We start from the raw sequence: 140,188 nt of genomic DNA, 5'->3' as shown, positions 1-140,188 counted from the left end.
GTGTTTCTGAAGACAGGGACACTGTACTCACGTGCAATAAATTAAAAAAAAAAAAGACTTCAAATTTGTTTACTGGGCACAGTTGCTATGGAAAGATAAGGCAGGCCTTCCAGGTGGGAGTTACCAGTTCATTACCTCTGTGTCTCCCCCTGCTCTAAACTTGAGGCTTGTTCCACCATCTCCTGCCAAATATTTTGACCACGCTTTCAAGGTTGCAGACCCTAGCTTTCCTAGAGCCCTTCCATGATTATTGTTTGTTTCTGTCTAAGCTAAACCCATACAGCTACCTGGGAACAGCCAGGTTAGCTCTGCCCTACAGTTCCCTGCAACAGCCAGCTGTGCTTGACAGAATAACGAGGGCTGCTTGCCCTCTCTTACCCTCTCTTACTTCTCTCAATTCCTTCACCATCCCTCCATAGACATGCACATGCCAGCTGTCTGTCTGCTCCTCTACTCTCCTCTCACTAGAGTTCCCCACATGGAACCATGGTGGCTGGGTGTGTTCTGTCTGGGCACAGGCTGAGATTCTAAACCCTAACATTGGTGCAAAAACCTGGGATTGAAGCAGGAACCCTAACATCAGTGCTGTTCACTCGGATGTCCTGCGTGGGGATTTTGATTTCCCCTTGCTCACATGCCCTGATGCTCCCACCACCCTGCCACCAACTCAAGGGTAGAGGACAGGCCTTTCCCACTGTATGCCTCTGCTAACAAGGCAGCCCACAGCCTGCTCTGGCTGCCTAGGGCCAGGAACTGAGAGCATCGGCTGAGATGGATGAACCATGCACTCCTGCCCTATCACCACATTGCCCACAGTCCTTCTGGGCTGGGCCCAGTCACACTTGCTTGCCATGGGATATGCACTCACACTGGCTGTGGCAAGGAACAATGGAGATATATGCCACTTCTGTGCACATAACCGGAGATTGCCAATGAGCATCCTGCTGATGGGCACTGTCCTTAAAACTTCTGTGGCTTCTGCAAGTATCAGAGGGAATCGATCAGAGCTACTGCTTCACCATCTACATCAGACCACCACCTGCTGGCTGCTGGGGGCCTTCAGGACTTATACCACTCCTCAGGCTTCCCCATTGCCATGATGCCCCCTGCTCTTAGCTGTCCACCCACTAGAGGGCCCTCTTCAGCATGTGCTGGTGAGCAGTACTTACTCAACCTCTATGCACTTTCTTTACCTCAGGGCTTGACTTTCCCTGTGAACACATGGTTTCAGGAGAGCATTCTTGAGCTTGGAGAGCTAGCTGTGCTGCTTCTGGGGATAGATCCTTTCATGGAGCCTCCCTTTCTAGGACCTTTTCCCTTAGGTGAGACCTTCTTTCTCCTTTTGAGACAGATTAATGCCAGCCTAGACCTGGATAGGCTGCTCTCTGGCTCAGGAGCACTGGCTCTAACTTTAGACCCGGCTCAAGTCAGGGCAATTAATCCCTATTCTCACCCATGGGTCTCTAGTTCTTCACTGCCTGTCCCCAAGTCTTGGGATGTAATTTACACTAACCAGAAAACAATGTCTCTGTCTGGCCCATACCCAGGTCTCCTTCTTCTCTTTTCTTTGTTGTTGTAGGTCCTGGTTTGTGCCTGTGAATATCCGGTCTGACCCGTTTCTGCAGGAACCCTGTGTGTGAGGCCTGCGTTCCCACATGTGTCTGACCACTAAGACCCTTGTACAAGTAAGGTCTCCTTGTGTCCAGGATTTTGCTACTTCGTGCTCACTCTGCCACCCAAGCACAGTGCCTCATCTGTGCACATCAGTGTCCCAGTTGTGTGTGCACGCACACTCTTGCTTCTCCTTTGCTCTGCAGATCTTAAAGAAGGTAAACTTATAATCTACAGGAAACACTCAGACCTACCTCTTATGGACCAAATAGACTGCACTCGGATAAGTACGTCTGCCTGAAGATACCACTTACTGCCTATTCCAAAGGGTGGAAGTCTTCTGGGTTTCAAATGTACAACTAAGAAAAAGTTTTCTCACAAACGCGCTTAATCTTATTCTCTGCCTATAATAAGTGTGTGTTTCAACATCTTGCCAAGTCCAGGCAATTACTACACCCAGGACAGCCCCACAGAAGCGACCTCCATATGTTCCAATGTCCTCTCACAGACACAGATGCTTCTATTGGATCTGTTCCTTCTGACCTATACTTGGATGGTTCTACAGACCATGGACAACATGGATACAGAAAACTAGACTGAACAAATAACCCCATCCCCATCTTTTTAGGTTTAAGAGACACATCAGTGCAAAGCAAGCAGGAAGTAAGTCAGACATCACAACCCAACTCCTGCTTCACCATTGAGTCTACTCTTTTTTAATTTAACCAAAATGGGAGAATGTTGGTGTTCTGTCTAAGTTCAAAGAGCACAGCTGCATGGGAACAGCCAGGTATGCACTACCCACAGTTGCCTGGCAATAGCCAGCTATGCCTGACACTAGAAAAGGGGCTGCTTGCCCTGTCTTACCCTCTCTTACTTCTCTTGCTCTTTGTTCTTTGCTGCTCTTGCCCCCTCCCCCCATCCCTCCCCCCGTATGTCCATGGCCAGCCGCCTTTCTGCTCTTCTACTCTTCTCTCATTTAACCTCTTCACCTGAACCATGGTGGCTTGGCTTGTTCTGTCAGGGCACAAGCCAAAATTCGAAACCCTAACAATTATGTCCTCCTCATCCGAAGAGACAGACAGGAAGAAGACACAGAAAAGATGAAGATGACTCAGATCCATGTGCATCCGCTTCACCTTCCTCCATCTATCTCTTCCTGGTCATCATTCTGTCCCCTCTCTCTAAAACTTTCAGGCCTGCCTCCTTTTCCCACGGCCCAATCACAGGCTCATGTAACTAATTAAGGTTTGTGCCTGGCCTTGTCTGCATACAGACAGCAATCCACAGGTCAGTTTGGTTCCCAATGGCAAGAGGTTTCCTTGTTCAGACTCAGACTGGCAAATCCTTTGACCAATGTCAAAGGCTGCAGTAGCCTAGAAACCTCTGTAGCTCACAGTAACCAGAACCTGCATGGTCTTAGCTATGATTATCGTATTCTCTAGAATCAATGCACCTACCATTTTGAACTCTGGAACCTTTGGCCTTACAATATCTTGGGAAATGACCAAATTGTCTACAATTAAAACATCAAGCATTTTGATTGCTGATATCTCTATCCGCCATTTGCCCTGTGATATTTGCATTATACTCCTGAGAAACTATACCAGTGGTCTCCCATATGCATTCATCTACGTGGGCTCCACATGCTTTCAATGGTCTAATTGATCTCTTACATTCTGTGTTTGCATCCCCAAAAGACAATATTTCTATCAACGACTGTCTAGATTCTGAGTTTGATAGGGTTCTATAAACAGGGTTCTATAAACAGCTGAACTTAACCTCTGTAAGAATTCTCTAAAGGATTCTCCAGAATCCTATTTTAGTAAAGAGGTAGATTTTCCTCCTCAGGTTCTGTAACCAGACCGCAAGCTCTTAAAGTTGCAACTCATCATTGTTCATTACACCTTCAGATCTGCTTTGTTCCTGTAAGTCAGCATAAGGCCCATCACCCAGCAGCTGTTCTTTAGTAATAGTTATTCCACTTGTTAATCACAAGGGATGGTTCTGTAGCTTCATGCCTCTGCCTCAACAACCACTGTAATTGTTGACCACCTGACACCAAACCCTACACATTTTGTGGGATCACCTCATGCTGTGACCTAGTGATTTAGCCTTAAATTAACATAAGAGTGTAAATGATACAAAACAACAGATTCTTCAAAATGCTTTAAATCTAGCATTTCTTTCAGTCACCAGAACAGTTCACTGGCAAGAACAGCATCAGTAGCACTCACAAGCTGTAGAGACACCTGGTAGGATGAAGGTGCCTCTGTAGGCCCAATCAAAACCTGGGGTAATGCACTCACTTCCACATTAAAGCTTTGTGCCTCTGCTGCCTCCTGCTCTTCTGAGCCCCTTGTCTCCCTCAGGCACTTTGGGCACCTGGTAGTGAAAGCATGGGGAGGAGGGCAGGGCAGACTTTCCCTTCCATCTCTTTCTTTCCCCTTATCATCATGGGGTACATTACCAGTCTCATTCACCAAGCCTTAACATTGTTCTCCCCCTTGGCTTGTTTTTCTTTCCAACCGATTCAACTTCTAATCCCAAACTCTACGTGCATAGCCAAGTCTTTTTTTGCAAAAGAGAATCAAGTGAACCTTCTGAGTTTTCTGCCTTCCCTTCAAACTTTCAGAATGGTATGTGAACATACAAAGCAAAACCAAAACACCCTCTCCAGGAACCCTGTAGCAGACCACCCAGCCAATGTAGCTGACATTATACCAATTTCCTTCAGTAACATTGATCACCCCTCAGAATCTACAGTTCCCTCTACCACATTAGGAGCAGAGTTACCCATTATGCCTAAGGCACTTTGGGTGCCACCTGTAGGCACAAATGTTTTGAAACCTCCTCTTAAGCTCTCCTCTAACCCACCACAGAGCAGAGATAGTGGAAGAGAAAAGGTATTAGGATGTGGCGAAGTGGACCTGCTCAGCAGTCGTTCTCTGGATTGAGTTCCATCTCCCTGGGCAGCTGTTCGGTCCCAGAGCAAACACCAAACAGGACTCAGCAGCTGCAGACCAGTCCTCTAGGCAGGCAGAAAACAGACTCGAACCACTAGGCACAGTACACTACTGTCAGCAAATAGACACCAGGCAGCTGTACTTCAATCCTGAAGAAACCACCAGGCTGGCCACCAACCTGAGGTCAGGGCACAGAGGTGACAAGCTGCTGCAGGACCCTCACGAGCAGTTCTTGGGCGAGCTTCTCTCCATGGCAGCTTTATCACAAGTTGAGCTCAACCACGCTATGTAAGGCGAACCAATACATGAGGTGTCTTTACTGAAGAATGGACAGGTGGAGCAAACCAAAGCTTAGTGCTCATCTCCCACTGTCTGTGGGGTCAGATTGATACTCCTTCATCAGGAGCCCTTTCACGTGTCTGCTATATCCAAACATCCTTTCACCTCTGTCTGTTTCAGGAGAAGTCTTTTCCGTGTTTGCTATAGCAAGACATCCTTTCACCTGTGTTCCCCAGCAGAACATCCTTTGGCAAAATGAATGTTCCAAAAAACTAAAATTTCCACTTTATATCCCCCTTTTTCTTTAAGAATTGTCCTTTTTCCCTCTCATCAGAAATCTACACATAACGGAAATTATTGTAAGAACCATCACATTTTCAATAAATGCCATTCGTTTAATATAGTCAAATAAGTAGCAAAACCCTATGTTACTACCTATATAGAATAATTCAAAATAATTTAATATTTCTATCAATGTACAATTATTCAAATGAAAACTTAAATTTCTGTCAATATGCAGTGATTAAGTGAAAACCTTAAATGTCTATCAATAGAAAATAAAGGAACAAAAATACCTTAAATTTCCAATATATAATAAGTACAAAAATGAGTACATTTTTATCAATGTTTGATTATAACCAATAATATTCTTCCACCCTGGATAACAATAACTTCACATCAAATGACCAAACCTATCCACTCCACCTTAAGGGACTAGGGCAATGTTCTTCAGAAAACTGCTTCCTGCTGAATTGGGGTGAAGAATTCCTGTATGGGCCCCAAAGGAGAAAAAAAAGGTTAGTTTGAGAAAAGGTAGCTGTGGCATTTGTTGCCCAATGTGTCTTTCTAGTTTCTGTGCTAGTCCTTTGGAAGTTGATTTGCATGCACAGTTAGGAGAATCAGTAACTGAGACAGTCTGTGAGTCACCTGGGATGTTTGTTGGGTAAAGACACGGTCTCAGCAGAAAACAGGTTTTTCCTAGTCAGATATGATCTTTCCAAAGTTCTGTTGGTAGCCATGTTTTTCATTCTCTGTAGATACATACGCATAGCCACATCCCCTTAATAGTATTGCCGGTTTCCATTCCACTATCAACACATTGTTATATTGGTTGGCCTTTCAGATATTTCAATGTTTTGAGTACCCAATTGTTGCAAAACAACCCTTCGCGATATGGGTTTATGTGTATGTCAGCCACATAATGTCTCAATTTCTATTTTTGCCTTCTGCTCCCACACAAGCAATCCGTTGGACACCATCCTATTCTCAATAATTTACCAATTCCTATAAATGGTGTCAAAACCTGAGGTGGCCAATCTGGATTCCAAGACTTTTGGGAAAGTAAGCTAACATCAGCTCCTGTATGTACCAACCCTTCTATGTCCACACCCATATTTGGACAATCTGGGTCTCAGATCATAGACCTATGTGCCAGAGCACATGTTTCCCAGTGATCCCAAAAGCCCCTGTTCATTCCACAGGAGCGGCCTTCCCCCTGATGTAGGGAAATAGCCTCTCTCTTCACCCTATCTCGCTCTTGTAGTTCCTGGTTTGTGCCTCAGGAAAAGCAGGTCTGACCCCTTTTAGGAGGAACCCTGTATGAGATGCCTGCTTTCCTATGCGTTTTCAACCACTAAACCCTTGTACAAACAAGCTCTCTTTCTGTCCAGGACATCATGGAACCATGATGACTTGGCGTGTTCTGTGAGGGCACAGGCCAAAATTCGAAACCCTAACAATTATGTCCTCATTTGTCTGAAGAGACAGACAGAAAGAATGGGACATGAATAGGTAGTAAGTGGGATCTTTAGGCAGATGAACTTCTCTGAGTGGAGTCTTTGGTTCATAAGAGGTAGGTCTGAGTATTTCCTGTAGCTTATAAAAGTTTACATTCTTTAAGATCTGCAGAGCAAGGGAGAAGCAAGTGTGTGCATTCACAGGGAGCTGGGAAACTGGTGTGCACAGCTGAGGCACTGTGCTTGGCTGGCAGTGTGAGCACGCTGGATCAACGTCCTGGACAGAGAGAGGGAGAGCATCCCTCACCTAAGGGAAAAGGTCCTAGAAAGGGAGGCTCCATGAAAGGATCTATCCCCAGAAGCAGCACAGCTAGCTCTCCAAGCTCAAGAATGCTCTCCTGAAACCATGTGTTCACAGGGAAAGTCAAGCCCTGAGGTAAAGAAAGTGCATAGAGGTTGAGTAAGTACTGCTCACCAGCACATGCTGAAGAGGGCCCTCTAGTGGGTGGACAGCTAAGAGCAGGGGGCATCATGGCAATGGGGAAGCCTGAGGAGTGGTATAAGTCCTGAAGGCCCCCAGCAGCCAGCAGGTGGTGGTCTGATGTAGATGGTGAAGCAGTAGCTCTGATCGATTCCCTCTGATACTTGCAGAAGCCACAGAAGTTTTAAGGACAGTGCCCATCAGCAGGATGCTCATTGGCAATCTCCGGTTATGTGCACAGAAGTGGCATATATCTCCATTGTTCCTTGCCACAGCCAGTGTGAGTGCATATCCCATGGCAAGCAAGTGTGACTGGGCCCAGCCCAGAAGGACTGTGGGCAATGTGGTGATAGGGCAGGAGTGCATGGTTCATCCATCTCAGCCGATGCTCTCAGTTCCTGGCCCTAGGCAGCCAGAGCAGGCTGTGGGCTGCCTTGTTAGCAGAGGCATACAGTGGGAAAGGCCTGTCCTCTACCCTTGAGTTGGTGGCAGGGTGGTGGGAGCATCAGGGCATGTGAGCAAGGGGAAATCAAAATCCCCACGCAGGACATCCGAGTGAACAGCACTGATGTTAGGGTTCCTGCTTCAATCCCAGGTTTTTGCACCAATGTTAGGGTTTAGAATCTCAGCCTGTGCCCAGACAGAACACACCCAGCCACCATGGTTCCATGTGGGGAACTCTAGTGAGAGGAGAGTAGAGGAGCAGACAGACAGCTGGCATGTGCATGTCTATGGAGGGATGGTGAAGGAATTGAGAGAAGTAAGAGAGGGTAAGAGAGGGCAAGCAGCCCTCGTTATTCTGTCAAGCACAGCTGGCTGTTGCAGGGAACTGTAGGGCAGAGCTAACCTGGCTGTTCCCAGGTAGCTGTATGGGTTTAGCTTAGACAGAAACAAACAATAATCATGGAAGGGCTCTAGGAAAGCTAGGGTCTGCAACCTTGAAAGCGTGGTCAAAATATTTGGCAGGAGATGGTGGAACAAGCCTCAAGTTTAGAGCAGGGGGAGACACAGAGGTAATGAACTGGTAACTCCCACCTGGAAGGCCTGCCTTATCTTTCCATAGCAACTGTGCCCAGTAAACAAATTTGAAGTCTTTTTTTTTTTAATTTATTGCACGTGAGTACAGTGTCCCTGTCTTCAGAAACACCAGAAGAGGGCATCAGATCCCATTGCAGATGGTTGTGAGCAATTGAGTCAGATGATGGCTGGGAATGGAGTCAGAACCTCTGGAAGAGCAGTTAGTGCTCTTCACCCCTGAGCCATCTCTCCTGTGTCTTTTATCCACAGAATCAAAGGTTTTAGAGGAAAGCCCGTTGGAAGAATCCTCAAAGCAGTGGTGGATAGAAAAGAGGCCAGGTTAGGGTTGGCAGTGGCCAACTCCGGAGCTAAGAGGAAAGGCATGAGGGGCTGGTAGCTTTGTCTGCAGGCCTGGGATAAGATGGTGCTCATTTTATAACTACAGGCAACACTGAGGGGCCTGTCAGCTAGAGGACACGCAGCAGACAGTGCGAGTCATTTTCTTTTTGGTCAGAGAGGACATTCCAAGCATTAGGTATTTCTAATCCTATACATAGGTGATCATGGAGGGTCAGCTTTGGATCTGGCCCCCGATTCCTCTTACATTATCCCCACAAGTCAAATAAAGTCTAACCAATGGAGTGTGTGATCCCTTATGTTCACGGGACATTGGGGATCGTCTTGGGAAGAAGTGGATTCACTTCTCAAGGACTTATGGTCCATCCAGGTGTAGTAGATGGGATTGCATGAAGTAAATAAAACCTGTTAAAGGTGAGATAGGGGATAGAACTGCTCAGCTGTTGCACTACATCCGGGGCAAGTCCGCCCCTGTGGAATGAAAAGGGGCTTTTGGGAGCACTGAGAAGCATGTCCTCTGGCACACAGGTCTATGGTCAGAGGCCCAGGTTGTCCAAATACGGGTGTGGACATAGAAGGGTTGGTACATACAGGAGCTGATGTTAGTTTGCTTTCCCAAAATTCTTGGAATCCAGACTGGCCACCTCAGGTTTTGACAGAATTTATAGGAATTGGTAAATTATCGAGAATAGGGTGGTATCCAATGGATTGCCTGTGAAGGGCAAAAATAGAAATTGAGACATTATGTGGCTGACATACAGATAAACCTATGGGGAAAGGTTGTTTTCTAACAATTGGTTCCTCAAAATCTTGAAATATCTGAAAGCTCAACCAATAGAACAATGTGTTGATAGTGGAGTGGAAACCTACAATATTATGAAGGGGATGTGCTTATGCGTATGTATCTACAGAGAATGAAAAACATGGCTACCAATAGAACTTTGGAAAGATCATATCTGACTAGGAAAAAACTGTTTTCTGATGAGACAGTGTCTTCACCCAGCAAACATCCCAGGTGATTCACAGACTGTGTCAGTTACAGGTTTCTCCTAACTGTGCAGGCAAATCAACTTGAAAAGTGTTAGCCCAGAAACAGGAAAACCAGATAGGGCAACAAATGCCACAGCTACGTTTTGTCAAACTAACCATTTTTTTCTCCTTTGGGGCCCATACAGGAATTCTTCACCCCAATTCAGAATGAAGCAGTTTTCTGAAGATCATCGCCCTAGTCCCTTAAGGTGGGTTGGATAGGTTTGGTCATTTGATGTGAAGTTATTGTTATCTAGGGTGGAAGAATATTATTGGTTATAATCAAACATTGATAAAAATGTACTCATTTTTGTACTTATATATTGGAAATTTAAGGTATTTTTGTTCCTTTATTTTCTATTGATAGAAATTTAAGGTTTTCACTTAATCACTGCATATTGACAGAAATTTAAGTTTTCATTTGAATAATTGTACATTGATAGAAATTTTAAATTATTTTGAATTATTCTATATAGGTAGTAACATAGGGTTTTGTTACTTATTTGACTATATTATACGAATGGCATTTATTGAAAATGTGATGGTTCTTACAATAATTCCGTTATGTGTAGATTTCTGATGAGAGGGAAAAGGACAATTCTTAAAGAAAAAGGGGGATATAAAGTGGAAATTTTAGCTTTTTGGAACATTCATTTTGCCAAAGGATGTTCTGCTGGGGAACACAGGTGAAAGCTTGTCTTGCTAAGGAAACACGTAATAGACTTCTCCTGAAGCAGACAGAGGTGAAAGGATGTTTGGATATAGCAGACACGTGAAAGCGCTCCTGATGAAGGAGTATAAATCCCCACAGACAGTGGGAGATGAGCCCTGAGCTTTGGTTTGCTCCCCCTCGCCATTCATCAGTAAAAACACTGCATGTATTGGTTCGCCTTACATAGCATTGTAGAGCCCAACTTGTGATAAAGCTGCCATGGAGAGAAGCTCGCCTAAGAACTGCTCCTGAGGATCCTGCAGCAGCTTGTCACCTCTGTGGCCTGACCACAGGTCGGTGGCCAGCCTGGTGGTTTCTTCAGGATTGAAGTACAGCTGCCTGGTGTCTACTTGTTGACAGTAGTGTACTGTGCCTACTGGTTCGAGCCTGTTTTCTGCCTGCCTAGAGGACTGGTCTGCAGCTGCTGAGTCCTGTTTGGTGTTTGCTCTGGGACTGAACAGCTGCCCAAGGAGATGGAACTCGATCCAGAGAACTACTGCTGAGCAGGTCCACTTCCCCACATCCTAATAACTTTTCTCTTCCACTGCATCTGCTCTGTGGAGGGCTAGAGGAGAGCTTAAGAGGAGGTTTCTAAACACTTATGCCTACAGGTGACACCCAAAGTGCCTTAGGCCTAATGGGTAACTCTGCTCCTAATGTGGTAGAGGGAACTGTAGATTCCGAGGGGTGAGCAATGTTACTGAAGGAAGTTGGTAAAATGTCAGCTACATTGGCTGGGTGGTCTGCTACAGGGTTCCTGGAGAGGGTGTTTTGGTTTTGCTTTGTATGTTCACATGCCATTCTGAAAGTTTGAAGGGAAGGCAGAAAACTCAGAAGGTTCACTCAATTCTCTTTTGCTAAAAAAGATTACAGACTTGGCTATGCACCGAGAGTTTGGGATTAGAAGTTGAATTGGTTGGAAAGAAAAACAAGCCAGTGGGAGAACAATGTTCATGCTTGGTGAATGAGACTGGGAATGTACCCCATGATGAAAAGGGGAAAGAAATAGAGTGGAAGGGACAGGGGTGCCCTGCTCCCATGCTTTCACTACCAGGTGCCCAAAGTGCCTGAAGGAGACAAGGGGCTCAGAAGAGCAGGAGGCAGCAGAGGCACAAAGCTTTAATGTGGAAGTGAGTGCATTACCACAGGTTTTCCTTGGGCCTACAGAGGCACCTTCATCCTTCCCAGTGTCTCTACAGCATGTGAGTGCTACTGATGCTGTTCTTGCCAGTGAACTGTTCTGGTGACTGATAGAAATGCTAGATTTAAAGCATTTTGAAACTGTTGTTTTGTATCATTTACACTCTTCTTATGTTAATGAAAGGCTAAATCACTAGGTCACAGCATGAGGTGATCCCACAAAATGGGTAGGGTTTGGTGTCAGGTGGTCAACAATTACAGTGGTTGTTGAGGCAAGGCATGAAGCTACAGAACCAGCCCTTGTGATTAAAAAGTGGAATAACTGTTACTAAAGACCAGCTACTTGCTGATGGGCCTTATGCCGACTTACAGGAGTAAATCAGATCTGAAGGTGTAATGAACAATGGTAAGTTGCAACTTTAAGAGCTTGCGGTCTGGTTGCAGAACTTGAGGAGGAAAATCTACCTCTTTACCAAAATAGGATTCTGGAGAATTCCTTTAGAGAATTCTTACAGAGGTGTTAACTTCAGCTGTTTATAGAACCCTGTTTATAGAACCCTATCAGACTCAGAAACTAGACAGTCGTTGATAGAAATATTGTCTTTTGGGGATGCAAACACAGAATGTAAGAGATCAATTAGACCATTGAAAGCATGTAGAGCCCATGTAGATGAATGCATATGGGAGACCACTGGTATAGTTTCTCAGTAGTATAATGGAAATGTCACAGGGCAAATGGTGGCTAGAGATATCAGCAATCAAAATGCTTGATGTTTTAACTGTAGACAATTTGGTCATTTCCCAAGAAATTGTAAGGCCAAAGGGTCCAGAGTTCAAAATGACAGGTGCATTGATTCTAGAGAATACGGTAATCATAGCTAAGACTCTGCAGGTTCTGGTTACTGTGAGCAACAGAGCCTTCTAGGCCACTGCAGCCTTTGACATTGGTCAAAGGATTTGCCAGTCTGAGTCTGAATGAGGTAACCTCCTGCCATTGGGAACCAAACTGTCCTGTGGATTGCTGTCTGTATGCAGGCAAGTTCAGGTACAAATCTTAATTAGTTACATGAGCCCGTGTTTGGGCAGTGGGAAAAGAAGGCAGGGCTGAAAGTTTTAGAGAGAGGGGACAGAATGATGACCAGGAAGAGATAGATGGAGGAAGGTGAACCGGATGCACATGGATCTGAGTCATCTTCATCTTCTCTGTGTCTTCTTCCTGTCTGTCTCTTCAGATAAAGGAGGACATAATTGTTAGGGCTTGGAATTTTGGCCTGTGCACAATAGAACCGGCCAAGCCACCATGGTTCCACGTGAAGAGGTTAAATGAGAGAAGAGTAGAAGATCAGATAGGTGGCTGGCCATGGACATATGGGGGAGGGATGGGGGAAGGGGGCAAGAGCAGCAAAGAACAAAGAGGAAGAGAAGTAAGAGAGGGTAAGACAGGGCAAGCAGCCCCTTTTCTAGTGTCAGGAATAGCTGGCTATTGCCAGGCAACTGTGGGTAGTGCATACCTGGCTGTTCCCATGCAGCTGTGCTCTTTGAGCTTAGACAGAACACAAACATTCTCCCATTTTGGTTTAATTAAAAAAGAGTAGACTCGATGGTGAAGCAGGAGTTGGGTTGTGATCTCTGACTTACTTCATGCTTGCTTTCCGACGATGTGTCTCTTAAACCTAAAAAGATGGGTATAGGGTTATTTGTTCACTCTAGATTTTGCTGTCTCCCTGTTGTCCATGGTCTGTAGAACCATCCAAGTATAGGTCAGAAGGAACAGTTCCAATAGAAGCATCTGTGTCTGTGAGAGGAGATTAGAACATATGGGGGTCTCTTCTATGGAGCTGTCCTGGGTGTAGTAATTGCCTGGACTTGGCAAGATGCTGAAACACACACTTATTATAAGCAGAGAATAATATAAAGCGCGTTTGGGAGAAAACTTTTTCTTAGTTGTACATTTGAAACCCAGAGGACTCCCACCCTTTGGAATAGGCAGTAAGTGGGATCTTCAGGCAGATGTACTTATCCGAGTGGAGTCTATTTGGTCCATAAGGGGTAGGTCTGAGTGTTTCTTGTAGATTATAAGTTTACCTTCTTTAAGATCTGCAGAGCAAAGGAGAAGCAAGAGTGTGCATGCACATGCAACTGGGACACTGATATGCTCAGATGAGGCACTGCGCTTTGGTGGCAGAGTGAGCACGAAGTAGCAAAATCCCGGACAAAAAGAGAGACCTTACTTGTACAAGGGTCTTAGTGATCAGACACTTAGTGTGGGAACGCAGGCCTCACACACAGGGCTCCTGCAGAAAGGGGTCAGACCGGATTTTCACAGGCACAAACCAGGACCTACAGCAACAAAGAAAAGAGAAGAGGGAGACCTGGGTATGGGCCAGACAGAGACATTGTTTTCTGGTTAGTGTAAATTACATCCCAGGACATGGGGACAGGCAGTGAAGAACTAGAGACCCATGGGTGAGAATAGGGATTAATTGCCCTGACTTGAGCCGGGTCTAAAGTTAGAGCCAGTGCTCCTGAGCCAGAGAGCAGCCTATCCAGCTCTAGGCTGGTATTAAACTGTCTCAAAAGGAGAAAGAAGGTCTCACCCAAGGGAAAAGGTCCTAGAAAGGGAGGCTCCATGAAAGGATCTATCCCCAGAAGCAGCACAGCTAGCTCTCCAAGCTCAAGAATGCTCTCCTGAAACCATGTGTTCACAGGGAAAGTGAAGCCCTGAGGTAAAGAAAGTGCACAGAGGTTGAGTAAGTACCACTCACCAGCACATGCTGAAGAGGGCCCTCTAGTGGGTGGACAGCTAAGAGCAGGGGGCATCATGGTGATGGGGAAGCCTGAGGAGTGGTATAAGTCCTGAAGGCCCCCAGCAGCCAGCAGGTGGTGGTCTGATGTAGATCGTGTGGCAGCAGCTCTGATCGATTCCCTCTGATACTTGCAGAAGCCACAGAAGTTTTAATGACAGTGCCCATCAGCAGGATGCTCATTGGCAATATCTGGTTATGTGCACAGAAGTGGCATATATCTCCATTGTTCCTTGCCACAGCCAGTTTGAGTGCATAACCCATGGCAAGCAAGTGTGACTGGGCCCGGCCCAGAGTGGACTGTGGGCAATGTGGTGATAGGGCAGGAGTGCATGGTTCATCCATCTCGGCAGATGCTCTGAGTCTCTGGCCCTAGGCGGCCAGAGCAGGCTGTGGGCTGCCTTGGGCAGCAGAGGCATGCAGTGGGAAAGGCCTGTCCTCTACCCCTGAGTTGGTGGCAGGGTGGTGGGAACATCAGGGCATGTGAGCAACGGGAAATCAGAATCCTCACTCAGGACATCCGAGTGAACAGCACTGATGTTAGGGTTCCTGCTTCAATCCCAGGTTTCTGCACCAATGTTAGGGTTTAGAATCTCAGCCCGTGCCCAGACACAACACACCCAGCCATCATGGTTTCACGTGGGTAACTCTAGTGAGAGGAGAGTAGAGGAGCAGACAGGCAGCTGTCATGGGCATGTCGATGGAGGGATGGTGAAGGGACTGAGAGAGGGAAGAGAGGGCAAGCAGCCCTGGTTATTCTGTCAAGCACAGCTGGCTGTTGCACGGAACTGTGGGGCTGAGCTTACCTGGCTGTTCCCAGGTAGCTGTGTGGGTTTAGCTTAGACAGAAACAAACAATAATCATGGAAGGGCTCTGGGAAAGCTAGGGTCTGCAACCTTGAAAGGTTGGTCAAAAATATTTGGCAGGAGATGGTGGAACAAGCCTCAAGTTTAGAGCAGGGGGAGACACAGAGGTAATGAACTGGTAACTCCCAACGGGAAGGCCTGCCTTATCTTTGCATAGCAACTGTGTCCAGTAAACAAATTTGAAGTCTTTTTTTTTCCTTTTAATTTATTGCAAGTGAGTACACTGTCCCTGTCTTCAGAAACACCAGAAGAGGGCATCAGATCCCATTGCAGATAGTTGTGAGCAATTGAGTCAGATGATGGCTGGGAATGGAGTCAGAACCTCTGGAAGAGCAGTTAGTGCTCTTAACCCCTGAGCCATCTCTCCAGCGCTGTGTCTTTTATCCACAGAATCAAAGGTTTTAGAGGCAAGCCGGTTGGAAGAATCCTCAAAGCAGTGGTGATAGAGAAGAGGCCAGGTTAGGGTTGGCAGTGGCCAACCCCGGAGCTAAGCATGGTGGAAGAAGAGGAAAGGCAGGAGGGGCTGGTAGCTTTGTCTGCAGGCCTGGGCTAAGATGGTGCTCATTTTATAACTTCAGGCAACACTGAGGGGCCTTTCAGCTAGAGGACACCCTGCAAAGAGTACGAGTCATTTTCCTTTTGGTCAGAGAGGACATTCCAAGCATTAGGTATTTCTAATCCTATACATAGGTGCTCATGGAGGGTTAGCTTGGGATCTGGCCACAGATTCCTCTTACATTATCCCCACAAGTCAAATATAACCTAACCAATGGAGTGTGTGATCCGTTATGTTCAGGGGACATTGGGGATCGTCTTGGGAAGAAGTGGATTCACTTCTCAAGGACTTATGGTCTCTCCAGGTATAGTAGATGGGATTTCATTATGTAAATAAAACCTGTTAAAGGTGAGATAGGGGATAGAACTGCTCAGCTGTTTCACTACATCCGGGGCAAGTCCGCTCCTATGGAATAAACAGGGGCTTTTGGGAGCACTGAGAAGCATGTCCTCTGGCACACAGGTCTATGATCAGAGGCCCAGGTTGTCCAAATACGAGTGTGGACATAGAAGGGTTGGTACATACAGGAGCTGATGTTAGTTTGCTTTCCCAAAATTCTTGGAATCCAGACTGGCCACCTCAGGTTTTGACAGAATTTATAGGAATTGGTAAATTATCGAGAATAGGGTGGTATCCAATGGATTGCCTGTGAAGGGCAAAAATAGAAATTGAGACATTATGTGGCTGACATACACATAAACCTATGGGGAAAGGTTGTTTTCTAACAATTGGTTCCTCAAAATCTTGAAATATCTGAAAGCTCAACCAATAGAACAATGTGTTGATAGTGGAGTGGAAACCTACAATATTATGAAGGGGATGTGCTTATGCGTATGTATCTACAGAGAATGAAAAACATGGCTACCAACAGAACTTTGTAAAGATCATATCTGACTAGGAAAAACCTGTTTTTTGCTGAGACCGTGTCTTTACCCAACAAACATCCCAGGTGACTCACAGACTGTCTCAGTGACTGATTCTCCTAACTGTGCATGCAAATCTACTTGAAAAGTGCTAGCCCAGAAACAGGGCTACAAATGCCACAGCTACGTTTTGTCAAACTAACCATTTTTTTCTCCTTTGGGGCCCATACAGGATTTCTTCACCCCAATTCAGCAGGAAGCAGTTTTCTGAAGAACATCGTCCTAGTCCCTTAAGGTGGGGTGGATAGATTTGGTCATTTGATGTGATAAAAATGTTATCTAGGATGGAAGGTTTTTTTATGACGAGAGATGGATAAAATACTGAAAGTCATTTTGTTTGTTCCACCTCCCCATTCTTCAGTAATGACACTGCATGTATTGGTTCGCCTCACATAGCTTTGTTGAATTCAACTTGTGATAAAGCTACCATGGAGAGAAGCTCGCCCAAGAACTGCTTGTATAGTTCCTGCAGCAACTTGTCACTTCTGGGGCCTGACCTCAGGTTGGTGGCCAGCCTCGTGTTGTTTTAGGCTTGAACTACAGCTGCCTGGTGTCTGCTAACTGGAAGGACTGGACTGTGGCTGCTGGTTTCTGCCTGCCTAGAGGACTGGTCTGCAGCTGCTGAGTCCTCTTTGGTGTTTGCTCTGGGACTGAACAGCTGCCCAAGGAGATGGAACTCAATCCAGAGAACTACTGCTGAGCAGGTCCACTTCCCCACATCCTAATAACTTTTCTCTTCCACTGCATCTGCTCTACTGTGGTCTAGAGCATAACTTAAGAGGAGGTTTCAAAACTTTTATGCCTACAGCTGGCACCCAAAGTGCCTTAGGCCTAATGGGTAACTCTGCTTCTAATGTGGTAGAGGAAACTGTAGATTCTGAGGGGTGAGCAATGTTACTGAAGGAAATTGGTAAAATGGCAGCTACAGTTGCTGGGTGCTATCCTACTGTGAAACTAGAAGATTTTGTTTTGTTTTGTTTCTGCTTTGTATGTTCAAATTCTCTTCTGAAAATTTGGAGGGAAGGTCAAAAACTCAGATGGTTCACTCAATTTTCTTCTGCTAGAAAGGACTGCAGACTTGGCTATGCATGTAGAGTTTTTGACTAGAAGTTGAAATGCTTGGAAGGCAAAACGGCAGAGGGAGAAGAAGGTTCAGGCTTGGTGAATGAGACTGGTAATGTATCCCGTGATGAAAAGAGGAAATAGAGTGGAAGGGAAAGTGCCGCCCTGCCCTGCTCCCCGTGCTTTCACTACCAGGTGCCCAAATGCCTCAGGGAGACAAGGGGCTGGGAAGAGCAGGAGGTAGCGCAGGCACAAAAGGGTGATGTGTGAGTGAGTGCAGTCCCACAAGATTTTCTTAGGCCTGCAGAAACGCATGCATCCTTCCCAGTGTCTCTGCAGCATGTGCCTGCTACTGATGCTATTCCTGACAGTGACCTCACCTGACGACTGATTGAAATGCTAGATTTTAAAGTAGTTTAAAGAATCTATTATTTTGTATCATTTATACTCTTCCTCTGTCAAAGAAATGCTAAATAACTAGACCACAGCATGAGGTGATCCCACAAGATTGGAAGGGGTTGGTTTCAGCTGGTCAACAATTACAGTGGTTGTCGAGGTGGAGGCATGAAGCTACAGAACCAGCCCTTGTGATTAACAAGTGGAATAACTGTCACTAAAGACGAGATGCTGGGTGATGGGCATTATGCTGTCTTACAGGAGCAAATCAGATATGGCGGGGAAAATGAGCAATGTTGTGGTACATCTTTTAGAGCTTAGGATGCAGAACCTGGGGGAAAATCTACCTCTTCTACCAAAATAGGATTCTGGATAATCCTTTACAGAGTTCTTACAGAGGTTGAGTTGAGCTGTGAATAGAACCATATCAGAGTCTGAAACCAGACAGTTGTTGATACAAATATTGGCCTTTGGGAATGCAAACGCTCAATGTAAGAGAGCAATTAGACCATTGAAATCATGTAGAGCCTCTATAGATGAATGGAAAAGGGAAATCACTGGTGTTGGTTCTCAGGAGTATAATTGCAAATATCAAAGGACAAATTTTGGCTAGAGATAATCATGAATCAAAGTTCTTGATATTTTAATTGTGATCAATTTGGACATGTCCAGAGAAAGTGTAAGGTTAAAAGATTCAGCGTTCAAAATAAGAGGTGTGTTGATTCTAGAGAATATAGAGCTGAAAGAGAGAGAGAGAGAGAGAGAGAGAGAGAGAGAGAGAGAGAGAACATGAATAGAGAGAGATAGGAGATGGAGAAAGATCTACATGGATCTGGTTCATCTTCATCTTCTTGGCATCTCTCTGTCTCTGTCTGTCTCTTTGAGGAGAAAAAAGACAGTCATGTCTTCCAATAAAGAGATACAACTGGAAAGGACTTCCAAAAGGAATGTTAAATAGTCCAACTTTGTCATATTTTTGTGTAACAACCATTTGCAATTATTCGTAAGTAATTTCCTCGATCTCTCATTTACCGTTATATGGATAGCATTCTGTTGGCTGATTCTGATGATCATGGGTTAGAGATTATGGTAACACAAAAAATTCTACCATGCTGGGGATTACAGAGTGCTCCAGAAAAAAAAATAAAGGGGAGATTCACTAGTTATCTGGGTTATAAAGTCCAACAAACAATTTAACCACAAAAGATACAGATCTGTAGGGACCAGTTGGGTACACCTCGTGATTTTACCCAGATGCTCCTGATTTTCGTCAGATGCTGGATGAATAATTTTCTGCATCAGGGCCTTTCTATGTGCATGATCATAAGAAATGCAGTTAAATGATGCATACACTCCACCATTCACATAATGGTGTCTAGAGATATCAGGAAGATACCATGAAGGTTTGCTCATTGACTCCTCTTCATCATCGGAGCCAGGCTGCTCCTTCCACACTTTCACTGGGCAATGATGTCGACTGCAACTGTGAAAGCAGAGGAGACACAGTATCTGCCCGGCTCAGCTATGGTTCTCACTCCAGAGTCTGATGGCAAGTGCTCGTTCACAGCTGGGTGGATGACACTGTGTTCCCTTCAAATTTAAGCTTTGTATCTTCAGATCCAGGAGACCCACCAATTTCAAGCAGATGAACGCTGAAACCATCTTCAGTTTCCATGTCAAAGACACAGCGGGTGTGTGATGCTGCCTGCATGAAGGTCTCAGGGTCAGTACATCTACTGCCCTCATGGAAGCTGATGGTCCTTCTCCTGTTCATGAGAAGCCTGCTGCTGTTGAGTTGGCACCAAACTTGACATTGAGGTGACAAAATGCTTTGGAAGTGTCAACGTCGATCTGCAAAACCAACTTTGCCTTTGGATGTGCTCTGGTGACTTCCATCAATTCAATTTCACTGACAAGGTCCTAATGTGGACTCCATTACTGGTGGCATACTTGACTGGAGACACTGGTTTACAAGGATTTGCATAGGTAATGCTCTCTGGACGCACCCCAAGTCTCTAGACCAACGTTATTTCAGCCTTGCTGGCACAGTCAAGTCATGTAGCAGTTACAGCTAGGGCTCTGCTGTCCTTTCATTTGTCTGTGTGAAAGGGAGTCACAGGGCAAGAGCTTTCAGGCACCTCAGACGCTGTTTTAGAATGTGTTCGAGGTCTGTAACTTAGAAAGAATCCCTATCGTCAGGGGACGATTTCTTTCTATTTCTTTCCCTTTTTTTCCTCTAGAATGTCTTTGGCATTAAAGCCTAAATTGAGGATGTGGCAACCAAAGTTTTCATTCCTAAAGCTGCTCATGGTTCTTGATACGCTTACAGAAAACAGCACTGGGCCACAGCTAGCCAGACCTGTGGTGAGGAAAACAACAAACCCCGAGGACCACACAGCCATTAGTGGAAGCTGATCCAAGGTGGCACTAAGCTTATGTCTAGGCTGCCTGTTGGTGACATCTGCGGGAACTGCCCTCAATATTCTTAATGTTGGTGAAAATGGAACAACAGCACCCGAGAGAGGTTATTGAAAAAACTGAGGAACAAGGCCAACCAATGTAAGGATGTGTAGACATGAGAAGGGAACCTGGTAATTGTATTATGGGATGTGGTTATGCTTATGCATCTACAGAGATTGAAAAATACGGCTACCAACAGAAGCTTTTAATGTTTAGATCTGATTAGGGAAAACCTCTTGTGAGCTGAGACAGTGTCTCCACAAAGCAAACATCCCAGGTGACTCACAGACTGTGTCAGTTTCTGATTCTCCTAACTGTGCATGCAAATCAACTTCAAAAGGGCTAGCACAGAAACTAGAAAGACAGATTGGGCAACAAAGGCTACAGCTACCTTTTCCTCAAACTAACCATTTTTTTTCTCCCTGGGGCCCATACAGGAATTCTTCACCCTGTTTCAGCAGGAAGCAGTTTTCTGAGGATCGTCGCCCTAGTCCCTTAAAGTGTGGTAGATAGGTTTGGTCATTTGATGTGTTCTAATTGTTATCTAGGATGGAAGGTTATTATTGGTTATGATCAGAGCTTGATAGACATTTAAAGTCATTTTGTTGGAATAGTTGTGTATTAGAACTTTAAGGTATTTTGTTTCATTATGTTTTTGGAATTTTCAGATTTTTGTTTTATCATTACATATTGATAGCAACTTAAGTTTTTGTTTGAATTGTACTTCAATAGAAAATTTAAATTGTTTTGAAGTGTTGTGTATTGATAGAAAGGTAAGGTTTTGTTAATTATTTGAGTATAGTCTACATAATGGCATTTTTTGAAAATGTGATGGTTCTTACAATAATTGCCATTGTGTGTAGATTGCTAATGATAGGGAAAAGGACAATTTTTAAAGAAAAAGGGGATATGAAGTGGAAACTTCTAGTTCTTTAAAACATATATTTTGCCAAACGATTTGCTCAGGCACAGAGATGAAAGGACGTCTTCCTAACGCAAACATGTGAAAGACTTCTCCTGAAGCAGACACAGGGAAAAGGCTGCTTGGATATAGCAGACAGTGAAAGGACTCTTGATGAAGGAGTATCAATCTGACCCCACAGTCTGTGGGACATGAGCACTGTGCTTTGGTTTGCTCCACCTGGCCATTCTTCAGTAAGGACACCGCATGTATTGGTTCCCCTTACATAGCATGGTTGAGCTCAACCTGTGATAAAGCTGCCATGGAGAGAAGCTCACCCAAGAACTGCTTGTATAGTTCCTGCAGCAGCTTGTCACTTCTGTGGCCTGACCTCAGGTCAGTGGCCAGCCTGGTGGTTTCTTCAGGATTGAAGTACAGCTGCCTGGTGTCTGCTTCCTGAAAGGACTGGATTATGGCTGCTGGTCGAGCCTGTTTTCTGCCTGCCTAGAGGACTGGTCTGCAGCTGCTGAGTCCTGTTTGGTGTTTGCTCTGGGACTGAACAGCTGCCCAAGGAGATGGAACTCAATCCAGAGAAAGACTGCTGAGCAGGTCCACTTCCCCACATCCTAATAACTTTTCCCTTCCACTGCATCTGCTCTGTGGTGGGCTAGAGGAGAGCTTAAGAGGAGGTTTCAAAACACTTACGCCTACCAGTGACACCCAAAGTGCCTTAGGCATAATGAGTAACTCTGCTCCTAATGTGGTTGAGGGAACTGTAGATTCTGAGGGGTGAGCAATGTTACTGAAGGAAATTGGTAAAATGGCAGCTGCAGTTGCGGGTAGTATCTTACTCTATGTTCCTGGAGGGGGATTTTTGGTTTTCCTTTGTATGTTCACATGCTATTCTAAAATTTGGAGAGAAGGTCGAAAACTCAGAAGTTTCACTCAATTCTCTTCTGCTAGAAAGGACTGCAGACTTTGTAATGCACATAGAGATTTCAACTAGAAGTTGAAATGCTTGGAATGCAAAAAGTCAGGGCGAGAACAAGGTTCAGGCTTGGTGAATGAGACTGGTAATGAATGTACCCCATGATGAAAAGGGGAAAGAAATAGACTGGAAGGGACAGGGCTGCCCTGCCCTGCTCCCCATGCTTTCACTACCAGGTGCCCAAATGCCTCAGGGAGACAAGGGGCTGGGAAGACCAGGAGGCAGCACAGGTACAAGCTGGTAATGTATAAGTGAGTGCATTACCACAGGTTTTGCTTGGGCCTCCAGAGGCACCTTCATCCTTCCCAGTGTCTCTGCAGCATGTGCCTGCTACTGGTGCTATTCCTGCCACTGAGCTGACCTGGTGACTGATAGAAATGCTAGATTTAAAGCATTTTGAAGAATCTGTTGTTCTGTATCATTTACATTCTTCCTATATTAATGAAACACTAAATAACTAGACCACAGCATGAGGTGATCCCACAAGATTGGATGGAAGGGGTTGGTGTCAGCTGTTCAACAATTACTGTGGTTGTGGTGGTAAAGGCATGAAACTACAGAACCCGCCCTTGTAATTTCTCAAGTGGAATAACTTATTAAAGAACAACTACTTGGTGAAGGATGTTATGCTGACTTACAGAACCAAATCAGATCTGAGGGTGTAATTGAACAATGTTGTGTTACAACTTTAAGAGCCTGGGGTCTGGTTGCAGAACCTGAGGAGGAAAATCTACCTCTTTACTAAAATAGGATTCTGGAGAATTCCTTTAGAGAATTCTTACAGAGGTTAAGTTCAGCTGTTTATAGAACCCTATCATACTCAGAAACTAGACAGCCATTGATAGAAATATTGGCTTTTGGGGATGTAAACACAGAATGTAAGAGAGTAATTAGACCATTGAAATCATGTCGAGCCCTATAGATGAATGCATAAGGGAGACCACTGGTATAGGTTCTCAGGAGTATAATGCAAATATCACAGGGCAAATGGTGGCTACAGATATCAGCAATCAAAATGCTTGATGTTTTAACTGTAGACAATTTGGTGATTTCCCAAGAAATTGTAAGGCCAAAGATTCCAGAGTTCACAATGACAGGTGCATTGATTCTAGAGAATACGGTAACCGTACCTAAGACCTTGCAGGTTCTGGTTACTGTGAGCTACAGAGCCTTCTAGGCCACTGCAGCCTTTGACATTGGTCAAAGGATTTGCCAGTCTGAGTCTGAATGAGGTAACCTCCTGCCATTGGGAACCAAACTGACCTGTGGATTGCTGTCTGTATGCAGGTGAGGCCAGGTACAAATCTTAATTAGTTACATGAGCCTGTGATTGGGCAGTGGGAAAAGAAGGCAGGGCTTAAAGTTTTAGAGAGGGGACAGAAAGATGACCAGGAAGAGATAGGAGATGGAGGAAGATGAACCGGATGCACATGGATCTGAGTCATCTTCATCTTCTCTGTGTCTTCTTCCTGTCTGTCTCTTCAGATGAAGGAGGACATAATTGTTAGGGGTTCCAATTTTGGCCTGTGCCCTCACAGAACAAGCCAAGCCATCATGGTTCAGGTGAAGAGGTTAAATGAGAGAAGAGTAGAAGAGCAGATTGGTGGCTGGCCATGGACATATGGGGGGAGGGATGGGGAAGGGGACAAGAGCAGCAATGAACAAAGACTAAGGGAAGTAAGAGAGGGTAAGACAGGGCAAGCAGCCCCTTTTCTAGTGTCAGGCATACCTGGCTATTGCCAGGCAACTGTGGGTAGTACATACCTGGCTGTTCCCATGCACCTGTGCTCTTTGAGCGTAGAACACCAACATTCTCCCATTTTGGTTTAATTAAAAAAAAAAATAGTAGACTCGATGGTGAAGCAGGAATTGGGTTGTGATCTCTGACTTACTTCCTGTTTGCTTTGCGGCGATGTGTCTCCAGAACCTAAAAAGATGGGGATGGGGTTATTTGCTCAATCTAGAGATGCTGACTCCCTGTTGTCTATGGTGTGTGGAACCAACTGAGTATAGTTCAGAAGTAACCGATCCAATAGAAGCATCTGTGTCTGAGAGGAGATTGGAACATCTGGAGGTCTCTTCTCTGGGGCTGTCCTGGGTGTAGTAAGCACCTGGACTTGATGAGGTGCTGGAACATACATACTTATTATAGGCAGAGAATAAAATTAAGCATGTTGCAGGAGATAAGTAAACTTTTTCTTAGATGGAAATTTGAAAACCAGAGGACTCCCACCCTTTGGAATAGGTTGTATGTGGATGTTGAGGCAGATGAACTTATCTGAGTAGAATCTATTTATTCCATAAGACATAGGTCTGAGTGGGATTCCTGTAGTTTATAAGTTTCCATTCTTTAAGATCGGCAGAGCAAGGTAAAAGAGGGAGCACTCAAGTACCCGCAGTTGGGACAGTGGTGTGGACAGCTGGGGCAATGTGTGCAGGCAGTGTTGTTAGCACGCTGGAGCAAAGTCCCAGACAGAAAGAGAACTGGCTTATGCAAGGGTCTTAGGGTCCCAGATAGTAGGAAACGGGCCTGATAGACAGGGTTCCTCCGAAAAGGGGCCAGACCTGCTTTTCACAGGGCAGGAACCAGGAGCTACAGCAACAAGCATGGGAGAAGAGGGGGAGGCCTGGGAATGGGGGCAGACAGAGAGAATGGTTTCTGGTTAGTGTAAATTAGACCAAAACATCCCAGGAAATGGGGACAGGCATTGAAGACCTATAGACCCATGGGTGAGAATAGGGATTAGCTGCCCCAACTTGTGCTCGGGCTAGATTTAGAGCCGGTGCTCCTGGGCCAGAGAGCAGTCTATCCAGGCTTGGGCTGGCATTAAACCATCTCAAAAAGAGAAAGTCTCACCAAAGGGAAAAGTTCCTAGAAGGAGGCTCTGTGAAAGGCTCTATCTCCAGAGGTAGCTCCAGTAGCTCCAAGCTCAAGAACGCTCCCCTGAAACCCTGTGTACCCCATGGAAAGTCAAGCTCTGAGGTAAAGCGCACAGAGGCTGAATAGGTACTGCTCACTTGCATGTGCTTGAGGAGGGGGCTCTCCTTGGTTGGCAGCTATAAGCAGGGCATCCTATGGAACGGGAGGCCTGCTGGAGTGGTGTAAGTCCTGAGATCCCCAGCAGCCAGCAGTCGTTGGTGGTTTGATGGTGTCGATGTTGTGGCAGTAGCTGTAATCAAATCCCTGTGATGCTCACAAAAGTGGGAGCAGATGTAATGGCAGGGCCCAACAGCAGGACGCTTGGTAGCAATCTCGAGTCATGTTCACAGAAGTGGCATTCCTCTCCGTTCTTCCTTGCCACGCCAGGGAGAGCACACAGCCAGTTGTGAGCAACTGCAGCTTTACCCACAGACCTGGGTGAACTGTGGACAATGCAGTGATAAGCCTGGAGTGCACAGGTTTCCTCCACCTCCACCAAGGTTCTGCCAGGAGAAGCTGGTGGTTGCTGTGGGCAGTAGAGGAATGTGTTGGGAAAGGCCTATCCTGTGCCTCGGGGTCAGCAGAGGAATGGCGGAAGTAAAACGCCATGTGGGCAGTGGGAAATCAAAATCCTCCCCTGGGGCATCCGAGTCACAGCGCCAATGTTAAGGTTCCTGGTTCCATCCATGCTTTCAGAACCAGTGTTAGGGTTTTGAAGAGTAGTCAGTGCTCTTAACCCCTGAGCCATCTCTCCAGCCCTGTATCTCTTGTCCACAGTATCAAAGGTCTCAGAGGCAAGCCAGTGGCAAGAACCCACAAAGCCGTTGCGGAGAGAGAAAGAGGCCGGGTTAGGGTTGGCAGTGGCCAATCCCAGAACTCAGCATTGTGGTGGAAGAAGAAAGGCAGGAAGGGCTGGTGGCATTCGCTGTAGTCTGGGCATGAGGTGGTGGTGATTGTAAAACTACAGGCAGCCCTGTAAGCTAGAGGCCCCTCGGGACATTGGAGACATTTTCCTTTTGGTCAGTCAGGAGGTACCAAGCAGGCAAGAAAAGTAGGTATTTCTGATCTTATACATGGCTGCAGAGAAAGTGTAGATTTGATCTGGCCATTGATTCCTCTTACATTATCCCCAAAAGTCACATGATATAAGTGGACCACTGGTGTGGATGGTCCCTTACCTTCAGGGACAGTGGGAATAATATTGGGAAGAAGTGGATTCACTTCTCATGGACTCATGGTGTATCCAGGTATAGTAGATGGGGATCCCAGGAAGAAATAATACCTGCTAAAGGGGAGAAGCAGATAGAATTGCTCAGCTGTTTCCCTACATCCGGGGCAAGGCTGCTCCTGTGGGCTCTATTGTGGGCTAGAGCATAACTTAAGAGGAGGTTTCAAAACCTTTATGCCTACAGGTGGCATCCACCGTGACTTAGACATAACGGGTAACTCTGCTTCTAATGTGGTAGAGGAAACTGTAGATTCTGAGGGGTGAGCAATGTTCCTGAAGGAAATGATAAAATGGCAGCTACAGTTGCTGGGTGCTATCATACTGTGTAACTGGAGGGGATTTTTGATTTTGCTTTGTATGTTCATATACTATTCTGGAAGTTTGGAGTGAAAGCTGAAAACTCAAAGTTCACTCAATTCTCTTCTGCTAGAAAAGATGACAGACTTGACACTATGCACGTAGAGTTTGTGACTAGAATTTGAAATGCTTGGAAAGAAAGAGCCAGGAGGAGAACAAGGTTCAGGCTTGGTGAATGAGACTGGTAATGTACCCCATGATGAAAAGGGGAAAGAAATAGACTGGAAGGGAAACTGCTGCCCTGCCCTGCTCCCCGTGCTTTCACTACCAGGTGCCCAAATGCCTCAGGGAGACAAGGGGCTGGGAAGAGCGGGAGGTAGCACAGGCACAAAAGGGTGATGTGTGAGTGCACTCCCACAAGATTGTCTTAGGCCTGCAGAAATGCATGCATCCTTCCCAGCGTCTCTGCACCATGTGCCTGCTACTGACGCTATTCCTGACAGTGAGCTGACCTGGCGACTGATAGAAATGCTAGATTTTGAAGAATTTAAAAAATCCACTATTTAATATCATTACCATAATTGTTAGGAATGAGTAACAACTCCAGAGATATCAACTTTTTAATATAAAGCACGTTTATTATAGAACATTAGAAAAAGATCCAGGTGACTGTTTAAAATACACAAACCCCACACTTCTACTCATGAAGAAGGCCTATGAGCATGCGAATACTCTGGGCTGAGAGCCATGTCTGTTCCTGGTCAATCACTTCTGAAAAGTTCTCAAATATTGAAATTCAAAGTGAATGATTTGCCTTGACATGATTCAAAAAGTAAAATATAAATGTAAGGGCAGTAAAACCAAGGCAAGAATTAGTTTACAATACTCATTCCTGGAGAGTAACTGAGAGCATGTGTAGGTTTGTGCCCTGTCTGTGTGTATATTCACACAGAATCAGGCCAAAAGTCTAGGGAGCAGCGTATACCCACATATGTGAAGCCCCCGATTGCCGCCAAAAGGATGTAGAACGTCCATCATCCTTCTGTCTCAAGAACAGCACATTTCCAACCCTAGGCATCCCTTAGAAGGGACCAGTACCGAGGACAGGAGGGTGAGTTCAGACCATGCTGTTCTCACAGCATCCACTGGATTACAGGCGTCCATATTAGTCTTCGGGCTTTAAGAACATCTTCTTAATTTTAATGGCTTTTATATTTCCATTTTCATCTTCTTCATCATTGGCTTCCTATTCTTGGCAAACATTTACCCAATCGTTCCCTCCAAACTCTCATGTCTTCTTGCCATTTCTTCTTTCGACATTCCAATGTCTAGTATTTCCTCCTCTTCTGACCCTGCCACTCTGTTCCTGGAATTCATCAGAAGCATTACTTTCTCAACTTCAGGATTAAAGCCTCTGAATGGCATCCTTCCGTAGAGAATATCTTCACACAGGGAGAAGCTCTGCTCTTCTATGATGAAGCTCTCCTTCTCCTTCAACTCTGGCAAATCCAGGTACCAGTGCTCATCCCTGATCATCTTCCGTTCCTCCTCTTCCAGCTGTTTGGTTTTTCGAGTCCAGGCCCCTCTGCATGAACTTCATGCGCAGCAGGTTTTGGATAACTTAGTCTTCCGCTCCGATGCCATATTGGATACATTTTCAGAGGCTTCCCACTGCACCGCACTTGCACAGGGTCAAGAGCAGAGCGAGATGTTGCGTTCGGTGCTAACTTTTTATACTGATGTAAACAAGATGGGGATGGCAGGTTGTAAGTCAGATAAAATAAGCATGGTGGTCAAACGTCCACATCAATTCAGAAGTCAGAATTGTATGCTATCCTTATGATATTGGAATATCCTGAAGCTCTTAACGTAATTATTGATTCATTGAATGCCTATAGAGACTGCTGAATTTGTCCCTGATAACTCTGAATTAACATTGTTTATTCAAATGCAACAGGCCATCAAGATTAGAAATTATCCATTACATATTATACATGTTTGGTTTTTTTTGTTTGTGTTTTTTAAAAGTTTATTGGTGATGACTCAGAAAAGGGTGTGGGTTGGGAAGGCTGAAGTGCGGGCTACGTGGTACCCCCTCATCTTCCTGCTGCATCTGGGCCATCAGCTGCTGTCGCTCAGTGGCCTGGCGCATGCGCACCATGACCAGACTCTCATAGTCCCTTTCTGAGGACACTGAGCCCTTCCACAGTCCTGGGGGACTGGGATCACCATGCCCTGGGGCTGTCCCTCCAACCAGGAAACCTACAGAGGGTTGTCAGCCAGGCCCACTTCATTTCTGTCGGTCAACTCCGCAGCTCTGACAGTTGCAATCTCCACTATGACATTGCCTGGCTTCCTTCCGGAAAGTACCAAGTTGAGAACCTCCCCATACTTATGTAAAAGCCTCATGAGGACATCTCTGGAGTAGCCCCCTTGGGACTCATCCTCCTTCTTGCATGTCCACTTAAGCTTTACTTTGGGGGTTCCTTTGCCTTCTCTATTTTCTGTTCTTCCTCTCAGCCTCTGTTCTCGGTCCTGGCGGGTCTGCTTCTGGATCAGCCATTGCTGCTCTTCCAACTGACGGGAACCCTCTTCTTGTAATCGAGCAATCTCCTGCTCTAGTGTGGTGATGCTCCTGCTCTCCTCCTCTTCCTCAGTACTCTGGGCTTGGGCCTGCTGCTCCCTGGCCTCCAGGTCAAGCTTCAGTTTCTTCCTGTTCTCCTCAAGTCTCTGGGTCGTCTCTGCGGCCCGCTTCCTGACTGTCCTCTCCTTGTCATATGCAGCCCTGGCTGCATCATCAGTCAGTACCTCCAAGGCCTGGGACAGCTGGTGGAAGAGTTCAGCTGCTCTGGGGTTATCTGGATTTTTGTCTGGGTGGCAGGGGAGTGCTTTTTGTCTATAGGCCTTCTTCTCTTTGTCTCTTGCCTTCTCTTCGACTCCCAGCAGCAGGTAGAGAAACATCTGTAAGACCTCTTTGGTCACTGCCATGATTCTGAAAGAATAAAGATTTTAAAGTATCCCCCACTGACCCTGCTATGAGGACAAGTTTACCTCACAGCAAAAAACATGTTTTGGGGATGTAGCCCGGCTACACAAAATTATCTGGCCTCAATAAGGCCTGACTCAACATTCCTGACAAAAAAGAGAATTAGGGTCAACTTGCCTCAGAAGCAGGGTGGCCTAGAGTTGAACTGAGCCCAACTTACAAACCAATGAAATTGCTTTCTGTGACTGTTGCCAACTACCTATGTAATTTTCCCTGTAAATACCTTCCTCTACTTGGGCTAGAGGTCGACTCCTCTGTCTCCTGTGTGAGATACGTGTCATCTCCAGAGCTCTGGTTCCTCAAACACACCTCTTGTTTATTACATCAAGACTCGTTTCTCATGAGTTCTTGGGGGGTTGCGTCATCTTGAGATTTGAGTGGGGGTCTTCCCCACCCTGGTAGTCTTTCATTTAGGAGCTCGTCCGGGATCTCGCAACCACCCACAACTCCAAAGACCTTCTTGGAGGTAAGGGGGTCCCCAATTGTGTCTGAATGTGCAGCTGCTGTCTGTGTCTGTCTCTGTTCTGGTTCTGGTTAGTACCTGAAAAGGGCTCTGGTTTTGCAGCCACTTTCCGGAGCTGTAAAGCTCAGAAGCTGTGGTCGACAGACATGTCGGGAGGATGACAAGCTGCACCCTGACGGATGCTTCAGGGCAACAGGAGAGCCAGGGACGCCTGGTGGTCTCCTATTGGGTAGAAGAGGATAGTGTGTTCCTCTTGGAAGAGAAACTTCAAAGACCTCTTCGTCTGAAACTGCTTTTGGCTGATGCCTGTGGACTAGGCACAGCAGTTGTTGTCTGGATATTGTGGTTTCTTTGTGTTGTCTGTTGTTTGTCTGTTTAGTGTTTTTTTTTTTGTGATGATAGGACAGACAGTAATGACTCCCGTAAGCCTGATGTTAGATCATTGGACAAGTTAGGGACAGAGCACATAATATGTCAGTTGAACTTAAGAAGGGAAAGTGGCAGACTTTGTGCACCTCTGAGTGGCCAAGTTTCAGTGTGGGCTGGCCCCCTGAGGGCTCTTTTGACATGACTATGATTCTTTATGTTAAAGCTATTGTTTTTCAGGAAAAACTGGGAGCACACCCGGACCAGCAATCTTACATTTAGGTCTGGCAAAACCTGGTTCAAAATCCTCAGTACCCTCTGCTCCTCCTAAGATCTATCCTGAGGTGGGGGAGCCTCCTGAATGGCCAGCTCCGTCCCCCGTATTTATGCCCCATTTCCTCCCCAGCAGCCTTCTGACTTCTTCTCCACAGGAAGAAGAATCAGGGAGTGGGTGTCCGGCTACAGGTACCCGAAGCTGCAGGGCTCAGAGCCCCACAGAGCATGACTCCACAGTAGCCATACCTTTGGGCACTTATGGTTTCCAACCTCTTGAATCCTCTGCCCCTCTAGAGGTCCGGCGTAGGGCACGGGAAGTTGGTGAGCACTCACCCCTGACTCCTCTACTGGCCCAATTCTTGTTTTTCCCTTGCGGGCTTCCAGACCTCCCCCTGGTCCAGGCAATGGGATGCAGCCCTTCCGTATTGGACTTTCTCCTCCTCTGATCTTTATAACTGGAAACTTAATCACAGAACTATTTACTTTGTTCGTCAAAGAGTTTCACTTGGTCCTCTTGGTGCTTAACTTAGAAGTTAAAAATAATTTGCTTGAGAAAAATGGTTTTCTGCCAGGGAGTTTTATCTTTCTCTCTTGAGCCTCCTTCCCAAGGGGAGATGCCCCTCCCTTTGCTCCCCTTGTCCAGTCTAGCTGCTGTTAACAGTTGTGTATGAAGGACTCCAGGTTAGCGAGTGACCCTGTCTGAAGCAGGAATTATCAGAACCAGAAAGTTTTACCTTAGGTCCTGAAGAAAAATTCTCCCTGTTGCTTAAACATTCACAGCTTCTAAGGAAGGGACAGCTCAGAGTAGGGAAGTGTGGGGCTGAGGGTGGCAGGTGCATGGGCAAGCAAGCTGCAGGCTGTGCATGGGCAGGGGCCTGAGTCAGCGGGGGGTGGGGGGAAAGAGTTTCAAGGTTAAGGGTCAGTTGGCCAGGGCTGATGCTTTGACAACAAAAAGAGTGCATTAAGAGAACTTTCTTTGAGAGAGCCTGCCTGCCTTCCCTTATCCACTGGCCCTATTCTAAGAGAATGGTCTGTCTACATGGACAGTGTCTTTGTTCCTAACCCCTCATCAGCAAGTTCCTGCCCCTGTGGTCAAAATGCCCCAGGCTGGGAGGCAGGGAAGCCCCTAAAATAGTTTCAGAAAGAATCTACAACTAACTGTGAAGAACTTTGTTTTGCCCGTCAAAATTTAGAATTCAGGCTTTGGCTGTGGCCAAGGTCAGGATTAATCTTTTCTTTTCCATGGGCCTTTAACCCAGTGCGACAGTTTGGTAAAGGGCTGCTACTGAGGTCCTGAAAGTCCCAGGTGAACCGGTTACAATTCTTATGTCAGCCACTTGGCATCTAACACCCAGGTCCTAACCATCTCTCCATCCTTTTGTTATTACTAGAAGCCTAGTGTCATTTGGAGGCTGGTTCTCTTGAGAGGTAAAGCCACGAAGCTGACACTGAAGAGAGACTCCTTGAGGAAAACTCTAAGTCCAGAGAGATAGTCGGTAACATATCAGTTGCCTCTCTGCTCGCCTTTCTGCTTCACAGACACGAAGCTTGTGCTTATTTTTACAACGGCCTGTTTGTCCCCAAAAGGCCTCCTGGTTTAGCTGTGTGACTAAATGCTATTTGTCCTCTTCAGTGGACCTCTATTCTCTAGATTCTCCTCTTGTTTTCTCACCATCCCACATGAGATGCTTATTAGTAACTGTTATAGATCTTCTTTACTACCGAGGAAAGACAGAATTCTACTAGAGGCCAGAAAATAAATGTTCCAGACATGGATGGAAGACCCTCACTCCTGACTGACTTCAATACCCCTGAAGGTAGGGAGTGCTCCAGGTCTAACGCCAGGCTCCAAGGGTGGGTCCCCGAGGGGCTGGAAAGCGCCCCACCAATCTGGCTAAGCTGAGAAAAAGATATAAAGAAAAAGTTACCGAAATTTGAAGAGTTAAGCTAAGTTGCTGAGAGTTAGTGTAAGTGCAGAGAAAGGAAAGTTAAAGTGTGGTTCAGGGTATGTGCACATAAGTGGACAGCAGAGAGACTGAGGAAGAGAAAGAGGAAGAAAGGTAAAAGGAGCAGGAAGCTAGGGAAGAAAAGAGACAAAAAGAAGAGGAAGTTAGAGAGCTAAAGAGAGATAAAAGACAAGAGAGGAACATATACTGGCCACAGTAGTTAGGGAACCTAGGAAGACAGTTCTGGCAACAGAAGAGAATTCCTGGCTAAAGATCAGTGTGCCTAATGCAAAGAAAAAGGACACTGGGTCAGGGACTGCCCCAGAAAAAACCAGAGGGGCCTTTCCAGCAGCCCGGAAGGCAAGCCTCTTGGTCCTAGAGTGCTGACTATGCACAAAGACAGAAGGGAAGCCCGCCCAGTTGTTTTGTGAATGAATACGGGGGCCCAACATTCTGTGCTCCTATGCCCAAATGGGCTTGTGTCAGAGGGGTAGAGCATACCTGGCTCTTCCTGCATAGCTATGCTCTTTGAGCTTAGAGAGAATACCAACATTCCCCAGTTTGGTTTAATTAAAAAAAAAAATTTGTGGTGATGGTGAAGCAGGAATTGTGCTGTCGTAAACTCTTACTACTTCCTGCTTGCTCTGTGGTGACATGTCTCTAGGGAACCTAGAAAAATGGTATGCTGAAGATTGTACAGTCCTAGAGTTGGCTGTCTCCCTGTTGTCCATGGTCTGTGGAACCGTCTGAGGATAGGTCAGAAGGAACAGGTCCAATATGAGTGTCTGTGTCTGTGAGAGGAGATTGTAACATCTAGACGTCCAATCTCTGGAGCTGTCCTGGGTGTAGTAAGTATCTGGACTTGAAAAGATGCTATAGCACACATATATGTTTATTATAGGCAGAGAATAAGATTAAGTGCGCTTGGGAGAAAAGAAAACTTTTTCTTAGATGTACGCTTGAAACCCAGAGGACTCCCACCCTTAGGAATAGGTAGTAAGTGGGATCTTTAGGCAGATGAACTTCTCTGAGTGGAGTCTTTGGTTCATAAGAGGTAGGTCTGAGTATTTCCTATAGCTTATAAAATTTTACATTCTTTAAGATCTGCAGAGCAAGGGATAAGCAAGTGTGTGCATTCACAGGGAGCTGGGAAACTGGTGTGCACAGCTGAGGCACTGTGCTTGGCTGGCAGTGTGAGCACGCTGGATCAAAGTCCTGGACAGAGAGAGGGAGAGCTTGCTTGTACAAGGTTGTTCGGGGCCACACATGCGTGGGAAAGCATTCTTCACAGACAAGGTTCCTGAAGAATGGGGTTGGACCTGCTCTTCACAAACTAGGAACTACAGCAATAAAGAAGGGAGAAGAGGGAGGCCTGGGAATGGGGCAGAAAGAGATACTGTTTTCTCGTTAGTGTAAATTAGTCCAAAACATCCCAGGAAGTGGGCACAGGCAGCGAAGACCTAGAAACCCATGTGTGAGAATAGGGATTAATTGCCCCGACCAGTGCAGTGCTGGAGGTAGACTTAGAGCCAGTGCTCCTGGGCCAGTGAGCATTCTATAGAGGCCTGGCCTGGCATTAATCCGTCTCAAAAAGAGAAAGTCTCACCCAAGGGAAAATGTCCAGAAAGAGGCTCAGTGAAAGGCTCTATCCCCAGAGGCAGCATGGGTAGCTCCAAGCTCACGAACGCTCCCCTGAAACCATGTGTACCCCATGGAAAGTCAAGCTCTGAGGTAAAGCATACAGAGGTGGAGTAGGTACCTCTCACCAGCATGTGCTTGAAGAGGGCGCTCTGCTTGGTGGGCAGCTATACGCAGGGCATCATGGCGATGCGGAGGCCTGCTGGAGATGTGTAAGTCCTGAGTCCCCCCGCAGTCAGCAGGTGTTAGTGGTCTGATGGCTAACATGGTGTGGCAGCTGGTTTGATTTAATCCGTGTGATGCCCACAGAAGAGGCAGCAGAAGTAAAGGTAGTACTCAACATTAGGACGCTCAGCAGCAGTCTTGGGGCATGCGGGCCGAAGAGGCTTGCACTGCAATTCTTTGGCAACGGGGCATTGTCTCAGGAGTCCATGGTTTCATCCATCTTCACCAAGGCTCCGTGCCCCAGGCCAGAGGTGGCCCAGGGTGGAATGGGGGCCCCTGCAGAAGCAGAGGCATGCGGTGAGGAAGAACTATACTCTGTTCATGGAAGGCAGCAGTGTGGCGGGGGTGCCAGACCATATGGGCTCAGGGAGATGAAAATCCTCACATGGTGCATCCGAGTCATGGCACCAATGTGAGGGTTCCTGGTTCAATCCCGTGATTCGGTTTAATGTTAGCATTTTGAATCTTGGCCCGTTCCTGGACAGAACACACCCACCCACCATGATTCCACGTGCAGAATGTTAATGAGAGAAGAGTAGAAGAGCAGAACGGCGGCCAGCCACGGGCACTCGCATGGTGTCCTGGGGAAGGGGGCAAGAGCAGTGAAGAATAAAGAGTAAGAGAAGTAAGAGAGGGTAAGACAGGGCAAGCGGCCCACATTTTTACTGTCGGGCACAACTGGCGATCGCCAGGCAACTGTGGCACACAGCATACCTGGTTTTACCAGGTAGCTGTGGGGGTAGAGCTTAGACCGAATAGCAATAATCATGGAAGGGCTCTGGGAAAGCTAAGGTCTGCAGCCTTGGGCGGGTCGTCAAAGATATTCGGCAGGAGATGGTGGAACAAGCCTCAAGTTTAGAGCAGGAGGAGACACAGAGGTAATGAACTGGTCAATCCCACCTGGAAAGCCTGACTTATCTTTGCATAGCAATTGTGCCTAGTAGGCAAATTATTTAGTTTTTTTTTTTTAAGATTAGTTTCACGTGCATGCACTGTCCCTGTCACCAGACACACCAGAAATGGGCCTCACATCCCATTACAGCTGGTTGTGAGCAGCCATGTGGTTGCTGGAAATTAAAAGTCAGAAACTCTGGAAGAGCAGTCAGTGCTCTTAACCTCTGTGCAATACCTCCAGCAAGGTGTCTTTTGTCCCCAGAGTCAAAGGGCTCAGAGGCAAGCTGGTGGCAAGAACCCCCAGAGCAGTGATGTGTAGAGAAAGAGGCCAGGTTAGGGTTGGCAGAGGACAATCCCATAACTAAGAATGGTGGAAGAAGAGGAAAGGCAGGAGGGGCTGGTAGCATTGGCCTTAGGCCTGGGCTTAGGAGGTAATGATTGTTAAACTACAGGCAACATCAAGGGACCTGTCAGCCCAAATCCCCAGAGGAAACAATTAACGTTTTCTTTTTGGTCAGTCTGGACGAATGAAGCATTATGTGTTTCTGATCTTAGATGTGGCTGCAGAAGGAAGTGTAGCTTAGGATCTGGCCACAGATCCCTCTTTCATTATCCCCAAAGAGGGATGTTGTTAAGTTAAGGACTGGTGGGTGCGGTTCCTTCCCTTCAGGGCCAGTGGGAGTAATCTTGGGAAGAAGTGAATTCACTTCACAAGGACTCATGGTCTATCCAGGTGTAGTAGATGGGGATCACAAGGAAGAAATAAAACCTCCTAAAGGGGAAGAAGGAGACAGAATGGCTGAGTTATTTCCCTACAATAGGTGCAAGGCTGCTCCTGTGGCATGAACGGGGCTTTTGGAAGCACTGGGGAAGGTGTGCTCTGGCACACAGGTCTATGATCAGAGACCCAGGTTGTCCAAATGCAGGTGTGCACATAGGAAGAGTGGAAGATACAGGAGCTGATGTTAGTTTACTTTCCCAAAAGTCTTGGAATCCAGATTGTCCACTTTAGATACAATTTGTAGAAACTGCTTAATTGCCATGAATGGGATGGTGCCTATGTGGACCCAAAAGGGAAAACAGAGAAATTGAGAACTTATACGGCTACCCATATACTTATGGGGAAGGCATCTTTTAAAAAAATGGGTACTCAAATTGATATTCCCGCAATTCCAGGGACAACGAATGAGAAAATGATATGGTAGTTGCTCCTTGGGAAGGTAATGATACAGGTGACAGAGTACAAGGTCAAAAAAGAGAAACTGAGGAACTAGACCAACCAATGTAAGGGTGTGTTGACAGGAGAAGTGAACATGGTAATAGTATTAAGGGGATGTGGTTATGCTTAAGTTTCTACAGGGACTGAAAAATATGGCTACCAATAGAACCTTATAAATTTTATATCTGACTAGGGAAAACCTCTTGTGAGCTGAGACAGTGTCTCCACAAAGCAAACAGCCCAGGTGACTCACAGACTGTGTCAGTTACTGATTCTCCTAACTGTGCATGCAAATCAACTTCAAAAGGGCTATCACAGAAACTAGAAAGACAGATTGGGCAACAAAGGCTTTAGCTACCTTTTCTCAAACTAACCATTTTTTTCTCCCTGGGGCCCATTTAGGAATTCTTCACCCCAATTCAGCAGGAAGCAGTTTTCTGGAGATCGTTGCCCTAGTCCCTTAGGCTGGGGTGGATAGGTTTGGTCATCTAATGTGTTCTAATTGCTGTCTAGGATGGAAGGTCATTATTATGATGAAAGATTGCTAAAAATTTAGCCTTTTTTGGAATTATTGTATTCTATGAATTTAAGGTATTTTGTTATGTTTTTAGAATTTTCAGATTTTTTTATCATTACAAATTGATAGCAATTTAAGTTATTGTTTGAATTGTATTGATAGAAAATTTAAATTGTCTTGAAGGTTTGTATATTGATAGAAAGGTAAGGTTTTGTTAATTATTTGAGTATACTCTACATGTGGCATTTATTGAAAATGTGGTGGTTCTTACAATAAATTCCAGTGTGTATAGATTCCTAATGATAGGGAAAAGGATAATTCTTAAAGAAAAGGGGGAATATGAAGTGGAAACTTCTAGTTCTTTAAAAAGTTAATTTTGCCAAATGATTTGCTCAGGCACAAACCAGGACCTAAAGCAACAAAGAAGGGTGAAGAGGGAGGCCTAGGTATGAGACCAGACAGAGATACTGTTTTCTGTTTAGTGTAAATTACATCCCAGGACATGGGGACAGGCAGTAAAGATCTAGAGACCCATGGGTGAGAATAGGGATTAATTACCCTGACTTGTGCTGGGTCTAAAGTTAGAGCCAGTGCTCCTGAGCCTGAGAACAGTCTATCCAGGCCCGGCCTGGCATTAAACTGTCTCAAAAGGAGAAAGAAGGTCTCACCCAAGGGAAAAGTCCTAGAAGGGGTGGCTCCATGAAAGGATCTATCCCCAGAAGCAGCACAGCTAGCTCTCCAAGCTCAAGAATGCTCTCCTGAAACCATGTGTTCACCACGGAAAGTCAAGCCCTGAGGTAAAGAAAGTGCACAGAGGTTGAGTAAGTACCACTCACCAGCACATGCTGAAGAGGGCACTCTCGTGGGTGGACAGCTATTAGCAGGGTGTCATGGCGATGGGGAAGCCTGAGGAGTGGTGTAAGTCCTGAGGGCCCACAGCAGCCAACAGATGGTGGTGGTCTGATGTAGATGGTGAGGCGGCAGCTCTGATCGAATCCCTCTGATACTTGCAGAAGCCACAGAAGTTTTAATGACAGTGTCCATCAGCAGGATGCTTGTTGACAATCTCCAGTTATGTGCATAGGAATGGCATAAACCTCCATTTTTCCTGCCACAGCCAGTGTGAGTGAGTAGTCCATGGCAAGCAAGTATGACTGGGCCCTGGGCCCAGAGTGGACTTCGGGCAGTGGGGCGATGTGGCAGGAGTGCATGGTTCCATCCATCTCGACTGATGCTCCGAGTTCCTGGCCTTAAGCATCCCAGGGCAGGCTGTGGACTGCCTTGGGGAGCAGAGGCATGGAGTGGGAAAGGCCTGTCCTCTACCCCTGAGTTGGTGGCAGGGTGGTGGGAGCATCAGGACATCTGAGCAAGGGGAAAATCAAAATCCTCATGCAGGACATCGGAGTGAACAGCACCAATGTTAATGAACTGGTAACTCCCACCGGGAAGGCCTGCCTTATCTTTGCATAGCAACTGTGCTTAGTAGGCAAATTATGAAGTCTTTTTTTTTTTTGAGATTTTTTTCATGTGAGTATACTGTCCCTGTCTTCAGACAACACCAGAAGAGGGCCTCAGATCCCAAAACAACTGGTTGTGAGCCACCATGTGTTTTCTGGGATTTAAAGTCAAACTCTGGGAGAGCAGTCAGTGCTCTTAACCTCTGTGCAATACCTCCAGCCCTGTGTTTTTTGTCCCCAGATTCAAAGGGCTCAGAGGAAAGCTGGTGGCAGGAACCCCAGAGCAGTGATGTGTAGAGAAAGAGGCCAGGTTAGGGTTGGCAGAGGACAATCCCATAACTAAGAATGGTGGAAGAGAAGGAAAGGCAGGAGGGGCTGGTATCATTGGCCTTAGGCCTGGGCTGCTAAGGTGGTAGTGATTTTAAAACTATAGGGAACACTGAGGGCCTGTCAGCCTGAGTCCCAGAACAAACAGTTGAAGTTTTCCTTGTGCTCAGTCTGTACGTATGAAGCATAAGGTGTTTCTGATCTTATACATGGCTGCAGAAGAAAGGTTAGCTTTGGATCTGGGCACAGATCCCTCTTTCATTACCCCCAAAGAGGAAGATTGTAAGTTACCCACTGGTATGTATGGTCCTTTACCTTCAGGGACAGTGGGAATAATCTTGGGAAGAAGTGGATTCACTCCTCAATGACTTATGGTCTATCCTGGTTTAGTAGATGGGGATGGCAAGAAATAAATAAAACCTGCTAAAGGTGAGAAAGGAGATCGAATGGCTGAGTTATTTCCCTACATCAGGAGCAAGGGTGCTCCTGTGGAATGAAAAGGGGCTTTTGGGGGCTGGGGATTTAGCTCAGTGGTAGAGCGCTTGCCTAGGAAGCGCAAGGCCCTGGGTTAGGTCCCCAGCTCCGAAAAAAAAAAAAAAAAAAAAAAAGAAAAGGGGCTTTTGGGAGCACTAGGAAACGTGTGCTCTGGCAAACAAAGGTCTCTGATCAGAGACCCCAGATTGTCCAAATATGTGTGTTGACATAGAAAGGCTGGTTGATACAGGAGCTGATGCTAGTATACTTTCCCAACATTCTTGGAATCCAGATTGGCCACTTCAGGTTTTGATGCAATTTATAGGAATTGACAAATTATTGGTAAAATATGGAAGCTGAGGTCAATGATGTCAATCTTTGGAGCTTTCGATTGTTCCATGAGAAGCTGGCAGGGTTTGAGTGTGGCACCAAACTTAACATTTAGGTGACAAAATGCTTTGGAAGTGTCAACATCTAACTGCAAAACCAAATTTTCCTTTGGATGTGCTCTGGTGACTTTCTTCGATTTCATTGTTAAAAATCTAATGTGGACTCCATTAGTGGCGGTATAGTTGATTTGAGACACTGGTTTACAGGGATTTGCATAGGTAATGCTCTCTGGAGGCACCCCAAGCCTCTCCAGCAACAGAATGTCACTCTTGCTTGCACAGTCAAGTACTCTCCCAGTTGCAGCTAGAGCTCTGCTGTCATTCCACTTGTCTGTGGAAGGGAGTTAGTGGGCAAGAGATTTTAGCCACCCCACAAGCTGCTTTGGAATGTCTTCCAGGTCTGCAACATAGAAAGCATCCTTATCAGGGGAAGACTGTTCCTCTTTTTTTTTTTTTTTTTTTTGGTGTAGTATGTCCTTGGCAGTAAAGCCTTCATTGAGGATATGGCAATCAATCTTCTCCTTAGTAAAGCTGCTCATGGTTCTCGATATGCTTACAGAAAATAGCCCTGGGCCACAGCTGGTCAGACCGATGGTGAGGACACCATCCAAACCCTGAGGATCATCTGGCCATTTGTAGAAGCTGATCCCAGGGGCACCAAGCTTCTGCCTATGGTGGCTGTTGGTGATGTCTGCAGGGACTGACCCTCAGTGTTCTTGCTATTGGTGAAAATGGAACAACACCACCCAAGAGAGGTTATTGAAAATACTGAGGAACTTGGTCAACCAATGTAAGGAGGTGTTGACAGGGGAAGGGAGCCTGTAACAGTATGAAGGGGATGTGGTTATGCTTATGCATCTACAGACAGGGGAAAATGGCTATGAATAGAAGCCTATAAAGATAGATCTGATTAGGAGAAACCTCTTGTGAGCTGAGTCAGTGTCTTTCCAAAGCAAACATCCCAGGTGACTCACAGACTGTGTCAGTTACTGGTTTCTCCTAACTGTGCATGCAGATCAACTTCAAAAGGGCTAGCACAGAAACTAGAAAGACAGATTGGGCAACAAAGGCTTTAGCTACCTTTTCTCAAACTAACCATTTATTTCTCCTTGGGGCCCATTCAGGAATTCTTCACCAAAATTCAGCAGGAAGCAGTTTTCTGAAGATCGTCGCCCTAGTCCCTTAAGGTGGGGGTGGATAGGTTTGGTCATTTGATATGATACAATAGTTATCTAGGATGAAAGGTTATTATTGGTTATGACCAGAGATTGATAAACATTTAAAGTCATTTTATTGGAATTACTGTATAATAAAACTTTAAGGTATTTTTGTTTGATTATGTTCTTAGAAATTTCAGATTTCTGTTTTACCATTACTTATGGAAACAATTGAAGTTTTTGTTTGCACTGTATTTTGATGGAAATTTTCAATTGTTTTGAAGTATTGTATATTGATAGAAACCTGAGGTGTTTTTTTTTAAGTATTGTATATTGATAGAAAGGTAAGGTTTTGTTAATCATTTGACTTTACTATACAAGTCGCATTAATAGAAAGTGTGATGGTTCTTAAAATAATTTCCAATGTGTATAGATTGCTAATGATAGTGAATAGGACAATTCTTAAAGAAAAAGGGGTATATGAAGAGGAGACTTCTAGGTCTTTAAAAAGGTAATTTTGCCAAAGGATGTTTTGCTGGGGCACACAGGTGAAAGGATGTCTTGCTATAGCAAACGCATGTCATAGACTTTTCCTGAAGCAGACACAGGTGAAAGGATGTTTGGATATAGCAGACACATGAAAGGGCTCCTGATGAAGGAGCATAAATCTGACCCCACAGACTGTGGGAGATGAGCACTGAGCTTTGGTTTGCTCCACCTCGCCATTCTTCAGTAAAGACACTCCATGCAATTGTTCCCCTTACATAGCGTGGTTGAGCTCAACTTGAGATAAAGCTGCCATGGAGAGAAGCTCGCCCCAGAACTGCTCATGAGGTTCCTGCAGCAGCTTGTCACCTCTGTGCCCTGACCTTAGGTCAGTGGCCAGCCTGGTGGTTTCTTTATGATTGAAGTATAGCTGCCTGGTGTCTGCTTCCTGAATAGACTGGACTGTGGCTGCTCTTTCGTGCCTGTTTTCTGCCTGCCTAGAGGACTGGCCTGCAGCTGCTGAGTCCTGTTTGGTGTTTGCTTTGGGACTGAACAGCTGCCCAAGGAGATGGAGCTCAATCCTAGAAAACTACTGCTGAGCAGGTCCACTTCCCCACATCCTAATAACTTTTCTCTTCCACTGCATCTGCTCTCCTGTGGGCTAGAGGAGAGCATTAGAGGTTCCAAAGCATTTATGCCTACAGGTGGCACCCAAAGTGCTTTAGGCATAACAGGTAACTCTGCTTCTAATGTGGTAGAGGGAACTGTAAATGATGAGGGGTGAGCAATGTTACTGAAGGAAATTGGTAAAATGGCAGCTACATTGGCTGGGTGTCCTCTGATAGTGTCCTGGAGGGGGTGTTTTGGATTCGCATATAGTCTTCACCCACTATTTTGAAAATTTGTAATAAAACCCCAAAACTTAAAAGTTGACGTGACTCTCTTCTGCTAGAAAAGATTGCAGATTGGCTATGCACATAGAGTGTGTGACTAGAAGTGGAAATGCTTGGAAAGGAAAAAGAGCCAGGGGGAGAACAAGGCTTGGAGAATGAGACTGGGAATGTACCCCATGAAGGAAAGGGAAAGAAATAGAGTGGAAGGGAAAGTGCCGCCCTGCCCTGCTCCCCGTGCTTTCACTACCAGGTGCCCAAATGCCTCAGGGAGACAAGGGGCTGGGAAGACCAGGAGGCAGCACATGTACAAACTGGTAATGTATAAGTGAGTGCATTACCACAACTTTTGCTTGGGCCTCCAGAGGCACCTGCATCCGTCCCAGTGTCTCTGCAGCATGTGCCTGCTACTGATGCTATTCCTGCCACTGAGCTGACCCTTTAACTGATAGAAATGCTAGATTTAAAGCATTTTGAAGAATCTGTTGCTTTGTATCATTTACACTCTTCCTATATTAATGAAACACTAATTAACTAGGCCACAGAATGAGGTGATCCCACAAGATTAGATGAAGGGGTTGATGTCAGCTGGTCAACAATGACAATGGTTTTCATGGTGGAGGCATGAAGATACAGAACCAGCCCTGTAATTAACAAGTGGAATAACTGTTACTGAAGACGAGCTGCTTGGTGATGGGCATCATGCTGTCTTAGGGAATAAATCAGATCTGACGGTGAAATTGAACAATGGTGCGTTGCAACGTTAGGAGCTTGGGATTTGGTTGCATGATCTGGAGGAAATTTTCTTTTACTAAATTAGGATTCTGAAGAATCCTTTAGAGAATTCTTACAGAGGTTGAGTTCAACTGTGAATATAACCATATCAGACTTTAAAAACAGAAATTCATTGATAGAAATATGTCTTTGAGAATGCAAACACCAAATGTGAGAGAGCAGTTAGACCATTGAAAGCCATGTAGAGCCCCTATAGATGAATGGATAAGGGAAACCACTGGTATTGCTTGTCATGAGTATAATGCCAACATCATACAGCAAATGGTGGCTAGATTTATCAGCAATCAAAATGCTTGATGTTTTAATTGAGGTCCATTGGGTCATTTACAAAGACGTTGTAAGGCCAAAGTATCCAGACTTCAAAATAACAAGTGCAATGATTGTAGCGAATATGGTAATCCTAGCTAAGAACAGGCAGGTTCTGGTTATTGTGAGCTACAGAGGATTCCAGGCTACTGCAGCCTCTGTGCAAAAGGCAGACATTGGTCAAAGGATTGGCAGTCTAAGAGCCACATGGATCTGCTTCATCTTCATCTTCTCTGCCCCTCTCTTCTCTGTCCTTCTCTCTTTGGAGGAAGATGGACATAATAATTGTTAGGGATTTGAATCTTGGCCTGTGCCTGGACAGAACATGCCAAGCCACCATGTTTTCACGTGGAGAACTTTAATGTTTAGAGTAGTAGAGTCAAAATGTTTGCCGGCCATGGGAACATGAAGTGGGGGATTGGAAAAGGGGCAGGAGCAGTAAAGAAAGAGTAAGAGAAGTAAGAGAGGGTAAGAGGGCAAGTAGCCCCTTTGAGAGTGTCAGGCACAGGTGGCTGTTGCCAGGCATTTGTTGGGTGGAGCATACCTGGCTATTCCCATGTAGCTGTGCTCTTGAAGCTTAGACAGAACACCAACATTCCCCTGTTTTACTTTAATTAAAAAAAAATCAGCAGCAAGGGTGAAGCAGGAATTGGGTTGAGGTGATCTGACTACTACTTCTTGCTTGCTCTGTGGTGACTTCTCTCTAGGGAACCTAGAAAAATGATATGGGGAAGTTTGTACAGTCCTAGAGTTGGCTGTCTCCCTGTTGTCCAGGGTCTGTGGAACTGTCAGAGGATAGGTCAGAAGGAACAGATCCAATAGAAGCATCTGTGTCTGAGAGGAGACTGGAACATCTGGAGGTCTCTTCTCTGGGGCTGTCCTGGGTGTAGTAAGCACCTGGACTTGATGAGGTGCTGGAACATACATACTTATTATAGGCAGAGAATAAAATTAAGCATGTTGCAGGAGATAAGTAAACTTTTTCTTAGATGGAAATTTAAAAACCAGAGGACTCCCACCCTTTGGAATAGGTAGTAAGTGGAGATTAGGCAGATGCACTTATCTGAGTGGAATCTATTTGGTCCATAAGAATAGGTCTGAGTGGGATTCCTGTAGCTCATAGGTGTCCATTCTTCAAGATCGGCAGAGCAAGGTATAAGCGGGAGTGCTCAAGTACTTGCAGTTGGGACAGTGGTGTGGACAGCTGGGGCAATGTGTGCAGTTGGTATTGTTAGCACGCTGGAGCAAAGTCCTGGACAGAAAGAGAGCTGGCTTATACAAGGGTCTTCGGGTCCCAGAGACATGGAAAACAGGCCTGATAGACAGGGTTCCTCCTAAACAGGGTCAGACCTGCTTTTCACAGGGCAGGAAGCGGGAGCTACAGCAACAAGCATGGGAGAAGAGGGAGGCCTGGGAATGGGGCCAGACAGAGAGAATGGTTTCTGGTTAGTGTAAATTAGACCAAAACATCCCAGGAAATGGGGACAGGCATTGAAGACCTATAGACCCATGGGTGAGAATAGGGATTAATTGCCCCAACTTGTGCTCGGGCTAGATTTAGAGCTGGTGCTCTTGGGCCAGAGAGCAGTCTATCCAGGCCTGGGCTGGCATTAATCCATCTCAAAGAGAGAAAGTCTCACCCAAGGAAAAGATCCTAGAAGGAGGCTCCATGAAAGGATCTATCCCCAGAGGTAGCACAGGTAGCTCCAAGCTTAAGAACCCTCCCCTGAAACCCAGTGTGTATACCCCGTGGAAAGTCAAGCTCTGAGGTAAAAAAAAGCACACAGAGGTGGAGTAAGTACTGCTCACCTGCATGTGCTTGAAGAGGGCGCTCTGCTTGGTGGGCAGCTATAAGCCGGGCGTCCTGGCTATGGGAGGCCTGCTGGAGTGGTGTAAGTCCTGAGATCCCAGGCAGCCAGAAAGCATTGGTGGTTTGATTGGGTCGATGTTGTGGCAGCAGCTGCTATCAAATAACTGTGATGTTCACAGAAGTGGCAGCAGATGTAATGGCAGGGCCCAACAGCAGGACGCTTGGAGGCAATCTCCAGCCATGTGCACAGAAGTGGCATGCATCTCCATTCTTCCTTGCCAAGCCAGGGAGAGCGCAGAGCCAATGGTGAGCAACTGCAGCTGTGCCCACAGACCAGTGTGAACTGTGGGCAATGCAGCAACGAGGTGTTAGTGCACAGGTTCCCTCCACCTCCACCAAGGTTCTGCCAGGATAAGCTGGCAGTTGCAGCGGGCAGCAGAGGCATGTGTTGGGCATGTGTTGGCCTATCCTGTGCCTCAGGGTCAGTAGAGGGATGGTGGAAGAACCAGGCCATGTGGGCAGGGGGAAATCAAAATGCTCACCTGGGGGCATCCGAGTCAAGGCACCAATGTTAAGGTTCCTGGTTTGATCCAGGGTTTCGGAACTAGTGTTTGGATTTTGAATCTCGGACCGTGCCTGGACAGAACACACCCAGCCACCATTTTTCCACATGGAGAACCTAAATGAGAGAGTAGCAGAGTGCATAGGCCACTGTCAGGCACATCTGGCTGTTGTCAGGCAACTGTGGGGCAGAGAATATCTGGCTGTCCTGAGTTACCTGTGGTTATAGAGCTTGGAGAGAATACCAACAGTAATCATGTAAGGGCTCTGGAAAAGCTAGGCTCTGCAGCCTTGGGAGGGAGGTCAGAGATACCTGGCAGGAGATGGTAGAACAAGCCTCAGGTTTAGAGCAGGAGAAAACACAGAGATAATGAACTGGTAACTCCCTCCTGGAAGGCCTGCATTATCTTTGTCTAGAAATTGTGCCTGGTAGGCAAGTTATAAAATATTTTTTTAAAGATTACTGCCTGTGAGTACACTGTCAGGGATAAGAGGTGATAAGAGGGCATCGCATCCATTACAGGTGGTTGTGAGTCACCTTTTTCTTGCTGGCAATTGAAGTCAGACCCCTGGAAGAGCAGTCAGTGCTCTTAACTCCTGAGCCATCTCTCCAGCCCTGTATCTCTTCTCCACAGTATCAAAGGTCTCAGAGGCAAGCTGGTTGCAAGAACCCACAAAGCAGTGGTGGAGAGAGAAAGAGGCCAGGTTAGGGTTGGCAGTGGCCAATCCCAGAACTCAGCATCGTGGAAGAAGAAGAAAGGCAGGAGGGGCTGGTAGCATTGATGCAGTCCTGGGCTGAGGTGGTGGTGATTGTAAAACTACAGGCAGCCCTGTAAGCTAGAGGCCCCTCAGCAAACAATGGAGTAATTTTCCTTTTTGTCAGTCAGGAGGTACCAAGCAGGCAAGAAGAGTAGGTGTTTCTGATCTTATCCATGGCTGCAGAGAAAGTGTAGCTTTGATCTGGCCATTGATCCCTCTTACATTATCCCCAAAAGTCACATGATAGAAGTGGACCACTGGTGTCGATGGTCCCTTACCTTCATGGACAGTGGGAATAATCTTGGGAAGAAGTGGATTCACTTCTCATGGACTCATGGTGTATCCAGGGGTAGTAGATGGGGATCACAAGGAAGAAACAAAACCAGCTAAAGAGGAGGAAGGAGATAGAATTGCTCAGCTATTTCCCTACAACAGGGGCAAGAATGTTCCTGTGGCACGAACAGGGGCTTTTGGGAGCACTGGGAAACATGTGCTCTAGCACACAGGTCTATGATTATAGATATAGATTGTCCAAATATGGGTGTGTGCATAGAAGGGTTGGTACATACAGGAGCTGATGCTACTTTCCCAAAATCTTGGATCCTCATTGGCTACCTCAGGTTTTGATGCAATTTATGGGAGTTTGTTATTTCAAATAGCATTGTGTCCAATTGCTTGCCTGTGTAGGACCAGAAGGGCAAAAAGAGAAATTGAGACATTATGTGGCTGACCTACACTTAAGCTTATATCGGGAAGGGTCGTTTTACAACAATTGAGTTCTCAAAATAATAGCCCTGCAGTTCCAGGGACAGCAAATGAGGGAATTAGGGTGACATGGTAGTTACTCCTGGGGAAAGATTAATACAGGTAACAGAGCACAGGTTCTTTATAGCCTGGACTTCTTTACATCTTTGTTACCACGTCATAGCTTATAGTAACAATTGGCTTGAAAGGTTGTTCTTCAAAATACCTTTGCATGAGAAAGACCCCTGTCTTTGCATTCTCCCTACCTAGTTTGAATAATAGTCATCCCCTAAAGAGAAAACTGCAAAGTTTGTCCAAAGGGAATGTTAAATAGTCCAACTTTGTCATATTTTTGTGTAACAACCATTCACAATTATTTGTAAGCAATTCCCTCCATCTCTCATTTACCATTTGACGGAAGACTTTCTGTTGGCTGATTCTGATAAAGATGGGTTAGGGAACATGGTAAAACAAAAGATTCTACTATACTTGGGATTACAGATTGCTCCAGAAAAAATAAAGGGGAGATCCACTAGTTATCTGGGTTATAAAGTCCAACAAACAATTCAACCACCAAGGATACAGATCTGTAGGGACCAGTTGGGTACCCTTCATGATTTTCCCCAGATGCAGGATGAGTAAATCTTCTGCCCTAGGCCTTCCTATGTGCATGATCATAAGGAATGCAGTTACATGATGCATACACTCTCCACCATTCACAGAATACATGAAGGCTTGGTCATTGACTCCTCTTCATCATCGGAGCTGGGCTGCTCCTTCCACACTTTCACTGAGCAATGATGTCGACTGCAACTGTGAAAGCAGAGGAGACACAGTATCTGCCCGGCTCAGCTATGGTTCTCACTCCAGAGTCGGATGGCAAGTGCTCGTCCACAGCTGGGTGGATTACACTGTGTTCCCTTCAAATTTAAGCTTTGTATCTTCAGATCCAGGAGAGCCACCACCAATTTCAAGCAGATCCATGCTGAAACCAACTTCTCATTCCATGTCAAAGACACAGCGGGTGTGTGATGCTGCCTGCATGAAGGTCTCAGGGTCAGTACATCTACTGCCCTCATGGAAGCTGATGGTCTTTTGCCTGTTCCATGAGAAGCCTGCTAGTTTTAAGTGTGGCACCAACCTTGACATTGAGGCGACAAAAGGCTCTGGAAGTGTCAACGTCCATATGTAAAACCAACTTTGCCTTTGGATGTGCTCTGGTGACTTCGATCAATTCAATTTCACTGACAAGGTCCTAATGTGGACTCCATTAGTGGAGGCATACTTGACTTGAGACACTTGGTTACAAGGATTTGCATAGGTAATGCTCTCTGGAGGCACCCAAGCCTCTACACCAACTGAATGGCACTCTTGCTTGCACAGTCAAATCCTCTCCCACTTGCAGCTAGAGCTCTGCTGTCGTTCCACTTGTCTGTGGAAGGGAGTCACAAGGCAAGAGCTTTTAGCCACCTCAGATGCTGCTTCAGAATCTCTTCGAGGTCTGATATATAGAAAGCTTCCTTATTGTCAGGGAAGAGTTCTTTTTTTTTTTTCCTTTTTTTTCTTTTTTTCTTTTGCTGTAGAATGTCTTTGGCAGTAAAGCCTTCCTCAAGAATATGGCAACCAAAGTTTTCCTTCGTAAAGCTGCTCATGGTTCTTGATATGCCTGCAGAAAACAGCACTGGGTCACTGTTGGACAGACCCAAGGTGAGGACTGCACCAGACCCTGAGGATCATCCAGCCATTTGCTGATGCTGATCCGAGGTGGCGCTGAGCTTCTGGCTAGGGTGGCTGTTGGTGATGTCTGCACGGTCTGACCCTCAATATTCTTAATGTTGGTGAAAATGGAACAACACCTGGAAGAGGTTATTGAGAAACATGAGTAACTAGGCCAAGCAATGCAAGGATGTCTTGACATGGGAAGGGAACCCGGTAATAGAATCCAGGGGATGTGTTTATGCTTCTGTATATACAGAATTGAAAAGCTATGGGTAGGAACAGAACCTTTTAAAGTTTAGATCTGACTAATAGAAACCTCTTGTGAGCTGAGACAGTGTCTTCACCAAGCCCAGGTGATTCCCAGACTGTGTCAGTTAATGATTCTTCTACCTGTGCATGCAAATCAACTTCAAAAGGGCTAGCACAGAAACTAGAAAGACAGATTGGGCAACCAATGCTACAGCTACCTTTTCCCAAACTAACCATTTTTTTCTCCCTTGGGGCCCATACAGGAATTGTTCACCCCAATTTAGCAGGAAGCAGTTTTATGAAGATCGTCGCTCTAGTCACTTAATGTGGGGTGTATAGGTTTGGTCATTTAATGTGATATAATTGTTATCTAGGATGAAAGGTTATTATTGGTTATGACCAGGGATTGATAAACATTTAAAAATCATTTTATTTGAATTATTATATATTAGAAATTTAATGTATTTTTTAATTATGTTCTTAGAAATTTCAGATATTTGTCTTACCATTACATATGCAAAGCTATTTAAGTTTTTGTTTGCATTATATTTTGATGGAAATTTTAAATTGTTCTGAAGTACCGTATATTGATAGGAACCTAAGGTGGTTCTTTAAATACTGTATATTGATACAACCATGAGGTTTTGTTAAGTATTTATCTATTCTAAACATGTGGCTTTTACTGAAAATATGATGGTTTTTACATTAATTCCCATTGCGTGTTGATCACTAATAATAGGAAAAAAGGGACAATTCTTAAAGAAACAGGGAGATATGAAGAGGAAACTTCTAGGTCATTTTGCCAAATGATTTGCTCAGGCACACAGGTAAAAGAATGTCTTGCTAAGGAAACACGTCATAGACTTCTTCTGAAGCGGACACAGGTGAAAGGGTGTTTGGATATAGCAGACAGGTAAAAGGGCTCCTGATGAAGGAGTATAAATCTGACCCCACAGACTGTGGGAGATGAGCACTGGTTTGCTCCACATGGCCATTCTTCAGTAAGGACACTGCATGTATTGGTTCCCCTTACATAGCGTGGTTGAGCTCAACCTGTGATACAGCTGCCATGGAGAGAAGCTTGCCCAAGAACTGCTCGTGAGGTTCCAGCACCAGTTTGTCACCTCTGTGGCCTGACCTCAGGTTGGTGGCCAGCCTGGTGGTTTCTTCAGGATTTAGGTACAGCTGCCTGGTGTCTGCTTGCTGGCAGGACTGGACTGTGGCTGCTGGTTCGATCCTGTTTTCTGCCTGCCTTGAGGACTGGACTGTGGCTGCTGAGTTGTATTTGGTGTTTACTCTGGGATTGAACAGCTGCCCAAGGAGAGGGAGCTCAATCCAGAGAAAGACTGCCGAGCCGGTCCACTTCCCCACATCCTAATAACTTTTCTCTGCCATTACGCCTGCTCTGTGGTGGGCTAGAGGAGAGGTTAAGAGGAGGTTTCAAAACATTTATGCCTACAGGTGGCACCCAAAGTGCCTTAGTCATAATGGGTAACTCTGCTCCTAATGTGGTAGAGGGAACTGTAGATTCTCAGGGGTGAGCAATGTTACTGAAGGAAGTGGATAAAATGGCAGCTACAGTTGCTGGGTGCTATCCTACTGTGTAACTGGAGGAGATTTTTGATTTTGCTTTGTATGTTCATAAACTATTCTGGAAGTTTGGAGTGAAAGCTGAAAACTCAAAGTTCACTCAATTCTCTTCTGCTAGAAAAGATGACAGACTTGACTATGCACGTAGAGTTTGTGACTAGAATTTGAAATGCTTGGAAAGAAGAGCCAAGCAGAGAACAATGTTCAGGCTCGGTGAATGAGACTGGGAATGTACCCATGATGAAAAGGGGGAAAGAAATAGACTGGAAGGGAAAGTGCCGCCCTGCCCTGCTCCCCGTGCTTTCACTACCAGGTGCCCAAATGCCTCAGGGAGACAAGGGGCTGGGAAGAGCAGGAGGCAGCACAGGCACAAAAGGATGATGTGTGAGTGAGTGCACTCCCACAAGATTTTCTTAGGCCTGCAGAAACGCAAGCATCCTTCCCAGTGTCTCTGCAGCATGTGCCTGCTACTGATGCTATTCCTGACAGTGAGCTGACCTGGTGACTGGTGGAAATGCCAGATTTTGAAGCATTTTAAAAATCAACTATTTTCCATCATTACCATAATTGTTAGGAAGTAGTAACAACTCCAGAGGTATCGACTTTTTTATATGAGACACATTTATTATGGAACATTAAAAAATGACCCAGATGACTGTTTAAAATACATAAACCGCACAATTCTATACATAAAGACCTAAGAGCATGCAGATACTCTGGGCTGGAGAGCCATGTCTGTTCCTGATCAATCACTTCTCAAAAGTTCTCAAATACTGAAATCCAAAGCAAATGAATTGGCTTGACATGATTCAAAAAGTAAAATATAAACGTAAGGGCATTAAAACCAAGGCAAGAATCAGTCTCCAATCCTCATTCCTGGAGAGTAACTGAGAGCAGGTGTAGGTGTGCGCCCTGTCTGTGTGTATACTCACACAGAATCAGGCCAAAAGTCAAGGGAGCGGCGTGTACCCACATATGTGAAGCCCCGAATGCCGTCAAAAGGATGTAGAACGTCTATCCTCCTTCTGTCTCAAGAACAGCACATTTCCAACCCTAGGCATCCCTTAGAAGGGACCAGTACCGAGGACAGGAGGGTGAGTTCAGACCATGCTGTTCTCACAGCATCCACTGCATCAGAGGCGTCCATATTAGTCTTCAGGCTTTAAGAACATCTTAATTTTCATGGCTTTTATATTTCCATTTTCATCTTCTTCATCATTGGCTCAGTCCCTATTCTTGGCAAACATTTTCCCAATTGTTCCCTCCAAAGTCTCATATCTTCTTGCCATTTCTTCCTCCGACACGTCAGCTTCTACAGTCTCCTCCTCTTCTGCCGCCGCCACTCTGTTCCTGGAATTCATCTGAAGCATGAATTTCTCAACTTCAGGAATAAAGCCTCTGAAAGGCATCCTTCCATAGAGAAGGTCTTCACACAGGGAGAAGCTCTGCTCTTCTATGATGAAGCTCTCCTTCTCCTTCAACTCCGGCAAATCCAGGTACCAGTGCTCATCCCTGATCGTCTTCCGTTCCTCCTCTTCTAGCTGTTTCCGGTTTTCCGAGTCCAGGCCCCTCTGCATGAACTTCATGCGCAGCAGGTTTGTGGATAACTTCGTCTTCTGCTCCGACGCCATGTTGGATACATTTTCAGATCTTCCCGCTGTACTGCGCTTGCGCAGGGTCAAGAGGAGAGCAAGATGTTGTGTTCTGTGCTAACTTTTTATTCTGATGTAAACAAGATGGGTATGGCAGGATGTAAGTCAGATAAAATAAGCATGGTGGTCAAAAGTCCACATCACTTCAGAAGTCAGAATTGCATGCTATCCTTATGGTATTGGAATATCCTGAACCTCTTAACGTAATTACTGATTTGTTGAATGCAGGGTTATTTTGCCTATAGGGACTGTTGAATTTGTCCCTGATAACAATGAATTAACTTTATTCAAATGCAACAGGCCATCAGAATTAGAAATTATCCATTATATATTATACATATTTGGTTTTCTTTCTGTTTGTTTTGTAAAAAGTTTATTGGTGATGACTCAGAAAAGGCTGTGGGGTGGGAAGGCTGAAGTCGGGCTACGTGGGCCGCACCTCATCTTCCTGCTGCATCTGCGCCATCAGCTGCCGTCACTCAGTGGCCTGACGCATGCCCATCATGACCAGACTCTTATATTCCCTTTAGACAACAGAGCCCTTCGACAGTCCTGGGGGACTGGGGTCCACCGTGCCCTGGGGCTGTCGCTCCAACCAGGAAACCTGCAGACCGTTGTCAGCCAGGCCCACTTCATTTCTGATGGCCAGCTCCGCAGCTCTGACAGTTGCAATCTCCACTATGACATTGCCTGGCTTCCTTCCGGAAACTACCAAGTTGAGAACCTCCCCTACTTATGTAAAAGACTCAGGAGGACATCTCTGGAGTAGCCCATTTGGGACTCATCCTCCTTCTTGCACGTCCACTTAAGCTTTAGTTTGGGGTTTCTTTTGCCTTCTCTATTTTCTGTTCTTCCTCTCAGCCTCTGTTCTCGGTCCTGGCGGATCTGCTCCTGGATCAGCCATTGCTGCTCTTCCAACTGAAGGGAACCCTCTTCTCGTAATCGAGCCATCTCCTGCTCTGGTGTGGTGGTGTTCCTGCTCTCCTCCTCTTCTTCAGTACCCTGGGCCTGGGCCTCCCACTCCCTGGCCTCCAGGTCGAGCTTCAGTTTCTTCCTGTTCTCGTCAAGTCTCTGGGTCCACTCTGCAGCCTGCTTCCTGGCTTTCCTCTCCTTGTCATAGGCAGCCCTGGCTGCAGCATCAGTCAGTACCTCCAAGGCCTGGGACAGCTTGTGGAAGAGTTCAGCTGCTCTTGGGTTATCTAGATTTTTATCTGGGTGGCAGGAGTGTGCTTTTTGTCTGTAGGCCTTCTTCACCTCTTTGTCTGTCGCCTTCTCTTCAACGCCCTGCAGCACGTAGAGTTCCATTTGTACTAGCACTTTGATCACTGCCATGATTCTGAAAGAATAAAGATTTTAAACTATCCCCCACTGAACCTGCTGTGAGGAGAAGTGCACCTCACACTGAAGCACCTCACATAACATGTTTTGGGGATGTAGCCTGTCTATAGCCATCCCAAATCATCTGGCTTCGATAAGGCCTGACTCAACAGTCCTGAGAAAAAAGAGAATTAGGGTCAACTTGCCCCAGAAGCAGGGTGGCCTAGAGTTGAACTCAGCCGAAGTTACAAACCAATGAAATTGCTTTCTGTGACTGTTGCCAACTACCTATGTAATTTTCCCTATAAATACCTTCCCCTAAAAGGGCTTAGGGTTGACTCCTCTGTCTCCTGTGTAAGATATGTGTTGTTCCCAGAGCTCTAGTTCCTCAAAAAAACCTCTTGTTTATTACATCAAGACTCGTTTCTCATGAGTTCTTGGGGGGTTGCGTCGTCTCGAGATTTGAGTGGGGGTCTTCCCCACCCCATGGTCTTTCTTTTAGGGGTTTGTCCGGGATCTCGCAACCACCCACAACTTCAAAGACCTTCTTGGAGATAAGGGGGTACCCAATTGTGTCTGAGTGTGCGGCCGCTGTCTGTGTCTCTGTTCTGGTTCTGGTTAGTATCTGAAAAGCGCTTTGGTTTCGCAGCGTCTTTCTGGAGCTGTAAAGCTCAGAAGCTGTGGTCAACAGACGTGTCGGGAGGACCACAAGCTGCACCCTGAGGGATGCTTCAGGGCAACAGGAGAGCCAGGGACGCCTGGTGGTCTCCTATTGGGTAGAAGAGGATAGTGTGTTCCTCTTGGAAGAGAAACTTCAAAGACCTCTTCATCTGAAACTGCTTTTGGCTGGTGCCTGTGGACTAGGCACAGCAGTTGTTGTCTGGATATTGTGGTTTCTTTGTGTTGTCTGTTGTTTGTTTGTTTAGTGTTTTTTTGTGATGATAGGAAAGACAGTAATGACTCCCGTAAGCCTGATGTTACATTATTGGAAAAGTTAGGGACAGAGCACATAATATGTCAGTTGAAGTTAAGAAGGGAAAGTGGCAGACTTTGTGCACCTCTGAGTGGCCAACTTTCAGTGTCGGCTGGCCCCCTGGGGGCTCTTTTGACCTGACTATGATTCTTTGTTAAAGCTATTGTTTTTCAGGAAAAACTGGGAGCACACTTGGACCAGAAACCTTACATCTAGTTCTGGCAAAACCCGGTTCAAAATCCTCAGTACCCTCTGCTCCTCGTATGATCTATCCTAAGGTTGAGGAGCCTCCTGAATGGCCAGCTCCTCCCCCGTATTTATGCCCCATTTCCTCCCCAGCAGCCTTATGACCTCTGCTCCAAAGGAAGAAGAAGCGGGGAGTGGGTTTTTGGCTACAGGTACCCGAAGCTGCAGGGCTTGGAGCCCCACAGAGCCTGACTCAACAGTAGCCTCGCCTTTGTGCACTTATGCTGTCCAACCTCCTGAATCCTCTGCCCCTCTGGAGGTCCCGCACAGGGGATGCAAAGTTGGCTAGCACTCACCCCTGACTCCTCTACTGGCCAGATTCTTGTTTTTCCCTTGCAGGCTTATAGACCTCCCCCTGGTACAGGCAATGGGATGCAGCCCCTTCCGTATTGGCCTTTCTCCTCCTCTGATCTTTATAACTGGAAACTTAATCACAGAACTATTTACTTTATTCGTCAAAGAGTTTTACTTGGTCCTCCTGGTGCTCAACTTAGAAGTTAAAAATAATTTGCTTGAGAAAAATGGTTTTCTGCCAGGGAGTTTTATCTTTCTCTCTTGAGCCTCCTTCCCAAGGCGAGATTCTCCTCCCTTTGCTCCACTTGTCCAGTCTAGCTGCTGTTAACAGTTGTGTATGAAGGACTCCAGGTTAGCGAGTGACCCTGTCTGAAGCAGGCATTATCAGAACCTAAAAGCTTTATCTTAGATCCTGAAGAAAAATTCTCCTGTTGCTTAAACATTCACAGCTTCTAAGGAAGGGACAGTGCAGAGTAGGGAAGTGTGGGGCTGAGGGTGGCAGGTGCATGGGCAAGCAAGCTGCAGGCTGTGCATGGGCAGGGGCCTGAGCCAGCTGTAAAAGAGTTTCAAGGTAAAGGGTCGGTTGGCCAGGGCTGATACTTTGACAACAAAAAGAGTGCATTAAGAGAACTTTCTTTGAGAGAGCCTGCCTCCCTCCCCTTATCCGCTGGCCTTATTCTAAGAGAAGAGTCTGTCTACATGGACAGTGCCTTTGATCCTATCCCCTCAGCAGCCAGTTCCTTCCCCTGTGATCCAAATTCCCCAGGTTGGCGTGCAGGGAAGCCCCTAAAATGGTTTCAAAAAGAATCTACAACAAACTGTGAAGAACTTTGTTTTGCCAGTCAAAATTTAGAATTCAGGCTGTGGCTGTGACCAAGGTCAGGATTAATCTTTTCTTTTCCATGGGCCTTTAACCCAGTGTGACAGTTTGGTAAAGGGCTGCTACTGAGGTCCTGAAAGTCCCAGGTGAACCGGTTACATTTCTTATGTCAGCCACTTGGCATCTAACACCCAGGTCCTAACCATCTCTCCATCCTTTTGTTATTAGTTCTTACTAGAGAAGAAGGGGAGACGGAGAGAGGGGAGAAGCCATGGCAGGTGATGTTAAGATTCTGCTCTGTGTATTTATAGGTTGTTGTTAATGTTCTCAAGGGATGGATGGTACCGGGCTTTGCATGTTTGAGTGGGCAATTATATCTTACCAATTGGATCTAAGATTATTGTGTTGTGTGTTCTTTTTTTTTTTAATGATTCAATGAACATTTGTTCCTTTTATTCACAAAACATAAGATTTACCCCTTTGTTGAGTCCCTTTTCTTTATGATTTTACACAAAGAACCTTGAGATATATCAAGTATAAAACATGTCAAAAAAATCTTTACAATTTACAAACAGGTACTTTATACAGAGTTCTCTATAAAATCCATCAATGTAAAAAGGACATTGGACTGAATGTAAGGCGAGTCCAGTTGTCATTAGAGTTATTTGTGTTTTGTTGGAGACTTTTCTCTCCTCCGGTCCTGACTTCTCTTTGATTCTCTAGAATTTTCAGTGTATCTGCTAGGTTTTTCCCAGCGTCTCTCAGCACCGTTCTGATACCTGTCGTCATCATCTCCTTTGTGACCAGAATGCTTCCTACTCCTCTCTCTTGACTTGGAGCGATCTTTTCTTCTAACATTATCACTGTCCTGATTTCGGGTTCTTTGCTTCTCATTTTCAGAAAAAGAATCTCTTCTCTCTCGCCGCTTCTTCTTTGGCTCGCCATGCCTGTCTTCTGGCTCTCTGTGCGAGCCTTGTTCTCGGCCATTGCCAACTCTGCTGTAACTATTCTCATGACTTCTGTCCTCCATGTGCTTTGCTGGGGGATCTCGCCAGTCTGCATCTCGTGAGTTTTGAGCTCTGTGTCTTTCAGACCTTGCTCTCTCAGTCCTCCCTTCCTGATGCCTTTGGTCCTCTCTGCCTCCTGTCACGTGCCTGGCGGCTCCTGGCTAACTTATCTACTTCTTCACCTCTGGCCTTTCCTTGTCTTTTCTTTCTTGTACCTTTAGCTGAGGCAGAGCTCTGACTGCTGGAGGAGGAGGAGGAGTTGCTCGCTTCACTGGAGGACTCTGAGCTGCTCTCGCTGCTGTCAGAATCTGAGTCAGAGGAATCAGACCCCGAGGAAGACTCTGAAGATGAAGATGTCAGGACCGGTTTCTTCTGCTCAGCGTCTGCTTTCTGGGCTACGATGACCTTGGGCGTATTTTTCAGATGTTCTCGAAGTTCATCTGTCAATCCTCCGAGACCTATGGAAGTGAAGAAGTTGATGGCAAACCGGGTGTTGCGTGGGTTGTCTCGGGGTAACAGTCCTTCAAAGAACGGTTGAAGAGTTTCATCCTTTAACCTCGCATTCAGTTTAGGAAGACCCATGTATTCACACAGCTCCTGGAAGAAGATCTTGACAAAAATCCTACTGGATGATGTCGTCGTCTCTTCACTCAGCTTTATACACTCGAGAACACTCCACGGAAGTGAGTCTGTGTATAAAAGGTGAGCGAACATCTTAGCAACATTTCTCAATTTGTTTGTCTCTAGGCGGTGGATGGTGTCGTACTGTTCCTTGAATATACTTTCAAATGATTCCATGTACTCTTTTTTCAGCATACAAAACCGCCCAGCTAACAGGCCAAAAAATTTTTCATAGGTTCTTTGTTGGGCACAGCAATCAAGTATCATGTTGCAGAGTTCTTTTGTTTGGCTCTCAGCAAACTCCATTTTCAGCAACTTGTGTGCACATTCTTCAAAATCTAAACTTGACTGAATAGCAAGATATATTGTACGGCGAAACGAGACTAGGTTGATTTCTGTTTTATCATGGATAGTTACTTTTTGTCCTCCTTCCTCCTCTTCTCCTTCCTCCTCGTCTTCCTCCTCCTCCTCATCTTCACTACTTCCTGCTTCCTGGTCTGTGTTTGAGTCACTGTCTCCTTCATCAAGGATTTCTTTTTTAATAACCTTGTACTTCTCTTCATTCTCCATAAAATTAGGATCCATCTTGAAAACATTAAGAACATCTTCTGGATTGTAGTCATCCTCCAAGGGGAGCATGTGTGTAAACTGATCATCCTCTTCCACTAAGTCAAGTCCTTCCAGAATAACAGGGTAGTCCTTGAATCCATCCTTCCGTACAGCAAACATCACTTCAATCATGTACTGGACTCTTTTGTCAATCTCGGACTCATGCACAATGTTTCGCAGGCGTTCAAAGATTGCATTGATTCCCCTTGGTGACACCTGGGTTAATTTGAGACCACACTCCTTGAGGAAGCCGATAGCTACTTCAACACTGTCATCTGTTGGTCTCTCTAGCAGCAAAGTGAGCATCTCCAGGCACAGAACCTCATGTGCCACATTTTGGTTAGTTAGATGTGCCACAAATTTTGAAGCAGTCAGGCAAAGTTGCTTATCGTTCCTTCGGTATCCTTTTCGAAAATTAATAATTAGTCTCTTGAGGATCAGTTCTCCAATCTGTGGGAACTTTGAGTTGATTATCGCCACCAAAGCTGCATAAAGGTGAGTGAAGATGGGAGAAGCGCTCTGTGCTTGCAGAACAGATCTGGACAGCAGTCCTCTCCCTCTGACGATGTTCTCTTGAAGGAGCTCTTGGATAATGATGCTTATATTCGAGATGTTGACCTTGTTGATGAGACCATTGATGGATTTCTTCAGAGCCTCCCAGCTCATCCTCTGGTATGCTAAGCTGTTTTTTTCCGTAATCTGCTCCTGCATCATCCTGAGCTTTGCAGGAGGAATATACGCTCCCCCGGTGCGGGTGAGCAGCGGGTCCTGCTCATCCTTCTTCTTCTTCTTCGATGTGGGTTCTTCCTGAGTAGAACTCTGGCTCACTCCTCGGTCTGGGCTCCTCCTTTCCGGAGACGGGGATTTCCGGGACCGTTTCCGATGGTCTGCGTCTCTTTCTCTCTCTCTGCGTTTCTCTCGGTCCCTGCTTCGTGATTCCATGCTGTCATCGTAAGAGTATCCTCTTCTGCATCGCTCATAGTCTGACCGGCTGTAATCAGAATAGTCTCTATCCCGGGGGGACCGGTCTTGTTCTGTATATCTGTCTTCTGGGGAGGAGCTCCTCCGGTGGTATGAATTGTGGCTCTCCCTTCTGTCGTGACCAGAGGATTTCATGTGTGCCACACTACTTTTCATTTTCTGCTGTCGGCTGACACGATAAACCAGATTCTTCAGGTTTTTTCAAGTGACGCGTACTCAATGGTCTGAGTTCCTTGTCAGTTTTCTGTCTCCACACGTCACCTAAAGCTCCACCGCACCGCCATCACACCGGAAGTGATGTTGTGTGTTCTTTCATGTGAGGGTTTGAGTGTAGGAAAGTGTGTGGCTGGGCCGTATTTCCGCCGAGATATCTAGCAGATATCTTGGGGCACCACAGTGAGGACCTAGCGGGGTAAAAGCAAATACTCTTTTCTATTTTATATATTTTTACAGCAACAGACTCTAGCTCTAAATTTCTTAATTGTGGATGCACATGGCCGCTCTGCTGCGGATCGCCATGCTGCTACTACACCTATGACTAATACAGAAGTGAAGTGAAAAGATGTCTTAACTGGTGAATTGTGTGGCCCAGATCCCATGCTTTCGAGATCTAGGGGAGCTGTTGTGTTTTTCCACAGAATCAAGACAATCCAATCTGGGTACCTGAGCGTTTGACTCGCAAACTGCCTCCTGCTCCTCCTGACGATAGAACTATGCACTCTATTATTGCTGGGAATGGTAATCCAGGTTGATTCACTCACGCTGTGGGCTATTGCCAGATCCTGGCCAGTACCTATGCCAGTTCATAGCAATTCTACTGTTTTGCCAACTTTTTTCTCCACCTCCTGTTTGCGTGATGTTCCCTGTATAGTGCAAAATGGAGAATTGCCCCAACGGTATACTGCCACTAATCTTTCCTTGTTGCGTACATTATGTTTTACTCTTAAAAATTCCTCCCAGCCTTCTATATGGCTGCGAAGGACCACATTGGCTAATTGGTTAGATCCTATGAGCAGTAGTGCTATGGGCACTGGGGCCATCCTGGCTGCTTTGAGACAAGTTACCCAAGGAGCCTCTTCAGGCAGCAGAGACACATCAGTCGATAATTCCGCTGATCTGAACATCACAACTTTAATTATGATGCATAATTGTAGTTTTCCATCATGGCCGGGGCAAGGCAATCACACACTAGATAACTCTACCTATCGTAGAGTCTTACCCACTTGGCATCTGGCTTTCTATTAGCTAATCAATGGATAGATTTAATCCAAGAACAAATTGAAGCATTATATCATATGACACAGCTGTCCTGTGTTTCCTCCCTTAGAGGTTTATGCATTAGTCCTTTGCAAGCTAATTTTTCTCAGTATTCTCAACAGGGCAAAGAAATCTCGAATTACCTGAAAGGAAACTGGTCCATGAAAGCAGAGCAACTATCGAGACAATTGCTGATGCAAATTGCTGTCCTTAACAACACTAGATTGGAACCCATCACGTTTGGAGATTTCACCTCATGGATTACTAATGCTTTTTCCTTTTTTAAGGAATGGGCTGGCATGTTTGCCTGGGGGGCCATTGTCCTCTTGGGATGTGGAGTATGTCTATGGCTCTTCTGCCGTTTACAACGAGAACATGCTAGACACAAAGCGATTGTTTACCAGGCTATGGTCGCCATTGAAAATGGTGCGTCTCCCAACATATAGCTGCCCTCTTTAAAAAATGAAGAGTTCGCCCTGGATCATTTTTGTCATGAACATGTGAAGTCATTTCATCCAAAGACGGGCAACTTTCCTCGGGCTTGGACCAACCTAAGACACGGGGCCTGGTGGCAATAGGGTAACCCAATGACGGGCAAGGCCAAGTCTCCTAGAGGTACGACCTAAGACAGGAGCAATGGCAATATTGATGTGACACCCTGATCTAGACAAGTCATAGACAGAGGTGGCTACACCCCGTTTAAACATACAGGCTGGTCAAATGCTCCTCTGCCCAGTTTCTCCCCCAATAAACACACACGTATAGCCCAGAACGGTGTGTTAAGGCATAAGTTCATTTCTCGCCATTGGGGTGCAGTCCTAACTGCAGACTGGCTCGCCATGGCCGAGCTGGGCACTCTGTGAGGCATGTCTGATCTCTCTCAGACCACTACTTCTATCTAATGTTTTTTTATAAAACAAAAAAGGGGGAGTTGTAGGGAGTGGCACATATAGATAAAAAGATGGCGCTGACATCCGGTGGTTGTTTGTGGTAAACAACCGTACAGTGCATGTGTTGGCATACCTCCCGCATCTACAAGGCCATGGTGATATTCCTGCTAATAAGGTATTTCATGCTCCACCAATCCCTAGAGGACAAATATACAGCCATAGTCTGTTTTGTATATAAGGCGAGTGCCTTTGTTGCTCGGGGTCCCCCGTATCGACAATGAGGTGTTCCTGAAATAAAGGCTGTTGAGAAGAATCCGACAGTGTTGCATCTTCCTTGCTGGCCGAGGTGGGCGTGACACTTAACAAGACAAATAATACAATGTCCTACGTTTTGGGGGATTGGGGCTAGTTCTTTAAATGAATCAATCCTGCTCCTCAAATTGGGAATCTGAGTGTCCAAATGCTAAAGATCCTCAACCCTAAAAGGTTTTTGATTGATCAACAAAGAGCCAACAGGCAATGACTAGGCAGGTAGACTGAGGCAGGACTGTATGTGTCTGCTCTTCTTCCCTGCCATGGTGATCCCCCCCCCCTTCTTCTGTCCTAGTTCCTAGCCCCTGCATATCTCAAAGTTCTGCAATTATGGAGATGCCTGCACAAATTAAAAGTGAAAATGCTCTCACATATTGTCTTAGTGAGGTTTTTCTAGAGTCACAGAACTTATTGGTAGTCTCTACATACTAAGAGAATTGGTTAATGACTTACAGTCTGTAGTCTAACTCCCCAACAATGATCAGCAGCAGCAGCTGTGAATCTAGGATCTAGCACTGGCTTCCTCCCAGGAGGCAGGCAGGCAACAAAGGACAGACTCTTTCCTTCCGAAAATGTCCTTATGTAAGTCTCCAGCAGAAGGTATGTCCCAGATTAAAGGTGTGTACCACCACACCTGGCTCTGGGGCTTGCTTTGTCCCAGGTGACCTTGAACTCAGATCTCTTTGCCTTAAGCTCCTGGGATTCATAGTCACTTTGCCTCAAGATCTTCATACCAAAATCCAGGCCAGAAACCTATATCTCCCAGCCTCAAGATCAGGATCTAAGGTGTTGGTGGTCTGATGGCTTAGCTGGTGAGACAGCAGCGGTGATTTAATCTCCGTGATGCACACAGAAGTGGCAGCAGGTGTAAAGGCAGTGCTCAACATCAGGACCCTCAGTAGCAATCTCGGGTCATGTGCGCCCAAGAGGCTTGCACTGCAATTCTAGGGCAATGTGACTTTGTCCTGGGAATACACAGTTCCATCCATCTTTATAAAGGCTCCCTGCCACAAGCCCAGGGTAGCCCAGGATGGTCCTAACTACAGACAACAGACATGTGGTGAGGAAGGCCTATCTTCTGCTCCAGAGTTCGGTGGCAGTGGGGCAGGGGTGCCAGGCCACATGGGCTCGGGAATATCAAAATCCTCACGAGGTGCATCTGAGTCGTGGCACCAATGTGAGAGTTCCTGGTTCAATCCTGTGATTCAAACTAATGTTAGCTTTTCAAATCTTGGCCCATGTCTGGACAGAACACACCCAACCACTATGATTTCCTTGAGACAATGAACCAAGTACCCTGTAAAAGAAAATCATGTACAGGACTCCTGGGAGTTGTATCAATGCAGGTTTAGCGTAGAATCATGACGGTGACCAAAGAGCTCTTACAGATGGATCTGTACACACTGCTGGGTGTCGAAGAGAAGGTGGCAAACACAGAGGTGAAGAAGGCCTATAGACAAAAAGCACTCTCCTGCCACCCAGACAAAAATCCAGATAACCCCAGAGCAGCTGAACTCTTACACCTGCTGTCCCAGGCCTTGGAGGTTCTGACTGATGCTGCAGCCAGGGCTGCTTATGACAAGGAAAGGAAAGCCAGGAAGCGGGCCACAGAAAGGACCCAGACACTTGAGGAGAACAGGAAGAAACTGAACCTCGACCAGGAGGCCAGGGAGTGGCAGGCCCAGGCCCAGGGTACTGAGGAAGAGGAGGAGAGCAGGAGCACCACCACACTAGAACAGGAGATTGCTCGATTTCGAGAAGAGGGTTCCTGTCAGTTGGAAGAGCAACAAAGGCTGATCCAGGAGCAGACCCTCCAGGACTGAGAACAGAGGCTGAGAGGAAGAACAGAAAATAGAGAAGGCAAAGGAACCCCCAAACTAAAGCTTAAGTGGACATGCAAGAAGGAGGATGAGTCCCAAGGGGGCTTACTCCTGAGATGTCCTCCTGAGGCTTTTACACAAGTATAAGGAGGTTCTTAATTGGGACTTTCCAGAAAGAAGGCAGGCAACGCATAGTGGGGTATGCAACTGTCAGAGCTGCGCAGCTGGCCATCAGAAGTGAAGGCAGAACCAGCCCTTGTGATTAACAAGTGGAATAACTGTTACTAAAGACCAGCTGCTTGGTAATGGGCTAGGGTGGCTGTGGGTGATGTCTGCAGGTTTTCCGTACTCAGAGAAAATGTTTATAAGGTTCTGTTGGTAGCCTTGTTTTTCCTTCTCTGTAGATACATAAGCATAGCCACATCCCCTTAATATTATTGCAGGTTTCCATACTAAAGTCGTTTCATTTTCACCAACATTAAGAACACTGAGGGTCAGAACCTGCAGACATCACCAACAGCCACCCTAGCCAGAAGCTTGGTGCCACCTTGAATCAGCTTCTGCAAATGGCCAGATGATCCTCAGGGTTTGGTGATGTCCTCACCACTGGTCTGACCAGCTGTGGCCCAGTGCTTTTTCTCTGTAGGCATATCAAGAACCGTGAGCAGCTTTACTAGGGAAAAGCTTGATTGCTATATCCTCAATGAAGGCTTTACTGCCAAGGATATTCTACACCAAGAAGAAGAAAGAAGAAGGAGGTGGAGGAGGAGAAGGAGCAGGAGGAGGAGAAGGAGCAGGAGGAGGAGGAGGAGCAGGAGCAGGAGGAGGAGAAGGAGCAGGAGGAGCAGGAGGAGCAGGAGGAGGAGCAGGAGGAGGAGCAGGAGGAGGAGCAGGAGGAGGAGCAGGAGCAGGAGGAGGAGGAGGAGGAGGAGCAGGAGGAGGAGGAGGAAGAGGAGGAGGAGGAAGAGGAGGAGGAGGAAGAGGAGGAGGAGGAAGAGGAGGAGGAAGAGGAGGAGGAGGAGGAGGAGGGAAGAGGAGGAGGAGGGAAGAGGAGGAGGAGGAGGAGGAGGAGGGAAGAGGAGGAGGAGGGAAGAGGAGGAGGAGGGAAGAGGAGGAGGAGGGAAGAGGGGGAGGAGGGAAGAGAGGGAGGAGGGAAGAGAGGGAGGAGGGAAGAGGAGGAGGGAAGAAGGAGGGAGGGGGGAAGAGGGAGGGAGGGGGGAAGAGGGAGGGAGGGGGGAAGAAGGAGGGAGGGAGGGAGGAAGAGGGAGGGAGGGAGGAAGAGGGAGGGAGGGAGGAAGAGGGAGGGAGGAAGAGGGAGGGAGGGAGGAAGAGGGAGGGAGGGAGGGAGGAAGGAAGAGGGAGGGAGGGAGGGAGGAAGAGGGAGGGAGGAAGAGGGAGGGAGGGAGGAAGAGGGGGGAAGGAAGGAAGAGGGGGGAAGGACGGAAGAGGGGGGAAGGAAGGAAGGAAGAGGGGAGAAGGAAGGAAGGAAGAGGGGGGAAGGAAGGAAGGAAGAGGGGGGAAGGAAGGAAGGAAGAGGGGAGAAGGAAGGAAGGAAGAGGGGAGAAGGAAGGAAGGAAGAGGGGGGAAGGAAGGAAGGAAGAGGGGGGAAGGAAGGAAGGAAGAGGGGAGAAGGAAGGAAGGAAGAGGGGAGAAGGAAGGAAGGAAGAGGGGGGAAGGAAGGAAGGAAGAGGGGGGAAGGAAGGAAGGAAGAGGGGAGAAGAAAGGAAGGAAGAGGGGAGAAGGAAGGAAGGAAGGAAGAGGGGAGAAGGAAGGAAGGAAGGAAGAGGGGAGAAGGAAGGAAGGAAGGAAGAGGGGGGAAGGAAGGAAGGAAGGAAGAGGGGAGAAGGAAGGGGGGAGAAGGAAGAGGGGAGAAGGAAGGGGGGAGAAGGAAGAGGGGAGAAGGAAGGGGGGAGAAGGAAGAGGGGAGAAGGAAGGGGGGAGAAGGAAGGGGGGAGAAGGAAGGGGGGAGAAGGAAGGGGGGAGAAGGAAGGAGGGAGAAGGAAGGGGGGAGAAGGAAGGGGGGAGAAGGAAGGGGGGAGAAGGAAGGGGGGAGAAGGAAGGGGGGAGAAGGAAGGAGGGAGAAGGAAGGAGGGAGAAGGAAGGAGGGAGAAGGAAGGAGGGAGAAGGAAGGAGGGAGAAGGAAGGAGGGAGAAGGAAGGAGGGAGAAGGAAGGAGGGAGAAGGAAGGAGGGAGAAGGAAGGAGGGAGAAGGAAGGAGGGAGAAGGAAGGAGGGAGAAGGAAGGAGGGAGAAGGAAGGAGGGAGAAGGAAGGAGGGAGAAGGAAGGAGGGAGAAGGAAGGAGGGAGAAGGAAGGAGGGAGAAGGAAGGAGGGAGAAGGAAGGAGGGAGAAGGAAGGAGGGAGAAGGAAGGAGGGAGAAGGAAGGAGGGAGAAGGAAGGAGGGAGAAGGAAGGAGGGAGAAGGAAGGAGGGAGAAGGAAGGAGGGAGAAGGAAGGAGGGAGAAGGAAGGAGGGAGAAGGAAGGAGGGAGAAGGAAGGAAGGAGAAGGAAGGAAGGAGAAGGAAGGAAGGAGAAGGAAGGAAGGAGAAGGAAGGAAGGAGAAGGAAGGAAGGAGAAGGAAGGAAGGAGAAGGAAGGAAGGAGAAGGAAGGAAGGAGAAGGAAGGAAGGAGAAGAAAGTTGTTTCTTCCCCTGACAATAAAGATGCTTTCTGTATTGCAGATCTCAAAGACATTCTAAAGCCCAGCAGCATGTAGAGATCCATCTGTAAGAACTCTTTGTAGAATTCTAGCCTAAACTTGAATTGATACTACAACTCCCAGGAGTCCCATACTTGGTTTACTTATACAGGGTGCCTGGTTCATTGGCTCAAGGAAATGATGAAATGGACAAATTACTAATAGGAAACAGGTTTAGAATCCTCAAATTTTCTTGACAGACATGTTTATGGGTGAAAGACCCCAGCTTAGCAGCAGTAAAGCCATTTTGCAAGGCTGTACTTAAGATGACTGGTTCAGGGAAAGGTTAGAACACTGAGTACACAGCGGCTGCCAAGGAGGATGTGTATGGTTGAAGGCCTGGCAACAGGATGACTGCGGTTGAGCACCTGAGAATCAAAAAAGCCCGGGAGAGGTCCCACACCCTGGTGGGGGGCCGAGTCAGTTGTTATGTTCCAGGAAGGTGGCTAGGAAACTTGCCCCCAGACTGAACCATTGCCACATTAGAATCCACCAATTATATCCTTGTAACCATGCATCTGCTTCTGTATGCTTGCTTCTGCTCCCCAGAATCCTATAAAAAGCCCATCCTTGGTTCCGTGGGGCGCCTGAATTCCCAAATGCCTGAATTCAAACTAAACAGGCAGGAAAGAGCTACAAGAATGGCATTTACACATTGAGAGTAGCAGAGGCACAGGCTGTAGGGTGAGGGTCCTTCCTGCTCTCCTGGAGGCAAGAAATGGGAAGAATGCCAACATCCTGCTCATCCACCTCTGGAGGGAAGCCATGGCTCTGTATCTCCTGCATGAGTAACCACATTGGTGGTGAGAGTAAAGAATAGACGTTTGTCCTCTGGAGTCCATTGAACGTAGAAGCAGGAGCAATGGTGGATGCACCCATGTTCTCAAAATTTCGTAGAGCATGAAATTACATGTTGTATCTTCTGATACAGGAGAGCCACCACCAATATCAAGCAGATACATGCTGACAACAACTTTTGTGCCCATGGCAACGACACAAGTGGCATCTGTCAGTGCCTGCAAGAAGGTCTCAGGGGCAGTACATCCACTGCCCGCATGGAAGCTGAGGCCAAGGATGTCACTCTTTATCTCCTTTGCCTTTTCCATGAGAAGCCTGCTGGTTTTGAGTGAGATACCAAATTTAACATTGAGGGGACAAAATGCTTTGGAAGTGTCAATGTCCAACTGCAAAACCAACTTTGCCTTTGTCTGTGCTCTGGTGACTTGCATCAATTCAATTTCACTGTCAAAAATCCTAATGTGGACCCCATTACTGGTGGCATACTTGATTTGAGACACTTGTTTACAAGGATTTGCATAGCTAATGTTCTCTGGAGGCACCCAATCCAGTACACCAATTGTATTTCAGTCCTGCTTGCACAGTCAAATCCTGTAGCATTTCCAGCTAGAGCTCTGCTGTCATTCTACCTGTCTGTGAGGGAGTAACAGGGCAAGAGCTTTTAGCCATGTCAGATGCTGCTTTAGAATGTCTTTGAGGTCTGTAATACAGAAAGCATCTTAATTGTCAGGAGAAGAAACTTCTTCTTCTTCTCCTCCTCCTCCTCCTCCTCCTCCTCCTCCTCCTCCTCCTCCTCCTCCTCCTCCTCCTCCTCCTCCTCCTTCTCCTCCTCCTGCTCCAAAAGTCCACATCAATTCAGAAGTCTGAATTGTGTGCTATCCTTATGGTATTGGAATATCTCAAACCTCTTAACGTAATTACTGATTCATTGAATGCAGGGTCATTTTGCCCATAGAGACTGCTGAATTTGTCCCTGATAATAATGAATTAACTTTATTCAAATGCAACAGGCCATCAGGATTAGAAATTATCCATTACCTATTATGCATATTTGGTTTTCTTTTTGTTTGTTTTTTAAAAAGTTTATTGGTGATGACTCAGAAAAGGATGTGGAGTGGGAAGGATGAAGTCCCGGCTATGTGGGCCGGACCTCATCTTCCTGCTGCAACTGGGCCAACAGCTGCTGTCGCTCAGCAGCCTGGCGCAAGCGCATCATGACCAGACCCTCATAGTCCCTAGTGACAACACTGAGCCCTTCGACAGTCCTGGGGGGCTGGGGTCTACCATGCCCTGGGGCTGTCCCCCCCAACCAGGAAACATTCAGAGGGTTGTCAGCTAGGCCCACTTCATTTCTGACTGCCAGCTCCACACCTCTGACTGTTGCAATCTCCACTATGGTGTTGCCTGCCTTCTCTCTGGAAAGTACCAAGTTGAGAACCTCCCCACACTTCTGTAAAAGCCTCAGGAGGACATCTCTGGAGTAGCCCCCTTGGGACTCATCCTCCTTCTTGCATGTCCACTTAAGTTTTACTTTGGGGGTTCCTTTGCCTTCTCTATTTTCTGTTCTTCCTCTCAGCCTCTGTCCTTGGTCCTGGGGATCTGTTCCTGGATCAGCCTTTGCTGCTCTTCCAACTGACTGGAACCCTCTTCTCGAAGTCGAGAAATCTCCTGCCCTAGTGTCGTGGTGTTCCTGCTCTCCTCCTCTTCCTCAGTACCCTGTGCCTGGGCCTCCCACTCCCTGGCCTACAGATCAAGCTTTACTTTCTCCCTGTTCTTGTCAAGTCTCTGGGTCCTCTCTGAGGCCCGCTTCCTGGCTTTCCTCTCCTTGTCATATGCAGCCCTGGCTGCAGCATCTGTCAGTACCTCCAAGTCCTGGGACAGCTGGTGGAAGAGTTTAGCTGCTCTGGGGTTATCTGGATTTTTGTCTGGGTGGCAGGAGAGCGCTTTTTGTCTCTAGGCCTTCTTCACCTCCTTCACCTTCGCCTCCTAGCTTTGGAGGCAGGATTCATTTAAAGCATTAGCATCAATCCCCCAAAACTGAGGACATTGTACTATTTGTCTTAAGGGATGGAAATTTTGTTCTTTGAACCTTTCCTATTAACATGTTTCTCATGAATATTTGAGGATTCTAAACCTGTTTCCTATTAGTATTTGTCAATTTCATCATTTCCTTTAGCCGATGAACCAGGCACCCTGTCTAAGTAAACCAAGTATGGGACTATTGGGAGTTTAGTATCAATTCAAGTTTAGGCAAGAATTGAAAGACCACCGGAGTGGGGAAGACTCCCACTCAAATTTTGAGATGACGCAACCCCCCAAAAAACTCACGAGAAACCAGTCTTGATGTAATAAACAAGAGGTGTATTTGAGGAACCAGAGCTCTGGAGATGACACCTATCTCACACAGGAGACAGAGGAGTTGAACCCAAGCCCAATTAGGGGAAGGTTATTTATAGGGAAAATTACATAGGTAGTTGGCAACAGTCACAGAAAGCAATTTCATTGGTTTGTAACTTGGGCTCAGTTCAACTCTAGCCACCCTGCTTCTGGGGCAAGTTGACCCTAACTCTCGTTTTTCTCAGGACTGTTGAGTCAGGCCTTATCGAGGTCAGATGGTTTGTGATGGCTATAGCCAGGCTACATCCCCAAAACATGTTTTGTTATTTTTTGCTGTGAGGTGCACTTGTCCTCACAGCAGGGTCAGTGGGGGATAGTTTAAAATCTTTATTCTTTCATTCCCCACTTCTGCTTGTGATTAGTTCTAACCTTAGAACTCAGGGCCACCTTCTACACTTTTCCCCCTAAGTTCTTCTGAGGCTTGATATAGTTGGTGCAGCATTAAAATCTGCACTGCACTAACTCTTTCTCTAATAAAGGGTGTTAACTTATTACTTTTGACATTTGGACCCTGTATTTTTAATAAGAGAATAACTAAGGGTCCTAGGAGCATGGAAATTAGCCTCAGCTTGCCAAGCAGAACAGTACAAAATTTCTAAGCCCCCACAAGGCCGGATGGTAGCCTGGTCTCAGCCATCTCAGGGGCAAATGTAAAACCTTAGTCTTCCCAATTGGCACCTTCTGGACTTGCCCATCCAAACTTGCCCCCAGGTGAAATCTCTTTGGGACTTCTAAGGGCATACTCTGAGGATCTGTGTCAGGAATGTCCTAGGTGTCCAGAGCAGCTACCAACTTACAAAAGTCAGGGGGAGAGCAGGCCACCATGAGTATGGTGGGGCCACCTTGGAGATGGACCATATTACCTCCCCAGCCTGGGAGGAAACTTGCCAAGTCAGTTTTTTGGGGGATATGGGGATTATGAGTGCTTACAACAGAGATGGAGCTCAAGAGGATTAGCAGTCTTTTCTAACTTCTATTCATTTCTGAGAACATCTGGTGCTATCTTCAAATTGGAGGCGTGGACCCATGCAGCAATCCCATCTACCTTAAGAGCAGTGGGAGTGGTTAACAGTACTAGATAGGGTCCTTTCCAGTGAGGCTCTAAATTCTCAGCCTGGTGTCGCTGGACCAGGACTGCATCTCCCACTGGGAACTGGTGAGGCATCCTGGACCTCCTGTGTTGTAGGCGTCCTTCACTTGGCTCCAAATTCCACTTGGGACTGTTTCTAAAGCCTTTAAATGAGCAAACAGGGTTTTAAGAAAGACCTCAGGGTAGGGGGCCCCGCCCGATTCAGTGAGATGGAGGGGGAGCTCCCATACATAATCTCATAAGGTGTTAGGCCAAGAGGGTCAGGAGTGTTCCATACTCGGAACAAAGAAAAGGAAGGAGGACAATCCAGTCTCCCCCACCAATCTCTAAGGCCAATTTTGTCAAGGCCCCTTTATAGTTCTATTTATCTTTTTTACCTCCCCTGAACTCTGTAGTCTCTTCAGGGACATGGGTAAGGCTGAATCCAGAAGGGGCATTTTTTGCTCTGAAGAGAGCAAGAGGAAAGGAGTGCCACCCAGTCTGCGCCAGTCTCCGTGGTCAATTTGGTCAGGGTCTCTTTTAGAATTTTATTTATTCTCTCTACCTGTCCTGAACTTTGAGGTCTGTAGATGTAATATAATTTTTCAATCGACCTCTGAATACCTGGCTACACCCTGGCTTACCTTGACAACGAAAGCAGGGCCGTGGTCTGACTAATTACCTTGTGCACTCCAAACAGGGGGAAGATTTCTTCCAGTATTTTCTTGACGACTACCAAGGCCATCTCTTGCTTGGTGGGGAAAGCTTCTACCTTTTCCTAAAAAGGTATCGATAAGCACTAGGAAACATTGTAACCATATTTTCCTGGTTTTATCTCTGTGAAGTCCACTTCTCAGTAGGATTCAGGCCGTTCCCCATGGAGCCTCCTGCCAGAGTCAACTTTCCTGAAAACAGTTACCTTTTGGCTGGGTATACATCAGTGTACTATCTGTTCCAAGAGATACTTGAGACCTGTGACATAATATTTAGTTTTTGAAAATGTCTGGATGAGTTTGCTTACCCCTAAATGAGTCCATTGATGCATTTGTTTTATCATGGCCTCTCCCTGTTTTTTGTAGCAGGATCTTCTTTCCCGTTTACGTGTACCAGAGTCTCTTCCTCGGCCTGGCTGGGACATGGAGGGCCCTTAACAGAGCCAGAAGCTCTTTTTCTTGCCCTCAGATGTCAGCAGGCCCCTCTGCTGATAGACTGTAGCAAAGGCATACCTGCTGTCCACATAGATGTTAAGTCTCTTTCTCAGGTCAAGGGCTTTGGTGAGGGGAGTGAGCTCTACCCTCTGAGTAGAGGTGCCTTTTGGTAGGGCCTGAGCCCATGTGACTCTGTTTCCATCTACCACTGCTGCCCCAGCCCATCTTTTTCCTTCTCTAAGAAGCTGCTCCCATCTATGAACCAGATGGCATCTACCCCCTCTGGTGGCTGGTCAGTCAGATCTTTATGCCACCGCTGTGCTTTAGTGAGCACCTGCTGACATTCATGAAGCGGGTGTCTAGGTTGAGGTCTGAGAGCAGGGTTGTAGGGTTCAGACTCGTAGGAGCAGTCTGGGATCAGAAGGAACAAGTGGGATACACGGCCCACGCTAAGGTCCACTGTTCTTCGAGTAGTCCATGAGTATTATTTGTTCCCCGTAGTCCCCTGTACTCAAGGTCTTTTGCTGGACACAAGCCCATTTGGGCATAGGAGCACAGAATGTTGGGCCCCCGTATTCATTCACAAAACAACTGGGCGGGCTTCCCTTCTGTCCTTGTGCATAGCCAGCACTCTAGGACCAAGAGGCTTGCCTTCCGGGCTGCTGGAAAGGCCCCTCTGGTTTTTCCTGGGGCAGTCCCTGACCCAGTGTCCTTTTTCTTTGCATTGGCACACTGACTTTTAGCCAGGAATTCTCTTCTGTTGCCAGGTACTGTCTTCCTAGGTTCCCTAACTACTGTGGCCAGTATATGTTCCTCTCTTGTCTTTTATCTCTCTTTAGCTCTCTAACTTCCTCTTCTTTTTGTCTCTTTTTTCCCTAGCTTCCTGCTCTTTTTACCTTTCTTCCTCTTTCTCTTCCTCAGTCTCTCTGCTGACCACTTATGTGCACATACCCTGAACCACACTTTAACTTTCCTTTCTCTGCACTTACACTAACTCTCAGCAACTTAGCTTAACTCTTCAAATTTCTGTAACTTTTTCTTTATATCTTTTTCTCAGCTTAGCCAGATTGGTGGGGCGCTTTCCAGCCCCTCGGGGACCCACCCTTGGAGCCTGGCGGTAGACCTGGAGCACTCCCTACCTTCAGGGGTATTGAAGTCAGTCAGGAGTGAGGGTCTTCCATCCATGTCTGGAACATTTATTTTCTGGCCTCTAGTAGGATTCTGTCTTTCCTCGGTAGTAAAGAAGATCTATAACAGTTACTAATAAGCATCTCATGTGGGATGGTGAGAAAACAAGAGGAGAATCTAGAGAATAGAGGTTCACTGAAGAGGACAAATAGCATTTAGTCACACAGCTAAACCAGGAGGCCTTTTGGGGACAAACAGGCCGTTGTAAAAATAAGCACAAGCTTCGTGTCTGTGAAGCAGAAAGGCGAGCAGAGAGGCAACTGATATGTTACCGACTATCTCTCTGGACTTAGAGTTTTCCTCAAGGAGTCTCTCTTCAGTGTCAGCTTCATGGCTTTACCTCTCAAGAGAACCAGCCTCCAAATGACACTAGGCTTCTAGTAAGAACTAATAACAAAAGGATGGAGAGATGGTTAGGACCTGGGTGTTAGATGCCAAGTGGCTGACATAAGAATTGTAACCGGTTCACCTGGGACTTTCAGGACCTCAGTAGCAGCCCTTTACCAAACTGTTGCACTGGGTTAAAGGCCCATGGAAAAGAAAAGATTAATCCTGACCTTGACCACAGCCAAAGCCTGAATTCTAAATTTTGACGGGCAAAACAAAGTTCTTCACAGTTAGTTGTAGATTCTTTCTGAAACTATTTTAGGGGCTTCCCTGCCACCCAACCTGGGGCATTTTGACCACAGGGGCAGGAACTTGCTGATGAGGGGTTAGGAACAAAGACACTGTCCATGTAGACAGACCATTCTCTTAGAATAGGGCCAGTGGATAAGGGAAGGCAGGCAGGCTCTCTCAAAGAAAGTTCTCTTAATGCACTCTTTTTGTTGTCAAAGCATCAGCCCTGGCCAACTGACCCTTAACCTTGAAACTCTTCCCCCCCCCTCGGGCCCGCTGACTCAGGCCCCTGCCCATACACAGCCTGAAGCTTGCTTGCCCATGCACCTGCCACCCTCAGCCCCACACTTCCCTACACTGCGCTGTCCCTTCCTTAGAAGCTGTGAATGTTTAAGCAACAGGGAGAATTTTTCTTCAGGACCTAAGGTAAAACTTTCAGGTTCTGATAATTCCTGCTTTAGACAGGGTCACTCGATAACCTGGAGTCCTTCATACACAACTGTTAACAGCAGCTAGACTGGACAAGGGGAGCAAAGGGAGGGGCATCTCCCCTTGGGAAGGAGGCTCAAGAGAGAAAGATAAAACTCCCTGGCAGAAAACCATTTTTCTCAAGCAAATTATTTTTAACTTCTAAGTTAAGCACCAAGAGGACCAAGTGAAACTCTTTGATGAACAAAGTAAATAGTTCTGTGATTAAGTTTCCAGTTATAAAGATCAGAGGAGGAGAAAGTCCAATACGGAAGGGGCTGCATCCCATTGCCTGGACCAGGGGGAGGTCTGGAAGCCCACAAGGGAAAAACAAGAATTGGGCCAGTAGAGGAGTCAGGGGTGAGTGCTCGCCAACTTCCTGTCCCCTGGGCTGGACCTCCAGAGGGGAAGAGGATTCAGGAGGTTGGACACCATAAGTGCCCAATGGTATGGCTACTGTGGATTCATGCTCTGTGGGGCTCTGAGCCCTGCAGCTTCAGGTACCTGTAGCCGGACACCCACTCCCTGATTCTTCTTCCTGTGGAGCAGAGGTCAGAAGGCTGCTGGGGAGGAAATGGGGCATTAATACGGGGGACGGAGCTGGTCATTCAGGAGGCTCCTCAACCTCAGGATAGACCTTAGGAGGAGCAGAGGGTACTGAGGATTTTGAACCAGGTTTTGCCAGACCTAAATGTAAGGTTGCTGGTCCGGGTGTGCTCCCAGTTTTTCCTGAAAAACAATAGCTTTAACATAAAGAATCATAGTCATGTCAAAAGAGCCCTCAGGGGGCCAGCCCACACTGAAACTTGGCCACTCAGAGGTGCACAAAGTCTGCCACTTTCCCTTCTTAAGTTCAACTGACATATTATGTGCTCTGTCCCTAACTTGTCCAATGATCTAACATCAGGCTTACGGGAGTCATTACTGTCTGTCCTATCATCACAAAAAAACACTAAACAGACAAACAACAGACAACACAATGAAACCACAATATCCAGACAACAACTGCTGTGCCTAGTCCACAGGCATCAGCCAAAAGCAGTTTCAGACGAAGAGGTCTTTGAAGTTTCTCTTCCAAGAGGAACACACTATCCTCTTCTACCCAATAGGAGACCACCAGGCGTCCCTGGCTCTCCTGTTGCCCTGAAGCATCCCTCAGGGTGCAGCTTGTGGTCCTCCCGACATGTCTGTCGACCACAGCTTCTGAGCTTTACAGCTCCGGAAAGTGGCTGCAAAACCAGAGCCCTTTTCAGGTACTAACCAGAACCAGAACAGAGACAGACACAGACAGCAGCTGCACATTCAGACACAATTGGGGACCCCCTTACCTCCAAGAAGGTCTTTGGAGTTGTGGGTGGTTGCGAGATCCCGGACTTTTGGCCTGATTCTGTGTGAAGATACACACAGACAGGGCACACACCTACACCTGCTCTCAGTTACTCTCCAAGAATGAGTATTTTTTTTTATTAACTTGAGTATTTCTTATATACATTTCGAGTGTTATTACCTTTCCCGGTTTCCGGGGAAACATCCACCTCCCCCCTCCCCTTCCTTATGGGTGTTCCCCTACCATCCCTCCCCCTATTGCCGCCCTCCCCCCCCCACAGTCTAGTTCACTGGGGGTTCAGTCTTAGCAGGACCCAGGGCTTCCCCTTCCACTGGTGCTCTTACTAGGATATTCCTTGCTACCTATGAGGTCAGAGTCCAGGGTCAGTCCATGTATAGTCTTTAGGTAGTCGCTTAGTCCCTGGAAGCTCTGGTTGCTTGGCATTGTTGTACATATGGGGTCTCGAGCCCCTTCAAGCTCTTCCAGTTCTTTCTCTGATTCCTTCAACAGGGGTCCTATTCTCAGTTCAGTGGTTTGCTGCTGGCATTCGCCTCTGTATTTGCTGTATTCTGGCTGTGTCTCTCAGGAGCGATCTACATCTGGCTCCTGTCAGTCTGCACTTCTTTGCTTCATCCATCTTGTCTAATTGGGTGGCTGTATATGTATGGGCCACATGTGGGGCAGGCTCTGAATGGGTGTTCCTTCAGTCTCTGTTTTAATCTTTGCCTCTCCCTTCCCTGCCAAGGGTATTCTTTTTCCTCATTTAAAGAAGGAGTGAAGCATTCACATTTTGATCATCCGTCTTGAGTTTCGTTTGTTCTAGGGATCTAGGGTAATTCAAGCATTTGGGCTAATAGCCACTTATCAATGAGTGCATACCATGTATGTCTTTCTGTGATTGGGTTAGCTCACTCAGGATGATATTTTCCAGTTCCAACCATTTGCCTACGAATTTCATAAACTCGTTGTTTTTGATAGCTGAGTATTATTCCATTGTGTAGATGTACCACATTTTCTGTATCCATTCCTCTGTTGAAGGGCATCTGGGTTCTTTCCAGTTTCTGGCTATTATAAATAAGGCTGCGATGAACATAGTGGAGCATGTGTCTCTTTTATATGTTGAGGCATCTTTTGGGTATATGCCCAAGAGAGGTATAGCTGGATCCTCAGGCAGTTCAATGTCCAATTTTCTGAGGAACCTCCAGACTGATTTCCAGAATGGTTTTACCAGTCTGCAATCCCACCAACAATGGAGGAGTGTTCCTCTTTCTCCACATCCTCGCCAGCATCTGCTGTCACCTGAGTTTTTGATCTTAGCCATTCTCACTGGTGTGAGGTGAAATCTCAGGGTTGTTTTGATTTGTATTTCCCTTATGACTAAAGATGTTGAACATTTCTTTAGGTGTTTCTCAGCCATTCAGCATTCCTCAGCTGTGAATTCTTTCTTTAGCTCTGAACCCCATTTTTTAATAGGGTTATTTGTTTCCCTGCGGTCTAACTTCTTGAGTTCTTTGTATATTTTGGATATAAGGCCTCTATCTGTTGTAGGATTGGTAAAGATCTTTTCCCAATCTGGTGGTTGGCGTTTTGTCCTAACCACAGTGTCCTTTGCCTTACAGAAGCTTTGCAGTTTTATGAGATCCCATTTGTCGAGTCTTGATCTTAGAGCGTAAGCCATTGGTGTTTTGTTCAGGAAATTTTTTCCAGTGCCCATGTGTTCCACATGCTTCCCTAGTCTTTCGTCTATTAGTTTGAGTGTGTCTGGTTTGATGTGGAGGTCCTTGATCCACTTGGACTTAAGCTTTGTACAGGGTGATAAGCATGGATCGATCTGCATTCTTCTACATTTTGACCCAGGAATGAGTATTGTAAACTAATTATTGCCTTGGTTTTACTGCCCTTATGTTTATATTTTACTTTTTGAATCATGTCAAGCCAATTCATTTGCTTTGGATTTCAATATTTGAGAACTTTTCAGAAGTGATTGACCAGGAACAGACATGGCTCTCCAGCCCAGAGTATTCGCATGCTCTTTATTTTAAACAGTCATCAGGATCATTTTTCTAATGTTCTGTAATAAATGTGCATCATATAAAAAAGTTGATACCTCTGGAATTGGTAGTCCTCCCTAACATATAATTATGGTAATGATACAAAACAATGGATTCTTTAAAATGCTTCAAAATCTGGCATTTCTATCAGTTGCCAGGTCAGCTCACTGTCAGGAATAGCATCAGTAGCAGGCATGTGCTGCAGAGACGCTAGGAAGGGTGCATGCGTTTCTGCAGGCCTGAGACAATCTTGTGGGAGTGCACTCACTCACACATCACCCTTTGTTCCTGTGCTGCCTCCTGCTCTTCCCAGCCCCTTGTCTCCCTGAGGCATCGGGCACCTGGTAGTGAAAGCATGGGGAGCAGGGCAGGGCAGCTCCTTCCCTTCCAGTCTGTTTCTTTCCACTTTTCATCATGGGGTACATTCCCAGTCTCATTCACCAAGCCTGAACCTTGTTCTTTGGGTGCCACCTGTAGGCATAAATGTTTTGAAACCTACACTTAAGCGCTCCTCTAGCCCACCACAGAGCAGGGGTAGTGGAAGAGAAAAGTTATTAGGATGTGGGGAAGTGGACCTGCTCAGCAGTAGTTCTCTGGATCGAGTTCCATCTCCTTGGGCAGCTGGTCAGTCCCAGAGCAAACACCAAACAGGACTCAGCCGCTGCAGACCAGACCTCTAGGCAGGTAGAAAACAGGCTCGAACCAGTAGGCACAGTACACTACTGTCAGCAAGTAGACACCAGGCAGCTGTACTTCAATCCTAAAGAAACCACCAGGCTGGCCACCGGCCTGAGGTTAGGCCACAGAGGTGACAAACTGCTGCGGGAACCTCACGAGCAGTTCTAGGGAGAGCTTCTCTCCATGGCAGCTTTATCACAGGTTGAGCTCAACCATGCTATGTAATGTGGAGAAATACATGCAGTATTTTTACTGAGGATTGGAGAGTTGGAGCAAACCAATGCTCAGGGCTCATCTCCCAGTCTGAGGGGTCAGATTTATACTCCTTCATCAAGTGTCCTCTCACTGTCTTCTACAGCCAAACATTCTTTCACCAGTGTCTGCATCAGGACAACTTTGACATGTTTGCTTTAGCAAGACATCCCTCACAGGTGTGCCACAGAAATCATTTGGAAAATTAACTTCCCAAATAACTAGACGTTTCCATTTCATATCCCCCTTTCCCTTGAAGAATTGTCCTTTTCCAATCATTAGCAATCTAAAAAATGAAAATTATTGTAAAAGCATCACATTTTCAATAAATGTCATAGGTAGGCTTTAGTCAAACAATTCAAAACATTTCTATATGCAATATTCAAAACAATATAAATTTGAGTTTATGTTAGAATTATTGTATATTGAAAGAAATTTAAATCAATATTCAGTGATTAAACACAAATGTTACATTCCTCTCAGTAGAAAATTACTGAACAAAAATTCCTGAAATTTCTAGCATACGGTAATTCCAAAAAAAGAATTTAGATGTCTGTCAATCTCTGATCATAATCAGTAACAGCCTTCCAGCCTAGATAACAATTATACCACATCTAATGACCCAACCTGTCCACCCCACCTTGAGGGACTAGGGCAACAAACCTCATAAAACTGCTGCCTGTTGAATTGGGGTGAACAATTCCTGCATGGGTCCCAAAGGGGGCAAGGGTTAGTTTGAGAAAAGGTAGCTGTAGCATTTGTTGCCCAATCTGTTCTTCTGGTTTCTGTCCTAGCCCTTTTGAGGTTTATTTGTATGCACAGTTAGGAGAAATCAGTAACTGAGACAGTCTGTGAATCACCTGGGCTTTTTACTTTGTGAAGATCCTGTCTCAGGTGAAAACAGGTTTTCCCTACTCAGAGAAAATGTTTATAAGGCTCTGTTGGTAGCCATGTTTTTCCTTCTCTGTAGATACATAAGCATAGCCACATACCCTTAATATTATTGCAGGTTTCCATACTAATGTTGTTTCATTTTCGCCAACATTAACACCGCTGAGGGTCAGAACCTGCAGACATCACCAAGAGCCACCCTAGCCAGAAGCTTGGTGCCACCTTGAATCAGCTTCTGCAAATGGCCAGATGATCCTCAGGGTTTGGTGTTGTCCTCACCACTGGTCTGACCAGCTGAGGCCCAGTGTTTTTTCTGTAGGCATATCAAGGACCATGAGCATGTTTACTAAGGAAAAGCTCGATTGTTATATCCTCAGTGAAGGCTTTATTGCCAAGGACATTCTACACCAATTGAGAGGAGGAGGAGGAGGAGGAGGAGGAGGAGGAGGAGGAGGAGGAGCAGCAGCAGCAGCAGCAGGAGGAGCAGGAGGAAAAGAAGAAGAATTAGAAGAGTTAGAAGAATTAGAAGAGTTAGAAGAAGAAGAAGACTTAGAAGAAGAAGAAGAAGAAGAAGAAGAAGAAGAAGAAGAAGAAGAAGAAGAAGAAGAAGAAGAAGAAGAAGAAGAAGAGAAGAAGTAGAAGAAGAAGACATAGAAGAAGACGTAGAAGAAGACAAGGAGGAAGATGATGAAGAAGAAGGAGACGATGTAGAAAAAGAAGAAGAGGAGGAGGAAGAAGAGGAGCAAGAGGGGGAGGAGGAGGAGGAAGAAGAAGAAGAAGAGGAAGAAGAAGTTTCTTCCCCTGACAATAAAGATGCTTTCTATATTGCAGACCTCAAAGACATTCTAAAGCAGCATCTGACATGACTAAAAGCTCTTACCCTGTTACTCCCTCACAGACAGGTAGAATGACAGCTGAACTCTAGCTGGAAATTCTACAGGATTTGACTGTGCAAGCAAGACTGAAATACAATTGGTGTACAGGATTGGGGTGGCTCCAGAGCATTACCTATGCAAATCCTTGTAAACAAGTGTCTCAAATCAAGTATGCCACCAGTAATGGAGTCCACATTAGGACTTGTGACAGTGAAATTGAATTGATGCAAGTCACCAGAGTACAGACAAAGGCAAAGTTGGTTTTGCAGTTGGACATTGACACTTCCAAAGCATTTTGTCCCCTCAATGTTAAATTTGGTATCTCATTCAAAACCAGCAGGCTTCTCATGGAAAAGGCAAAGGAGATAAAGAGTGACATCCTTGGCCTCAGCTTCCATGCGGGCAGTGGATGCACTGCCCCTGAGACCTTCTTGCAGGCACTGACAGATGCCACTTGTGTCGTTGCCATGGGCACAAAAGTTGTTGTCAGCATGTATCTGCTTGATATTGGTGGTGGCTCTCCTGTATCAGAAGATACAACATGTAATTTTAAGCACTACGAAATTTTGAGAACATGGGTGCATCCACCATTGCTCCTGCTTCTACTTTCAATGGACTCCAGAGGACAAACATCTATTCTTTATTCTCACCGCCAATGTGGTTACTCATGCAGGAGATACAGAGCCATGGCTTCCCTCCAGAGGTGGATGAGCAGGATGTTGGCTCTTTTCCCATTTCTTGCCTCCAGGAGAGCAGGAAGGACCCTCACCCTACAGCCTGTGCCTCTGCTACTCTCAATGTGTAGATGCCATCCTTGTAGCTCTTTCCTGCCTGTTTAGTTTGAATTCAGGCATTTGGGGGATCATTTAACTGATTTACTGCTGGTTTGGAATCTCTTTGTGTTGGCGCCTGCACTGAAAGTGTGTGAATATCGGGCGTCTGTCTGCGGGATTGAAAGAAATCAAGTACACAGGTCATCCGTTTTCAGCCAGTGCCTCCAAGGCTTTACTGAGATCTCCTTATATACCCAAGGCAAAAGCCTTGGAAAAAAAACAAGGCAGGTGAAAACCCCAAACCAGGAAAACAGGAAAAGTCTATGTGGTGAAAGTTCCGGCCCAATCAGGGGCATAAACAACTTCTTAACAACAACAAGCAGGAAGGCTCAGTGGGGAGGAAGGGTGCCATGGAGAATCCCAGCCCCAAATCCGGGGCTAACAGCAGCTCCCAGAGCAGCTCCCAAGGGTGTAAACAATTTCTTGCTATGGCAGGCTAAAAGGCTCAGCGAGGGGGGAGGGAAACACCAAGGTAGGGCCCAACATCTTTGTAAGAGTAGAGTTGGCACCAATGCAGTATGGAAAGCTAGGAAATGGGGTCACACTTAAATGTTTAAAGTTTCCATAGGAACACAGTGTTTTATATGGACTTTTATTTACTTTTCAGACATGATACGAATGAGTGCCCCCCAGCTGCTGAGCAAGCATTTGTAGCTTGTACATTGGCAGAATGCACCAAAAGCTTATGTTGTGACCTGTTGTTGTAAAAATATAAAAAATTAAAAAAAAAAGTATAAGGTTGTCTTTTATCCTTCTAGATCCGGCACTGTGGTGCCCCAAGAAATCTGCTAGATATCCTGGGAGAAACACATCCCAACTCTGTGGTGGCCCAGACCAGCCGCCCCACATTCTATTACACTTAAATCTACACCTGAAAGACCACACAACACAATAACCTTTGACCCAATTGGTATGTTATCATTGTCCATCGAAACATACAAAGCCCAGTACCATCCATCCCATAAGAACATTAATAACAACCTGTAAACACACAGAGCAGAATCTTGAAGTCACCTGCCATGGCTTCTCTCCCTCTCTCTCCTTGCTCCTCTCTCTCCTTTCCATCCCGGTCTCCACCTCTTCCTTCAAACGTTTCTCCCGCCTCTCCTTCCATTTCACCCAATGACAGGCCTCCTTCTATCCTGTCCCTGACTCTCACCTGTATTTTACAAATTCAATGGAGATAAGGTTCTGGTGAAGTCACCTGAATCCTGAGTTCTTGACTGTCCTTGAAGAAGTGGAATTAGCATCAAAATAAAGATAACTCCAGGGCAAACCACAACAGAGATAATTTTGAAAATAAAGAATCTTGGAAAAAAACTGAGAGTTAACAATGCATTATTTATTCTGTCCTTGGGTTTTTTTTTTTATGTGTTTGTTTGTCCATTTTTACTTTCTTTTTTTATTTAATGGGCATCTCTTTTAATGCCACAATTGACTCTTTCTAGAATAACTTGTCCCATGGGATTATATGGTATATTGTAACAGGTTTTATATTCTTATATGCTAGGAATTGTTGCACCTTATTGGATAAGATCTTGTAGTGGCTATTCCTGATTGTTAACTTGATTATATCTGGAATGAACTAAAATCCAGAACTGGAAGGCTCACCTTTGATCCTGACCTTGAGGCTGGGAGATACAAGTTTCTGGCCTGGATCTTGGTATGGAGATCTGCAGGCAAAGTGGCTATGAATCCCAGGAACTTAAGGCAAAGAGATCTCTGAATCAAAGGTCAACTGGGACAAAGCAAGTCCCAGAGCCATGGGAGGTGGTACACACCTTTAATCTGGGACAGACCTTTAATCCGGTACACACCTTTAATCTGGGACACACCTCCTGCTGGAGACCTACATAAGGATACTGGAAGGAGCAAAGAGTCTGTCTCTTGTTGCCTGCCTGCCTCCTGGGAGGAAGCCATTGCTAGATCCTTGGACTTCCATTCACAGCTGCTGCTGCTGATCATTGTTGGTGAGTTGGACTACAGACTGTAAGTCATCAAACAATTCTCTTACTGTGTAGAGACTACCAATAAGGTCTGTGACTCTAGAGAAACCTCATTAAGTCAATATGTGAGAGCATCTTCACTTTTAATTTGTGCAGGCATCTCCATAAATGCAAAACATTGAGATCTGCAGGGGCTAGGAACTAGGATAGAGGAAGGGGGCGAGATCACCATGGCAGGGAAGAAGAGCAGACACATACAGGCCTGCCTCAGTCTACTTGCCTAGTCATTGGTTGTTGGCTCTTTGTTGATCAATCAAAAACCATCTGGGGATGAAGATCTTTAGCATTTGGACACTCTGATTCCCATTTTTGGAGGCAGGATTCATTTAAAGCATTAGCATCAATCCCCCAAAACTTAGGACATTATATTATTTGTCTTGTTAAGGGATGGAAGTTTTGTTCTTTAAACCTTTTCCATAAACATGTCTCTCAAGAAAATTAGAGGATTCTAAACCTGTTTCCTATTAGTAATTTGTCCATTTCATCATTTCCTTGAGCCAATGAACCAAGCACCCTGTATAAGTAAACCAAGTATGGGACTCCTGGGAGTTGTAGTATCAATTCAAGTTTAGGCTAGAATTCTCCAAAGAGTTCTTACAGATGGATCTCTACACGCTGCTGGGCTTTAGAATGTCTTTGAGATCTGCAATACAGAAAGCATCTTTATTGTCAGAGGAAGAAACAACTTTCTTCTTCTTCTTCTTCTTCTTCTTCTTCTTCTTCTTCTTCTTCTTCTTCTTCTTCTTCCTCCTCCTCCTCCTCCTCCTCCTCCTCCTCCTCCTCCTCCTCCTCTTCTTCCTCCTCCTCCTCCTCCTCCTGCTCCTTGTCCTCCTCCTGCTCCTTCTCCGCCTCCATCTCCTCCTTCTTTCTTCTTGGTGTAGAATATCCTTGGCAGTAAAGCCTTCATTGAGGATATAGCAATCAAGCTTTTCCCTAGTAAAGCTGCTCACGGTTCTTGATATGCCTACAGAGAAAAAGCACTGGGCCACAGCTGGTCAGACCAGTGGTGAGGACATCACCAAACTCTGAGGATCATCTGGCCATTTGCAGAAGCTGATTCAAGGTGGCACCAAGCTTCTGGCTAGGGTGGCTGTTGGTGATGTCTGCAGGTTCTGACCCTCAGTGTTCTTAATGTTGGTGAAAATGAAACGACTTTAGTATGGAAACCTGCAATAATATTAAGGGGATGTGGCTATGCTTATGTATCTACAGAGAAGGAAAAACAAGGCTACCAACAGAACCTTATAAACATTTTCTCTGAGTACGGAAAGCCTGCAGACATCACCCACAGCCACCCTAGCCCATTACCAAGCAGCTGGTCTTTAGTAACAGTTATTCCACTTGTTAATCACAAGGGCTGGTTCTGCCTTCACTTCTGATGGCCAGCTGCGCAGCTCTGACAGTTGCATACCCCACTATGTGTTGCCTGCCTTCTTTCTGGAAAGTCCCAATTAAGAACCTCCTTATACTTGTGTAAAAGCCTCAGGAGGACATCTCAGGAGTAAGCCCCCTTGGGACTCATCCTCCTTCTTGCATGTCCACTTAAGCTTTAGTTTGGGGGTTCCTTTGCCTTCTCTATTTTCTGTTCTTCCTCTCAGCCTCTGTTCTCAGTCCTGGAGGGTCTGCTCCTGGATCAGCCTTTGTTGCTCTTCCAACTGACAGGAACCCTCTTCTCGAAATCGAGCAATCTCCTGTTCTAGTGTGGTGGTGCTCCTGCTCTCCTCCTCTTCCTCAATACCCTGGGCCTGGGCCTGCCACTCCCTGGCCTCCTGGTCGAGCTTCAGTTTCTTCCTGTTCTCAAGTCTCTGGGTCCTTTGTGTGGCCTGCTTCCTGGCTCTCCTTTCCTTGTCATAAGCAGCCCTGGCTGCAGCATCAGTCAGAACCTCCAAGGCCTGGGACAGCAGGTGGAAGAGTTCAGCTGCTCTGGGGTTATCTGGATTTTTGTCTGGGTGGCAGGAGAGTGCTTTTTGTCTATAGGCCTTCTTCACCTCTGTGTTTGCCACCTTCTCTTCGACACCCAGCAGTGTGTACAGATCCATCTGTAAGAGCTCTTTGGTCACCGTCATGATTCTACCCTAAACCTGCATTGATACAACTCCCAGGGGTCCTGTACATGATTTTCTTATACAGGGTACTTGGTTCATTGTCTCAAGGAAATCATAGGGGTTGGGTGTGTTCTGTCCAGACATGGGCCAAGATTTGAAAAGCTAACATTAGTTTGAATCACAGGATTGAACCAGGAACTCTCACATTGGTGCCACGACTCAGATGCACCTCGTGAGGATTTTGATATTCCCGAGCCCATGTGGCCTGGCACCCCTGCTCCACTGCCACCGAACTCTGGAGCAGAAGATAGGCCTTCCTCACCACATGTCTGTTGTCTGTAGTTAGGACCATCCTGGGCTACCCTGGGCTTGTGGCAGGGAGCCTTTATAAAGATGGATGGAACTGTGTATTCCCAGGACAAAGTCACATTGCCCTAGAATTGCAGTGCAAGCCTCTTGGGCGCACATGACCCGAGATTGCTACTGAGGGTCCTGATGTTGAGCACTGCCTTTACACCTGCTGCCACTTCTGTGTGCATCATGGAGATTAAATCACCGCTGCTGTCTCACCAGCTAAGCCATCAGACCACGAACACCTTAGATCCTGATCTTGAGGCTGGGAGATATAGGTTTCTGGCCTGGATTTTGGTATGAAGATCTTGAGGCAAAGTGACTATGAATCCCAGGAGCTTAAGGCAAAGAGATCTGAGTTCAAGGTCACCTGGGACAAAGCAAGCCCCAGAGCCAGGTGTGGTGGTACACACCTTTAATCTGGGACATACCTTCTGCTGGAGACTTACATAAGGACATTTTCGGAAGGAAAGTGTCTGTCCTTTGTTGCCTGCCTGCCTCCTGGGAGGAAGCCAGTGCTAGATCCTAGATTCACAGCTGCTGCTACTGATCATTGTTGGGGAGTTAGACTACAGACTGTAAGTCATTAACCAATTCTCTTAGTATGTAGAGACTACCAATAAGTGCTGTGACTCTAGAAAAACCTCACTAAGACAATATGTGAGAGCATTTTCACTTTTTATTTGTGCAGGCATCTCCATAATTGCAGAACTTTGAGATATGCAGGGGCTAGGAACTAGGACAGAAGAAGGGGGGGAGATCACCATGGCAGGGAAGAAGAGAAGACACATACAGTCCTGCCTCAGTCTACCTGCCTAGTCATTGCCTGTTGGCTCTTTGTTGATCAATCAAAAACCTTTTAGGGTTGAGGATCTTTAGCATTTGGACACTCAGATTCCCAATTTGAGGAGCAGGATTGATTCATTTAAAGAACTAGCCCCAATCACCCAAAATGTAGGACATTGTATTATTTGTCTTGTTAAGTGTCACGACCACCTCGGCCAGCAAGGAAGATGCAACACTGTCGGATTCTTCTCAACAGCCTTTATTTCAGGAACACCTCATTGTTGATACGGGGGACCCCGCCTTATATACAAAACAGACTATGGCTGTATATTTGTCCTCTAGGGATTGGTGGAGCATGAAATACCTTATTAGCAGGAATATCACCATGGCCTTGTAGATGCGGAAGGTATGCCAACACGTGCACTGTACGGTTGTTTACCACAAACAACCACCGGATGTCAGCGCCATCTTCTTATCTATATGTGCCACTCCCTACAACTCCCCCTTTTTTGTTTTATAAAAAAACATTAGATAGAAGTAGTGGTCTGAGAGAGATCAAACATGCCTCACAGAGTGCCCAGCTTGGCCATGGCGAGCCAGTCTGCAGTTAGGACTGCACCCCAATGGCGAGAAATGAACTTATGCCTTAACACACCGTTCTGGGCTATACGTGTGTGTTTATTGGGGGAGAAACTGGGCAGAGGAGCATTTGACCAGCCTGTACGTTTAAACGGGGTGTAGCCACCTCTGTCTATGACTTGTCTAGATCAGGGTGTCATATCAATATTGCCATTGCTCCTGTCTTAGGTCGTACCTCTAGGAGACTTGGCCTTGCCCGTCATTGGGTTACCCTATTGCCACCAGGCCCCGTGTCTTAGGTTGGTCCAAGCCCGAGGAAAGTTGCCCGTCTCTGGATACAATGACTTCACATGATCATGACAAAAATGATCTAGGGCGAACTCTTAATTTTTTAAAGAGGGCAGCTATATGTTGGGTGACGCACCATTTTCAATAGCGACCATAGCCTGGTAAACAATTGCTTTGTGTCTAGCATGTTCTCGTTGTAAACGGCAGAAGAGCCATAGACATACTCCACATCCCAAGAGGACAATGGCCCCCCAGGCAAACATGCCAGCCCATTCCTTAAAAAAGGAAAAAGCATTAGCAATCCATGAGGTGAAATCTCCAAACGTGATGGGTTCCAATCTAGTGTTGTTAAGGACAGCAATTTGCATCAGCATTTGTCTCGATAGTTGCTCTGCTTTCATGGACCAGTTTCCTTTCAGGTAATTCGAGATTTCTTTTCCCTGTTGAGAATACTGAGAAAAATTAGCTTGCAAAGGAGTAATGCATAAACCTCTAAGGGAGGAAACACAGGACAGCTGTGTCATATGATATAATGCTTCAATTTGTTCTTGGATTAAATCTATCCATTGATTAGCTAATAGAAAGCCAGATGCCAAGTGGTAAGACTCTGCGATAGGTAGAGTTATCTAGTGTGTGATTGCCTTGCCCCGGCCATGATGGAAAACTACAATAATCTTAGATCCAATTGGTAAGATATAATTGCCCACTCAAACATGCAAAGCCCGGTACCATCCATCCCTTGAGAACATTAACAACAACCTGTAAATACACAGAGCAGAATCTTAACATCACCTGCCATGGCTTCTCCCCTCTCTCCGTCTCCCCTTCTTCTCCTCTCTCTTAGTCTCCTCCTCTTCCTTCAAACTTCTCTCCTGCCCATCCTTCCTTCTCCTCCAATGACAGGCCTCTTTCTATCTTGTACCTGCCTCCTTTGTGACATCATCCTACATTTCACCCTTTTTGCCTAATTAAAAAAAAACTTCTCTCAAATATAAGCTGAGCACAACTACTATCATTTTGTAATTAAGAGCATAAAATATATCTAACACCCAGTCCAACACTATATCAGTTTAACAGAATATTTATTTATCTATTCCAGCTTAAGAAAGCCTTAAAATCTGTATTATATCTTGGCTAGCTTGAATACTACCTGATAACTATCTAATAAAATATGTATATTTAGAGTTAAACAGCATGATAGGCTATGAGACTATAATGTCTTCAACCCCCTAAGAAATCTGGGAATGACCAAATATCTATACACATAGGAAGCCTAACATGGCTTCCAGAACTGAGAGGTTGTAGAGACAAATCTCCGCTAGCACAGTCCCCTGTTAGCAACATGTGAGGGCAAGTCTTCAGCCTTCTGGCCCAAAATCAACTGACAGACTCTAGAAATGCAGATTTTGAAGGGCTGATCACCTTGTCTTGGCAGGGTTTATCAGTCAACTATTCTGTATAATTTGTCCTTTTCTGGACAGTATTAGTCTGTAGATGAAACAGGCAGTTTTGTGTAGTGGCTGCCTAGCCACAAAGTATTGACTCACCTGGAGGTAGAGATGTTCACATTCTTCATTAAATCCACCAAAGGGGAACTGTTAGGAGCAGATATGTCTCAACAAAAGATAAATAACTTTAAATCTCAAATTTTGTGGATTTATGACGTTTTTGAAAACCATCTATCTATATAAGACAATCTGGACTGTTGTCTCCATATCCTAAATTTTAACTTGAAAGTACTCTCACAAACTCAGAGCTATGACTTTTTTATTTGAATCTTAACTCACAGGTATAATCAACTCAGAAGTTTGTAATGACAATAGAAGGACTGGCTCTAAATCTGTCTCCCCTTCTCCTCTCTCTTAGTCTCCTCCTCTTCCTTCTCCTCCAATGACAGGCCTCCTTCTATCCTATACCTGCCTCCTCTGTGACATTATCCTACAAGAGCCTGAGTGTCTGCTGTGATCACGGTTCGTCGCCACCATGGGGAAGCGACAGCACCAGAAGGACAAGATGTACATCACCTGTGCCGAGTACATTCATTTCTATGGTGGCAGGAAGCCAGATATCACACAGACAAGTTTTCGCCGCTTACCTTTTGACCACTGCAGTCTCTCTCTCCAGCCTTTTGTCTACCCAGTCTGCACCCCGGAAGGTGTTGTCTTTGACTTGCTGAACATTGTCCCATGGCTTAAGAAGTATGGGACCAATCCGAACACTGGAGAGAAACTTGATGGGAAGTCCCTGATTAAGCTGAACTTTGCGAAGAACAGTGAAGGGCAGTACCACTGTCCAGTGCTGTACTCCGTGTTCACTGATAACATCCACATCGTGGCCATCAGGACAACTGGCAATGTCTACACCTATGAGGCAGTGGAGCAGCTAAACATCAAGGCCAGGAACTTGAGGGACCTGTTAACTGATGAGCCCTTTTCCAGGCAAGACATCATCACCCTGCAGGACCCCACCAATTTGGACAAATTTAACGTTAGCAGCTTCTTCCATGTGAAGAATAACATGCGAACGATAGATCCAGATGAGGAAAAGGCCAAACAAGACCCATCTTATTATTTGAAAAATACAAATGCGGAGACCCGAGAGACGCTACAGGAGCTCTACAAAGAGTTCAAAGGAGATGAGATTTTAGCAGCTACCATGAAGCCACCTGAGAAGAAGAAGGTGGACCAACTAAATGCTGCCCACTACTCCACAGGGAAGGTCAGTGCGTCCTTCACCTCTACCGCCATGGTGCCTGAGACCACGCACGAAGCAGCTGTCATTGATGAAGATGTCCTGCGCTACCAGTTTGTGAAGAAGAAGGGCTATGTGAGGCTACATACCAACAAGGGCGACCTCAACCTAGAGCTGCACTGTGACCTGACACCAAAAACCTGTGAAAACTTCATCAAGCTCTGCAAGAAACGGTATTATGATGGTACCATCTTTCACAGGTCCATCAGGAACTTTGTGATCCAGGGTGGTGACCCTACAGGTACAGGCACGGGTGGAGAGTCATACTGGGGCAAGCCTTTCAAAGATGAGTTCCGTCCCAACCTTTCACACACAGGTCGTGGGGTGCTCAGCATGGCCAATTCGGGGCCCAACACCAACAAGTCTCAGTTCTTCATCACCTTCCGGTCCTGTGCTTACCTGGATGAGAAGCATACCATCTTTGGACGGGTTGTCGGGGGCTTTGACACGCTGACAGAGATGGAGAATGTGGAGAGTGACCCCAAAACTGACCGCCCTAAGGAAGAAGTGCACATCTGTACAACCACCGTGTTTGTGGATCCCTATGAGGAGGCCGACGCCCAGATTGCCCAGGAACGGAAGAAGACACAGCACCAAGTGGATCCAGAGGCCAAGGCCAAGAAGAAACAGCCCCAGCCTGGAAACCAGGGTCCCCTGACATACCGCCGGGGGGTGGGCAAGTACATCAACCCTGCAGCCACGAAACGAGCAGCAGAGGAAGAACCATCCACCAGCACAGCCATCCCCACAGTCAAGAAAAGGCCCAGTCGGGGCTTTGGGGACTTCAGCTCCTGGTAGCAGCAGGCTGGCCTCAGGGATCCTGGTAGGGGTGCAGGGCTGTGGGCCTCCAGGTCTGTCCCTGAGCCCTTTATCCTTGCCATCAGTTTGGGCTGTGAACCAATAAATCTGTTGCCTATGGGGAAAAAAAAGAAATTAGAGTAAACAAAGCTAAAGAAAGTTGTTCTTTTTGTGTTTGGCCACTGGCAATTCCCTCTTTTTGTTTTTGTAAAAGCTCTTTTAAGGTACGATGGCTCTTTCCACAATTCCTTGACCCTGGGGATTGTACAGTAATCCTGTAGTATGACCAACCTGCATTGTTTGGCAAAATGCCTGAAAGGACTTTGCTGTGTAGGCAGGCCCGTTGTCTGTCTTGAGACTATCAGGTTTTCCGCAGGCTGCCCATGCCTCTAAGCAATGACTAATGGCATTACGAGCCTTTTCACCAGTCATCAGAGTGGCATGTATAATACTGGAACAGGTATCAACAGAAACATGAACATATTTTAAATTTCCAAATTGAGATATGTGTGTAACATCCATTTGCCAAATTTTTAGTGGAATCAGACCACGAGGGTTAATTCCCACCTGAGGAGGGTGGTGAAATTGAACACAATTCTGGCAACGTAACACCACATCACGAGCTGCAGCTCTAGAGATGTTAAATTTTTGTTGAAGAGTAAAAGCAGGAACATGAAACTTTTGATGAAATTCTCTAGCGAGATCAATTGGAGCAGCATGAAAAGTAAACTCTCTACGAGTACTAGCATCCACCAGGGCGTTATTACTGGCCATGGGACCAGGCAAATTAGTATGGGCTCGAATATGTTGTATGAAAAATTTATTTTTTCTGGCCCAAATCAATTTTTGTAATTCTAAAAAAATTTGACATACAATACTAGTCAACCTAATTGGCCATGCAATTTCACGTGAGCAGACAGCATTAACTACATAAACAGAGTCAGAAATTAAATTAAAAGAATCATGAAATCTTTTAAAAAGTTCCAATACAATTTTACATTCTGTAATTTGGCGTGTGCCTGGACTGTATTGAATTAATACTGGTTCTTGAGAATCAACCATATAGGCACCTACACCTGTTTTGGAGCCATCTGTATAAATATCTAATGCTCCAGACAAAGGCTCTGAGGCAGTGACCTTAGGAAAGATCACTGGATATTCAGTAAAAAATTGTAACAAAGGATCCTTAGGATAATGATTGTCAAACTCTCCATCAAAACTACAGTGTAATATGGCCCAATCATCTATCAAGGCACACATGTTCCATCTGAGCTATAGCATATGGTATAATAATTTTCTTGGGCAAAATACCAAAATGCTGAATGCAAGATTTAACACCTAACATAGCAAGCTGTGCAACAGCAGAAGGGTAATATTCCAGGGTCTTATTCGGAGAAATATGAGGATAAATCCAAAGAAGTGGTCCTTGTTGCCATAGCACTCCTGTAGGCTGACGAAAGGTTCTCAGTATACACAAAAAGAGATCCTCCTTTTCCTTGTACCTTCTTAGCATTGCCTTTTCCAGTCTTTCTTCTATTTTCCTCAAAGATAATCGTGCTTCATTGGTCAAAGCACGGGGTGAAGCAATCCCCTTTCAGGATCTCATAGAGTGGTTGTAAATCTACATTGGGCATTTTAATATAGGGTCAAATCCAATTTATGCTTCCTAGTAATTTCTGAAAGTCATTTAATGTTTTTAAATGATCTTTTCCTAATTCAATTTTCTGAGGGGAAATACTATGAGGAGTAATCTTTGTTCCTAAATACTCTCCTTTTTTGCCCATTTGAACCTTTTCTGGTACTATAAACAATTGTTTTCAAGCACCTTAACCACTTTCACATAGGCCGTTTCTAGGGTGCCACAATCTTTAGCGGAAAGCAAAATATCATTAGCCAGATTGGTGGAGCATTTTCCCTTTCAGGACCTCAGTAGCAGCCCTTTATCAAACTGTCTCAGGGGGCTAAAGGACCATGGAAAAGAAAACGTTAATCTTGACCTTGGCCACAACCTCCAGTTGGAGTAAGCTAAAGTGCTGGTGCCAAGACTTTTTCCTCTTATCATCTTAGAGTAAAGCCTGTCCTGTTGGCAAAACAAAGTTACTCACAGTCTGCTGCGGACTTTTCTTCTACCTCCTCCTCCTCCTCGTCCTCCTCCTTTCTTCTTGGTGTAGAATGTCCTTGGCATTAAAGCCTTCATTGAGGATATAGCAATCAAGCTTTTTTTTTTTCTTTAGTAAAGCTGCTCATGATTCTTGATATGCCTACAGAAAAAAGCACTGGGCCACAGCTGGTCGGAGCAGTGGTTATGATCAGAGACTGATAGACACCTGAATTCTTTTTTTGGAATTAACTGTATACTAGAAATTTCAGCCAACTTTTGTTCTGTTATTTTCTACTGAGAGGAAAGTAAGATTTGTTTAATCACTGAATATTGATATAAATTTAAGTTTTTGCTAGAATTATTGTACATTGATAGAAATTTAAATTGTTTTGAAGAACTGTGTATAGATAGAAAGGTTTTGTTAATTATTTGACTAAAGTCTACATATTGAAAATGTGATGGTTTTTACAATAATTTTCATTGTGTGTAGATTGCTAATGATAGGAAAAAGAACGATTATTCAAGGGAAAGGGCGGTATGAAATGGAAACTTCTAGTTATTTGGGAAATTAATTTTGCCAAATGATTTCTGCGGCACACCTGTGAAAGATGTCTTGCTAAAGCAAACATGTCAAAGTTGTCCTGATGCAGACACTGGTGAATGTTTGGCTGTAGAAGACAGTGAGAGGACTCTTGATGAAGGAGTATAAATCTGACCCCTCAGGCTGGGAGATGAGCCCTGAGCTGTGGTTTGCTTCACCTCACCATTCTTCAGTAAAGATACTGCATGTATTTCTCCTCATTACATAGAGTGGTTGAGCTCACCATGGCACTGACTGCCTTCTTTCTGGAAAGTACCAAGTTGAGAACCTCTCCATACATATGTAAAAGCCTCAGGAGGATATCTCTGGAGTAGCCCCCTTGGGACTCATCCTCCTTCTTGCACATCCACTTAAGCTTTACTTTGGGGGTTCCTTTGCCTTCTCTATTTTCTGTTCTTCCTCTCAGCCTCTGTTCTCAGTCCTGGCGGATCTGCTCCTGGATCAGCCTTTGCTGCTCTTCCAACTGACGTGAACCCTCTTATCGTAATGGAGCAAACTCCTACTCTAGTGTGGTGGTGTTCCTGCTCTCTCCTCTTCCTCAGTACCCTGGGCCTGGGCCTCCCACTCCCTGGCCTCCAGGTCGAGCTTCAGTTTCTTCCTGTTCTCGTCAAGTCTCTGGGTCCTCTCTGCAGCCTGCTTCCTGGCTTTCCTCTCCTTGTCATAGTCAGCCCTGGCTGCAGCATCAGTCAGTACCTCCAAGGCCTGGGACAGCTGGTGGAAGAGTTCAGCTGCTCTGGGGTTATCTGGATTTTTGTCTGGGTGGCAGGAGAGTGCTTTTTGTCTCTAGGCCTTCTTCACCTCCTTCACCTTCACCTCTTAGTTTTGGAGGCAGGATTCATTTAAAGCATTAGTATTAATTTGAGGATTCTAAACCTGTTTCCTATTAGTAATACTTCAATTTCATCATTTCCTTGAGCCGATGAACCAGGCACCCTGAATAAGTAAATCAATTATGGGACCTCTGTGAGTTATAGTATCAATTCAAGTTTAGGCAAGAATTGAGAGACCACAGGAGTGGGGAAGACCCCCACTCAAATCTCAAGATGACGCAACCCAAGAACTCACGAGAAACCAGTCTTGATGTAATAAACAAGAGGTGTATTTGAGGAACCAGAGCTCTGGGGACGACACATATCTCACACAGGAGACAGAGGAGGTGACCCCAAGCCCAATTAGGGGAAGCTATTTATAGGGAAAATTACATAGGTAGTTGGCAACATTCACACAAAGCAATTTCATTGGTTTGTAACTTGGGCTCAGTTCAACTCTAGCCACCCTGCTTCTAGGGCAAGGTGACCCTAACTCTCGTTTTTCTCAGGACTGTTGAGTCAGGCCTTATCAAGGTCAGATGGTTTGGGGTGGCTATAGCCAGGCTATATCCCCAAAACATGTTATGTTATTCTTTGCTGTGAGGTACACTTGTCCTCACAGCAGGGTCAGTGGGGGATAGTTTAAAATCTTTATTCTTTCATTCTCTTCTTCTGCTTGTGACTAGTTCTAACCTTAGAACTCAGGGCCACCTTCTTCAATTTTTCCCCTAAGTTCTTCTGAGGCTTGATATAGTTGGTGCAGCATTAAAATCTGCACTGCACTAACTCTTTCTCTAATAAAGGGTGTTAACTTATTACTTTTGACATTTGGACCCTGTATTTTTAATAAGAGAATAACTGAGGGTACTAGGAGCATGGAAATTAGTCTCAGATCCCCACGCAGAACAGTACAAACTTTCTAAGCCCCCACAAAGCCGGATGGTAGCCTGGTCTCAGCCATCTTGGGGGCAAATGTAAAACCTTAGTCTTCCCAATTGGCACCTTGCTTCTGGACTTGCGCATCCAAACTTGCCCCCAGGTGAAATCTCTTTGGGACTTCTATGGGCATACTCTGAGGATCTGTGTCAGGAATGTCCTAGGTGTCCAGAGCAGCTACCAACTTACAAAAGTCAGGGGGAGAGCAGGCCACCATGTGTATGGTGGGGCCACCTTGGAGATGGACCATATTACCTCCCCGGCCTGGGAGGAAACTTGCCAAGTCAGTTTCTGGGGGGATATGGGGAATATAAGCACTTACAACAGAGATGGAGCTTAAGAGGATTAGCAGTCTTTTCTAACTTCCGTTCATTTCTGAGAACATCTGGTGTTGTCTTCAAATGGGAGGCGTGGACCCATGCAGCAATCCCATCTACATTAACAGCAGTGGGAGTGGCTAACAGTACTAGATAGGGTCCTTTCCAGTGAGGTTCTAAATTCTCAGCCTGGTGTCGCTGGACCAGGACTGCGTCTCCCACTGGGTACTGGTAAGGCATCTCTGGACCTCCTGTCTTGTAGGTGTCCTTCACTTGGTTCCAAATTCCACCTTGGACTGTTTCTAAAGCCTTTAAATGAGCAAACAGGGTTTTAGGAAAGACCTCAGGGTAGGGGGCCCCGCCCAATTCAGTGAGGTGGAGGGGGAGCTCCCATACATAATCTCATAAGGTGTTAGGCCAAAAGGATCAGGAGTGTTCCATACACAGAACAAAGCAAAAGGAAGGACAGTCGAGTCTCCCCCGCCAGTCTCTAAGGCCAATTTTGTCAAGGCCCCTTTATAGTTCTATTTATCTTTTTTACCTGCTCTGAACTCTGTAGTCTCTTCAGGGGCGTGGGTAAGGCTGAATCCAGAAGGGGCATTTCTTGCTCTGAAGAGAGCAAGAGGGAAGGAGTGCCACACAGTCTGCGCCAGTCCTCGTGGTCAATTTGGTCAAGGTCTCTTTTAGAATTTTATTTATTCTACCTGTCCTGAACTTTGAGGTCTGTAGATGTAATATAATTTTTTAATCGACCTCTAAATACCTGGCTACATCCTGGCTTACCTTGACAACGAAAGCAGGGCCGTGATCTGACCAATTACCTTAGGCACTCCAAACAGGGGGAAGATTTCTTCCAGTATTTTCTTGATCACTACCAAGGCCATCTCTTGCTTGGGGGGGAAAGCTTCTACCTTTTCCTAAAAAGGTATCGATAAACACTAGGAAACATTTGTAACCATATTTTCCTAGTTTTATCTCTGTGAAGTCCACTTCTCAGTAGGGTCCAAGCCGTTCCCCATGGAGCCTCCTGCCAGAGTCAACTTTCCTGAAAACAGTTACCTTTTGGCATGGTATACATCAGTGTACTATCTCTTCCAAGAGATACTTGAGACCTGTGACATAATATTTAGTTTTTGAAAATGTCTGGATGAGTTTGCTTACCCCTAAGTGAGTCCACTGATGCATTTGTTTTATCATGGCCTCTGCCTGTTTTTGTAGCAGGATTTTCTTTCCCGTTGAGATGTACCAGAGTCTCTTCCTCGGCCTGGCTGGGTCATGGCAGGCCCTTAACAGAGCCAGAAGCTCTTTTTTTCTTGCCCTCAGATGTCAGAAGGCCCCTCTGCTGATGGACTGTAGCAAAGGCATACCTGCTGTCCACAGAGATGTTAAGTCTCTTTCTCAGCTCAAGGGCTTTCGTGAGGGGAGTGAGCTCTATTCTCTGAGTAGAGGTGTCTTCTGGTAGGGCTTGAGCCCAGATGACTCTGTTTCCATCTACCACTGCTGCCCCAGCCCACCTTTTTCCTTCTCTAAGAAGCTGCTCCCATCTATGAACCAGATGGCATCTACCCCCTCTGGTGGCTGGTCAGTCAGATCTTTATGCCACCGCTGTGCTTTAGTTAGCACCTGCTGACAGTCATGAAGCAGGTGTCTAGGTCAGGGTCTGGGAGCAGGATGGTAGGGTTCAGACTTGTAGGAGCAGTCTGGGATCAGAAGGAACAAGTGGGATATCCGGCCCACGCCAAGGTCCACTGTTCTTCGGGTAGTCCATGAGTATTATTTGTTGCCCATAGTCCCCTGTACTCAAGGTCTTTTGCTGGACACAAGCCCATTTGGGCATAGGAGCACAGAATGTCTGGCCCCCATATTCATTCACAAAACAACTGGGTGCGACTCCCTTCTATCTTTGAGCATAGCCAGCACTCTAGGACCGAGAGACTTGCCTTCCGGGCTGCTGGAGAGGACCCTCTATTTTTTCCTGGGGCAGTCCCTGATCCAGTGTCTTTTTTCTTTGCATTAGGCACACTGATCTTTAGCCAGGAATTCTCTTCTGTTGCCAGGTACTGTCTTCCTAGGTTCCCTAACTACTGTGGCCAGTATATGTTCCTCTCCTGTCTTTTATCTCTCTTTAGCTCTCTAACTTCCTCTTCTTTTTGTCTCTTTTCTTCCCTAGCTTCCTGCTCCTTTTACCTTCTTTCCTCTCTCTTCCTCAGTCTCTCTGTTATAGCTTCTGCATCTTACTCTACAGCTACTAGATGCTGTCCACTTATGTGCACAGACCCTGAACCACACTTCAACCTTACTTTCTCTGCAACTTACACTAACTCTCAGCAACTTAGCTTAACCCTTCCAATTTCTGTAACTTTTTCTTTGTATCTTTTTCTTACCTTAGCCAGATTGGTGGGGCATTTTCTAGAGGGTTTTCGGAGACCCACCCTTGGAGCCTGGCGGTAGACCTGGAGCACTCCCTACCTTCAGGGGTATTGAAGTCAGTCAGGAGTGAGGGTCTTCCATCCATGTCTGGAACATTTATTTTCTGGCCTCTAGTAGGATTCTGTCTTTCCTCGGTGGTAAAGAAGACCTATAATAGTTACTAACAAGCATCTCATGTGGGATGATGAGAAAACAAGAGGAGAATCTACAGAATAGAGGTCCACTGAAGAGGACAAATATCATTTAGTCACACAGCTAAACCAGGAGGCCTTTTGGGGACAAACAGGCCGTTGTAAAAATAAGCACAAGCTTCGTGTCTGTGAAGCAGAAAGGCGAGCAGAGAGGCAACTGATATGTTACCGACTATCTCTCTGGACTTAGAGTTTTCCTCAAGGAGTCTCTCTTCAGTGTCAGCTTCATGGCTTTACCTCTCAAGAGAACCAGCCTCCAAATGACACTAGGCTTCTAGTAAGAACTAATAACAAAAGGATGGAGAGATGGTTAGGACCTGGGTGTTAGATGCCAAGTGGCTGACATAAGAATTGTAACTGGTTCACCTGGGACTTTCAGGACCTCAGTAGCAGCCCTTTACCAAACTGTCACACTGGGTTAAAGGCCCATGGAAAAGAAAAGATTAATCCTGACCTTGGCCACAGCCAAAGCCTGAATTCTAAATTTTGACTGGCAAAACAAAGTTCTTCACAGTTTGTTGTAGATTCTTTTTGAAACCATTTTAGGGGCTTCCCTGCCCCCCAACCTGGGGAATTTGGATCACAGGGGAAGGAACTGGCTGCTGAGGGGATAGGATCAAAGGCACTGTCCATGTAGACAGACACTTCTCTTAGAATAGGGCCAGCAGATAAGGGGAGGGAGGCAGGCTCTCTCAAAGAAAGTTCTCTTAATGCACTCTTTTTGTTGTCAAAGCATCAGCCCTGGCCAACCGACCCTTTACCTTGAAACTCTTTTCCAGCTGGCTCAGACCCCTGCCCATGCACAGCCTGCAGCTTGCTTGCCCATGCACCTGCCACCCTCAGCCCCACACTTCCCTACTCTGCACTGTCCCTTCCTTAGAAGCTGTGAATGTTTAAGCAACAGGAGAATTTTTCTTCAGGATCTAAGATAAAGCTTTTAGGTTCTGATAATGCCTGCTTCAGACAGGGTCACTCGCTAACCTGGAGTCCTTCATACACAACTGTTAACAGCAGCTAGACTGGACAAGTCGAGCAAAGGGAGGAGAATCTCTCCTTGGGAAGGAGGCTCAAGAGAGAAAGATAAAACTCCCTGGCAGAAAACCATTTTTCTCAAGCAAATTGTTTTTAACTTCTAAGTTAAGCACCAAGAGGACCAAGTAAAACTCTTTGACGAATAAAGTAAATACTTCCGTGATTAAGTTTCCAGTTATAAAGATCAGAGGAGGAGAAAGGCCAATACTGAAGGGGCTGCATCCCATTGCCTGGACCAGGGGGAGGTCTGGAAGCCCGCAAGGGAAAAACAAGAATCTGGCCAGTAGAGGAGTCAGGGGTGAGTGCTAGCCAACTTTGCATCCCCTTGACCGGACCTCCAGAGGGGCAGAGGATTCAGGAGGTTGGACAGCATAAGTGCACAAAGGCGAGGCTACTGTTGAGTCAGGCTCTGTGGGGCTCCAAGCCCTGCAGCTTCTCGTACCTGTAGCCGAAAACCCACTCCCTGCTTCTTCTTCCTTTGGAGCAGAGGTCATAAGGCTGCTGGGGAGGAAATGGGGCATAAATACGGGGGAGGAGCTGGCCATTCAGGAGGCTCCCCCACCTCAGGATAGATCTTAGGAGGAGCAGAGGGTACTGAGGATTTTGAACCGGGTTTTGCCAGACCTAGATGTAAGGTTTCTGGTCCAGGTGTGCTCCCAGTTTTTCCTGAAAAACAATAGCTTTAACAAAGAATCATAGTCAGGTCAAAAGAGCCCTCAGGGGGCCAGCCAACACTGAAAGTTGGCCACTCAGAGGTGCACAAAGTCTGCCACTTTCCCTTCTTAACTTCAACTGACATATTATGTGCTCTGTCCCTAACTTGTCCAATAATCTAACATCAGGCTTACGGGAGTCATTACTGTCTGTCCTATCATCACAAAAAAAAAAACAATAAACAAACAAACAACAGACAACACAAAGAAACCACAATATCCAGACAACAACTGCTGTGCCTAGTCCACAGGCACCAGCCAAAAGCAGTTTCAGATGAAGTGGTCTTTGAAGTTTCTCTTCCAAGAGGAACACACTATCCTCTTCTACCCAATAGGAGCCACCAGGCGTCCCTGGCTCTCCTGTTGCCCTGAAGCATCCCTCAGGGTGCAGCTTGTGGTCCTCCCGACATGTCTGTCGACCACAGCTTCTGAGCTTTACAGCTCCGGAAAGCGGCTGTGAAACCAAAGCACTTTTCAGATACTAACCAGAACCAGAACAGAGACACAGACAGCGGCCACACACTCAGACACAATTGGGGACCCCCTTACCTCCAAGAAGGTCTTTGAAGTTGTGGGTCGTTGCGAGATCCCGGACGAGCCCCTAAATGAAAGACCATGGGGTGGGAAAGACCCCCACTCAAATCTCGAGATGACGCAACCCCCCAAGAACTCATGAGAAACGAGTCTTGATGTAATAAACAAGAGGTATATTTGAGAAACTTGAGCTCTGGGAACAACACATATCTTACACAGGAGACAGAGGAGTCAACCCTAAGCCCTATTAGGGGAAGGTATTTATAGGAAAAATTACATAGGTAGTTGGCAACAGTCACAGAAAGCAATTTCATTGGTTTGTAACTTGGGCTGAGTTCAACTCTAGGCCACCCTGCTTCTGGGGCAAGTTGACCCTAATTCTCTTTTTTCTTAGGACTGTTGAGTCAGGCCTTATCGAAGCCAGATGATTTGGGATGGCTATAGACAGGCTACATCCCCAAAACATGTTATGTGAGGTGCTTCAGTGTGAGGTGCACTTGTCCTCACAGCAGGGTCAGTGGGGGATAGTTTAAAATCTTTATTCTTTCAGAATCATGGCAGTGATCAAAGAGCTAGTACAAATGGATCTCTATGTGCTGCAAGGCGTCGAAGAGAAGGCGACAGACAAAGAGGTGAAGAAGGCCTACAGACAAAAAGCACTCTCTTGCCACCCAGATAAAAATCTAGATAACCCCAGAGCAGCTGAACTCTTCCACCAGCTGTCCCAGGCCTTGGAGGTACTGACTGATGCTGCAGCCAGGGCTGCATATGACAAGGAGAGGAAAGCCAGGAAGCAGGCTGCAGAGAGGACCCAGAGACTTGACGAGAACAGGAAGAAACTGAAGCTCGACCTGGAGGCCAGGGAGTGGGAGGCCCAGGCCCAGGGTACTGAGGAAGAGGAGGAGAGCAGGAACACCACCACACTACAGCAGGAGATGGCTCAATTACGAGAAGAGGGTTCCCGACAGTTGGAAGAGCAGCAGTGGCTGATCCAGGAGCAGATCCGCCAGGACCGAGAACAGAGGCTGAGAGGAAGAACAGAAAATAGAGAGGGCAAAAGAAACCCCAAACTAAAGCTTAAGTGGACGTGCAAGAAGGAGGATGAGTCCCAAGGGGGCTACTCCAGAGATGTCCTCCTGAGGCTTTTACATAAGTATGGGGAGGTTCTCAACTTGGTAGTTTCCGGAAGGAAGCCAGGCAATGTCATAGTGGAGATTGCAACTGTCAGAGCTGCGGAGTTGGCCGTCAGAAATGAAGTGGGCCTGGCTGACAACCCTCTGAAGGTTTCCTGGTTGGAGGGACAGCCCCAGGGCACGGTGGACCCCAGTCCCCCAGGACTGTCGAAGGGCTCAGTGTTGTCAGAAAGGGAATATAAGAGTCTGGTCATGATGGGCATGCGTCAGGCCACTGAGTGACGGCAGCTGATGGCGCAGATGCAGCAGGAAGATGAGGTGCGGCCCACGTAGCCCAACTTCAGCCTTCCCACCCCACACCCTTTTCTGAGTCATCACCAATAAACTTTTTACAAAACAAACAGAAAGAAAACCAAATATGTATAATATGTAATGGATAATTTCTAATTCTGATGGCCTGTTGCATTTGAATAAAGTTAATTCATTGTTATCAGGGACAAATTCAACAGTCCCTATAGGCAAAATAACCCTGCATTCAACGAATCAGTAATTACGTTAAGAGGTTCAGGATATTCCAATACCATAAGGATAGCATGCAATTCTGACTTCTGAATTGATGTGGACTTTTGACCACCATGCTTATTTTATCTGACTTACATCCTGCATACCCATCTTGTTTACATCAGAATAAAAAGTTAGCACAGAACACAACATCTTGCTCGCCTCTTGACCCTGCGCAAGCACAGTACAGCGGGAAGCCTCTGAAAATGTATCCAACATGACGTCGGAGCAGAAGACGAAGTTATCCACAAACCTGCTGCGCATGAAGTTCATGCAGAGGGGCCTGGACTCGGAAAACCAGAAACAGCTAGAAGAGGAGGAATGGAAGACGATCAGGGATGAGCACTGGTACCTGGATTTGCCGGAGTTGAAGGAGAAGGAGAGCTTCATCATAGAAGAGCAGAGCTTCTCCCTGTGTGAAGACCTTTTCTATGGAAGGATGCCTTTCAGAGGCTTTAATCCTGAAGTTGAGAAGTTCGTGCTTCAGATTAATTCCAGGAACAGAGTGGCGGCGGCAGAAGAGGAGGAGACTGTAGAGGCTGACGTGTCGGAGGAAGAAATGGCAAGAAGATATGAGACTTTGGAGGGAACAATTGGGAAAATGTTTGCCAAGAATAGGGACTGAGCCAATGATGAAGAAGATGAAAATGGAAATATAAAAGCCATGAAAATTAAGATGTTCTTAAAGCCCGAAGACTAATATGGACGCCTCTGATGCAGTGGATGCTGTGAGAACAGCATGGTCTGAACTCACCCTCCTGTCCTCGGTACTGGTCCCTTCTAAGGGATGCCTAGGGTTGGAAATGTGCTGTTCTTGAGACAGAAGGAGGATAGACGTTCTACATCCTTTTGACGGCATTCGGGGCTTCACATATGTGGGTACACGCCGCTCCCTTGACTTTTGGCCTGATTCTGTGTGAATATACACACAGACAGGGCACACACCGACACCTGCTCTCAGTTACTCTCCAGGAATCAGGATTGGAGACTAATTCTTGCCTTGGTTTTAATGCCCTTACGTTTATATTTTACTTTTTGAATCATGTCAAGCCAATTCATTTGCTTTGGATTTCAATATTTGAGAACATTTCAGAAGTGATTGACCAGGAACAGACATGGCTCTACAGCCCAGAGTATCTGCATGCTCTTAGGTCTTTATGTATAGAATTGTGGGGTTTATGTATTTTAAACAGTCATCTGGATCATTTTTTAATGTTCCATAATAAATGTGTCTCATATAAAAAAGTCGATACCTCTGGAGTTGTTACTACTTCCTAACAATTATGGTAATGATGGAAAATAGTTGATTTTTAAAATGCTTCAAAATCTGGCATTTCCATAAGTCACCAGGTGAGCTCACTGTCAAGAATAGCATCAGTAGCAGGCACATGCTATAGAGACACTGGGAAGGATGCATGCATTTCTGCAGGCCTAAGAAAATCTTGTGGGAGTGCACTCACTCACACATCATCCTTTTGTGCCTGTGCTGCCTCCTGCTCTTCCCAGCCCCTTGTCTCCCTGAGGCATTTGGGCACCTGGTAGTGAAAGCACAGGGAGCAGGGCAGGGCAGCACTTTCCCTTCCAGTCTATTTCTTTCCCCCTTTTCATCATGGGTACATTCCCAGTCTCATTCACCAAGCCTGAACATTGTTCTCTGCTTGGCTCTTCTTTCCAAGCATTTCAAATTTTAGTCACAAACTCTACATGCATAGTCAAGTCTGTCATCTTTTCTAGCAGAAGAGAATTGAGTGAACTTTGAGTTTTCAGCTTTCACTCCAAACTTCCAGAATAGTTTATGTACAAAGCAAAATCAAAAATCCCCTCCAGTTACACAGGAGGATAACACCCAGCAACTGTAGCTGCCATTTTATCCACTTCCTTCAGTAACTTTGCTCACCCCTCATCATCTACAGTTTCCTCTACCACATTAGGAGCAGAGTTACCCATTATGTCTAAGGCACATTGGGTGCCACCTGTAGGTATAAATGTTTTGAAACCTACTCTTAAGCTCTCCTCTAGCCCACCACAGAGCAGGCGTAATGGCAGAGAAAAGTTATTAGGATGTGGGGAAGTGGACCTGCCCAGCAGTTGTTCTCTGGATTGAGCTCCATCTCCTTGGGCAGGTGTTCAATCACAGAGAAAACACCAAATACAACTCAGCAGCCACAGTCCAGTCCTGCCAGCAAGCAAATACCAGGCAGCTGTACCTCAATCCTGAAGAAACCACCAGGCTGGCCACCGACCTTAGGTCAGGCCACAGAGGTGACAAGCTACTGCGGGAACCTCACGAGCAGTTCTTTGGTGAGCTTCTCTCCATGGCAGCTTTATCACAGGTTGAGCTCAACCATGCTCTGTAAGGCGAACCAATACATGTGGTGTCTTTACTGAAGAATGGCGAGGTGGAGCAAACCAAAGCTCAGTGCTCATCTCCCTCTGTCTGTGGGGTCGGATTTACACTCCTTCATCAGGAGTCCTCTCACTGTCTTCTAGAGCCAAACATTCTTTCACCTGTGCATTGGGAAAAGTCTTTGAGGTGTTTGCTATAACAAGTCATCCTTTCACCTGTGTGCCTGAGCAAATCATTTGGCAAAATGACCTAGAAGGTTCCTCTTTTTTTTTTTTTTTTTTTTTTTTTTGGTTCTATTTTTCGGAGCTGGGGAGTGAACCCAGGGCCTTGTGCTTCCTAGGCAAGCGCTCTACCACTGAGCTAAATCCCCAACCCCTAGAAGTTTCCTCTTCATATCTCCCTGTTTCTTGAAGAATTATCCTTTTTTTCCTATCATTAGTGATCTACACGCAATGGGAATTAATGTAAAAACCATCATATTTTCAGTAAAAGCCACATGTATAGAATAGACAAATACTTAACAAAACCTCATGGTTGTATCAATATACAGTATTTAAAGAACCACCTTAGGTTCCTATCAATATACGGTACTTCAGAACAATTTAAAATTTCCATCAAAATATAATGCAAACAAAAACTTAAATAGCTTTGCATATGTAATGGTAAGACAAATATCTGAAATTTCTAAGAACATAATTTAAAATACATTAAATTTCTAATATATAATAATTCAAATAAAATGATTTTTAAATGTTTATCAATCCCTGGTCATAACCAATAATAACCTTTCATCCTAGATAACAATTATATCACATTAAATGACCAAACCTATACACCCCACATTAAGTGACTAGGGCGACGATCTTCATAAAACTGCTTCCTGCTAAATTGGGTTGAGGAATTCCTGTATGGGCCCCAAGGGAGAAAAAAATGGTTAGTTTGAGAAAAGGTAGCTGTAGCATTGGTTGCCCAATCTGTCTTTCTAGTTTCTGTGCTAGCCCTTTTGAAGTTGATTTGCATGTACAGGTAGAAGAATCATTAACTGACACAGTCTGGGAATCACCTGGGCTTGGTGAAGACACTGTCTCAGCTCACAAGAGGTTTCTATTAGTCAGATCTAAACTGTAAAAGGTTCTGTTCGTACCCATATATCTTCAATTCTGTATATACAGAAGCATAAACACATCCCCTGGATACTATTACTGGGTTCCCTTCCCATGTCAACACATCCTTGCATTGCTTGGCCTAGTTATTCACGTTTCTCAATAACCTCTTCGAGGTGTTGTTCCATTTTCACCAACATTAAGAATATTGAGGGACAGACCCTGCAGACATCACCAACAGCCACCCTAGCCAGAAGCTCGGCGCCACCTCGGATCAGCATCAGCAAATGGCTGGATGATCCTCAGGGTCTGGTGCAGTCCTCACCTTGGGTCTGTCCAACAGTGACCCAGTGCTGTTTTCCGCAGGCATATCAAGAACCATGAGCAGCTTTATGAAGGAAAACTTTGGTTGCCATATCCTTGAGGAAGGCTTTACTGCCAAGGACATTCTACAGCAAAAGAAAAAAAGAAAAAAAAGAAAAAGAACTCTTCCCTGACAATAAGGAAGCTTTCTATATATCAGACCTCGAAGAGATTCTAAAGCAGCATCTGAGGTGGCTAAAAGCTCTTGCCTTGTGACTCCCTTCCACAGACAAGTGGAACGACAGCAGAGCTCTAGCTGCAAGTGGGAGAGGATTTGACTGTGCAAGCAAGAGTGGCATTCAGTTGGTGTAGAGGCTTGGGTGCCTCCAGAGAGCATTACCTATGCAAATCCTTGTAACCAAGTGTCTCAAGTCAAGTATGCCTCCACTAATGGAGTCCACATTAGGACCTTGTCAGTGAAATTGAATTAATCAAAGTCACCAGACCACATCCAAAGACAAAGTTGGTTTTACATATGGACGTTGACACTTCCAGAGCCTTTTGTCGCCTCAATGTCAAGGTTGGTGCCACACTTAAAACCAGCAGGCTTCTCATGGAACAGGCAAAAGACCATCAGCTTCCATGAGGGCAGTAGATGTACTGACCCTGAGACCTTCATGCAGGCAGCATCACACACCCGCTGTGTCTTTGACATGGAATGAGAAGTTGGTTTCAGCATGGAACTGCTTGAAATTGGTGGTGGCTCTCCTGGATCTGAAGATACAAAGCTTAAATTTGAAGGGAACACAGTGTAATCCACCCAGCCGTGGACGAGGACATGCCATCCGACTCTGGAGTGAGAACCATAGCTGAGCCGGGCAGATACTGTGTCTCCTCCGCTTTCACAGTTGCAGTCGGCATCATTGCCCAGTGAAAGTGTGGAAGGAGCAGCCTGTTCTGATGATGAAGAGGAGTCAATGACCAAGCCTTCATGTATTCTGTGAATGGTGGAGAGTGTATGGATCATTTACCTGCATTCCTTATGATCATGCACATAGGAAGGCCTAGGGCAGAAGATTTACTCATCCAGCATCTGGGGAAAATCATGAAGGGTACCCAACTGGTCCCTACAGATCTGTATCCTTGGTGGTTGAATTGTTTGTTGGACTTTATAACCCAGATAACTAGTGGATCTCCCCTTTATTTTTCCTGGAGCAAGCTGTAATCCCAAGTATAGTAGAATCTTTTGTTTTACCATGTTCCCTAACCCATCTTTATCAGAATCAGCCAACAGAAAGTCTTCCGTCAAATGGTAAATGAGAGATGGAGGGAATTGCTTACAAATAATTGTGAATGGTTGTTACACAAAAATATGACAAAGTTGGACTATTTAACATTCCCTTTGGACAAACTTTGCAGTTTTCTCTTTAGCGGATGACTATTATTCGAACTAGGTAGGGAGAATGCAAACCTTCCCCTGTCTTTCTCATGCAAGGGTATTTTGAAGAACAACCTTTCAAGCCAATTGTTACCATAAGCTATGACGTGGTAACAAAGATGTAAAGAAGTCCAGACTATAAAGAACCTGTGCTCTGTTACCTGTATTAATCCTTCCCCAGGAGTAACTACCATGTCACCCTAATTCCCTCATTTGCTGTCCCTGGAACTGCAGGGCTACTATTTTGAGAACTCAATTGTTGTAAAACGACCCTTCCCGATATAAGCTTAAGTGTATGTCAGCCACATAATGTCTCAATTTCTCTTTTTGCCCTTCTGGTCCTACACAGGCAATCAATTGGACACAATGCTATTTGAAAGAACAAACTCCCATAAATTGCATCAAAACCTGAGGTAGCCAATGTGGATTCCAAGACTTTTGGGAAAGTAACATCAGCTCCTGTATGTACCAACCCTTCTATGCACACACCCATATTTGGACAATCTATATCTATAATCATAGACCTGTGTTCCAGAGCACATGTTTCCCAGTGCTCCCAAAAGCCCCTGTTCATGCCACAGGAACAGCCTTCCCCCTGTTGTAGGGAAACAGCTGAGCAGTTCTATCTCCTTCCTCCTCTTTAGCTGGTTTTGTTTCTTCCTTGTGATCCCCATCTACTACCCCTGGATACACCATGAGTCCATGAGAAGTGAATCCACTTCTTCCCAAGATTATTCCCACTGTCCATGAAGGTAAGGGACCATCGACACCAGTGGTCCACTTATATCATGTGACTTTTGGGGATAATGTAAGAGGGATCAATGGCCAGATCAAAGCTACACTTTCTCTGCAGCCATGGATAAGATCAGAAACACCTACTTTTCTTGCCTGCTTGGTACCTCCTGACTGACAAAAAGGAAAATTACTCCATTGTTTGCTGAGGGGCCTCTAGCTTACAGGGCTGCCTGTAGTTTTACAATCACCACCACCTCAGCCCAGGACTGCATCAATGCTACCAGCCCCTCCTGCCTTTCTTCTTCTTCCAAGATGCTGAGTTCTGGGATTGGCCACTGCCAACCCTAACCTGGCCTCTTTCTCTCTCCACCACTGCTTTGTGGGTTCTTGCAACCAGCTTGCCTCTGAGACCTTTGATACTGTGGAGAAGAGATACAGGGCTGGAGAGATGGCTCAGGGGTTAAGAGCACTGACTGGAAAGAAACAGACCGGATAAACAGTTCTCTGCACCCAAATCCCGTGGGAGGGAGAGCTAAACCTTCAGAGAGGCAGACAAGCCTGGGAAACCAGAAGAGACTGCTCCCTGCACACACATCTCGGACGCCAGAGGAAAAAGCCAAAGACCATCTGGAACCCTGGTGCACTGAAGCTCCCGGAAGGGGCGGCACAGGTCTCCCTGGTTGCTGCCGCTGCAGAGAGCCCCTGGGCAGCACCCCACGAGCGAACCTGAGCCTCGGGACCACAGGTAAGACCAAATTTTCTGCTGCAAGAAAGCTGCCTGGTGAGCTTGGGACACGGAAGCAGAATTTCTCTAGGAGGCACGGTCTGTGTTTACCGGAAGTCCCACACCCGCGGATCCCGGCCCGCAGCAGCTCTCTGCTCCCAGACCCGGTGAGAGAGAGACCCAACCGCCTGGTCAGGTGGGCACTCCTGAGGCTGCAGAGCGGAAGAGACCACCAACACTGCTCACCCCTGCCCACATCCCTGGCCCAAGAGGAAACTGTATAAGGCCTCTGGGCTCCCGTGGGGGAGGGCCCAGGAGCGGCAGGACTTCTGCGCCTGAGACACCGCCGGAACCTGAAAGAAACAGACCGGATAAACAGTTCTCTGCACCCAAATCCCGTGGGAGGGAGAGCTAAACCTTCAGAGAGGCAGACAAGCCTGGGAAACCAGAAGAGACTGCTCCCTGCACACACATCTCGGACGCCAGAGGAAAAAGCCAAAGACCATCTGGAACCCTGGTGCACTGAAGCTCCCAGAAGGGGCGGCACAGGTCTTCCTGGTTGCTGCCGCTGCAGAGAGCCCCTGGGCAGCACCCCACGAGCGAACCTGAGCCTCGGGACCACAGGTAAGACCAAATTTTCTGCTGCAAGAAAGCTGCCTGGTGAACTCAAGACACAGGCCCACAGGAACAGCTGAAGACCTGTAGAGAGGAAAAACTACACGCCGGAAAGCAGAACACACTGTCCCCATAACTGACTGAAAGAGAGGAAAACAGGTCTACAGCACTCCTGACACACAGGCTTATAGGTCAGTCTAGCCACTGTCAGAAATAGCAGAACAAAGTAACACTAGAGATAATCTGATGGCGAGAGGCAAGCGCAGGAACCCAAGCAACAGAAACCAAGACTGCATGCCATCATCGGAGCCCAATTCTCCCGCCAAAACAAACATGGAATATCCAAACACACCAGAAAAGCAAGATCTAGTTTCAAAATCATATTTGATCATGATGCTGGAGGACTTCAAGAAAGACATGAACACACTTAGGGAAACACAGGAAATCATTAATAAACAAGTAGAGGCCTACAGAGAGGAATGGCAAAAATCCCTGAAAGAATTCCAGGAAAACAAAATCAAACAGATGAAGGAATTAAAAATGGAAATAGAAGCAATCAAGAAAGAACACATGGAAACAACCCTGGATATAGAAAACCAAAAGAAGAGACAAGGAGCTGTAGATACAAGCTTCACCAACAGAATACAAGAGATGGAAGAGAGAATCTCAGGAGCAGAAGATTCCATAGAAATCATTGACTCAACTGTCAAAGATAATGTAAAGCGGAAAAAGCTACTGGTCCAAAACATACAGGAAATCCAGGACTCAATGAGAAGATCAAACCTAAGGATAATAGGTATAGAAGAGAGTGAAGACTCCCAGCTCAAAGGACCAGTAAATATCTTCAACAAAATCATAGAAGAAAACTTCCCTAACCTAAAAAAAGAGATACCCATAGGCATACAAGAAGCCTACAGAACTCCAAATAGATTGGACCAGAAAAGAAACACCTCCCGTCACATAATTGTCAAAACACCAAACGCACAAAATAAAGAAAGAATATTAAAAGCAGTAAGGGAAAAAGGTCAAGTAACATATAAAGGGAGACCTATCAGAATCACACCAGACTTCTCGCCAGAAACTATGAAGGCCAGAAGATCCTGGACTGATGTCATACAGACCCTAAGAGAACACAAATGCCAGCCCAGGTTACTGTATCCAGCAAAACTCTCAATTAACATTGATGGAGAAACCAAGATATTCCATGACAAAACCAAATTTACACAATATCTTTCTACAAATCCAGCACTACAAAGGATAATAAATGGTAAAGCCCAACATAAGGAGGCAAGCTATACCCTAGAAGAAGCAAGAAACTAATCGTCTTGGCAACAAAACAAAGAGAATGAAAGCACACAAACATAACCTCACATCCAAATATGAATATAAAGGGAAACAATAATCACTATTCCTTAATATCTCTCAATATCAATGGCCTCAACTCCCCAATAAAAAGACATAGATTAACAAACTGGATACGCAACGAGGACCCTGCATTCTGCTGCCTACAGGAAACACACCTCACAGACAAAGACAGACACTACCTCAGAGTGAAAGGCTGGAAAACAAATTTCCAAGCAAATGGTCAGAAGAAGCAAGCTGGAGTAGCCATTCTAATATCAAATAAAATCAATTTCCAACTAAAAGTCATCAAAAAAGATAAGGAAGGACACTTCATATTCATCAAAGGAAAAATCCACCAAGATGAACTCTCAATCCTAAATATCTATGCCCCAAATACAAGGGCACCTACATACGTAAAAGAAACCTTACTAAAGCTCAAAACACACATTGCACCTCACACAATAATAGTGGGAGATTTCAACACCCCACTCTCATCAATGGACAGATCATGGAAACAGAAATTAAACAGTGATGTCGACAGACTAAGAGAAGTCATGAGCCAAATGGACTTAAGGGATATTTATAGAACATTCTATCCTAAAGCAAAAGGATATACCTTCTTCTCAGCTCCTCATGGTACTTTCTCCAAAATTGACCATATAATTGGTCAAAAAACGGGCCTCAACAGGTACAGAAAGATAGAAATAATCCCATGCGTGCTATCGGACCACCATGGCCTAAAACTGGTCTTCAATAACAATAAGGGAAGAATGCCCACATATACGTGGAAATTGAACAATGCTCTACTCAATGATAACCTGGTCAAGGAAGAAATAAAGAAAGAAATTAAAAACTTTTTAGAATTTAATGAAAATGAAGATACAACATACTCAAACTTATGGGACACAATGAAAGCTGTGCTAAGAGGAAAACTCATAGCGCTGAGTGCCTGCAGAAAGAAACAGGAAAGAGCATATGTCAGCAGCTTGACAGCACACCTAAAAGCTCTAGAACAAAAAGAAGCAAATACACCCAGGAGGAGTAGAAGGCAGGAAATAATCAAACTCAGAGCTGAAATCAACCAAGTAGAAACAAAAAGGACCATAGAAAGAATCAACAGGACCAAAAGTTGGTTCTTTGAGAAAATCAACAAGATAGATAAACCCTTAGCCAGACTAACGAGAGGACACAGAGAGTGCGTCCAAATTAACAAAATCAGAAATGAAAAGGGAGACATAACTACAGATTCAGAGGAAATTCAAAAAATCATCAGATCTTACTATAAAAACCTATATTCAACAAAATTTGAAAATCTTCAGGAAATGGACTATTTCCTAGACAGATACCAGGTATCAAAGTTAAATCAGGAACAGATAAACCAGTTAAACAACCCCATAACTCCTAAGGAAATAGAAGCAGTCATTAAAGGTCTCCCAACCAAAAAGAGCCCAGGTCCAGATGGGTTTAGTGCAGAATTCTATCAAACCTTCATAGAAGACCTCATACCAATATTATCCAAACTATTCCACAAAATTGAAACAGATGGAGCCCTACCGAATTCCTTCTACGAATCTACAATTACTCTTATACCTAAACCACACAAAGACACAACAAAGAAAGAGAACTTCAGACCAATTTCCCTTATGAATATCGACGCAAAAATACTCAATAAAATTCTGGCAAACCGAATTCAAGAGCACATCAAAACAATCATCCACCATGATCAAGTAGGCTTCATCCCAGGCATGCAGGGATGGTTTAATATACGGAAAACCATCAACGTGATCCATTATATAAACAAACTGAAAGAACAGAACCACATGATCATTTCATTAGATGCTGAGAAAGCATTTGACAAAATTCAACACCCCTTCATGATAAAAGTCCTGGAAAGAATAGGAATTCAAGGCCCATACCTAAACATAGTAAAAGCCATATACAGCAAACCAGTTGCTAACATTAAACTAAATGGAGAGAAACTTGAAGCAATCCCACTAAAATCAGGGACTAGACAAGGCTGCCCACTCTCTCCCTACTTATTCAATATAGTTCTTGAAGTTCTAGCCAGAGCAATCAGACAACAAAAGGAGATCAAAGGGATACAGATCGGAAAAGAAGAGGTCAAAATATCACTATTTGCAGATGATATGATAGTATATTTAAGTGATCACAAAAGTTCCACCAGAGAACTACTAAAGCTGATAAACAACTTCAGCAAAGTGGCTGGGTATAAAATTAACTCAAATAAATCAGTTGCCTTCCTCTATACAAAAGAGAAACAAGCCGAGAAAGAAATTAGGGAAACGACACCCTTCATAATAGACCCAAATAATATAAAGTACCTCGGTGTGACTTTAACCAAGCAAGTAAAAGATCTGTACAATAAGAACTTCAAGACACTGAAGAAAGAAATTGAAGAAGACCTCAGAAGATGGAAAGATCTCCCATGCTCATGGATTGGCAGGATTAATATAGTAAAAATGGCCATTTTACCAAAAGCAATCTACAGATTCAATGCAATCCCCATCAAAATACCAATCCAATTCTTCAAAGAGTTAGACAGAACAATTTGCAAATTCATCTGGAATAACAAAAAACCCAGGATAGCTAAAGCTATCCTCAACAATAAAAGGACTTCAGGGGGAATCACTATCCCTGAACTCAAGCAGTATTACAGAGCAATAGTGATAAAAACTGCATGGTATTGGTACAGAGACAGACAGATAGACCAATGGAATAGAATTGAAGACCCAGAAATGAACCCACACACCTATGGTCACTTGATTTTTGACAAAGGAGCCAAAACCATCCAATGGAAAAAAGATAGCATTTTCAGCAAATGGTGCTGGTTCAACTGGAGGGCAACATGTAGAAGAATGCAGATCGATCCATGCTTATCACCCTGTACAAAGCTTAAGTCGAAGTGGATCAAGGACCTCCACATCAAACCAGACACACTCAAACTAATAGAAGAAAAACTAGGGAAGCATCTGGAACACATGGGCACTGGAAAAAATTTCCTGAACAAAACACCAATGGCTTATGCTCTAAGATCAAGAATTGACAAATGGGATCTCATAAAACTGCAAAGCTTCTGTAAGGCAAAGGACACTGTGGTTAGGACAAAACGGCAACCAACAGATTGGGAAAAGATCTTTACCAACCCTACAACAGATAGAGGCCTTATATCCAAAATATACAAAGAACTCAAGAAGTTAGACCGCAGGGAAACAAATAACCCTATTAAAAAATGGGGTTCAGAGCTAAACAAAGAATTCACAGCTGAGGAATGCCGAATGGCTGAGAAACACCTAAAGAAATGTTCAACATCTTTAGTCATAAGGGAAATGCAAATCAAAACAACCCTGAGATTTCACCTCACACCAGTGCGATTGGCTAAGATCAAAAACTCAGGTGACAGCAGATGCTGGCGAGGTTGTGGAGAAAGAGGAACACTCCTCCATTGTTGGTGGGATTGCAGACTGGTAAAACCATTCTGGAAATCAGTCTGGAGGTTCCTCAGAAAATTGGACATTGAACTGCCTGAGGATCCAGCTATACCTCTCTTGGGCATATACCCAAAAGATGCCTCAACATATAAAAGAGACACGTGCTCCACTATGTTCATCGCAGCCTTATTTATAATAGCCAGAAAATGGAAAGAACCCAGATGCCCTTCAACAGAGGAATGGATACAGAAAATGTGGTACATCTACACAATGGAATACTACTCAGCTATCAAAAACAACGAGTTTATGAAATTCGTAGGCAAATGGTTGGAACTGGAAAATATCATCCTGAGTGAACTAACCCAATCACAGAAAGACATACATGGTATGCACTCATTGATAAGTGGCTATTAGCCCAAATGCTTGAATTACCCTAGATCCCTAGAACAAACGAAACTCAAGACGGATGATCAAAATGTGAATGCTTCACTCCTTCTTTAAATGAGGAAAAAGAATACCCTTGGCAGGGAAGGGAGAGGCAAAGATTAAAACAGAGACTGAAGGAACACCCATTCAGAGCCTGTCCCACATTTGGCCCATACATATACAGCCACCCAATTGGACTAGATGGATGAAGCAAAGAAGTGCAGACCGACAGGAGCCGGATGTAGATCGCTCCTGAGAGACACAGCCAGAATACAGCAAATACAGAGGCGAATGCCAGCAGCAAACCACTGAACTGAGAATAGGTCCCCTATTGAAGGAATCAGAGAAAGAACTGGAAGAGCTTGAAGGGGCTCGAGACCCCAAAAGTACAACAATGCCAAGCAACCAGAGCTTCCAGGGACTAAGCCACTACCCAAAGACTATACATGGACTGACCCTGGACTCTGACCCCATAGGTAGCAATGAATATCCTAGTAAGAGCACCAGTGGAAGGGGAAGCCCTGGGTCCTGCTAAGACTGAACCCCCAGTGAACTAGTCTATGGGGGGAGGGCGGCAATGGTGGGAGGGTTGGGAGGGGAACACCCATAAGGAAGGGGAGGGGGGAGGGGGATGTTTGCCTGGAAACCGGGAAAGGGAATAACACTCGAAATGTATATAAGAAATACTCAAGTTAATAAAAAAAAAAAAAAAAAAAAAAAAGGGGAACAAGAATACCCTTGGCAGCGAAGAGAGAGGCAAAGATTAAAACAGAGACTGAAGGAACACCCATTCAGAGTCTGCCCCACATGTGGCCCATATATATACAGCCACCCAATTAGACAAGATGGATGAAGCAAAGAAGTGCAGACCGACAGGAGCCGGATGTAGATCGCTCCTGAGAGACACAGCCAGAATACAGCAAATACAGAGGCGAATGCCAGCAGCAAACCACTGAACTGAGAATAGGACCCCCGTTGAAGGAATCAGAGAAAGAACTGGAAGAGCTTGAAGGGGCTCGAGACCCCATATGTACAACAATGCCAAGCAACCAGAGCTTCCAGGGACTAAGCCACTACCCAAAGACTATACATGGACTGACCCTGGACTCTGACCTCATAGGTAGCAATGAATATCCTAGTAAGAGCACCAGTGGAAGGGGAAGCCCTGGGTCCTGCTAAGACTGAACCCCCAGTGAACTAGACTGTTGGGGGGAGGGCGGCAATGGGGGGAGGGTTGGGAGGGGAACACCCATAAGGAAGGGGACGGGGGAGGGGGATGTTTGCCTGGATACCGGGAAAGGAAATAACACTCGAAATGTATATAAGAAATACTCAAGTTAATAAAAAAAAAAAAGAAAAAAAAAAAAAAAAGAGCACTGACTGCTCTTCCAGGGGTCTGACTTCAATTGCCAGCAAGAAAAAGGTGACTCACAACCACCTGTAATGGATGTGATGCCCTCTTATCACCTCTTATCCCTGACAGTGTACTCACAGGCAGTAATCTTTAAAAAAAATTTTTATAACTTGCCTACCAGGCACAATTTCTAGACAAAGATAATGCAGGCCTTCCAGGAGGGAGTTACCAGTTCATTATCTCTGTGTTTTCTCCTGCTCTAAACTTGAGGCTTGTTCTACCATCTCCTGCCAGGTATCTCTGACCTCCCTCCCAAGGCTGCAGAGCCTGCTTTTCCAGAGCCCTTACATGATTACTGTTGGTATTCTCCCCATGCTTATAAACATAGGTACCTCAGGACAGCCAGATATTCTCTAACCCACAGTTGCCTGACAACAGACAGATGTGCCAGACAGTGGCCTATGCACTCTGCTACTCTCTCATTAAGTTTCTTCATGTGGAAAAATGGTGGCTGGGTGTGTTCTGTCCAGGCACGGTCCGATTTTCAAAATCCAAACACTGGTTCAGAAACCCTGGATCAAACCAAGAACCTTACCATTGGTGCCTTGACTCGGATGCCCCCAGGTGAGCGTTTTGATTTCCCCCTGCCCACATTGCCTGGTTCTTCCACCATCCCTCTACTGACCCTGAGGCACAGGATAGGCCTTTCCCAACACATGCCTCTGCTGCCCGCTGCAACTGCCAGCTTATCCTGGCAGAACCTTGGTGGAGGTGGAGGGAATCTGTGCACTAACACCTTGTTGCTGCATTGCCCACAGTTCACACTGGTCTGTGGGCACAGCTGCAGTTGCTCACCATTGGCTCTGCGCTCTCCCTGGCTTGGAAGGAAGAATGGAGATGCATGCCACTTCTGTGCACATGGCTGGAGATTGCCTCCAAGCGTCCTGCTGTTGGGCCCTGCCATTACATCTGCTGCTACTTCTGTGAACATCATAGTGATTTGATCGCAGCTGCTGCCACATCATCGACCCAATCAAACCACCAATGCTTGCTGGCTGCCTGGGATCTCAGGACTTACACCACTCCAGCAGGCCTCCCATCGCCAGGACACCCTGCTTATAGCTGCCCACCAAGCAGAGCGCCCTCTTCAAGCACATGCAGGTGAGCAGTAGTTACTCCACCTCTGTGTGCTTTTTTTTTTTACCTCAGAGCTTGACTTTCCACGGGGTATACACACAGGGTTTCAGAGGAGGGTTCTTAAGCTTGGAGCTACCTGTGCTACCTCTGGAGATAGATCCTTTCATGGAGCCTCCTTCTAGGATCTTTTCCTTGGGTGAGACTTTCTCTCTTTGAGATGGATTAATGCCAGCCCAGGCCTGGATAGACTGCTCTCTGGCCCAAGAGCACCAGCTCTAAATCTAGCCCGAGCACAAGTTGGGGCAATTAATCCCTATTCTCACCCATGGGTCTATAGGTCTTCAATGCCTGTCCCCATTTCCTGGGATGTTTTGGTCTAATTTACACTAACCAGAAACCATTCTCTCTGTCTGGCCCCATTCCCAGGCCTCCCTCTTCTCCCATGCTTGTTGCTGTAGCTCCTGGTTCCTGCCCTGTGAAAAGCAGGTCTGACCCTGTTTAGGAGGAACCATGTCTATCAGGCCTGTTTTCCATGTCTCTGGGACCCGAAGACCCTTGTATAAGCCAGCTCTCTTTCTGTCCAGGACTTTGCTCCAGCGAGCTCACAACACCGCCTGCACACATTGCCCCAGCTGTCCACACCACTGTCCCAACTGCAAGTACTTGAGCACTCCCGCTTATACCTTGCTCTGCCGATCTTGAAGAATGGAAACCTATGAGCTACAGGAATCCCACTCAGACCTATTCTTATGGACCAAATAGATTCCACTCAGATAAGTGCATCTGCCTAAATCTCCACTTACTACGTATTCCAAAGGGTGGGAGTCCTCTGATTTTTAAATTTACATTTAAGAAAAAGTTTACTTATCTCCTGCAACATGCTTAATTTTATTCTCTGCCTATAATAAGTATGTATGTTCCAGCACTTCATCAAGTCCAGGTGCTTACTACACCCAGGACAGCCCCAGAGAAGAGACCTCCAGATGTTCCAGTCTCCTCTCAGACACAGATGCCTCTATTGGATCTGTTCCTTCTGACCTATCCTCGGATAGTTCCACAGACCCTGGACAACAGGGAGACAGCCAACTCTAGGACTGTACAAACTTCCCCATACCATTTTTCTAGGTTCCCTAGAAAAAGTCACCACAGAGCAAGCAAGAAGTAGTAGTCAGATCACCTCAACCCAATTCCTGCTTCACCCTTGCTGCTGATTTTTTTTAATTAAAGTAAAACAGGGGAATATTGGTGTTCTGTCTAAGCTCCAAGAGCACAGCTACATGGGAACAGCCAGGTACGCTCCACCCAACAAATGCCTGTGCCACCTGTGCCTGACACTCTCAAAGGGGCTACTTGCCCTCTTACCCTCTCTTACTTCTCTCTTCTTTCTTTACTGCTCCTGCCCCTTTTCCAATCCCCCACTTCATGTTCCCATGGCCGGCAAACATTTTGACTCTACTACTCTAAACATTAAAGTTCTCCACGTGGAAACATGGTGGCTTGGCATGTTCTGTCCAGGCACAGGCCAAGATTCAAATCCCTAACAATTATTATGTCCATCTTCCTCCAAAGAGAGAAGGACAGAGAAGAGAGGGGCAGAGAAGATGAAGATGAAGCAGATCCATGTGGCTCTTAGACTGCCAATCCTTTGACCAATGTCTGCCTTTTGCACAGAGGCTGCAGTAGCCTGGAATCCTCTGTAGCTCACAATAACCAGAACCTGCCTGTTCTTAGCTAGGATTACCATATTCGCTACAATCATTGCACTTGTTATTTTGAAGTCTGGATACTTTGGCCTTACAACCTCTTTGTAAATGACCCAATGGACCTCAATTAAAACATCAAGCATTTTGATTGCTGATAAATCTAGCCACCATTTGCTGTATGATGTTGGCATTATACTCATGACAAGCAATACCAGTGGTTTCCCTTATCCATTCATCTATAGGGGCTTTACGTGGCTTTCATGGTCTAACTGCTCTCTCACATTTGGTGTTTGCATTCTCAAAGACATATTTCTATCAATGAATTTCTGTTTTTAAAGTCTGATATGGTTATATTCACAGTTGAACTCAACCTCTGTAAGAATTCTCTAAAGGATTCTTCAGAATCCTATTTTAGTTAAAGAAAATTTCCCCCAGATCCTGCAACCAAATCCCAAGCTCCTAAAGTTGCAACGTACCATTGTTCAATTTCACCGTCAGATCTGATTTATTTCCCCTAAGACAGCATGATGCCCATCACCAAGCAGCTCGTCTTCAGTAACAGTTATTCCACTTGTTAATTACAGGGCTGGTTCTGTATCTTCATGCATCCAACATGAAAACCATTGTCATTGTTGACCAGCTGACATCAACCCGTTCCATCTAATCTTGTGGGATCACCTCATTCTGTGGCCTAGTTATTTAGTGTTTCATTAACATAGGAAGAGTGTAAATGATACAAAGCAACAGATTCTTCAAAATGCTTTAAATCTAGCATTTCTATCAGTTGAAGGGTCAGCTCAGTGGCAGGAATAGCATCAGTAGCAGGCACATGCTGCAGAGACACTGGGAAGGATGCAGGTGCCTCTGGAGGCCCAAGCAAGGTTGTGGTAATGCACTCACTTATACATTACCAGTTTGTACATGTGCTGCCTCCTGGTCTTCCCAGCCCCTGTCTCCCTGAGGCATTTGGGCACCCGGTAGTGAAAGCACGGGGAGCAGGGCAGGGCGGCACTTTCCCTTCCACTCTATTTCTTTCCCTTTCCTTCATGGGGTACATTCCCAGTCTCATTCACCAAGCCTTGTTCTCCCCCTGGCTCTTTTTCCTTTCCAAGCATTTCCACTTCTAGTCACACACTCTATGTGCATAGCCAATCTGCAATCTTTTCTAGCAGAAGAGAATTGCGTGAACTTTTATGTTTTTGGGTTTTATTACAAATTTTCAAAATAGTGGGTGAAGAGTATATGCGAATCCAAAACACCCCCTCCAGGACACTATCAGAGGACACCCAGCCAATGTAGCTGCCATTTTACCAATTTCCTTCAGTAACATTGCTCACCCCTCATCATCTACAGTTCCCTCTACCACATTAGAAGCAGAGTTACCTGTTATGCCTAAGGCACTTTGGGTGCCACCTGTAGGCATAAATGCTTTGGAACCTCTAATGCTCTCCTCTAGCCCACAGGAGAGCAGATGCAGTGGAAGAGAAAAGTTATTAGGATGTGGGCAAGTGGACCTGCTCAGCAGTAGTTTTCTAGGATTGAGCTCCATCTCCTTGGGCAGCTGTTCTCTCCCAGAGCAAACACCAAACAGGACTCAGCAGCTGCAGGCCAGTCCTCTAGGCAGGAAGAAAACAGGCACGAACGAGCAGCCACAGTCCAGTCCATTCAGGAAGCAGACACCAGGCAGCTATACTTCAATCATAAAGAAACCACCAGGCTGGCCACTGACCTAAGGTCAGGCCACAGAGGTGACAAGCTGCTGCAGGAACCTCATGAGCAGTTCTGGGGTGAGCTTCTCTTCATGGCAGCTTTATCACAAGTTGAGCTCACCAACGCTATGTAAGGGGAACAATTTCATGGAGTGTCTTTACTGAAGAATGGCGAGGTGGAGCGAACCAAAGCTCAGTGCTCATCTCCCACTGTCTGTGGGGTCAGATTTATGCTCCTTCATCAGGAGCCCTTTCATGTGTCTGCTATATCCAAACATCCTTTCACCTGTGTCTGCTTCAAGAAAAGTCTATGACGTGCGTTTGCTTTCACCTGTGTGCCCCAGCAAAACATCCTTTGGCAAAATTACCTTTTTAAAGACCTAGAAGTCTCCTCTTCATATACCCCTTTTTCTTTAAGAATTTTCGTATTCACTATCTTTAGCAATCTATACACATTGGAAATTATTTTAAGAACCATCACACTTTCTATTAATGCCACTTGTATAGTAAAGTCAAATGATTAACAAAACCTTATGTTTCTATCAATATACAATACTTTAAAAAACCAGCTTAGGTTTCTTATCAATATACAATACTTCAAAACAATTTAAAATTTCCATCAAAATACAATACAAACAAAAACTTCAATTGCTTTCCATAAGTAATGGCAAAACAGAAATCTGAAATTTCTAAGAACATAATCAAACAAAAATACCTTAAAGTTCTATTATACAGTAATTCCAATATAATGACTTTAAATGTTTATCAATCTTGGTCATAACCAATAGTAACCTTTCATCCTAGATAACAATTGTATCATATCAAATGACCAAACCTATCCACCCCCACCTTAAGGGACTAGGGCGACGATCTTCAGAAAACTGCTTCCTGCTGAATTGGGGTGAAGAATTCCTGAATGGGCCACAAGGAGAAATAAATGGTTACTTTGAGAAAAGGTAGCTGTAGCATTTGTTACCCAATCTGTCTTTCTAGTTTCTGTGCTAGCCCTTTTGAAGTTGATCTGCATGCACAGTTAGGAGAAACCAGTAACTGACACAGTCTGTGAGTCACCTGGGATGTTTGCTTTGGAAAGACACTGTCTCAGCTCACAGGAGGTTTCTCCTAATCAGATCTATCTTTATAGGCTTCTATTCATAGCCATTTTTCCCTCTCTGTAGACGCATAAGCATAACCACATCCCCTTCATACTGTTACCAGGTTCCCTTCCCCTGTCAACACCTCCTTACATTGGTTGACCAAGTTCCTCAGTTTTTTCTATAACCTCTCTTGGGTGGTGTTGTTCCATTTTCACCAATATCAAGAACATTGAGGGTCAGTCCCTGCAGACATCACCAACAGCCACCATAGGCAGAAGCTTGGTGCCCCTGGGATCAGCTTCTACAAATGGCCAGATGATCCTCAGGGTTTGGATGGTGTCCTCACCATCGGTCTGACCAGCTGTGGCCCAGGGCTATTTTCTGTAGGCATATCGAGAACCATGAGCAGCTTTACTAAGGAGAAGATGGATTGCCATATCCTCAATGAAGGCTTTACTGCCAAGGACATTCTACACCAAAAAAAAAAAAAAAAAGAGGAACAGTCTTCCCCTGATAAGTATGCTTTCTATGTTGCAGACCTGGAAGACATTCAAAAGCAGCTTGTGAGGTGGCTAAAATCTCTTGCCCACTAACTCCCTTCCACAGACAAGTGGAATGATAGCAGAGCTCTAGCTGCAACTGGGAGAGTACTTGCCTGTGCAAGCAAGAGTGACATTCTGTTGCTGGAGAGGCTTGGGGTGCCTCCAGAGAGCATTACCTATGCAAATCCCTGTAAACCAGTGTCTCAAATCAACTATACCGCCACTAATGGAGTCCACATTAGATTTTTAACAATGAAATCGAAGAAAGTCACCAGAGCACATCCAAAGGAAAATTTGGTTTTGCAGTTAGATGTTGACACTTCCAAAGCATTTTGTCACCTAAATGTTAAGTTTGGTGCCACACTCAAACCCTGCCAGCTTCTCATGGAACAAGCGAAAGCTCCAAAGATTGACATCATTGACCTCAGCTTCCATATTTTACCAATAATTTGTCAATTCCTATAAATTGCATCAAAACCTGAAGTGGCCAATCTGGATTCCAAGAATGTGAGGAAAGTATACTAGCATCAGCTCCTGTATCAACCAGCCTTTCTATGTCAACACACATATTTGGACAATCTGGGGTCTCTGATCAGAGACCTTTGTTTGCCAGAGCACACGTTTCCTAGTGCTCCCAAAAGCCCCTTTTCATTCCACAGGAGCAGCCTTGCTCCTGATGTAGGGAAATAACTCAGCCATTCGATCTCCTGTCTCACCTTTAGCAGGTTTTATTTATTTCTTGCCATCCCCATCTACTAAACCGGGATAGACCATAAGTCATTGAGGAGTGAATCCACTTCTTCCCAAGATTATTCCCACTGTCCCTGAAGGTAAGGGACCATACATACCAGTGGTTAACTTACAATCTTCCTCTTTGGGGATAATGAAAGAGGGATCTGTGCCCAGATCCAAAGCTAACCTTTCTTCTGCAGCCATGTATAAGATCAGAAACACCTTATGCTTCATACGTACAGACTGACCACAAGGAAACTTGAATTGTTTGCTCTGGGGACTCAGGCTGACAGGCCCTCAGTGTTCCCTATAGTTTTAAAATCACTACCACCTTAGCAGCCCAGGCCTAAGGCCAATGCTACCAGCCCCTCCTGCCTTTCCTTCTCTTCCATGATGCTTAGTTATGGGATTGTCCTCTGCCAACCCTAACCTGGCCTCTTTCTCTACACATCACTGCTCTGGGGTTCCTGCCACCAGCTTGCCTCTGAGCCCTTTGAATCTGGGGACAAAAAACACAGGGCTGGAGGTATTGCACAGAGGTTAAGAGCACTGACTGCTCTCCCAGAGTTTGACTTTAAATCCCAGAAAACACATGGTGGCTCACAACCAGTTGTTTTGGGATCTGAGGCCCTCTTCTGGTGTTGTCTGAAGACAGGGACAGTATACTCACATGAAAAAAATCTCAAAAAAAAAAAAAAAAGACCTCATAATTTGCCTACTAAGCACAGTTGCTATGCAAAGATAAGGCAGGCCTTCCCGGTGGGAGTTACCAGTACATTAACATTGGTGCTGTTCACTCCGATGTCCTGCATGAGGATTTTGATTTTCCCTTGCTCAGATGTCCTGATGCACCCACCACCCTGCCACCAACTCAGGGGTAGAGGACAGGCCTTTCCCACTCCATGCCTCTGCTCCCCAAGGCAGTCCACAGCCTGCCCTGGGATGCCTAAGGCCAGGAACTCGGAGCATCAGTCGAGATGGATGGAACCATGCACTCCTGCCACATCGCCCCACTGCCCGAAGTCCACTCTGGGCCCAGGGCCCAGTCACACTTGCTTGCCATGGACTACTCACTCACACTGGCTGTGGCAGGAAAAATGGAGGTTTATGCCATTCCTATGCACATAACTGGAGATTGTCAACAAGCATCCTGCTGATGGACACTGTCATTAAAACTTCTGTGGCTTCTGCAAGTATCAGAGGGATTCGATCAGAGCTGCCGCCTCACCATCTACATCAGACCACCACCATCTGTTGGCTGCTGTGGGCCCTCAGGACTTACACCACTCCTCAGGCTTCCCCATCGCCATGACACCCTGCTAATAGCTGTCCACCCACGAGAGTGCCCTCTTCAGCATGTGCTGGTGAGTGGTACTTACTCAACCTCTGTGCACTTTCTTTACCTCAGGGCTTGACTTTCCGTGGTGAACACATGGTTTCAGGTGAGCATTCTTGAGCTTGGAGAGCTAGCTGTGCTGCTTCTGGGGATAGATCCTTTCATGGAGCCTCCCCTTCTAGGACTTTTCCCTTGGGTGAGACCTTCTTTCTCCTTTTGAGACAGTTTAATGCCAGGCCGGGCCTGGATAGACTGTTCTCAGGCTCAGGAGCACTGGCTCTAACTTTAGACCCAGCACAAGTCAGGGTAATTAATCACTATTCTCACCCATGGGTCTCTAGATCTTTACTGCCTGTCCCCATGTCCTGGGATGTAATTTACACTAAACAGAAAACAGTATCTCTGTCTGGTCTCATACCTAGGCCTCCCTCTTCACCCTTCCTTGTTGCTTTAGGTCCTGCTTTGTGCCTGAGCAAATCATTTGGCAAAATTAACTTTTTAAAGAACTAGAAGTTTCCACTTCATATTCCCCCTTTTCTTTAAGAATTATCCTTTTCCCTATCATTAGGAATCTATACACACTGGAATTTATTGTAAGAACCACCACATTTTCAATAAATGGCACATGTAGAGTATACTCAAATAATTAACAAAACCTTACCTTTCTATCAATATACAAACCTTCAAGACAATTTAAATTTTCTATCAATACAATTCAAACAATAACTTAAATTGCTATCAATTTGTAATGATAAAAAAATCTGAAAATTCTAAAAACATAACAAAATACCTTAAATTCATAGAATACAATAATTCCAAAAAAGGCTAAATTTTTAGCAATCTTTCATCATAATAATGACCTTCCATCCTAGACAGCAATTAGAACACATTAAATGACAAAACCTATCCACCCCAGCTTAAGGGACTAGGGCGACGATCTCCAGAAAACTGCTTCCTGCTGAATTGGGGTGAAGAATTCCTGTATGGGCCCCAGGGAGAAAAAAATGGTTAGTTTGAGAAAAGGTAGCTGTAGCATTTGTTGGCCAATCGGTCTTTCTAGTTTCTGTGCTAGCCCTTTTGAAGTTGATTTGCATGCACAGTTAGGAGAATCAGTAACTGAGACAGTCTGTGAGTCACCTGGGCTGTTTGCTTTGTGGAGACACTGTCTCAGCTCACAAGAGGTTTTCCCTAGTCAGATATAAAATTTATAAGGTTCTATTGGTAGCCATATTTTTCAATCCCTGTAGAAAATTAAGCATAACCACATCCCCTTAATACTATTACCAAGTTCACTTCTCCTGTCAACACACCCTTACATTGGTTGGTCTAGTTCCTGAGTTTCTCTTTTTTGACCTTGTACTCTGTCACCTGTATCATTACCTTCCCAAGGAGCAACTACCATATCATTTTCTCATTCGTTGTCCCTGGAATTGCGGGAATATCAATTTGAGTACCCATTTTTGTAAAAGATGCCTTCCCCATAAGTTTATGGGTATGTCAGCCACATAAGTTCTCAATTTCTCTGTTTTCCCTTCTGGGTCCACATAGGCACCATCCCATTCATGGCAATTAAGCAGTTTCTACAAATTGTATCTAAAGTGGACAATCTGGATTCCAAGACTTTTGGGAAAGTAAACTAACATCAGCTCCTGTATCTTCCACTCTTCCTATGTGCACACCTGCATTTGGACAACCTGGGTCTCTGATCATAGACCTGTGTGCCAGAGCACACCTTCCCCAGTGCTTCCAAAAGCCCCGTTCATGCCACAGGAGCAGCCTTGCACCTATTGTAGGGAAATAACTCAGCCATTCTGTCTCCTTCTTCCCCTTTAGCAGGTTTTATTTCTTCCTTGTGATCCCCGTCTACTACACCTGGATAGACCATGAGTCCTTGAGAAGTGAATTCACTTCTTCCCAAGATTACTCCCACTGGCCCTGAAGGGAAGGAACCGCACCCACCAGTCCTTAACTTAACAACATCCCTCTTTGGGGATAATGAAAGAGGGATCTGTGGCCAGATCCTAAGCTACACTTCCTTCTGCAGCCACATCTAAGATCAGAAACACATAATGCTTCATTCATCCAGACTGACCAAAAAGAAAACGTTAATTGTTTCCTCTGGGGACTCGGGCTGACAGGTCCCTTGATGTTGCCTGTAGTTTAACAATCATTACCTCCTAAGCCCAGGCCTAAGGCCAATGCTACCAGCCCCTCCTGCCTTTCCTCTTCGTCCACCATTCTTAGTTATGGGATTGTCCTCTGCCAGCCCTAACCTGGCCTCTTTCTCTACACATCACTGCTCTGGGGGATCTTGCCACCAGCTTGCCTCCGAGCCCTTTGACTCTGGGGACAAAAGACACAGGGCTGGAGGTATTGCACAGAGGTTAAGAGCACTGACTGCTCTTCCAGAGTTTCTGACTTTTAATTTCCAGCAACCACATGGCTGCTCACAACCAGCTGTAATGGGATGTGAGGCCCATTTCTGGTGTGTCTGGTGACAGGGACAGTGCATGCACGTGAAACTAATCTTAAAAAAAAAAACTAAATAATTTGCCTACTAGGCACAATTGCTATGCAAAGATAAGTCAGGCTTTCCAGGTGGGATTTACCAGTTCATTACCTCTGTGTCTCCTCTGCTCTAAACTTGAGGCTTGTTCCACCATTTCCTGCCAAATATCTTTGACGACCCGCCCAAGGCTGCAGACCTTAGCTTTCCCAGAGCCCTTCCATGATTATTGCTATTCGGTCTAAGCTCTACCCCCACAGCTACCTGGTAAAACCAGGTATGCTGTGTCCCACAGTTGCCTGGCGATAGCCAGTTGTGCCCGACAGTAAAAATGTGGGACGCTTGCCCTGTCTTACCCTCTCTTACTTCTCTTACCCTTTATTCTTCACTGCTCTTGCCCCCTTCCTCAGGACACCATGCGAATGCACGTGGCTGGCCGCCTTTCTGCTCTTCTACTCTTCTCTCAATAACATTCTGCACGTGGAATCATGGTGGGTGGGTGTGTTCTGTCCAGGAACGGGCCAAGATTCAAAATGCTAACATTAAACCGAATCACGGGATTGAACCAGGAACCCTCACATTGGTGCCATGACTCGGATGCACCACGTGAGGATTTTCATCTCCCTGAGCCCATATAGTCTGGCACCCCCGCCACACTGCTGCCTTCCATGAGACAGAGTATAGTTCTTCCTCACCGCATGCCTCTGCTTCTGTAGGGGCCCCCATTCCACCCTGGGCCACCTCTGGCCCGGGGCACGGAGCCTTGGTGAAGATGGATGAAACCATGGACTCCTAAGACAATGCCCCGTTGCCAAAGAATTGCAGTGCAAGCCTCTTTGGCGCGCATGCCCCAAGACTGCTGCTGAGCATCCTAATGTTGAGTCCTACCTTTACTTCTGCTGCCTCTTCTGTGGGCATCACAGGGATTAAATCAAACCAGCTGCCACACCATGTTAGCCATCAGACCACTAACACCTGCTGACTGCGGGGGGACTCAGGACTTACACATCTCCAGCAGGCCTCCGCATCGCCATGAAGCCCTGCGTATAGCTGCCCACCAAGCAGAGCGCCCTCTTCAAGCACATGCTGGTGAGAGGTACCTACTCCACCTCTGTACGCTTTACCTCAGAGCTTGACTTTCCATGGGGTACACATGGTTTCAGGGGAGCGTTCGTGAGCTTGGAGCTACCCATGCTGCCTCTGGGGATAGAGCCTTTCACTGAGCCTCTTTCTGGACATTTTCCCTTGGGTGAGACTTTCTCTTTTTGAGACGGATTAATGCCAGGCCAGGCCTCTATAGAATGCTCACTGGCCCAGGAGCACTGGCTCTAAGTCTACCCACAGCACTGCACTGGTCGGGGCAATTAATCCCTATTCTCACACATGGGTTTCTAGGTCTTCGCTGCCTGTCCCCATTTCCTGGGATGGTTTGGACTAATTTACACTAACCAGAAAACAGTATCTCTTTCTGCCCCATTCCCAGGCCTCCCTCTTCTCCCTTCTTTATTGCTGTAGTTCCTGGTTTGTGAAAAGCAGGTCCAACCCCATTCTTCAGGAACCTTGTCTGGGAGTAATGCTTTCCCACGCATGTGTGGCCCCGAACAACCTTGTACAAGCAAGCTCTCCCTCTCTCTGTCCAGGACTTTGATCCAGCGTGCTCACACTGCCAGCCAAGCACAGTGCCTCAGCTGTGCACACCAGTTTCCCAGCTCCCTGTGAATGCACATTCTTGCTTCTCCCTTGCTCTGCAGATCTTAAAGAATGTAAACTTTTATAAGCTACAGGAAATACTCAGACCTACCTCTTATGAACCAAAGACTCCACTCAGAGAAGTTCATCTGCCTAAAGATCCCACTTACTACCTATTCCTAAGGGTGGGAGTCCTCTGGGTTTCAAGCGTACATCTAAGAAAAAGTTTTCTTTTCTCCCAAACGCACTTAATCTTATTCTCTGCCTATAATAAACATATATGTGTGCTATAGCACCTTTTCAAGTCCAGATACTTACTACACCCAGGACAGCTCCAGAGATGGGACCTCTAGATGTTACAATCTCCTCTTACAGACACAGACACTCATATTGGACCTGTTCCTTCTGACCTATCCTCAGACGGTTCCACAGACCATGGACAACAGGGAGACAGCCAACTCTAGGACTGTACAATCTTCAGCATACCATTTTTCTAGGTTCCCTAGAGACATGTCACCACAGAGCAAGCAGGAAGTAGTAAGAGTTTACGACAAGAGTTACGTGGTGCTTCACCATCACCACGAATTTTTTTTTTTTATTAAACCAAACTGGGGAATGTTGGTATTCTCTCTAAGCTAAAAGAGCATAGCTATGCGGGAACAGCCAGGTATGCTCTACCCCTCAAATGCCTGGCAACAGCCTGACACTCTAAAAGGGGCTGCTTGCACTGTCTTAACCTCTCTTACTTATCTTACTCTGTTCTTCACTGCTCTTCCCCCCTTACAAATCACTCCCCCTCCATGTGTCCATGGCTGACAGCCTTTCTGCTCTTCTTCTCTCATTTAACCACTTCAGGTGGAACCATGGCGGCTTGGAGTATTCTGACAGGGCGCAGGCCATGATTTGAAACCATAACAATTATTATGTCCTCCTTTGTCCAAAGAGAGACAGACAGAAACTCAGAGAAGATGAAGATGAAGCAGATCCACGTGGCTCTTAGACTACCAATCCTGTGACTGATGTCTACCCTTTGCACAGAGGCTGCAGTAGCCTGAAAGCCTCTGTAGCTCACAGTAACCAGAACCTGCCCCTTACTAGCTACAATTACCGTTTCTCTAGAATCAATGCAGCAGTCTTTTTAAACTGCACCCTTTAGCCTTACACTTTCTCCAGTTATGACCAAATGGACCACAATTAAAACATCAAGCATTTTGATTCTTGATATTCTAGCCAACTTTTGCCCTATGATATTTGTATTATACTACTTAACCAACACCAGTGGTTTCCCTTATCTATTCATGTATAAGGGTTCTAATTACTGTCAATGGACCAATTGCTCCCTTACATTCCCTGTTTGCATTCCTGAAGGCCAATATTTGCATCAAAGACTGTCTGGTTTCAGAGTCTGATATAGCTCTATTCACAGCTGATCTCAACCTCTGTAAGAATTCTGTAAATGATTCTCCAGAACCCTATTTTGGTAAAAGAGGTCGATTTTCCCCCAGATTCTGCAACCAGACCCCAAGCTAATAAAGTTGTAAAATAACATTGTATATTTACACCATCAGATTTGATTTGCTCCTGTAAGGCATCTTAACGCCCATCACCCAGCAGCTGGTCTTTAGTAACAGTTATTCCACTTGTTAATCACAATGGCTGGTTCTGTAGCTTCATGCCCCTGCCTCAAAAACCACTGAAGTTGTAAACCAGGTGACAACAACCTCTTCCAGACTTGTGGGATCACCTCATGCTGTGGCCTAGTTATTTAGGGTTTCTTTGATAGAGGAAGAGTATAAATGATACAAAACAATAGATTCTTCAAACTGCTTTAAAATCTAGCATTTCTATCAGTCACCAGGTCACCTCATTGGCAGGAATAGCATCAGTAGCAGGCACATGGTGCAGAGACGCTGGGAAGGATGCATGCATTTCTGCACGCCTAACAAAATCTTGTGGGAGTGCACTTGGGGGTGAAGAATTCCTGTATGGGCCCCAAAGGAGAAAAAAATGGTTAGTTTGGGAAAACATAGCTGTGGCATTTGTTGCCCTATCTGGTTTTGTTTCTGGGCTAGCACTTTTGAAGTTGATTTGCCTGCACAGTTAGGAGAAACCAGTAACTGACACACTCTGTGAATCACCTGGGCTGTTTGCTGTGTGAAGACACCGTCTCAGCAGAAAACAGGATTTGCCCAGTCAGATATGATCTTTACAAAGTTCTGTTGGCAGCCATGTTTTTGATTCTCTGTAGATGCATACACATAAGCACATCCCCTTAATAGTATTGCCGGTTTCCATTCCACTATCAACACATTGTTGTATTGGTTGGCCTTTCAGATATTTCAATATTTTGAGTACCCAGTTATTGCAAAACAACACTTCCCGATGCAGGTTTACATGTATGTCAGCCACATAGTGTCTCAATTTCCATTTTTGCCCTTCAGGTTCCACACATGCAATCCATTGGATACCACCCTATTCTCGATAATTTACCAATTCCTATGAATTGTGTCAAAACCTGAGGTGGCCAATCTGGATTTCAGACCTTTGGGAAAGTAAACTAACATCAGCTCCTCTATGAAAAACCCTTCTATTTCCACACCCATATTTGGACAATCGGGGTCTCTGATCATAGACCTGTGTGCCAGAGCACATGCTTCCCAGCGCTCCCAAAAGCCCCTGTTCATTCCACAGGAGTGGCCTTGCTACTCATGTAGGGAAATAGCTGAGCAGTTCTATCCCCTATCTCGCCTAAGGTTTCATTTACTTCATGCAATCCCATCTGCTACACCTGGATAGACCATAAGTCCTTGAGAAGTGAATCCACTTCTTCCCAAGATTATCCCCAAGTACATGAACAGAAGGGACCATCCACACCAGTGGTTAGCTTACAACATTCGACTTTTGGGGATAATGTAAGAGGAATCTGGGGCCAGATCCAAAGCTAACCTTCCATGAGCAGCTGTGTATAACATTAGAAATACCTAATGCTTGGAATGTCCTGACTGACCAAAAGGAAAATGACTCGCACTGTCTGCTGCGTATCCTCTAGCTGACAGGCCCCTCAGTGTTGCCTGTAGTTATAAAATGAGTAACATCTTAGCCCAGGCCTGCAGCCAAAGCTACCGACCCCTCCCGCCATTCCTCTTCTTCCACCATGCTTAGCTCAGGGAATGGCTCCTTCCAAACCTAACCTGGCCTCGTTCTCCACCAGTCACTGCTCAGGGAGTTCTTGCCACCAGCTTCTGAGACCTTTGAATCCTTGGACTAAAGACACAGGGTTGGAGAGATGGCTCACGGGTTAAGAGCACTGACTGCTCTTCCAGAGGTCCTGACTCCATTCCCGGCCATCATCTGACTCAATTTCTGACTTTTAATTTCCAGCAACCACATGGTTGCTCACAACCATCTAGAATGGGATCTGGTGCCCTCTTCTGGTGTGATTGAAGACAGGGAGAGTATACTCACGTGCAATAAATTAAAAAAAAAAACTTCAAATTTGTTTACTGGACACAGTTGCTATGCAAAGATAAGGCAGGCCGTCCAGGTGGGAGTTACCAGTTCATTACCTCTGTGTCTCCCCATGCTCTAAACTTGAGGCTTGTTCCACCATCTCCTGCCAAATATTTTTGACCACCCTTTTAGGTTGCAGACCTTAGCTTTCCCAGAGCCCTTCCATGATTATTGTTTGTTTCTGCCTAAGCTAAACCCACACAGCTATCTGGGAACAGCCAGGTAAGCTCAGCCCCACAGTTCCCTGCAACAGCCAGCTGTGCTTGACAGAATAACCAGGGCTGCTTGCCCTCTCTTACTTCTCTTAATCCCTTCACCATCCCACCATACACATGCCCATGCCAGCTGCCTGTCTGCTCCACTACTCTCCTCTCACTAGAGTTCCCCACGTGGAACCATGGTGGCTGGGTGTGTTTTGTATGGGTAGGGGCTGAGATTCTAAACCCTAACATGGGTGCTGAAACCTGGGATTGAAGCAGAAACCCTAACATTGGTGCTGTTCACACGGATGTCCTGAGTGAGGATTCTGATTTCCCCTTGCTCACATGCCCTGATGCTCCCACCACCCTGCCACCAACTCAGGGGTAGAGGACAGGCCTTTCCCACTGCATGCCTCTGCTGCCCAAGGCAGCCCACAGCCTGCTCTGGCCGCCTAGTGCCAGGGACTCAGAGCATCGGCCAACATGGATGAACCATGCACTCCTGCCCTATCACCACATTGCCCGCAGTCCACTCTGGGACTGGCCCAGTCACACTTGCTTGCCATGGGTTATGCACTCAAACTGGCTGTGGCAAGGAACAATGGAGATATATGCCACTTCTGTACACATAACCAGATATTGCCAAAGAGCATCCTGCTGATGGGCACTGTCATTAAAACTTCTGTGGCTTCTGCAAGTATCAGAGGGAATCGTTCAGAGCTGCTGCCTCACCATCTATGCAGGCGGACCACCACCTGCTGGCTGCTAGGGGCCTTCAGGACTTGTACCACTCCTCAGGCTTCCCCATCACCATGATGCCCCCTGCTCTTAGCTGTCCACCCACTAGAGGGCCCTCTTCAGCATGTGCTGGTGAGTGGTACTTACTCAACCTCTGTGCACTTTCTTTACCTCAGGGCTTGACTTTCCCTGTGAACACATGGTTTCAGGAGAGCATTCTTGAGCTTGGAGAGCTAGCTGTGCTGCTTCTGGGGATAGATCCTTTCATGGAGCCTCCACTTCTAGGACCTTTTCCCTTGGGTGAGATCTTCTTTCTCCTTTTGAGACAGATTAATGCCAGCCTAGACCTGGATAGGCTGCTCTCTGGCTCAGGAGTACTGGCTCTAACTTTACACCCAGCTCAAGTCAGGGCAATTAATCCCTATTCTCACCCATGGGTCTCTAGTTCTTCACTGCCTGTCCCCATGTCCTGGGATGTAATTTACACTAACCAGAAAACAATGTCTCTGTCTGGCCCATACCCAGGTCTCCCTCTTCTCTTTTCTTTGTTGCTGTAAGTTCTGGTTTGTGCCTGTGAAAATCCGGTCTGACCCCTTTCTGCAGGAACCCTGAGTGTGAGTCCTGCGTTCCCACAGGTGTCTGACCACTAAGACCCTTGTACAAGTAAGGTTTCTCCTTTTGTCTGGGACTTTGCTACTTCGTGCTCACTCTGCCACCAAAACACAGTGCCTCATCTGTGCACATCAGTGTCCCAGTTATGTGTGCATGCACACTCTTGCTTCTCCTTTGCTCTGCAGATCTCAAAGAAGGTAAACTTATAAGCTACAGGAAACACTCAGACCTACCCCTTATGGACCAAATAGACTCCACTCGGATAAGTACATCTGCCTGAAGATCCCACTTACTGCCTATTCCAAAGGGTGGGAGTCCTCTGGGTTTCAAATGTACAACTAAGAAAAAGTTTTCTCCCAAACGCGCTTAATCTTATTCTCTGCCTATAATAAGTGTGTGTTTCAGCATCTTGCCAAGGCTAGACGATTACTACACCCAGGACAGCTCCATAGAAGAGACTCCCATATGTTCTAATCTCCTCTCACAGACACAGATGCTTCTATTGGACCTGTTCCTTCTGACCTATACTTGGATGGTTCTACAGACCATGGACAACAGGGAGACAGCAAACTCTAGACTGAACAAATACCCCACACCCATCTTTTTAGGTTTAAGAGACACATCGTCGGAAAGCAAACAGGAAGTAAGTCAGAGATCACAACCCAATTCCTGCTTCACCATCAAGTCTACTATTTTTTAATTAAACCAAAATGGCAGAATGTTGGTGTTCTGTCTAAGCTCAAAGAGCACAGCTGCATGGGAACAGCCAGGTATGCACTACCCACAGTTGCCTGGCAATAGCCAGCTATGCCTGACACTAGAAAAGGGGCTGCTTGCCCTGTCTTCCCCTCTCTTACTTCTCTTCCTCTTTGTTCTTTGCTGCTCTTGCCCCCTTCCCCATCCCTCCCCCATATGTCCATGGCCAGCCGCCTTTCTGCTCCTCTACTCTTCTCTCATTTAAGCTCTTCACGTGGAACCATGGTGGCTTGTTCTGTCAGAGCACAGGCCCAAATCGAAACCCTAACAATTATGTCCTCCTTTGTCTGAAGAGACAGACAGAAAGAAGACACAGAGAAGATGAAGATGACTCAGATCCATGTGCATCTGGTTCACCTTCCTCCATCTCCTGTCTCTTCCTGGTCACCTCTCTGTCCCCTCTCTCTAAACTTTCAGCCTGCCTTCTTTTCCCACTGCCCAATCAATAGCTCATGTAACTAATTAAGATTTGTACCTGGCCTCACCTGCATACAGACAGCAATCCACAGGTCAGTTTGGTTCCCAATGGCAAGAAGTTACCTTGTTCAGACTCAGACTGGCAAATCCTTTGACCAATGTCAAAGGCTGCAGTAGCCTAGAATCCTCTGTAGCTCATAGTAACCAGAACCTGAAGGGTCTAAGCTACGATTACCGTATTCTCTAGAATCAATGCACCTGTCATTTTGAACTCTGGACCCTTTGGCCTTACAATTTCTTGGGTAGTGACCAAATTGTCTACAGTTAAAACATCAAGCATTTTGATTGCTGATATCTCTAGCCACCATTTGCCCTGTGATATTTCCATTATACTTCTGAGAAACTATACCAGTGGTCTCCCATATGCATTCATCTACATGGGCTCTACATGCTTTTAATGGTCTAATTGATCTCTTACATTCTGTGTTTGCATCCCCAAAAGACAATATTTCTACCGACTGTCTAGTTTCTGAGTCTGATAGAGTTCCATAAACAGGGTTCTATAAACAGCTGAACTTAACCTCTATAAGAATTCTCTGAAGGATTCTCCAGAATCCTATTTTAGTAAAGAGGTAGATTTTCCTCCTCCGGTTCTGTAACCAGACCGCAAGCTCTTAAAGTTGCAACTCACCATTGTTCATTACACCTTCAGATCTGATTTGTTCCTGTAAGTCAACACAATGCACATCACCCAGCAGCTGGTCTTTAGTAACAGTTATTCCACTTGTTAATCACAAGGGCTGGTTCTGTAGCTTCATGCCTCTGCCTCAACAACCACTGTTATTGTTGACCACCTGACACCAAACCCTCCCCATTTTGTGGGATCACCTCATGCTGTGACCTAGTTATTTAGCCTTAAATTAACATAAGAAGAGTGTAAATGATACAAAACAACAGATTCTTCAAAATGCTTTAAATCTAGCATTTCTATCAGTCACCAGAACAGTTCATTGGCAAGAACAGCATCAGTAGCACTCACATGCTGTAGAGACACCTGGAAGGATGAAGGTGCCTCTGAAGGCCCAAGCAAAACCTGTGGTAATGCACTCACTTCCACATTAAAGCTTTGTGCCTCTGCTGCCTCCTGCTCTTCTAAGTCCCTTGTCTCCCTCAGGCACTTTGGGCACCTGGTAGTGAAAGCATGGGGAGCAGAGCAGGGCGAACTTTCCCTTCCATCTATTTCTTTCCCCTTTTCATCATGGGGTACATTCCCAGTCTCATTCACCAAGCCCCCTTGGCTTGTTTTTCTTTCCAACCGATTCAACTTCTAATCCCAAACTCTACGTGCATAGCCAAGTCTGTAATCTTTTTTTGCAAAAGAGAATCAAGTGAACCTTCTGAGTTTTCTGCCTTCCCTTCAAACTTTCAGAATGGTATGTGAACATACAAAGCAAAACCAAAACACCCTCTCCAGGAACCCTGTAGCAGACCACCCAGCCAATGTAGCTGACATTATACCAATTTCCTTCAGGAACATTGCTCACCCCTCAGAATCTACAGTTCCCTCTACCACATTAGGAGCAGAGTTACCCGTTATGCCTAAGGCACTTTGGGTGTCACCTGTAGGCATAAATGTTTTGAAACCTCCTCTTAAGCTCTCCTATAACCCACCACAGAGCAGGGGTAGTGGAAGGGAAAAGTTAATAGGATGTGGGGAAGTGGACCTGCTCAGCAGTCTTTCTCTGGATTGAGTTCCATCTACTTGGGCAGCTGTTCGGTCCCAGAGCAAACACCAAACAGGACTCAGCAGCTGCAGACCAGTCCTCTAGGCAGGCAGAAAACAGGATCGAACCAGTAGGCACAGTACACTACTGTCAGCAAGTAGACACCAGGCAGCTGTACTTCAATCCTGAAGAAACCACCAGGCTGGCCACCGACCTGAGGTCAGGCCACAGAAGTGACAAGCTGCTGCAGGACCCTCAGGAGCAGTTCTTAGGCGAGCTTCTCTCCATGGCAGCTTTATCACAAGTTGAGCTCAACCACGCTATGTAAGGCGAACCAATACATGCGGTGTCTTTACTGAAGAATGGACAGATGGAGCAAACCAAAGCTTAGTTAAAGCTCATCTCCCACTGTCTGTGGGGTCAGATTTATGCTCCTTTATCAGGAGCCCTTTCACATGTCTGCTATATCCAAACATCCTTTCACCTCTGTCTGCTTCAGGAGAAGTCTATTACGTGTTTCCTTAGCAAGACATCCTTTCACCTGTGTTCCCCAGCAGAACATCCTTTGGCAAAATGAATGTTCCAAAAAACTAAAATTTCCACTTTATATCCCCCTTTTTCTTTAAGAATTGTCCTTTTCCCTCTCATCAGAAATCTACACATAATGAAATTATTGTAAGAACCATCACATTTTCAATAAATGCCATTCGTATAATATAGTCAAATAAGTAACAAAACCCTATGTTACTACCTATATAGAATAATTCAAAATAATTTAAAATTTCTATCAATGTACAATTATTCAAATGAAAACTTAAATTTCTGTCAATATGCAGTGATTAAGTGAAAACCTTAAATTTCTCTCAATAGAAAAGAATGGAACAATAATACCTTAAATTTCCAATATATAATAAGTACAAAAATGAGTACATTTTTATCAATGTTTGATTATAACCAATAATATTCTTCCACCCTAGATAACAATAACTTCACATCAAATGACCAAACCTATCCACCCCACCTTAAGGGACTAGGGCGATGTTCTTCAGAAAACTGCTTCCTGCTGAATTGGGGTGAAGAATTCCTGTATGGGCCCCAAAGAGAAATAAATGGTTAGTTTGAGAAAAGATAGCTGTGGCATTTGTTGCCCAATGTGTCTTTCTAGTTTCTGTGCTAGTCCTTTGGAAGTTGATTTGCATGCACAGTTAGGAGAATCAGTAACTGAGACAGTCTGTGAGTCACCTGGGATGTTTGTTGGGTAAAGACACGGTCTCAGCAGAAAACAGGTTTTTCCTAGTGAGATATGATCTTTACAAAGTTCTGTTGGTAGCCATGTTTTTCATTCTCTGTAGATACATACGCATAGCCACATCCCCTTAATAGTATTGCCGGTTTCCATTCCACTATCAATACATTGTTATATTGGTTGGCCTTTCAGATATTTCAATGTTTTGAGTACCCAATTGTTGCAAAACAACCCTTCCCGATATAGGTTTATGTGTATGTCAGCCACATAATGTCTCAATTTCTATTTTTGCCCTTCTGCTCCCACACAAGCAATCCGTTGGACACCATCCTATTCTCGATAATTTACCAATTCCTATAAATGGTGTCAAAACCTGAGGTGGCCAATCTGGATTCCAAGACTTTTGGGAAAGTAAGCTAACATCAGCTCCTGTATGTACCAACCCTTCTATGTCCACACCCATATTTGGACAATCTGGGTCTCAGATCATAGACCTATGTGCCAGAGCACATGTTTCCCAGTGCTCCCAAAAGCCCCTGTTCATTCCACAGGAGCGGCCGTCCCCCTGATGTAGGGAAATAGCCTCTCTCTTCACCCTATCTCACTCTTGTAGTTCCTGGTTTGTGCCTCAGGAAAAGCAGGTCTGACCCCTTTTAGGAGGAACCCTGTATGTGATGCCTGCTTTCCCATGCGTTTTCAACCACTAAACCCTTGTACAAACAAGCTCTCTTTCTGTCCAGGACTTTGCTCCAGTGTCCTCGCATGGCCACCTGCTTGCAGTGCATCAGCTGTGCACACAATGTCCCAGCTACATAAGCTCTACTTCTCCCTGGCTCTGCAGATCTTAAAGGATGTAAACTTATAAACTAGATAGAGTAAGAGGCGAGTGCTCAGACCGAACTTTTATGGACCAAATAGACTAGGCAGACTTACTTATCTGAGTGGAAAGATCCCATTCAGTACTTATTCCATAGGGTGGGAGTCCTCTGGGATTCAAATATACATCTCAGAAAACGTTTTATTCCAAACAAACTCAATCTTATTCTCTGCCTATAATAAACACGGATGTGTGTTTCAGCATCTTGTCAAGTCCAGGCGCTTACTACACCCAGGACAGTTCCAGAGAAGCGACCTCAGATGTTCCAATCTCCTCTCACAGACACAGATGCTTCTATTGGACCTGTTCCTTCTGACCTATACTCGGATGGTTCCACAGACCATGGACATCAGGGAGACAGCCAATTCTGGACTGAACAAATAACCCCATCCCCATCTTTTTAGGTTCTAGAGACACATTGCCGCAAAGCAAGCAGGAAGTAGTCAGAGATCACAACCCAATTCCTGCTTCACCATCGAGTCTACTATTTTTTAATTAAACCAAGATGGGGGAATGTTGGTGTTCTGTCTAAGCTCAAAGAGAACACACACAGCTACATGGGAACACACAGGGATGCTCTGCCCCACAGTTGCCTGGCAACAGCCAGCTGTGCCTGACAGTATAAAAGGGGCTGCTTGCCCTCTCTTAACCCTCTCTTACTTCTCTATTTTTGTTCTTCAATGCTCATGCCCCCTCCTAGACCCACCCCGTCTATGTGTCCATGCCTGGCCACATTTCTGCTCTTCTACTCTTCTCTCATTAAAGTTTTCCACGTCAACCATGGTGGCTTGGCCTGTTCTGTCTGGGCACAGGCTGAGATTCCTAACCCTAACAATTATTATATCCTTCTAAATCCAAAGAGAAATAGACAGAGATACAGGAGAGAAACAGAGAAGCGATCTGTGATGAACCACGTGGATCTGGTTCATCTTCCTCCATCTTCTCTATTGATTCCTGGTCCATCTCTCTGTCCCCTCTCTAAAATTTTACCTCCGCCTTCTTTACCCACTGCCCAATCACAAGCTTATCTGACTAAGATTTCATTTGACCTCCCCTGCATGTAAACACCAATATACACCTCAGTTCAGTTTTCAATGGCAAGGAGTTGCCTTGTTCTCACTCTTAGACTGGTAATCCTTACCAAGGTCTGCTCTTTCCAGTGGCTGCAATAGCCTTGAAGCCTTTGTCACTCACCTTAACCAGAACCAGCCTGTTGTTATTCTAGAGAATGTGTTGCCATATTCTCTACAATCAATGTACCTTTCATTTTGAACTGGAGATCCTTAGGCCTTGCACTTTCTTTGGAAATGTCCAAATTGATCATCATTTAAATATCAAGTATTTTGATTCATGATATCTCTAGCCAAAATTTGCCCTTTGATATTTGCAATTACACTCCTGAGAACCAACACCAGTCGTTTCCCTTTTCCATTCATCTACAGGGGCCATGCTTTCAATGGTCTAATTGCTCTCTTACATTGAGGTTTGCATTCCTGAAGGCCAATATTTGTATCAAGGACTGTGTGAATTCAGAGTCTGATGTGGTTCTGTTCACAGCTGAACTCAACCTCTGTAAGAATTATGTAAAGGATTCTCCAGACTCCTATTTTGGTAAAAGAGGTAGATCTTCCCCCAGGTTCTTCAACCAAATCCTAAGCTCTGAAAGTTGCACCGCACCATTTTTCAATTACCCATCAGATCTGATTTGCTCCCGTAAGTCAGCTTAACGCCCATCACCCA

The 140,188-nt window shown here is 45.7% G+C and overlaps 4 protein-coding genes and 15 pseudogenes across 4 annotated transcripts; 7 read left to right on the top strand and 12 right to left on the bottom strand.

The window, feature by feature from the left end:
* LOC134479148 (ornithine decarboxylase-like) overlaps positions 1–1,640 on the top strand; it is a 23,666-nt pseudogene extending 22,026 nt beyond the window's left edge.
* Positions 1,641–13,607: 11,967 nt separating this feature from the next.
* LOC134479147 (ornithine decarboxylase-like) lies at positions 13,608–25,813 on the bottom strand (annotated as a pseudogene).
* Positions 25,814–27,649: 1,836 nt separating this feature from the next.
* Positions 27,650–28,373, bottom strand: LOC134479434 (M-phase phosphoprotein 6-like; annotated as a pseudogene).
* A 385-nt stretch (positions 28,374–28,758) lies between these two features.
* Positions 28,759–29,959, bottom strand: LOC134479146 (dnaJ homolog subfamily C member 17-like; annotated as a pseudogene).
* A 9,937-nt stretch (positions 29,960–39,896) lies between these two features.
* Positions 39,897–40,840, bottom strand: Odc1-ps11 (ornithine decarboxylase 1, pseudogene 11; annotated as a pseudogene).
* Positions 40,841–48,126: 7,286 nt separating this feature from the next.
* On the bottom strand, positions 48,127–50,513 carry LOC134479145 (ornithine decarboxylase-like; annotated as a pseudogene).
* A 1,742-nt stretch (positions 50,514–52,255) lies between these two features.
* LOC134479443 (M-phase phosphoprotein 6-like) lies at positions 52,256–52,711 on the bottom strand. The gene has a single exon (XM_063262795.1). It carries the CDS (start codon positions 52,661–52,663, stop codon positions 52,256–52,258), a length of 408 nt encoding a protein of 135 aa, XP_063118865.1. The 5' UTR covers positions 52,664–52,711.
* Positions 52,712–53,108: 397 nt separating this feature from the next.
* LOC134479428 (dnaJ homolog subfamily C member 17-like) lies at positions 53,109–54,016 on the bottom strand (annotated as a pseudogene).
* Cwc22-ps1 (CWC22 spliceosome associated protein homolog, pseudogene 1) lies at positions 56,750–59,849 on the bottom strand (annotated as a pseudogene).
* LOC134479144 (dnaJ homolog subfamily C member 17-like) lies at positions 63,373–64,097 on the top strand (annotated as a pseudogene).
* A 3,075-nt stretch (positions 64,098–67,172) lies between these two features.
* Positions 67,173–84,405, bottom strand: LOC134479143 (ornithine decarboxylase-like; annotated as a pseudogene).
* On the bottom strand, positions 68,458–71,533 carry LOC134479500 (dnaJ homolog subfamily C member 17-like; annotated as a pseudogene).
* On the top strand, positions 79,743–81,123 carry Odc1-ps1 (ornithine decarboxylase 1, pseudogene 1; annotated as a pseudogene).
* A 62-nt stretch (positions 84,406–84,467) lies between the features above and the next one.
* LOC134479142 (dnaJ homolog subfamily C member 17-like) lies at positions 84,468–85,365 on the bottom strand (annotated as a pseudogene).
* A 3,730-nt stretch (positions 85,366–89,095) lies between these two features.
* On the top strand, positions 89,096–90,721 carry LOC134479421 (RING-type E3 ubiquitin-protein ligase PPIL2-like). The gene has a single exon (XM_063262781.1). The coding sequence runs from the start codon at positions 89,156–89,158 to the stop codon at positions 90,719–90,721; it is 1,566 nt and encodes a 521-aa protein (XP_063118851.1). The 5' UTR covers positions 89,096–89,155.
* LOC134479141 (dnaJ homolog subfamily C member 17-like) lies at positions 90,571–96,369 on the bottom strand (annotated as a pseudogene).
* Positions 96,370–100,939: 4,570 nt separating this feature from the next.
* Positions 100,940–101,815, top strand: LOC134479430 (dnaJ homolog subfamily C member 17-like). Its single transcript, XM_063262784.1, has one exon. The coding sequence runs from the start codon at positions 100,940–100,942 to the stop codon at positions 101,798–101,800; it is 861 nt and encodes a 286-aa protein (XP_063118854.1). The 3' UTR covers positions 101,801–101,815.
* Positions 101,816–102,296: 481 nt separating this feature from the next.
* On the top strand, positions 102,297–102,716 carry LOC134479442 (M-phase phosphoprotein 6-like). Its single transcript, XM_063262794.1, has one exon. It carries the CDS (start codon positions 102,297–102,299, stop codon positions 102,702–102,704), a length of 408 nt encoding a protein of 135 aa, XP_063118864.1. The 3' UTR covers positions 102,705–102,716.
* Positions 102,717–105,909: 3,193 nt separating this feature from the next.
* LOC134479423 (ornithine decarboxylase-like) lies at positions 105,910–106,900 on the top strand (annotated as a pseudogene).
* The last annotated feature ends 33,288 nt before the right edge of the window (positions 106,901–140,188 follow it).

This window comes from Rattus norvegicus, chromosome 6 (assembly GCF_036323735.1).
Source record: "Rattus norvegicus strain BN/NHsdMcwi chromosome 6, GRCr8, whole genome shotgun sequence".
NCBI classification, from domain to species: domain Eukaryota; kingdom Metazoa; phylum Chordata; class Mammalia; order Rodentia; family Muridae; genus Rattus; species Rattus norvegicus.
Note: the sequence above shows the minus strand (reverse complement) of the source record. Positions and strands in the feature narration are given on the sequence as shown.

Coding starts and splice junctions, on each gene's coding strand:
- LOC134479443 (XM_063262795.1), bottom strand. CDS start 52,663: ATGGCGTCGGAGCAGAAGACGAAGTTATCCACAAACCTGCTGCGCATG.
- LOC134479421 (XM_063262781.1), top strand. CDS start 89,156: ATGGGGAAGCGACAGCACCAGAAGGACAAGATGTACATCACCTGTGCC.
- LOC134479430 (XM_063262784.1), top strand. CDS start 100,940: ATGGCAGTGATCAAAGAGCTAGTACAAATGGATCTCTATGTGCTGCAA.
- LOC134479442 (XM_063262794.1), top strand. CDS start 102,297: ATGACGTCGGAGCAGAAGACGAAGTTATCCACAAACCTGCTGCGCATG.